General features: G+C 38.1%; 3 protein-coding genes across 5 annotated transcripts; 1 reads left to right on the top strand and 2 right to left on the bottom strand.

Moving 5' to 3' along the window:
• Positions 1 to 4,979: 4,979 nt before the first annotated feature.
• Positions 4,980 to 58,216, bottom strand: IL31RA (interleukin 31 receptor A). Its single transcript, XM_059919074.1, is given in 10 exon segments — positions 4,980 to 5,547; positions 6,880 to 6,961; positions 8,149 to 8,242; positions 13,657 to 13,797; positions 15,639 to 15,785; positions 16,730 to 16,831; positions 17,820 to 18,002; positions 22,061 to 22,277; positions 23,807 to 23,886; positions 58,156 to 58,216. Coding segments are annotated over 10 exon segments (1,557 nt in total). The 3' UTR covers positions 4,980 to 5,097.
• A 4,391-nt stretch (positions 58,217 to 62,607) lies between these two features.
• On the bottom strand, positions 62,608 to 127,711 carry DDX4 (DEAD-box helicase 4). 3 transcript variants are annotated; one of them, XM_059919304.1, is made up of 21 exons: positions 127,640 to 127,711; positions 118,643 to 118,703; positions 102,256 to 102,333; positions 99,441 to 99,518; positions 97,344 to 97,394; positions 94,111 to 94,170; positions 89,877 to 89,978; positions 88,839 to 88,919; positions 87,726 to 87,773; positions 86,000 to 86,047; positions 84,646 to 84,693; positions 84,280 to 84,422; positions 83,493 to 83,645; positions 82,207 to 82,361; positions 79,124 to 79,253; positions 77,573 to 77,739; positions 70,378 to 70,523; positions 64,937 to 65,036; positions 63,950 to 64,220; positions 63,373 to 63,483; positions 62,608 to 62,685 (listed from the first exon to the last, which is right to left on the bottom strand). In XM_059919304.1, exons 1-21 carry the CDS (start codon positions 127,709 to 127,711, stop codon positions 62,608 to 62,610), a joined length of 2,181 nt encoding a protein of 726 aa, XP_059775287.1. The 3 variants fall into 3 exon arrangements, with proteins under 3 accessions (XP_059775287.1, XP_059775289.1, XP_059775288.1); XM_059919306.1 differs by lacking the exon at positions 89,877 to 89,978; XM_059919305.1 differs by lacking the exon at positions 94,111 to 94,170.
• On the top strand, positions 72,410 to 75,451 carry LOC132362047 (inorganic pyrophosphatase-like). The gene is given in 2 exon segments (XM_059916017.1): positions 72,410 to 72,523; positions 74,393 to 75,451. Coding segments are annotated over 2 exon segments (1,017 nt in total). The 3' UTR covers positions 75,296 to 75,451.
• Positions 127,712 to 144,179: the final 16,468 nt, after the last annotated feature.

Below are 144,179 nucleotides of genomic sequence, written 5' to 3'. Positions count from 1 at the left end.
TTGATTATAAATAGGCCTTGTTGCTAATTAATGTTTGCATAAAACAATTAACAAAATACATCAGCATGAAATTTCTTTTTAAATACCCTACAAAACCCACATATTTTTAAATAGTCAACCAGAGGACAAAGTCCATCAATTGTTCTGAAGTCCTGCTGAGTGCCTCTAATTTCTAGCAGCTCAGCTGGTCTCTCAACGCCCCTGGGAGCTTAGAAATAGAAGACTCTGTAATGTCAACCGGTGGACGTGTGGACAGTAAAATATAGATGGGAAAAGTTTAGCTTCATAATGATTTAAGCAACACAAATAACTATGAAATCTCATTGACCATACCCAGTAAATTGACAAAATCCAATTAACAGCAGTGAAGAGCTGATTATCAGTGGAAAAGGACAAAGGATACTTCAGAGGTGTCTGGTGATATTGCAAATCAGTGTAGCTTTTTTGGGGGCACAGTCATGCAGTAACCATAAAACTCTGACCCAGCCAATCTACCTCTGGAAACAACCCCAAGGAGTGAGGACAAAGGCGGGAAAAGAAAATTTTGTGCAACGAAGTTCCCTAAAGTGTCTCTCTATACGAGGAGGACATTTAAACAATTCTTAGCAAGCCACAACACGCAGGTACACCGAGGGGTTCCGTGTGGCCACCATGAGCTATATTCATACATGGAATTTTACACATTAAATAATGAGTGACAGTAAAGGGAGACTGCAATCGAATCAATATATAACTTGCAATAGATGAAAACATGTACAGGGACACACAGATCAGGCGTGAATTAAGAATGATATAAATAATTGGTATTAAGAGATTTTTGTCGTCGATGTTGTTGTAAAGTTGAGTCCAGAACAAAATTTAAGTTTACAACAAAAAAAAGAGTGACACCTAGAGCTCTGTATAGACGCTTAGCAGCACGCATGGTAAGTGCCGTGGGCCCAGGGCCGGGCTTAGCTCAGACCCTCAGGCGCTGCCAGACGTGTGACGGTTGCGGGGTGGGAGATAAAATGACCTGGGTCAAGGACCACTGGAGTAAGTGGTAAGCAGCCATCAACTCTCCAGCTTAGCTATGGGCAGCAGCGGACAGGGACCGTGAGGGCTCTGGGGGGCCAGAGACGTGTGCCCCTCTAAGGGGGCCGTCCCTATCCGGTTAGAAACCCAGGATGACACAGTCTGATTTTGTTTTCCTCATTAGCAACCATTTCCAAGTTAAAGTGCTTTGTGCAGTCTGAGCCCCATGTCTGTGGGCTACACAGGGGTGGGCCAGCGAACTATTTCTGTAAAGGGCCAGATGGTGATCATTTTAGGTTCTGTAGGAGAAACTCTCTGTCACAACCTCTCAGTTCTGTGTGTGTGTGGGTAGCAGCATAAGGCACATAAAGGGAGACACATAAAGGATGGCGCGGCTGTGTCCCCATTAGGCGTCACCGGTAGACACTGAAATTTGATTTCTATGGAATTTTCACATCTCATTAAACGTTATTCTTCCTTTCATTTCGTTTTCTAGCCTTTCAAAATGTCAGGATCATTTCTGGCTCACGGGCCCACAGAAACAGAGCCCAGACTGGGCCTGAGGGCTGGCTGGCTGGCTGAGCCCTGGGCTGAAGCGTGCCTGCAGCGGCAGCAGTAGGTAGGGGCCGGCGGAGAGCGGGGCGCGGGGTCGCGGGCTGGGTGCGCGCCGGACAGACCGCACAGGCTTTCCGCGCACGAGGTAGGAGCGGCCTGGGGACGGCTGGGGCCCTTTGCAAACCACGCCCTCCCCACCCGGACCCGCCCCCCACCTGGTGCTTTTATTTGTGTTTTACTGCAGCCACCTGAGAAAGAATGAAGGTATCATCTCTCTTTTTTAACCACAGATTGGCTTCTCCGCCATTCTTTAACATTTTTTTCCCTGATATTATTGTAAAAGAAAGGCTATTAATAGGGCACTAACGTAGCTGTTTGCATGGTTCCCAGAGCCCTAGAAAACTCTAACGGGAATTTTATCCGTTTTTAATGACCTTGCTAAAACACAAGTTTTCCTGTTTGTGTCCTCTCAACGTCTCTCTGACAGGAACAGAGAAAACGCAGATGGCCTTCTCCAGTCACAGAGGCAGCGCAGGACACTGGGAGTGGAGACAGTTCATGACTCGATTCCAGGAGAGGAAGGTCACCACTGGCTTCTTTTAGGCCATGTCCTGTGACCTGCTCTGGAGAGCAAAGTGTGTGGCCTGCAGAATGCGTTTCTGGGCTTCCTGCTCCTCTTACTAGCAGGAGATGCTGACTCCTATGAAACTATCTTGGACGATCTAGAACAAAACAGAGGGCCCTGATTTCCCTAGCCCTCAAAGGTGGCAAAAGTAAATTTGAAAATCATACAAGGGGGGCTGATGGGAAGGGGAGAAAGGAATAAAAAGAAAAGAAACAAGAAATAGAAAAAAAAAAAAAAAAAGGAAGTGTTAAAAAGATGAGAAGCTGCTGGGAGTCGTGGAAAAAAAGCAGAAGACAGGAGGCAAGAAGGAAAGTGAGAAAAGGGAAGAAGAAATGAAAAGAGGAAGGGCCAGGGTGTGGTATTTGCAAACTATTCATTCAGGCTTTCATGAATAATTAAGGGGAGGAGAGAAGAGGGCAACATCTTCATCTCTGAAACCCACTCACAGAAGCCATCTGTGACCTTTTCTTTCTCCCCAGCCATCAAATTCTTGGAATTTAGGTTCAAAAGCCTCACCCAGGTGTGAGACAAACAAGATTAGAGGGGCTCACTACGGCCCTCTTGTCCCTCAGCTGGAGGTGGCAGAGGGTCACAGGAGGGAGGGAGGAGTTTTGGGGCACCAAGCTAGGACCTCCTGTGAGTTCACAAATCAGAGGCAGGCGGAAAGGGCCCCATCTGGAACTCTGGGGGACTGGCGGCTCATAGAAGTGCCCACATCACAACAGTCGGGGGTGGGGGAGGTATCAGGGCGGAGAGAACCCACCACAGCCGGGACCTCGTGCATCCCCTTCGTTTGGTCCCTTTCCACTCCCAGGACACAGGTTCCCCAGAGCCCTGCTCCAGGCCCCCCTTATTCCTTGATTTATCAGTAGTTGCTGCTCTGTAAACTAGGAGTGACGAATCTGGGGGGTGGGAGGGTGCTACAGACGCTGGAGATTTAACGAGGAGAGAGCTTTGGGAAGGCATCCCCCTGCCTGTGCCTGTGATAAGGATGCAGCGATTGGCTGAGGACAGTGGCAGGTGATGGGCTGGCGGGGTGGCATTGCTGCCAGACTCCATGCTGCTCCCCTGAACATCCGCTGGCGTCCGGAGCCAGTCCCAGGGTGGACGGGGCACAAAATCCCGAGTGAGGCCGAGTTACAAACCCGAGGCGACGCAAATCGTTGCCCTGGGCCGTGGCCACTTCAAAAGTCCAGGGCCTCGGGCCAGAAATTAATTTTAGTTCTAGAAAAGTAAAGTGATGGTTTTGCACACCTGAGTCGGTTGCTTGTGAAGTTTGTGCCCGCTACACAAGCACTGACTTCTCAAGCACTCTTAGGAAAATTACCGTCAGCCTTTCTCTCTGGCAAATGCCGGGCTCGCTGTGCCCCGCTGCCCCCATCTCACCAGGCTCTCAGCGACCTCCCCTGATGGCCACGTGAGTCTTAGCCACACGTCAGGAAGTCATGTGATGTCACTGTGCTCAGGGTACGAGCCCAGTGCCAGCCATAAGTTCCCGGGTATCTGCCATTAGCACTTGGGCTAAAGGCTCCAGTCATGGTTGCAAGCCCTGGGCTTTGGTGCGCGAAGGCAGAGGAGTCCTGGTGTTGGAGCAGCACAGGTGCTAAGCCTTCCATGTCCCCAGGCCCTGCTCCGCTGCTTCTGGGAAGAGGCCTTTGAAGGGTGTGTTCAGTAAGCATTCCTGGGCTCTGAGCCAGTGTGAGGGGACAGAGTCCCTGTAAAAAGCTGCTGCAGTCTTTGGTATCTTTCTATTCCCAGGCTTGGGTGCAAGATAGAGGGGCAGCGAGGGCCTCCAGGAACTGTCTGCAGGGCTGGGCAGTGGCCTGGACAGTGGTGTGGACCTGCCGGCCCGGCGAGAGTCCGCTCCCCAGTGCGCTGCCAAGGCCCTCCCTCGTTCCTCCATCCCCAGCCATGCAGTGGACCAAGGGCCAGAGTCCTGGGCAGGGGTTTTGCTACAGACACTTGAGATTTAATGAGGGTAATGAGGCATTTCAGGCACACCATCAGGAGGGCCACACCACCTCCCACCCCTATGTTGAGAGAGACTTAATCTCTAAAGTGGTGTCAGCGCTACCTCAGAGGTGTAGCCTGGAGCCAGGGAGGTCAAGGTGGAGGGAGAGAGCCTCACCTCCTGCCAGACCACCCAGGTGCCAACTAAGCAACTGTCCTTTGGCAACAGGGAAGGTGTCTCCTGGAGCTGTGAGGAGTGGCCCCAGCAAAGACTGTGCCCATGGCCCAATTCCTCAGGAAGGCCAGACATGCCCACCTCTGGTGTCCACTGCCCCTCCAAGTCAATCTGCCAGAGGCCTTAGCGAGAGCCTGTTATCTGAACAAAAGAAAATAAATTGCTTTTCCTCTGCAAAGTGCTCAGGCTGATCACCATCCTTTCTTTTTAAATCTTTATTTTTAATTAATTAATTAATTAATTTATGTTTGGCTGCGTTGGGTCTTCATTGCTGTGCGCAGGCTTTCTCTAGTTATGGCGAGTGGGGGCTACTCTTCATTGCAGCGCACGGGCTTCTCATTGCAGTGGCCTCTCTTGTTGTGGAGCACGGGCTCTAGGCACGCGGGCTTCAGTAGTTGTGGCATGAGGGCTCAGTAGTTGTGGCGCACAGGCTTAGTTGCTCCACGGCATGTGGGATCTTCCCAGACCAGGGCTCGAACCCGTGTCCCCTGCACTGACAGGCAGATTCTTAACCACTGCACCACCAGGGAAGTCCACCATCCTTTCTTCTCAAGCAAGCTACACGTCTGGGCCAACTAACCTCAACGAGTCACTCGGGGGTGTGCGAGACTTTCTGTAACACAAGCGGGATGGGGAGACGCCAAGGAAGCTCTTGTAGCCAAGTCTTCTCTCTGCAAGTCATGCACACTGAGACGTAGGGGGATTCAAGCCATGGCGGCATTTAGACTTCTCTTTGGGTTTGGTCTAGAAGTTTTTCAGACATGAGAAATTCTCTGGTTGTCACTGTATTTTCCAAGTATGGGTTTGGTGCTCCTTCCCCACAGAGATGGTCTGGCCCTAAACCTGGGGTAGGAGGGAGCGGATGCTCTTTGGCTTCTGAGCAGATCCCCTCTGGCATTCCAGAACGCAGGTGTTGCGATTCTCTGGGTGGGATCTCGACTGAAACTGCGGGACAATAAGTCCCATATGGGGAGGTCATGTACTCATTTTTTTCCCCTCCCAAGATATTTTCCTGACCCTTTTCAGGTTCCTCTGTGGAAACCACTTCCAGAAAATTCTCAAAATTTACCACCAACCTGTCAGTAAGGTCACTGGGGGCAGAACATGGTTTTAGAATCCCATCTTCTTCTGTGTTCACAGAGTCATCAAACTCCTTCAGATTTAGCTTATCCTGGAAAAGAGAAAGGGACACCCCAATGGTCATTTGGGGGCCACATATGATGTAGCCAAAAGCTATTAGGCTTGGGACACCCAAAGCCCCACCTCTGGACCAGCCCCCCTCATTCCTCTTAGAGGCCAGAAGTGGTGCCCTTCCATGGGAGCTTACCAAGAGTGGCCCATTTCCTGAGAAGAATGCAGTGTATTCAAACAATTTCTTCTTTTAGAGAGCTCAAGGCTATTTTCCACATAATCATATGCTCATAAAATCCCAGTGAAGATGGAAGCATCAAAATTAGAATTATCATAAAGACAAATAACTTGCCCAACATCACCAGAAAATCAAGGGTGGCCTCCTGGTGGGGGTGGTGTCTGACATCTTTGTATCCCCAGAGCCTAGCTCACTGCCTGGCGTAGAGTGAGTGATTAATAAGTGACTGCTACAGAGGCCAGACCTACAGATGATTCAAAAAACATTTTAGACATCAGACAAGACTGCCTATGAATTAGTTTACTCTCTTAATAACTTTTGGTAAGTAGGAGATTAAATAAGGTAACACATGAATGATAAAGGAGAGAAGAAAATAGAAACAACCAAAATTTAATTAAATAAATAATAAAAATAATTTTCATGTCCGTGCTAAAAAAAGACTTCTGAGTTGAAACAGGGGTTAATATTAAAAATTCGTTATCAAGGAATACTGGAAACAGTCTTTCAGTAGCAAGGATTTAAAGGTTATATTTGATTGGGCTTCTTTCTACTTAACCGAGAAATTAAACCTTAAAATTTCAGAACCGTTTTCAATTTAAAAATGTATGAAAATGGGAGGTTTCTGTTATGGATAACTCCCTAGAAAACCCCATTGCCAACGTCTCCAATCTGAGAAAAACAATTTGATGCAGCCTGCCCCAGCCTTTGGACAGAAATGCACATTAGCGGCCCCTCGGGTCCCCAGGTGGTCTCTAGATTAACTTGCTCTTGGCTGCTTTTTAAACGGTCTCCAATCTTATAGCTGGGTTCTCCTGCTTTCTAATTAGACAGTCAGGTCCTTAAGGGTAGGGCCAGTGTCTCTTCCGTGGCATCCTTTATAGGAGCAGTTTTATGCCCAGCAAACACTGGGCATAAAACCTATGGGCCTGGTAAAGCCCTTTCCTCTTGTCCAAAGAATGAGGTCAAAGTCATTCCAGGAAGGCTGATTCCACCTGTGCTGCCAGCCATTCCCTGGGACTTTTTAACCTCGAGTTCTCTTTATGTGAACCCTATGCAAACCTCAGTCCATCACCGTGTCCACCTCCCACAACCAGCCTGCTCAACAATCTCCTTAACAAAAACAGGAGTGTTTACCTTGAAATCATCTCCACGCCATGTGGCTATACTTCTTTCAGCAGGGTTGGGGACACTGGGCCAACATAGGTGCTTTAATTTGCTAATAAGAGGTAAGATTTTAAAATAGAAAGTGAGTCCAAGAAACATTTTACTTCTACTGCATGGCCAAGCCAAAAGAGCAGGGCTTCGATGCAGGGAATTGTATGGCTCCCTATTGAATAAGGGCAAGCTCACAGCCTCCTGACAGAAACTGGGAAAGCAAAGTACTTTGGGGGGTGAAATCGCAAGTCAACTATGGGACGTGATGGGAGGAGACCTTTCCCCAGGCAAAGCTGTTCTTACTCTTCCCCGCTCTCCCACCCCTGCATCTCCACCCCCTGGTCCTGATGCCGGAAATCACACCATCACAGAGCCATTTCCTTGAGATTTATTCCCCAGGAAAGGTAACCCTCTAAGCCTGTTAAGACACCCACACTTCAGAGCAGTGATTCTCAAAGTGTGGTCCCAACCAGCAGCATCAGTACCACTTGGGAGCTTGTTACACACGCAAAATGTACGAGAATGTGTGCTGATGACTCGCTTACAACCCAAAGCTGGGAACTGAGGTTGACATTAGCTCAGCCATAACTAAGCACAGCTGCTTGGCAGAGAAGGCCCACGACTGTGTAACTCTGGAGAGAGCGGTCTAATGGGGAGAGAGCCCTTGACCCTCAGGGTAGAATGAGGCTCTCTGGGGAGAGAAAGCACGAGACCCTGAAGACAAGCTGCCTTCCCTACAGTGGCCAGAGCAGGCAGGACAAATGGGCCTCAGCGAGCCCTCCGACACTGCGCCACAAGCAAGGACCCGCCGGTGCTGGGCATACGCTGGCCAGTGCTCTAACTCCATGGGCACCCTGCTCCCTGCTCTGCCTGGGAGAGAGGCTGGTGGCCTTGAGGGCCCTTGCTGCTGCCAGGGGGCCCCTCTAGACACACAGAGAGAGGATCTTCTCCCCAGCTCTAGTCTCAGATGCCGAACACAGCAGACAAAGCCTGTGGGGCAGCTGGCACTTCCCTGGCTTCAAAAAGTCCTAGGCCCGGTGCACAGCGCTGTCGGGAGTACAAGTCTTCTTGTTTGGTTAGAATTCTGATTGCCACAGTGTAAGGCATACAATAAATTCAATAAATATGTATCAACTCAATAAATGAATGGACACCCCTTAATGGCAGTGTGCCCTCTTCCACCCATGGTGTCTTCCACCCCTTTCCACACCCGATTTTGAGGGCCCACACTGTTGTCTACAAACTCACTTGTGTTTTTTGAGATCATATGCCACCGTCAGGATGATGAGAATAAGAGAGCCCCCTCCAACCAGAGAAGTTATAACGAAAATCTCAAAGACGCCTTTGAGAAAAGGAGAACAAAAGTTCGTAGCAGGTTGAGCCCCTTACTTTCTTGAAAAAAATCAAAGATTAATGTTTTCTTCCAGTAGCTTCAGCAACATATACCCTATAAGTTTTCTTTCAATTTAATTCAAATTCATTCAATTTCTCTTCTCCCTGAATAATACTGACAGAAATTGTGTTCCCCAGGTTCATCCTCCAACTTCATTCATCTAGTACACATTTTCTGAGCACTTACAATTTGCCAAACACTATTCTGGGTAATAAAATAAATAGCAAGAAGCAAGAAACACAAGATCCCTACTCTCGTGGAGCTTACCTTCTGGTTCAAGAATTCAGACAATAAATAATGTAAGATTATTTCAGATAAAACGGGGTGATAGAGAGTAGGGTAAAGTGGGTAGGGGGTTAGCACCTTTAGATAGGGTGGCAAAGGAAGACTCCTTGGAGAAGTGAAATCTGAGCTAATGTGAATAATGAGAAGGAACAGCCCACGTTCATGCAGGGGAAAGCATTCCAGGCAGAAGGGAAAGCATAAATGGGAACATAAATGGGAAGTGGTGGGAGGTGAGGTCAGGAAGGGACAGATGAGGAAGGGTTCTGAAAGCAATGGGAAGAAGTTTGGATTTAATTCAAAATACAACAGAAGCCATTGGTGGCTTTTAAGCAGGGGGTCTAGGATTTTAAACTCTGGCTGCTATGTGGAAAACAGATGGTAGAGGATCAAAGACAGAAGCAGGGAGATCTATAAGAACCAAGAGTAACAGACCTATCACGAGTAATGAAATTGAAACTGTAATTAAAAATCTTCCAACAAACAAAAGTCCAGAACCAGATGGCTTCACAGGTGAATTCTATCAAACATTTAAAGAACTAACACCTATCCTTCTCAAACTCTTCCAAAAAACTTCAGAGGGAGGAACACTCCCAAAATCATTCAACAAGGCCACCATTACCCTGATACCAAAACCAGACAAAGATATCACAAAAAATTACAGACCAATTTCACTGATGAACATCAGTGCAAAAATCCTCAACAAAATACTAGCAAACAGAATCCAACAACACATTAAAAGGATCGTACACCATGATCAAGTGGGATTTATCCCGGGGATGCAAGGATTCTTCAATATACACAAATCAATCAGTGTGATACACCATATTAACAGATTAAGGAATAAAAACCATATGATCATCTCAATAGATGCAGAAAAAGCTTTTGACAAAATTCAGCACCATTTTTGATAAAAACTCTCCAGAAAATGGGCATAGAGGGAACCTACCTCAACATAATAAAGGCCATATATGACAAACCCACAGCAAACATCATTCTTAATGGTGAAAAACTGAAAGCATTTCCCCTAAGATCAGGAACAAGACAAGGATGTCCACACTTGCCCCCCTTATTCAACACAGTTTTGAAGTCCTAGCCATGGCAATCAGAGAAGAAAAAGAAATAAAAGGAATATAAATTGGAAAAGAAGAAGTAAAACTGTCACTGTTTGCAAATGACATGATACTATACATAGAAAATCCTAAAGATGCCACCAGAAAATTACTAGAACTAGTCAATGAATTTGGTAAGGTGGCAGGATACAAAATTAATGCACAGAAATCTCTTACATTCCTATACACTAACAATGAAAAATCAGAAAGAGAACTTAAGGAAATAATCCCATTCACCATCGCAACAAAAAGAATAAAATACCTAGGAATAAACCTACCTAAGGAGGCAAAAATCTGGACTCAGAAAACTATAAAGCACTGATGAAAGAAATCAAAGATGACATAAACAGATGGAGAAATATACCATGTTCTTGGATTGGAAGAATCAATATTGTGAAAATGACTATACTACCCAAAGCAATCTACAGATTCAATGCAATCCCTATTAAATTACCAATGGCATTCTTCACAGAATTAGAACAAAAAATTTTACAATTTGTATGGAAACACAAAAGACCCCGAATAGCCAAAGCAATCTTGAGAAAGAAATGGAGCTGGAGGAATCAGGCTCCCTGACTAATCTACACTACAAGGCTACAGTAATCAAGGCAGTATGGTACTGGCACAAAAACAGAAATATAGATCAATGGTACAGGATAGAAAGCCCAGAGATAAACCCACACACATATGGTCACCTAATTTATGACACAGGAGGCAAGAACATACAATGGAGAAAAGGCAGCCTCTTCAATAAGTGGTGCTGGGAAAACTGGACAGCTACATGTAAAAGAATGAAATTAGAACATTCCCTAACACCATACACAAAAATAAACTCAAAATGGATTCGAGACCTAAATGTAAGACCGGATACTATAAAACTCTTAGACAAAAACATAGGCAGACCACTCTTTGACATAAACCACAGCAAGATTTTTTTTGACCCACCTCCTAGAGTAATGAAAATAAAAACAAAAATAAACAAATGGGACCTAATTAAACTTAAAAGCTTTTGCACAGCAAAGGAAACCATAAATAAGATGAAAAGACAGAATCTTCAGAATGGGAGAAAATATGTGCAAACGAAGCAACAGACAAAGGATTCATCTCCAAAATATACAAACAGCTCATGGAGCTCAATATCAAAAAAACAAACAACCCAATTAAAAAATGGGCAGAAGACCTAAATAGACATTTCACCAGAGAAGACATACAGATGGCCAAGAGGCACATGAAAAGATGCTCAACATCACTAATTATTAGAGAAATGCAAATCAAAACTACAATGAGGTACCACCTCACACCAGTCAGAATGGCCATCATCAAAAAATCTACAAACAGTAAATGCTGGAGAGGGCGTGGAGAAAAGGGAACCCTCTTACACTGTTGGTGGGAACATAAATTGATACAGCCACTGTGGAAAACAGTATGGAGGTTCCTTAAAAAACTAAAAATAGAACTACCAAATGACCCAGCAATCACACTACTGGGCATATACCCTGAGAAAACCATAATTCAAAAAGACACATGCACCCCAATGTTCATTGCAGCACTATTTACAATAGCCAGGACATGGAAACAACCTAAATGTCCAACAACAGATGAAAGGATAAAGAAGATGTGGTACATATATACAATGAAATATTACTCAGCCATAAAAAGGTATGAGGTTTTTTTTGTTCGTTTGTTTTACATGATAATATTTATCTTTTATTAGATATATTACATATTCCCAAAAAGATATTAAATTTTCCAAGAGAAAATATCAAAACCTACTGATTTCAAGGTAAGCAACATAGTCAAAATGAAAGCAAAGAATTTCTTCCAGACAAAGGAATGTGAAAACATTTCAGCACAAATACAACAAAGACATGGGAAGGTAATTACAATGTTTTACATTTTACAGCATTTTGTTTTAATCAGTATTTGTAGAAAACAAGGATGCTGAGTTCTCAAACACTGTAGTTACAACGGCAAATTAAATTTTCAGAAGAAACAATAAGAGAAAGTAATGAACTACTGAACATCTGCAATAATAAATGTAATAAAACATAAGCAAACAAATATGCCACTGAGATCACAACTGAAGTGTCTGATTTTTAGTGTGTGCCGGGACACTAAATTATTTAATCAGTTCTTGACCGCAACCCAAAGCAAAAGCATCCTCTCTTCATTTCCCTGATGATTTGTTCTAAAAATAAAAAGCAGAAACTTGCTGGTAAAAGAGAATTTCTGCTTTACCTGTGAGCAGCTGGTGGCAACACACACTGAATAAGACCCCAACCAAACACGGGACAGATGCATCTCAAACAACCGGGAGTGGCAAAACCACTATTATTGCAACAAGATTTTTTAATTTCAATTGATCAGAAATTCCAGAACAATTAAGCACACCCACTTAAACCACAGAACACAGTGAACTCCTATAGGAAGGTTTTATTGGGTCATTTGTAGTGATGTGGATGGACCTAGAGTCTGTCATACAGAGTGAAGTAAGCCAGAAAGAGAAAAACAAATACCGTATATTAATGCATAGATGTGGAATCTAGAAAAATGGTACAGATGAACCTATTTGCAGGGCAGGAATAGAGATGTAGATGTAGAGAACGGACATGTGGACACAGGGCGGGAAGGGGAGGGTGGGACAAATTGGGAGATTAGGACTGACATATATACACTACCATGTGTAAAACAGATAGCTAGCAGGAACATGCACAGGAAGCTCAGCTCAGTGCTCTGTGACGACCTAGATGGGTGGGATGGGGGGGAGGGGGGGGAGGGGGGGGAGGGAAGTCCAAGAGGGAGGGGAAATAGGTATATATATAGCTGGTTCACTTCACTGTACAGCAGAAACTAACACAACATTGTAAAGCAATTATACTCCAATTTAAAAAATGACAAACAAACAAACAAAAGAACCAAGAGTAAGAAACTTCCAGTCTCCAAGGCAGGCTCTTGCCTTCAATCTGACCCGTAGAGAAAATTCCATCAGATAATGCAATTTGTGCCTAGTGTTGTGAAAATATAACATGATTTTAAAAGATTTTAAAGAGCAATATCAAAAAGAACTCCCAAAAGACAATGTTAGTCAATAAAAACAGAACATGTTTTCTGTGTAAAAACACATGCTTTACTCACATTTTCCAGAACCATAAGCTATTTGTATTCTTTTGGATGTGTGATGATGAACAGGAGAATATCAAGAATACTTAGTCTATTTATAGCTTTTATTGAAAATTTTGCAATGTTCCTTCACTTTTAAGGTTCATTTTTTTTTAAAGTGTTAGTATATCCTTAAAATCAAACCGCTGTCATTCAAAGACAGAGATTTCTGTTTCTCCCATTCTCCTGTTTCTCTGTTTCTCCCATTCTCCTTCCTTCTTTCTTCTTCATCTCCCTCTTCAGCCTGTCTTCTTTCCCTCTTGAATATTCCCCATAACCATCGTATGAATCACATTATATTTTACATTATTGTTGTATTTATTAAATTTTTCTTGCTCCCATTTTTTAATATAAAAGCTGATTAGTAGAACATATCATACACTTTTCTACTCAAAAAACTCCACAAACAATGAGGTTAAGTGGGCCAATGGTGCTTGATCAACCATGGTTTTCCCTTGTTTGACACACAGGGACTGGTGACTATGAGCTTGGGGATAGCCTTGAGGTGGGAGCTGGTTTGGAGTGACAGTGAAGTTGGCATTAACTTGATCCCTCCTCCCTAAGAAGATTCGGGGCTACCCAGGAAGAAGCAAAATGACCCATCTTTCCAAATTCAGCTCTCAATTTTCCTGCTCTCCCTCCTCCCTCCTCACCCATATGCTTTCCAGGAAGGCCAATGAGTCAGACAGCAGATGGTTCTTCTCACTTCTCCCTTTCATTTGCCTTCCCCCTGCCTTTGGGAAACATCATCTATGACTAGCCTAAAGGAAATGCCAAGGAGACATTCCCGGGGACTGAAGGAGTACTCACTAATTGACAATGTCTTGAAGTTTATCCTGGTGCCACTAGTTCCCCCAGCACTGGTGCTGGCCATGACCTGAACAGTGTAAGAGGTCTTTCGTGTCAGGGACTCCAGGCTATACTGCAGGATGCTGGAGTTGACTGTCTTGGCTAAAGGAAAAATATAAAAGTCAAACACCACAGCCAAACCCAAGTGAAAACTGTGCTTTAGTGGCACTGAAATAAAAGCATTGGAACCTGGGCTTCCAAGCTTGGCCACCTCATATCCCAATCTCTCTATTCATGTTCTGATTAAAATTAGCCTATCAAGATGGATCAAAGACCTAAATATAAGAGTTAAATCTATATGACGCTTAGAAAACATAGGATAAATCTATATGTCCTTGAATTTGGAAATGATTTCTTAAATAAGACACCAAACACACAAGCAGCAAAAAGATTAAACTGAACTTCATTAAAATTAAAAGTTGTTGTGCATCAAAAGACACTATCAAGAGAGTGAAAAAACAACTTACAGAATGGGAAAATATTTGCAAATCATATATTTGATAAGGAATTTGTATCTAGAATATGTTAAAAAAAACAAAAACAAAACTCTTAACAACTCAACAACCGGAAGACAAACAACCCAATTTAAAAATGGCAAAGAGTCTGAAAAGACTTTCTCCAAAGAAGATACACAAATGGCCAAAGAGCAAGTACAAAGATGCTCTACATCATTAGTTATTAAGGAAGTACAAATCAAAACCACATTGAAGTTAAAAAAAACCCACATTGAAATAGCACTTTACACCCACTAGGATAGCCACACTTTTTTTTTAAATGGAAAATATCAAGTGTTGGTAAGGATGTGGAGAAATTAGAATTCTCATATATTGCTGGTAGAAATGTAAATTGGGGTAGCTGCTATGGAAAAGAGTTTGGTGGTTCCTAAATAAGTTAAACTAGAATTACCATATGACCCAGCAATTCTACTCCTAGTAATACACTCCAAAGAATAAGAAGCAGAGATTCAAACAGATAGTTGTACACCAATGTTCATAGCAGCATTAATCACACTGGCTAAAAGATGAAAACAACCCAAATGTCCCATCAACTGATGAATGGATAAACAAAATGTTTATCCATATAATAGAAAATTATTGCTATATATTATAGCATATAAAATTATATGCTATAAACATGCTATAACATGGATGAACTTTGAACACATTATGCTAAGTGAAAGAAGCCAGGCAAAAAAAGGCCACATATTGTATGATTTTGTTTATATGAAATATCCAGAATAGGTAAATCCATAGAAACAGAAAACAATTTTGTGGTTGCCAGGGACTGTGGGACAAGGGTAAGGTAGTGACTGAATGGGTACAGGATTTCTATTTGGGGTGGAAATAGGTAGTGGTAATGGTTGCACGACATTATGGATGTACTTAATGCCACTAAATTGTACACTTTCAAATGTTTAAAGTGGTAAGTTTTGTGTTATATGTATTTTACTGTAACAACAACAACAAAAAATTAGCCTAAATGGGAATCCAAGACTAGCCCAGAATTTAGGATGTTAGGCAATATTGTAGACGCAAGAAAAAGGCAGTGGACAGTAGGAGTCATGGTAAAGGGTCCTGCACTGAAGTAAGTGCCACCAAACAGGGTCTGTCCCCCTCCAGCCTTTAATCCAGGTATGCCCCACTCCGGAATAAAGGTCAGGAAGCTCCCAGAAGGCCCACCTGTTCATGGCCTGACAGGCACAAATTATATCAAGTCCTCTGGTTCCTACAGGACTCTCAGGTACAGTCATTTCACTCTCACCTGACTCTAAAAAACTCAAGAGGTGGGTGCCCTTGGCCCCATTCTCAGAGAAGCTCAAAGAAGCTGAGTGATTCCTGCATGGTGGCAGGGCACCAGCCATGGGAGTCACCCCTATAGCAGGTCTATCCACAGCATCTATCTGGGGCTTGGGGTTCTTTCAACTTGTCTATAAGCTCACTTACAGAATTCCTTTCCATCTTCAGCTTGGTAAAATATGGTACAGTTGTTGATGAAACCATTTCTCTGACTCTTGGGAATCTCCTTCCATGTAATTGTGACTGTCTCCACACCAATGTTCTCCGCCTTTGTCATGGGACCTGCTGATGGAACTTTATAGGACAGGGAGATAAATAATAAACACCGAATCACACACCAGCAGATCCTCGCCCCACAAAATCTCTGGCCAGTCCTCAGACTGTAATCAGTGCTGGGGGTGGGAGGTGGGGGAAGAGTAGGGAACTGATGAATCAGTTTGTTTGAGAAAATTGTTGTCTAGAATCATCCATCTTGAACAGGAAGGGAAGCAGTGTCAAAGACCAGAGAACAAGACCTCTCACTCTGACTTGGAACCCAGATCTTTCATTCATACCTGTAATAGCTATTATCAAACAATTGAAGAGTATGCCTCCATGGGCTACCTCTGAGTGACAGGATATATTTCCTAAGGTTGAATCTGGAAGATGTTAACTTTCAAAAAGATAAAGTCTGAGTGGTTTGCCAATAAAACCCTGGCTTATCACTACACAATTAAAAATAATATTTTAGCATCTCCAAGTTATGAATAACTCTTAGGGTCCCTAACTTGGTCTTAGCTAAATGTTGTTTCTGCTTACAGCGCTATTTGCACTAAGTTTCTTTGCGACTTTGGGCAAGTTATTTCACCTCTCTGAGCCTCAATTTTCCATTTGTTAGATGAAGGGCTTGGACTTGATGATCTCTAATGTCTACTCCAGCTTTAAAATTCAGTGAATCCAGGGACTTCCCTGGTGGTGCAGTAGTTGAGTCTCCACGCTTCCAATGCAGGGGGTGCAGGTTCGATCCCTGGTCGGGGAACTAAGATCCCACATGCCGCACAGCGCAGCCAAAAAAAAATTCAGTGAATCCACACCGTGACCACAACTGGGTCAAACATACATAGCTTACTACGAGCTAAGGTGCAGCACGGATGGGCACTAAAGCAGCTGTGAACAAGCTACAGGCCTTCACAGCCTTGTGTAAATGTTGGACAGGCCCCAGTGTTTCCTTTCCTCAATAGAAACTTGTCCATACATACCACCTTCTTTGACATAAGCCTGGAGAGAATATGGCTCACCCACTCGGTCTTGCAACATTGGATACACAGAGATGTTATAGCACCAGAAAGGTTTTAGTTCATCTGTGGAAAAAGGGGAGGGGGGAGAGAGAGAGAGGGAAGGTGGGGGAGGGAGGGAGATGGAGAGGAAAGGAGGTGGGGGAGAGAGAGTGGGGGGGAGAGAGAAACAAGCATTAGGCACAGAGCATGGCATAGAAGGAAAGCTAGACTAAGACTTATGGCCTATGACTTACAGAAGATATTTTATTTTTCTATAGTTTCCACATATGGAAAATAAGGAAGTTAGGTTGGATGGTCTCTAATGTCTATTCCAGTTCTAACATTTTAAAATTAATTCTTAGGACTAAACCTGCACCACTCTGACAAAATGACAGAGCCACCCAGGAAGGGAGAAGTAAGAGCTCCAGTCTCTCCTCCATCACTGATTCTGTTACATGATTTGGGGCACTACAGAATAAACTTAATCCTTCTTTCAATAGCATATCACCCTAGAGAACTCAGGTACCATAAATTGTAGCTCTTCTGTCTGTCTGCATCCCTACATAAGCACAACTCTTCATATGGATGCTATTAAGTATTAAGAAATGGTTGGACTGATAGGATTGGGAGAGTAAAGCCTCACTTATGTGTCTTACATGGAGCGGGGGCTTTCTTGAAAAGAAGGCTATTCCCTGTATCAATCACCTGGGGAAGGGGCCTAGATCTTAAACAGGCAACCAGAACTGAAGGAGGTGCCCTGGGTAGGACAGATGGGATACAAACTCTGGTGTTATCCACATGATCAAGATATCTGGGAAGAGCTCTCTGATGGTGGGTGTCAAGATGGTGTTTTCCACCTGGAAACAGGCCAGCTGCCTGGTCTGATACCCATGGCTTCCTATTCTAGTATTGCTGGGAAATGCCAAGAAATATACTTCCTTAAGCTTGCCCTAGCTTGTCAAATTCTATTACTCACATTTACAGCTTTGAAGCCAAAGTTAAGGATTTTAAAACTGATGAAAATGAAACTGAATCCTACATAGAGGGAATTTGTGGGCTCCGCACTGGCTACCCTACTGAATCGTCCAGTTCCTGGTCTGAGACACAGATTCCCAGGAAATGGTCGAGGACTCTGAGTCCAAATCTGGGACCCACTCAATCATCCACGTATCCACCTCCAGAGCAGAGCTTTGCCACTCCACCACCAGCTGGTCCTGAGTGAAGCAGGTCTGCATGGCCTCGATGCACTGAAATGCTGAAAGGAGAAAAGAGGACTGCTTCACAACACCCAACTCATCCTCCAAATGCACCAACCACATTAACATCCATTCATTGCCCAAAGTGTAAAGAAGGTCAAAGTTCAGGATCCCCACTGCAGCCTTCCCCTATGATACTGTTTTTACTGCTTTTATTGTGTCCCTTTTCCTTACCCTCAATATTTGATGAAGTGCCTTCTTCATGTTTTGTTATCTTCCCCAATTTTACCTATTTCCAGCAAAGAATCTTACTAGAAGGTTGATGACTAAGATGACTTACAGGGTAGCTCTGGTGTCTCTGCAAGTCAAAAGGAAAGCAAGCCTGAGACAAGCTGGCCATGTTAAGAATGAGTCAGAGATTGGAATTATGCTACTCTAAGCCAAGGAAAGCCTGAGGCTTCTAGAGGCTGGAATAAGTAAGGAAGGATTCTCCCTGAGAAGCTTTTGAGGGAGCATGGCCCTGCCAACACCTTGTTTTCAGACTTCTAGCCTGCAGAACGATGAGGCAATGAGTTTCTGTTGTTTAAAGTCACCCAGTCTATGGTGCTTCGTTGGGAAGATCTAGGAAAATCAATCAGCACCTTTGGCTCGGCCTCCTCTTCCTCCCCTTCCTTGGCCTTGCTTCCTCCACTTCCTTTTCTGGTCTCTCTAGAGGCGTTTTCTTAGTAAACCACCTGCACCCAAATCCTGACTTGAAGACAGGAGTGAGTGTTGGCTGCTAACCCCACACTCCTTCTCTTTACCAACACTGGGGGCTCTGAGGAGGAGAAGTCAGGTTGAAAGAGGAAACAAGCCCAGGCTCTGGACCACAGTGGGTGTAGAATCAAGTCATGAGTCAGCCTTGTAAGACGAAAGGGCCTGGGCAGCATTAAGGGTGCTGAAAGAAAAGTTTCCAAATCATCATTCTACTGAATGTCAACTAACTGCCTCCGTCGCTCAACAAGAACTTTTTGAGCAATTTCTCCCAATACAATATACCCCCTGGTGTGGTAGGAATACAGATCCCTCCAGGGAAAAGAGGAAAGGGACTTTGGCCGTAAACACTATTAATTTTTTGTGATTTACATGAAGGCAGTCACCCTGGGCCTATCAAATACCGTTCTCAGAGGCTGGTAGTGCCTCACCTTTGCCAGCCATCCTGGCCCGACCTGAACTCTACCTCAACTCAAGTCCCAACCTCCTCCTCAGCCCCTCTTCACACAACTGGCCATGTTTTGCTAGGTCCTGCCTCAGACTACTCCATAGCTACCCGCTGGCTAAGGTCTCCTAGAACTCAGAGGACGTTCAGGCCAGAAGGAAATTGAAGGTATATCTATTCCAATCCCTTATTTGAAAGATGGGAGAATAGAGGCCCACAGAGGAAAATAACCAGTTCAGTGTCCAGCTGAACACAGCAGCTGTGTCCAGATTTTTAAGTCACTTTATTAATACCAAGTCCAAGGCTCTGGATAAAGTACATTGTACAAGTTTGGAATCATGCAGACCTGGGTTTGAATTCCACTTGAGAGACTCTGAGCAAATTACTAAGCTTTCCTGAATCTCAGCTTCATCAGCTATAAAGTGAATCTAATAGCACCTACCCCATGGGTCATTTCAAGGATAAAATTAGATTAACCTATATCATCTTAGCACAATGTCTGATATATCCTAATGGACAATACTGGATAATTACACTTACTTAATGATTGTTAAACTTACAATTATTATTATAACTATTCTCCAGTTGACTCTACTTTATTAAACAAAATTCTGTAGAGCATTACTTTCCTATATATGTCTAGGACCAGGACCTGTAAAGAGGTCTATAAAGGGCCAAATATAAACATTTTAGGTTTTGCAGGCCTCTGTCACAACTACTCAGATCTGCCATTGTTGCACAAAGGGAGACATAGACAATGTAAAAACAAATAGGTGTGGTTGTGTTCCAATAAAACTTTACTTACAAAAACAGGTGTCAGGCCAGGTTTGACCCACGAGCTATAGTTTGCCTACACTTGGTCTGGAACCATTATAACTGATGATTGTGCCTACACTTGTGACATAAAGCAAATACCTTCAGAATTGGGAAAAATAAAAAACCCTGTGTGAATTTAGCATAATCTTAAAGTATATTTTATGATTTTTTAAAGTTGATAATCCATGTCTAATAGAAATTCAATTAGTTAGAAATTTTGTTAAGAATCACAATAATAATAAGTAGCACTAGACAAAGTATTCTATACACAGTCTCATTTAATATTCACAATAGCCTTATGAGGGAGGTATAGCTAAAAGCCCATTTAATAAGTAGCTAAGGTTTAGAGAGGTTAGATAATTTGCCCAAGGTTTATGGTATCTAGTGAAAGAACAAAGATTTGAATCCAGAGCTGCTGGACTCCAAAGCCCATGTTTTTATTCCCTACCCTTTCCTGCCTCCCACTACAGGGCCACACCAGGAAACTGCGATTACTATTCATCAGCGCCTCTGTTAACACAGAATGTGTGTTCAGTGACACACACATTTGTTGGAAACTTCATCACCAAGGGTATTGGATAGGCAGGAACTAGGATGCCAGGAGCTAAGGGCTGTGGCAAACAGTGACTAAAACAATATCAAATACTGACTAAAATAATATCAAATGTAGCTCAAAACACACACACACAAAAACGAATATCTAGGAGTTCTAAAATGAGGCAAAAGAACACATGGGTTAAATTTAAGAAGAGAAAGAAGAAGGGCTTCCCTGGTGGTCCAAGTGGTTAAGAATCTGCCTTCCAATGCAGGGGGTGCGGATTCGATCCCTGGTCGGGGAACTAAGATCCCACATGCCACAGGGCAACTAAGCCAGCACACTGCAACTACTGAGCCTGCGCACTTTGGAGCCTGCTCGCTCGCTACAACTAGAGAGAAGCCCATGCGCCGCAACAAAGAGCCCACGTGCTGCAACGAAAGATCCCACGTGCCTCAACTAAGACCCAACGCAGCCAAAAACAAATAGATAAATAAATTTAAAAATTAAAAAATAAATAAAAATTAAAAGTACTATGATAAAAAAAAAAAAAAGAAGAGAAAGAAGAAAGCACAGGCAGACAAGTCTAGCGCTGGTAGTGTAAATGCCTGATATAATTCTAGATCTAAGCAAACAGAGAGAGATGGAGAATTGGAGAGCGCATTCCCTAGCTATGGTGTGTTTCAACAAATACTGAGCGCCTTTTCTATGCCAACTGCTCTATGTTTATTCTAGATTTTGGAAATGGAAGAGGAGGAGGAGGAGAGGATCAGGAGGAGAAAGAAAATGAGGAGAAGAGAAAAACAGACCAAAAAGAAAAATCTCTGCCCTCATGGAACTTGCATCCTATTGATGGAGAGATAGGTAATAATCAAAATAAATGAGAAAATCTATAGAATGAGGAATAGTAAGATCTATAGAGAAAAATAAAGCAGGGAAGAGGGAATCCATTGCTTGCAATTCCTTGACTGAGACTCAAAGAAGCTATTTTATTCCAAAACAGAATACAAAATATGAGTTTACCTGGGAGGAGTAACATTTTTTAAATTACTTAATTAAAGGTGTAACAAGCAATTTATTGGCAAGTATAAACATTAGAAATTTCCCTAACTTGATAGTCAAATGGAAGGGAGAAAAGGAAGAAAACAGGAGAGTGAGCAAACCAAGCCTGGATACAGTCAGTCCTGTGAGGGGAAGATTTCAAAAGAGGTTTCAGCCACTGAGGATAAATGTGGCAGATTTGACAGATTTTTATGGCTTAACCCAGCTTATATTGACTCAGAACAAAATAAATACAAGCTGCATGTAGAACTTCTAGGCTCATGACTTTGTATCATATGACTTATGAAGTCTCTGATTTTCAACACAGGCTTTGTTCCAAAGGAACTTTATTTCAAGAGGTTCATGAATTACTCAAAGATTATGATCACTCCCCCATAACCTAAAAAGTCCTCACTTCAGAATCATTTTGACTCTAGAGAAACAGCAGCCTCTGAGAGGATAGGGACTACTCCTTGGACATTTGGATGGGGTCAGGCATCTAAGTAAGAAGTTTATGTTATACTTACGCTTTTCATCAATAGCTGGAATCCTCAGCGTGGCCACTGGAGACTCCCCAAGAGAATTGTAAGAAATCACATATACCCGGTAGGTCTTGCCTCCCTGATACAATTTAAGCTGCTGGTTAGTGGTGTTCATTGTCTCTGTGAGGTTAGTGTTGTTTTCTGGAAAGTACCATATGTTGTAGCCAAGAGTTTTCTCCAGGACCGGGGCTCCTCTTGCCTTCTGAACACAGAGGAAACAAAATTTATCACCAAAAGCGAAGAAAGAAAGGCACTGAGGCAGTCATAAATGGTGGGAATCAGGGTGGGAGGTAATATTAACTATAAGGTGCTAAACTACAATCAGGTAATTACCCTTCCGGATGCATAACATACCCTGTGCCAATAACAACTTTATTGAGATATAATTCACACACCAGAAAATTCACTTTTTTGAAGTGTACGACTCTGGCTTTTAGTATATTCAGAGTTGTGTAATCATCACCACTATCTAATTTTAGTCCATTCTTTTTTAAGCAGCTCTAATTCTTAGAAAACTCTCCTATTGAAGCAAAAGGAAGACCAGCCCCCAGGCGAGGGGGAGGAGGGCATTGAAGTCCATCTCACCTACTTCACAGGTTGGACTACTTGACCCAGGTTGGTCTGGCCTCACGCGGTATGTGCCATTGTTTACTTTCCTACCTCAAAAATATGTTGACAGGGTTTCTCTGGTGACGCAGTGGTTAAGAATCCACCTGCCAATGCAGGGGACACGGGTTCGATCCTTGGTCCAGGAAGATCCCACATGCCACAGAGCAACTAAGTCTGTGGCCACAACTACTGAGCCTGCTTTCTAGAGCCTGTGAGCCACAACTACTGAAGTCCACGCGCCTAGAGCCCGTGCTCCACAACAAGAGAAGCCACAGCAATGAGAAGGCCGCGCATCGCAACAAAAAGTACCCCCCGCTCACCGCAACTAGAGAAAGCCTGTGCACAGCGATAAAGACCCAACGCAGCCAAAAATAGATGAGTATTACCTGAGAATTCTGGAGACACACCAAAGAGTTTTGGCATCTCACTGCTCTCCTCCCTCTCTTCTTTCCCCCAGCTCCCCACCTCCTCTCTCCTATTTCCTGGCTGTTTTTTCCCTCTGTTTGCCCTTTTCCTTTCCTGCTTCTTCCCCTCCTTTTCTGTCCTTTTTCTTACGATCTCCTCTCATCTCTTCCTCCTCGCTCATCTCCTCTGCATTACCCACCTGGCTCCTCCTTTGTTCCTCACTCCCCGGCCTCCATCCTACAAAGGACCCTTTTTCTATCCTTGCACCCCACTATCCCAGTACTCAGGAAGTCACTTGTGCAGTATATGTTGGCAGTAACTTCAGGACACACTAGTAAGCTCACCGCAAGCCAGTGCTCTTCTCCACTGTGGCAGTGGGGCTATATAATTTTACATTGCCTTCTAGGGGAGGCCAGCTAGTGACGGTCTTCTCCAGAAGGTCAAGGTGCCTCCTGCACTTACACTTTTTACCTGTCCCAAATGTTAACATTTCAGACCAAAGAAGAGGGGCCAGGGTCTTTAATGCACATTTAGGCCATCTACAAAATGATTTATAGGGCTTTTTGGAGGTGGGAAACCATTGTGAGATTTGGGGCATCAAAGCCTCTAGGGAAGGAAATTAAGGAGGTAAAACGCCAATAATCACAGTTCTTAGAGGTGTAAGAGACCAAGGCTTTTTAACAGAAATTGTAAATAAATAACCCAGAGGGAGGTCACCTTCCACAGCAACTGCACTGGCCTTCTTCCATCCACCTCAGCTAGTCCCAGGACTCGCCACAGATCCAGGCCATGTGGAGCTGTAAGGAACAAGAGTGAGGTGCTCAACACAGACCAGAGGGAGCTGCAGCAGGAGATGGTGAAATTAGCTAGGCTGCCTGTTTAGAAGATGCAGTTGGAAAGGATTTGCTTGAGGGAGGCAGCAAGAGTGAGGGGAGGAGTGGCAGTATGTCAACATTGCAACAATGTCTTCATATCGTGGCTGAAGGACTGGAATCAACCAAAGGTCAAAAGTAACTGGCAATCTATAAAATCAGTATCCTATATATAAATCACTCCCCCACCACACAATGAAAACGTTGGGATTTTCTTGTGTTGGAACACTACTATAATGTGGTGCAAAGCTTTGTACTTTGTGAAAAAATAAAATCACAATTATTTAGTGCAAAAATAAAAATAAAATAAAATAAAACTGCCCTTGGATCTGATGACTAAAGGTAAAATAAAACTACAATAGACCCTATCATAATATAATTTATCACTCAAATCTGGATTGGAATGTGACATCTCCTGTCCTCTAAGATATAACATTCACATACATTAAAGCTAGGAATGACATAGATAACTGATAAAGAGATTATACAGAGAGGAACCAAGATGGCGGAGTAGAAGGACGTGCTCTCACTCCCTCTTGCGAGAACACCAGAATCACAACTAGCTGCTGGACAATCATCGACAGGAAGACACTGGAACTCACCCAAAAAGATACCCCACATCCAAAGATAAAGGAGAAGCCACAATGAGACGATAGGAGGGGCGCAATCACAGTAAAATCAAATCCCATAACTGCTGGGTGGGTGACTCACAGACTGGAGAACACTTATACCACAAAAGTCCACCCACTGGAGTGAAGGTTCTGAGCCCCACGTCAAGCTTCCCAACCTGGGGGTCCGGCAACGGGAGGAGGAATTCCTAGAGAATCAGACTTTGAAGACTAGTGGGATTTGATTGCAGGACTTCGACAGGACTGGGGGAAATAGAGACTCCACTCTTGGAGGGCACACACAAAGTAGTGTGTGCATCAGGACCCAGGGCAAGGAGCAGTGACCTCGTAGGAGACTGAACCAGACCTACCTGCTATTGTTGGAGGGTCTCCTGCAGAGGTGGGGGGTGCCTGTGGCTCACCATGGGGACAAGGACACTGGCAGCAGAAGTTCTGGGAAGTACTCCTTGGCGTGAGCCCTCCCAGAGTCTGCCATTAGCCCCACCAAAGAGACCAGCTAGGCTCCAGTGTTGGGTTGCCTCGGGCTAAACAGCCAACAGGGAGGGAACCCAGCCCCACCCATGAGCAGTCAAGCGGCTTAAAGTTTTACTGAGCTCTGCCCACCAGAGCAACAGTCAGCTCTACCCACCACCAGTCCCTCCCATCAGGAAACTTGCACAAGCCTCTTAGATAGCCTCATCCACCACAGGGCAGACAGCAGAAGCAAGAAGAACTACAATCCTGCAGCCTGTGGAACAAAAATCACATTCACAGAAAGACAAGACGAAAAGGCAGAGAGCTATGTACCAGATGAAGGAACAAGATAAAACCCAGAAAAACGGGGCTTCCCTGGTGGCGCAGTGGTTGAGAATCTGCCTGCCAATGCAGGGGACACGGGTTCGAGCCCTGGTCTGGGAAGATCCCACATGCCACAGAGCAGCTGGGCCCGTGAGCCACAATTACTGAGCCTGCGCGTCTGGAGCCTGTGCTTCGCAACAAGAGAGGCCGCGATAGTGAGAGGCCCGCGCACCGCGATGAAGAGTGGCCCCCACTTGCCACAGCTAGAGAAAGCCCTTGCACAGAAACGAAGACCCAACACAGCCATAAATAAATAAATAAATAAAATTTAAAAAAAAAAAAAAAAAAAAAAAAAAAAAACCCAGAAAAACAAACAAATGAAGTGGAGATGGGCAACCTTCCAGAAAAAGAATTCAGAATAATGAGAGTGAAGATGATCCAGAATGGTGGAAAAAGAATGGAGGCAAGGATCAAGAAGATGCAAGAAATGTTTAACAAAGACCTAGAAGAACTAAAGAACAAACAAACAGAGATGAACAAAACAATAACTAAAATGAAAAATACACTAGAAGGATCAATAGCAGAATGACTGAGGCAGAAGAATGGATAAGTGACCTGAAAAACAGAATAGTGGAAATCACTGCTGCAGAACAGAATAAAGAAAAAAGAATGAAAAGAAATGAAGACAGTTTAAGAGACCTCTGGGACAACATTAAACACATCAACACTCGCATTATAGGGGTCCCAGAAGGAAAAGAGAGAGGGGACCTGAGAAAATATTTGAAAAGATAATAGCAGAAAACTCCCCTAACACGGGAAAGGAAACAGTCACTCAAGTCCAGGAAGCACAGAGAGTCCCAGGCAGGATAAACCCAAGGAGGAACATGCCAAGAGACATAGTAATCAAATTGACAAAAATTAAAGACAAAGAAAAAATATTAAAAGCAACAAGAGAAAAATGACAAATAATATACAAGGGAACTCCCATAAGGTTATCAGCTGATTTCTCAGCAGAAACTCTACAGGCCAGAAGGGAGTGGCACAACATATTTAAAGTGATGAAAGGGAAGAACCTACAGCCAAGAATACTCTACCCATCAAGGCTCTCATTCAGATTTGACAGAGAAATCAAAAGCTTTACAGACAAGCAAAAGCTAAGAGGATTCAGCACCACCAGACCAGCTTTGAAACAAATGTTAAAGAAACTTCTCTAGGGGAGAAAGAGACCAGCAACTTAAAACAACACTGCACATATATAGATTGCTATATTAAAAGCTCGTGGGAACAGCAAACCCAAAAGCTACAATAGATACACATACAAAAGAGAAAAAGCAACCCAAACAACACTAAAGATGGTCATCAAACCACAAGAGAAGAGAACAAAAGCGGAAGGGAAGAAAAAGGACCTATGAAAACAAACCCAAAACAATTAAGAAAATGTTAATAGGAACATACATATCGATAATTACCTTAAATATAAATGGATTAAATGCTCCAACCAAAAGACATAGACTGGCTGAATGGATTGAAAAACAAGACCCACTGTCTACAAGAGACCCACTTCAGACCTAGGGACACATACAGACTGAAAGTGAAGGGATGGAAAAAGGTATTCCATGCAAATGGAAATCAAAAGAAAGCTGGAGTAGCAATACTCATAGCAGACAAAATAAGCTTTAAAATAAAGACTGTTATAAGAGATGAAGAAGGACACTACATAATTATCAAGGGATCAATCCAAGAAGAAGACATAACAATTGTAAATATATATGTACCCAACATAGGAGCACCTCAATATGTAAGGCAAATACTAATAGCCATAAAGGGAGAAATCGACAGTAACACAATAATAGTGAGGGACTTTAACCCCCACTTTCATCAATGGACAGATCATCCAGACAGAAAATCAGTAATGAAACACAGACCTCAAATGATACATTAGACCAGATGGACTTAATTGATATTTATACAGCATTCCATCCAAAAGCAGCAGAATGCACAGTCCTCTCATGTGCACATGGAACATTTTCCAGGATTGACCACATGCTGGGCCACAAAGCGAGGCTCCATAAATTTAAGAAAATTGATATCATATCAAGCATCTTTTCTGACCACAACACTATGAGATTAGAAGTAAACTACAAGAAAAAAACTATAAAACACAAACATGTGGAAGCTAAACAATATGCTACTAAACAACCAATGGATCACTGAAGAAATCAAAGAGGAAATCAAAAAATACCTAGAGACAAATGAAAACAAAAGCACAATGATCCAAAACCTATGGGATGCAGCAAAACCCATGCAGCAAAACCTAAGAGGGAAGTTTATAGCAATACAATCTTACCTCAGGAAACATGAAAAATCTCAAATAAACAACCTAACCTTACACCTAAAGCAACTAGAGAAAGAAGAACAAGCAAAACCAAAAGTTAATAGAGGGAAAGAAATCATAAAGATCAGAGCAGAAATAAATGAAATAGAGACGAAGAAAACAAAAGCAAAGATCAATGAAACTAAAAGCTGGTTCTTTGAAAAGATAAACAAAATTGATAAAACTTTAGCCAGACTCATGAAGAAAAAAAGGGACGAGACTCAAATCAATAAAATTAGAAATGAAAAAGGTGAAGTTACAAAGGACACCAGAGAAATACAAAGGACCATGAGAGATTACTACAAGCAAGTGTATGCCAATAAAATGGACAACCTAGAAGAAATGGACAAATTATTAGAAAGGTACAATCTCTCAAGACTGAACCAGGAAGAAATAGAAAATATGAACAGACCAATCACAAGTAATGAAATTGAAACTGATTTTTAAACTCCCAACAAACAAAAGTCCAGGATCAGATGGCTTCACAAGTGAATTCTATCAAACATTTAGGGAAGAGCTAACTATCCTTCTGAAACTGTTCCCAAAAAATTGCAGAGGACGGAAAACTCCCAAATTCATTCTATGAGGCCACCATCACCCTGATACCAAAAACCAGACAAAGATACCACAAAAAGAAAATTACAGGCCAATATCACTGATGAACATAGATGCAAAAATCCTCAACAAAATACTAACAAACAGAATCCAAAAACACATTAAAAGGATCATACGCCATGATCAAGTGGGATTTATCCCAGGGATGCAAGGATTTTTCAATATCCGCAAATCAATCAGTGTGATACACCACAACAACAAATTGAAGAATACATACCATATGATCATCTAATGGATGCAGAAAAAGCTTTTGACAAAATTAAAAACCCATTTATGATAAAAACTCTCCAGAAAGTGGGCATAGAGGGACTATACCTCAACATAATAAAGGCCATATATGACAAACCTACAGCTAACATCATACTCAACAGTGAAAAGCTGAAAGCATTTCCTCTAAGATCAGGAACAAGACAAGGATACCCACTCTCACCACTTTTATTCCACATAGTTTTGGAAGTCTTAGCTACAGCAATCAGAGAAGAAAAAGAAATAAAAGGACTCCAAATTGGAAAAGAAGAAGTTAAACCATCACTGTTTGCAGATGACATGATACTATACACAGAAAACCCTAAAGACACTACCGGAAAACTACTAGAGCTCATCAATGAATTTGGTAAAGTTGCAGTTTACAAAATTAATATACAGAAATCTCTTGCATTTCTATACACCAACAATGAAAGATCAGAAAGAGAAATTAAAGAAACAATCCCATTTACCATCACATCAAAAAGAATAAAATACCTAGAAATAAACCTACCTAAGGAGACAAAAGACCTGTACTCTGAAAAGTACAAGATACTGATGAAAGAAAGTGAAGACAACATAAACAAATGGAAAGATATACCATGTTCTTGAATTGGCAGAATCAATGACTATACTACCCAAGGCAATCTACAGATTCAATGCAATCCCTATCAAATTACCAATGGCATTTTTCACGGAACTAGAACAAAAAAAATCGTAAAATCTGTATGTAGACACAAAAGACCCTGAACACCCAAAGCAACCTAGAGGAAAATAAAAACCAAAAATGCAGCAGAGGGAATCAGGATGCCCGGCTTCAGACTATACTACAAAGCTACAGTCATCAAAACAGTATGATACTGGCACAAAAATAGAAATATAGATTAGTGGAACAGGATACAAAGCCCAGAAATAAACCCATGAACCTATGGTCAATTAATCTACAACAATGGAGGCAAGACTGTACAATGGAGGAAAGACAGCCTCTTCAATAAATGGTGCTGGGAAAACTTGACAGATATATGTAGAAAAATGAAATTAGAACATTCTTTAACACCATACACAAAAATAAACTCAAAATGGATTAAAGACCTAAATTTGAGACTGGACACTATAAAACTCTTACAGTAAAACAGGCAGAACACTCTCTGACATAAATCACAGCAATATCTTTTTCAATATGTCTCCCAGAGTAATGGAAATAAAAACAAAAATAAACAAATGGAACCTAATTAAACTCAAAAGCTTTTGCACAGCAAAGAAAACCATAAACAAAACGAAAAGACAATCCACAGAATGGGAGAAAATACTTGCAAATGATGTGAACGACAAGGGATTAGTCTCTAAAATTTACACACAGCTCATGTGGCTTAATATCATCAAAACAAACAATCCAATCAAAACATGACAGAAGACCTAAATAGACATTTCTCCAAAGAAAACATACAGATGGCCAAGAGGCACATGAAAAGATGTTCAACATCACTAATTATTAGAGAAATGCTAATCAAAACTACTATGAGATATTACCTCACACCAGTCAGAATGGCTACCATCAAAAAATCCACAAACAATAAATCCTGGAGAGGGTGTGGAGAGAAGGGAACCCTCCTACACTGTTGGTGGGAATGTAAATTGGTACAGCCACTGTGGAGAACAGTATGGAGGTTCCTTAAAAACTTAAAATAGAGCTATCATATGATCCAGCAATCCCACTCTTGGGCATATATTTGGAGAAAAACATGGTCTGAAAGAATACATGCACCTCAATGTTCACTGCAGCACTGTTTACAATACCCAAGACATGGAAGTAACCTAAATGTCTATCGAAAGAGGAATGGATAAAGAAGATGAAGATGTGGTACATATCTACAATGGAATATTAGTCAGCCATTAAAAAGAATGAAATAGTGCCATTTGCAGCAACATGGATGGACCTAGAGATTGTCATATTGAGTGAAGTAAGTCAGACAGAGAAAGAGAAATATTGTATGATATCACTTATATGCAGAATCTTAAAAAATGATACAAATGAACTTATTTACAAAACAGAAACAGACTCACAAACTTAGAGAATGAACTTATGGTTACCAGGGGGAAAGGGTGGAGGGGAGGGATAGTTAGGGAGTTTGGGATTGACATATACACACTGCTATATTTAAAATGGATAACCAACAAGGACCTACTGTATAGCACAGGGAACTCTGCTCAATATTATGCAGCAACCTAAATGGGAAAAGAATTTGAAAAAGAATAGATTCAGGTATATGTATAACTGAATCACTTTTCTGTAAACCTGAAACTAACACAACATTGTTAATCAACTATACTCCAATATAAAATAAAAAGATTTAAAAATAACAACTATATTAATAGCTTGGTGAAACAATATTTAAACAGTGTCTAAGGGGTTTCATCTTGCCCAATAGGCTAATTTTGAGATGTTAATGTTCCACTCTCTTATGTTTCCTTCCTTCCCCATTATAAGCAAGAAGACAGGACTCTTGTTATTTCTTTTACTCAGGAATGTGAACAGGCTGGAAATGTCCACTTGAAGTCAATGACTCTTCCAGTCGTTAGGGAGGGCTCAGATTAATGGGAGAGGTACCTCAAGGAAGGGAGAAGAGAGTGTCTAGAGAGGCAGCAGAGAATAAGAGGAAGAAAACCCCCACCCAGCCCCAGACCATGGAGAGGTAAAGGATTTTCTAGGTTTCAAGAGTTTGATCTGAAGGGCTTCCCCAGGACTTTGGTGGTGCTCATGAACCTGGAACCTCAGCATAACTATGAGTTTGTGTGTTGGGGTGAAGGTGATCCCTAATAATGCCTGAGATCAAATTTCCTGCCATTCCAACAGGATAGGGACTATCAGATTCAGGCTGAATTTTTAAAGTTGTTATATTACTTTCAAGAGTTATGGAATAGGAGTCACACCCCTATGTGTTCCAATTTCCAAACTGTATATCATTCATGTAATAATTTACATTCTGTGGTAGACATCTTCTCAAACGTCTCCCATTGGAATTTAAATTGATGCAGCCAGTATGGAAAACAGTATGGAGATTCCTCAAAATCTAAAAATAAAACTACCATATGATCCAGCAATTCCACTTCTGAGTATTTACCCAGAGAAAACAAAAACAGTATTTCGAAAGGATACATGCACACCTATGTTCACTGCAGCATTATTTACAATAGCCAAGATACAGAAGCACCCTAAGTGTCCATCAATGGATGAATGGTTAAAGAAGATGTGGTATAAATATACAGTAAAATACTACTCAGCCATAGAAAAAGAATGAAATCCTGTCATTTGAGACAACATGGATGGACCTTGAGGGTACCATGCTAAGTGAAATATGTCAGACAAAGAAAGATACATACTGCATGATTTCACTTGTATGTGAAATGTAAAAACAAAACAAACAAAATTCACAGATACAGAGAACGGACTGATGGTTGCCAGAGTGGAGAGGAGTTAAGGGGAGGGCAAATTGGGAGAAGGGGATCAAAAGGTACAAACTTCCAGTTATAAAAGAAATGAGTCATGGGGATGTAATGTACAGCATAGTGACTATAGTCAATATTGTACTGCAAGTCTGAAAGTTGCTAAGAAAATAAATCTTAAAAGTTCTCATTACAAGAAAAAATTCTTATAACTTTGTATGGTGACAGAGCATAACTAGACAGATTGTGATAATTTCTTAATGTATACAAATACTGTATCATTATGTTGTACACCTGAAACTAATATACTGTTGGATGTCAATTAGACTTCAATTAAAAAAATAAAAATGTCTGCCAATCATCTTGCCTTTTGTTATTCATGCTCTGTGTAATGCTCTCTTGAGTGTAGGTTGGAATTGGTGAGTCACTTCTAATTAACAGAACACAGAAAAAGTGATGGGATGTCACTTCTGTGATCAGGTTATAAAATTTTAACGTTTTTCTTTCTCAACTCTCTCCTGACCTCTCACTTGCTCACCCTGATGACACCAGTGGTCACATTGTAAACTGTGCTATGGAGAGGCACATGTGGCAAGGAACTCACAGGGCAACCTTTGATAACAGCTCGTGAGAAACTGCGGTCTTAAGTCCAACCACCTGAGAGGAACTAAATCTTGCCAACAACCACTTGAGTGAGCTTGGAAGCAGATCCTTACTCAACCAAGTCCTGAGATGACCGTCCCAGCCAACACCTTCATTGCAGCTTTGTGAGACACGCAGAACCAGAGGACCCGGCTAAGTCATGCCCAGATTCCTAACCCACAGAAATGGTGAGATAATAAATGTTGATTTATGCCTCTCAGTTTGGGGCTAATTTATTATGCAGCAATAGATAACTAAAACAGATTTCAAGAGAAAAAGTAGAAAAGAGAATGTGCTAATATACATTTACCTATGGGTGATATTTCTGTAGAAAGTAAAATCTAGGCAGTGCTTCTTAAGCAGTGGTGCACATCAGAATAACTCAGGGCTAAGAGGAGTGTTAGAAGACAGAAATATACGGAAAAGGTAAAGTGGGGTAATAAAAAATAAGGAAAACGAAGTCCATTTTTTTCCAATGAGATTCCACTGCCCAAGCCTCTGGTTCAGTCCATAGCAGGTGAGGCTGTCAGAGCCACTGTCTCAGGATTTGCTCTCCTTGTTACAAAAGGGCTTTGGTTCACCACATTTCTTATGTGGTCTTTCAGGATCCTTTGGCTTCCTGCTATCTACCAGTTGAATTTGGTTTCCAAATTGCATTAAAGATAAATGCAGGGGCTTCCCTGGTGGAGCAGTAGTTAAGAATCCGCCTGCCCTTGCAGGGGACAGGGGTTCAAGCCCTGGCCTGGGAAGATCCCACATGCCACGGAGCAACTAAGCCCATGCACCACAACTACTGAGCCTGCACTCTAGAGCCCGTGAGCCACAACTACTGAAGCCTGCATGCCACAACTACTGAAGCCCGCATGCCACAACTACTGAAGCCTGCACGCCTATAGACCGTGCTCCGCAGCAAGAGAAGCCACTACAATGAGAAGCCCACGCACCACAATGAAGAGTAGCCCCCACTCGCCACAATTAGAGAAAGCCCATGCGCAGCAACAAAGACCCAACGCAGCCAAAAATAAATAAATAAATAAAAATTTTTAAAAAGAAAAAAAGATAAATGCAAGTGAAGAGGGACACTGTTGTGATATCATCAGAATCTTATCCCCAGTCCTTATTCCTAGACAGGCTTAGCAGTCAGATTTGGGGAAATGGCTCCAGTTGGATCCTTAGAACATTCCATAGTTTAATTAGTTTGTTCTGCCCTGGCAGAGGTTGTGAAACAGCTCACGGTAGTCCTGACACAAAGTAAAGTGAAAGTTTCCTTTCATATGTGTAGTCTCTTCAGGACTCCCTCCAGTTAGTGAGACCCATGAGCTAGTGAAATTAGTAAAGTCTCATTTTCAGTCATATCATGTTTCCCAAAACTACTAAGCAAGATTTCAAGTCATTCCCAGAAAGCCTTGGCATGCTTAGAGGTGCTAACAATCCCTAGAAAACACTAGTGAGTGGGGGAAAAAAAGAGGACATAAGATTTGACAGTTAGGTGTTTTACTACTTTGACCTTTACAGGATAAGGACTTTGGGCCAAAAAAAAGAAAAAGGAAAACTTACTCTTCTCAGGTGACTGAGAAATAATTTACTTAGCCATGGGAAGCTCTCATAATTAAATACGGAGGAACAATCATCAAAGAAAAATTAAACATTGGCCTCTCTGCTGCAGAATGTCCACTGTATTCCCTTCTGATTCTATACCCTACACCTCAGTCTATCTCAACAGAACATGTTAGGACAGTCTAAAACAGAGATGCCAAAGACATAAACTGCCAAATTCAAGATCTTATGTAGGAAATGTTTAAAAGAAAGATAGGTAAGAAAATATAAAAAGATATTGTATCTCACCAAGATTGAGACTTTTTGATTCTGTACTTGCTTTTTTTTAAATTGAAGTATAGTTGATTTACACGATTATATTAGTTTCAGGTGTACAACATAGTGATTAACATTTTTATAGATTATACTCCATTTAAAGTTATTACAAAATATTGGCTATGTTCCCTGTGCTGTACAATATAACCCTGTAGCTTATTTTATACATAATAGTTTGTATTTCTTAATCCTCTACTGCCGTCTCTCCCCACTGGTAACCACTAATTTGTTCTCTATAACTGTGAGTCTGTTTTGTTATATTTATTCGTTTATTTTTCAGATTCCACATATAAATGATAACATACAGTATTTGTCTTTCTCTGTTTCAATTATTTCACTAAGCATAATATATTCCAGGTCCATATATGTTGTTGCAAATGGCACAATTTCATTCTTTTTTATGGCCAAGTAATATCCCATTGTATATATATACCACACCTTCTTTATCCACGCAGCTGTTGATGGACAATTAGGTTGCTTCCATATCTCGGTTACTGCAAATAATGCTGCTTTGAACACTGGAGTACATATATCTTTTCAAATTAGTGTTTTCCTTTTACATACCCAGGAGTGGAATTGCTGGATCATATGGTATCTCTAGTTTTTAGTTTTTTGAGGAACTTACATACTGTTTTCCATAGTGGCTGCACCAATTTACATTCCCACCAACAGCATAGGAGGGTTCCCTTTTCTCCACATCCTCACCAACACTTGTTATTTGTAGACATTTTGATAATAGCCATGACATGTGTGAGGTGATATCTCATTGGGTTTTGATTTGCATTTCCCTAATTATTAGCAACATTGAACATCTTTTCTTGTGCCTGTTGGCCATCTGTATGTCTTCTTTGGAAAAATGTCTATTCGGGTCTTCTGCCCATTTTTTAATTGGGCTACTGGTTTTTTTTGATACTAAGTTGTATGAGCTATTTATATATGTATTGGATATTAACTCCTTGTTGGTCATATCATTTGCAAATATTTTCTCCCATTCAGTAGGTTGTCTTTTCTTTGTTAATGGTTTCCTTTGCTGTGCAAAAGCTTTTAGTCTAATTAGGCCCCATTTGTTTATTTTTGCTTTTATTTCTTTTGCCTTAGGAGACAGATCCAAAAGAATATTGCTACACTTTATGTCAAAGGGTGTTCTGCTTTTGTTTTCCTCTAGGAGTTCTAAGGATTCAGGGTTTTTTTGTTTTGTTTTGTTTTTAATTAATTAATTAATTTATTTATTTATTTATTTTTGGCTGTGTTGTGTCTCCGTTTCTGTGCGAGGGCTTTCTCCAGTTGCGGCAAGCGGGGGCCACTCTTCATCGCCGTGTGCAGGCCTCACACTGTCGCGGCCTCTCCCGTTGCGGAGCACAGGTTCCAGATGCGCAGGCTCAGTACTTGTAGCTCACGGGCTTAGTTGCTCCGTGGCATGTGGGATCTTCCCAGACCAGGGCTCGAACCCGTGTCCCCTGCATTGGCAGGCAGATTCTTAACCACTGCGCCACCAGGGAAGCCCGGCTTCAGGTTTTATACTTAGGTTTTTAACCCATTTAGAGTTTATTTTTACATATGGTGTGAGGAAATGTTCTAATCTCCTTGTTTTACATGTAGCTGTTTTCCCAGCACCACTTGTTGAAGTGATTATCTTTTCTCCATTGTATATTCTTGCCTCCTTTGTCAAAGACTAATTGAACATAAGTGTGTGGGTTTATTTCTGGGCTCTTTATTCTGTCCCATTGATCTATGAGTCTGTTTTTGTGCAAGTACCATACTGTTTTGATTACTGTAGATTTGTAGTACAGTCTGAAGTCAGGGAGTGTAACACTTACAGCTTTGTTCTTTTTTCCTCAAGATTGCTTTGGATATTCAGAGTCTTTTGTGGTCCCATATAAATTTTAGGATTATTTGTTCTACTGTGAAAAATGTCATGAGTATTTTAAATAGGGATTGCATTAAATCTGTAGATTGCTTTGGGTAGTACGGATATTTTAACAAAATTATTCCAATCCATGAACATGGGATACCTTTCCATTTCTTTGTATCATCTTCAATTTCCTTCATCAATGTTTCATAGTTTTCAGGGACTTCCCTGGCGGTCCAGTGGTTAAGACTCCACGCTTCCAATGCAGGGGACGCAGTTTCAATTCCTGGTTAGGGAACTAAGATCCCACATGCCCTCACACACAGCCTAAAAAAAAAAAAGTTTTATAGTTTTCAGAGCACAGGTCTTTCACCTCCTTGGTTACATTTATTATTAGGTATTTTATTCTTTTGATGTGATTTTAAATAGAATTGCTTTCTTGCTTTCTCTTTCTGAAAGTTCATTACTAGTGGCTAGAAAAACAACAGATGTCTGTATAGTAATCTTGTATCTTGCAACTTTAATGAATTCATTTATTACTTCTGATAGTTTTTGGTGGAGACTTTAGGGTTTTTTACATATACAGTATCACATCATCTGCAAATAGAGACAGTTTTGTTTCTTCCCTTCCAATTTGGATGACTTTCATTTCTTTTTCTTGTTTGCTGTGGCTAGGACTTCCAATACTACGTTAAATTAAAGTGGCGAGAGTGGACATCCTTGTCTTATTCCTGATTTGAGAGGAAAAGCTTTCAGCTTTTCACTGTTGAGAATGATGTTAGCTGTGAGTTTGTCATAAATGCCCTTTATTATGTTGAAGTATGTTCCCTATATACCAACTTCAATGAGAGTTTTTTTTATCGTGATTGGATGGTGAATTTTGTCAAATGCTTTTTCTGAGTCTATTGAGATGATCATGTGATTTTTTTATCCTTCCCTTTGTTAAGGTGGTGTATCACACTGATTGATTTGCAAATATTGAACCATCCTTGCATCCCTGGAATAAATCCTACCTGATCATTGTGTATGATCCTTTTTATATATTGTTGGATTTGGTTTGTTAATATTTTGTTGAGGATTTTTGCATCTATGTTCATCAGAGATATTGGCCTGTGATTTTGTTTTTTCCTGTAGTGTCTTTGCTTTTGGTATCAGGGTAATACTAGCCTCATAGAAATGAATTTGGAAGTGTTCCCTCCTCTTCAACTTTTTTGGAATAGTTTGAGAAGTATAGGTATTAGTGCTTCTTTATGTGTTTGATAGAATTCCCCTGTGAAGTCTTCCAGCCCTGGACTTTTGTTTGCTGGAAGTTTTTAAAATTACAAATTCAATTTCACTACTAGTGATTGGTCTGTTCAGATTGCCTATTTCTTCCTGATTCAGTCTTGGAAGACTGTATGCTTATAGAAATGTGTCCATTTCTTCTAGTTTGTCCAATTTGTTGGTGTATAACTGTTCCTAGTATTCTCTTACGATTTTTTGTAGCTCTGTGGTATCAGCTATTATTTCTCCTCTTTCACTTCTTATTTTATTTGGGTCCTCTATTTTTTTCTGGATGGGCCTGGCTAAAGACTTATCAATTTGTTTTGTTTTGTTTCGTTTTTCAAAAAAACAGCTCTTGGCTTCACTGATCTTTTCTATTGGTTTTTTTTGGGGGGAGGGGCTCTATTTCATTTCCTTGTTGATCTTTAGTATTTCCTTCCTTCTACTGACTTTGGGCTTTGTTTGTTCTTCTTTTTCTAATTCCTTTAGATGGTAGGTTAGGTTGTTTGAGATTTTTCTTGTTTCCTGAGGTAGGCCTGTATCGCTATAAGCTTCCCTTTTAGACCTGTTTTTGTTGTGTCCCATAGATTTTGGAAAGTTGTGCTTTTATTTTGTCTCAAGGTATTTTCTGATTTTCTTTTTATTTCTTTATTGACCCATTGGTTTTTTAGTAGCTTGTTGTTTAGTCTCCATGTGTTTGGGTTTTTCCTCCATTTTTCTTACTGTAGTTGATTTCTAGTTTCATACTGTTGTGGTCAGAAAAAATGCTTGATATAATTTCTATCCTCTTAAATTTGTTGAGACTTGTGTTGTGGCCTAGCATATGATTTACCCCGGAGAACGTTCCATGTGCACTTGAAAAGAACGTGTATTCTGCTGGTTTTGGATGGAATATCCTATAGATATCTATTAAGTCCAACTGATCTAATGTATCATTTAATACTACTGTTTCCTTGTTGATTTACTGTCTGGATGATCTGTCTACTGATGTAAGTGGGGTGTTAAAGTCACCTATTATTAATGTCAATTTCTCCCTTTACATCTGTTAATATTTGCTTTATACATTTAGGTTCTCCTATGTAAGGTATATACATGTTAACAAATGTTGTATCCTCTTATTGTATTGATCCCTTTTATCAATATATAATGGCCTTATTTGTCTTTTGTTATAGACTTTGTTTTAAAGTCTATCTTATCTTATAAAAACAGAAACATAGGTCAATGGAAGAAGATAGAAAGCCCAGAGATAAACCCACGCACCTATGGTCAACTAATCTATGACAAAGGAGGCAAGGATATACAATGGAGATAAGACAGTCTCTTCAATAAGTGGCACTGGGAAAACTGGACAGCTACATGCAAAAGAATGAAATTAGAACATTCCCTAACACCAAACACAAAAATAAACTCAAAATGGATTAGAGACCTAAATGTAAGACCGGACACTATAAAACTCTTAGAGGAAAACATAGGAAGAACACTCTTTGACATAAATCACAGCAAGATCTTTTTTGATCCACCTCCTAGAGTAATGGAAATAAAAACAAAAATAAACACATGGGACCTAATGAAACTTAAAAGCTTTTGCACAGCAAAGGAAACCATAAACAAGACCAAAAGACAACCCTCAGAATGGGAGAAAATATTTGCAAATGAATCAACGGACAAAGGATTAATCTCCAAAATATATAAACAGCTCATGCAGCTCAATATTTAAAAAACAAACAACCCAATCCAAAAATGGGCAGAAGACCTAAATAGACATTTCTCCAAAGAAGACATACAGATGGCCAAGAAGCACACGAAAAGCTGCTCAACATCACTAATTATTAGAGAAATGCAAATCAAAACTACAACAAGATACCACCTCATACCAGTTAGAATGGGCATCATCAGAAAATCTACAAACAACAAATGCTGGAGAGGGTGTGGAGAAAAGGGAACTCTCTTGCACTGTTGGTGGGAATGTAAATTGATACAGCCACTGTGGAGAACAGTATGGAGGTTCCTTAAAAAATTAAAAATAGAATTACCATATGATCCAGCAATCCCACTACTGGGCATATACCCAGAGAAAACCATAATTCAAAAATACACATGCACCCCAATGTTCATTGCAGCACTATTTACAACAGCCAGGTCATGGAAGCAACCTAAATGCCCATCGACAGAAGAATGGATAAAGAAGATGTGGTACACATATACAATGGAATATTACTCAGCCATAAAAAGGAACGAAATTGGGTCATTTGTTGAGACGTGGATGGATCTAGAGACTGTCATACAGAGTGAAGTAAGTCAGAAAGAGAAAAACAAATATCGTATATTAACGTATGTATGTGGAACCTAGAAAAATGGTACAGATGAACTGGTTTGCAGGGCAGAAGTTGAGACACAGATGTAGAGAACAAACGTATGGACACCAAGGGGGGAAAGCTGCGGTGGGGTGGGGCTGGTGGTGTGATGAATTGGGCGATTGGGATTGACATGTATACACTGATGTGTATAAAATTGATGACTAATAAGAACCTACCGTATAAAAAAGTAAATAAAATTCAAAAATTAAAGTCTATCTTGTCATTTCTACTTGCATGAAATATTCTTTTCCATACCCTCACTTTAATTCCATGTGTGTCTTTAGCTCTGAAGTGAGTCTCTTGTAAGCAGCATATACATGGGTCTTACTGTTTTATCCAATTAGGCACCCTATGTCTTTTGATTGGAACATTTGGTCCACGGACATTTAAATATACTTATTTCCATTTTGCTACTTGTTTTCTGGTTGTTTTTGTAGTTCTGTTTTCTTCTTTTTTAGTTTCTTCCCTTGTGGTTTGATTATTTGCTTTAGTGGTATGCTTGTGTTCTTTTCTCTCTAGTTTTTGTGTATCTATTGTAGGTTTTTGATTTGCAGTTACCATGGAGTTCATATGTTGATCTATATCTACCTGTTTTAATTAAACTGGTAGTCATTAAGTTCACACACATTCTAAAAGACTTACATTTTTTTACTCCCTACCCCTGCATTTTTGTATTTTTGATGTCATATTTTACATCTTGTTTATCCCTTTTTTGTAGTTATAGTTTTTACAATTTTTTTAATCTTTTAATCTTTGTCCTAGGTTATTTAAAGTGATTCACAGCCTTTACTATGTATTTGCCTTTACTAATTGGATTTTTCATTTCCTATAAATTCTTACTTCTTTTTGTAGCCTTTTCTTTTCCACTTATAGAAAATCCTTCAACATTTCTTTTAGGGTTGGTTTAGTATTGATGAATTCTTTTCATTTTTTTACTCATCTAAGAAGTTCTTTATCTCTCTTCCAATTCTGAATTATAACCTTGCTCAGTAGAGTATCCTAAGTTTCAGGCTTTTTCCCTTCAGCACTTTAAATAAATCATGCCACTCCCCTCTGGCCTGCAAAGTTTCTGCAGAAAAATCAGCTGATGGCCTTATGGGAGTTCCCTTTTAAGTGACTCTGTTTTTCTCTTGCTGCCTTTAGAATTCTAACTTTTTGCCATTTTAATTATGTCTTGTTGTGGGTCTCTTTGTGTTCATATCTTTTGGGGGACTCTGTGCTTCCTATATCTGGATATCCATTTCCTTCTTCAGTTTCAGGAATTTTTCAGCCACAGTTTAATCAAATTACATTTTCAGTACATTTTTCTCTCTCTTCTGAGATGCCTATAATGTGAATATTAGTATACTTGGTGTTTTCCCACAGGTCCCTTAATCTGTTCTCATTTTCTTTTCTTTTTGCTGTTCTGATTGGGTGATTTCCCCTATTCTATCTTCCAGATCACTTATGTGTTCTCCTGTATCACTTTAGTCTGCTGTTCATTTCTTCAAGTGTGTGTTTCATTTGTTATTGTATTCTTCAGTTCTGACTTGTTCTTCAGCTTTTCAGCTTTTTTTTTTTAATTCATTTTTTAAAAATTTATTTATTTTTTGGCTGTGTTGGGTCTTCGTTTCTATGCGAGGGCTTTCTCTAGTTGTGGCAAGCGGGGGCCACTCTTCATCGTGGTGCACGGGCCTTTCACTGTCGCGGCTTCTCTTGTTGTGGAGCACAGGCTCCAGACACGCAGGCTCAATAATTGTGGTTCACGGGCCCAGTTGCTCCACGGCATGTGGGATCTTCCCAGACCAGGGCTGGCACCCGTGTCCCCTGCATTGGCAGGCAGATTCTCAACCACTGCGCCACCAGGGAAGCCCTGACTGGTTCTTTTTTACATTTCTACTTCCTTATTAAAATTCTGTGTTCATCTATTCTTTTGCCTAATTCAGTTAGCATTCTTATTACTAATGTTTTTAACTCTTTATCTGGTAAATTATCGTTTTCATTAGTTTTTTTCACGGTTCTTTTTCTTGTTCTTTCATTTGAAAAAAAAAAGCCTATTTCTCATTTTGCTTAACTTTCTCTTTTGAAATTAGGTGAAACAGTTACCTATCCCAGTCTTGCAAGGGTGTCCTTGTGTGGGAGCATGCCTATACAGTCTGCATGTGCCCAGTGGCTTTCCTGGGAGAGCTGGACCTGAAGTGATCATGAGTCATGTCTTTCCCCAGGGTGTGCTGGCAGCTGTCACCTTGGTGGGAGGTGGGGCTGGAGATGGAGGGGTTAGAGTCAGAGTCCGGTGTGAGCCAGGGCATCTCCTCTGCTCAATGACCAACATCATTCTATTGGGGTCAGGGGCAGGTCCCAAACTGCTGGAACGAAAGGCCTGAGGGTCAGGTCTGAGCTGGTTCTGCTCCTTCTAAGTCTGTGCTTTCCCCCTCCCAGCATCAGCACCTTTACCCCAGAGGGGAGCAGTGCTGGAGCAAGAGGGACTCAAGTGAGTGATGGGAGTTGGTGACTGGTGCAGGCCAGGGTGCACACTGGGGCAGTCCCAGCACACCAGAGTTCCACACCACTCCCGATCTGTTGCCCCCATAAATGCCAGTAATGTCTGCCCTCACCCTATACGGGTGCTGTGCTGGGTCTGAGCCACCTCCATCCCCCACAACTGTGCACTCTCCTCAGAAACAGCAGCCTTCACCCTAGTGGGAAGCTGCACTGCAGAGCAAGAGGAGCTGGAGCAGGTGCTTGGTATCGGCTGGGGCATGCACTGGGTGGTTGAGGGAAACCAGCCTAAGTCCCAGGCAGTTTCAATCCACGTTCTCTGCCTTGTTTCAGGAGTAAGCAAGCATGTGCATGCTCTTCGTGAGCCAAGTCTAGTTTCCTAACAGTTCTATTGTTAGTCCCACTGGTTTTCACGGCAGCTAAAAGGACTTGTCAGGGCTTCCCTGGTGGCACAGTGGTTGAGAATCTGCCTGCCAATGCAGGGGACACGGGTTCGAGCCCTGGTCTGGGAAGATCCCACATGCCGCAGAGCAACTAAGCCCGTGTGCCACAACTACTGAGCCTGTGCGTCTGGAGCCTGTGCTCCATAACAAGAGAGGCCACGATAGTGAGAGGCCCGCGCACCGTGATGAGGAGTGGCCCCCGCTTGCCGCAACTAGGGAAAGCCCTTGCACAGAAACGAAGACCCAACACAGCCAAAAATAAATAAATAAATTAAATTAATAAATGAAATTCTTAAAAAAAATAAATAAATAAAAATAAAAGGACTTGTCTTCCCAGTGTCAGACCTCAGGGCTAAGGCACCCAATACACGGTTTGAACTGTTCACTCCCCAGGGAGGACCTCTGAGCCCACATAATCCTGCTTCTCTTCTGTGTCTCCTCCCAGGGACACAGGTCCTGACCTGACCACTTTTCTTTCCTTCCTATGCAACTCCATGTGGATCTTACAGCCTTGGTTACATAAGTCTTTCTGCCAGTCTCCAGTTTGTTTTCTGTGAGAACTGCTCCACATGTAGATGTATTTCTATGTGTTCATCAGGGGAGGTGAGCTCCATATTCTCCTACTTGGCCTTCTTGCTCTCTATCTGCTGGTACTTTCTTGATTTTTATCCAAAAGCATCAGTTAGATCACAACTGTTACCTGGATGATGTCAACTGTAAAATGCATTCTGATTTCAAAGATATTAAAACGTGAGGAAATGTCCATCCTAGAATAGATGAGAGTAGTTTCAGGTCCTGAGAATAGAAGTATTTAGATTTCATATGTAAGGAGTCCACCTCCCAGCCCAAAAAACCTGACTTTTCAGGCTGACCATAGGCAATTACAAAGGCTTTCCCTGGCAGGCTTCACAGGAGAAAGAGGCCTTCTCCATATCAGATTTGGTACAAAATCAATACACAATGCATTGCCATCTCTGAAAGTTGTTGCATACAAGGACTCAGGTACCAATGGATGGCCATGCTCTTACACACATCTGCATTCCTGGCCCAGGCGTCTCTATCTGGAAGTCTTTCTATGGTGGAAAACTTGAAGACAATTTTCTACACCCGACTCAGTACTTTCCCACTCCTAGCTCTTCCTTCTTCCTTCTCCCAGCCCCTAGGTCCATAAATCTGCAGGTGCCTTTTGTTCAGGGCTCCCTGAGCAGTGAGACAACCCCCAACATCTGTGCTGATCCACCTGACCCTCAACCAGTAGGCCATTCCACAGGGAAAAGTGGACCAGAGGGAGTCTTTCTTTAGTTTAGACCCTTGTTTATACAAACTCAGTAAGTGATTAACGACTTGTCTGTCACTTCCACTTTGGCTTGTTGTTTAATCCAGTACTCCCAATACCTGGCAGTTCAGCTCTCTCTCTCCATCTCAGCCGAGCTGCTGCCACTACTCAAGTCAAACAGAATGCAGTAAAGCAATTTGAACACAAACCATGGTAACAGTCAGGTTCTTAAGAAGTCTATCAGCCAGGATTTCCACTTGTTGTTTTCTGTGTACTCAAGCAAATGTTGAGGAACTGTTACTCATTAAACACTGAGAACACTGAGTTGGAATGGCTAGATATGACATGACATGAGTCAAATGGGAAACAATTCACAACACTGTAGATATATATTTGGATGACAAAATATTTGGGTCTATGAGAAAAGAATTCAGGAATGGGAGGAAGCATTATGAACTACAGTAACAAAGGAAGGCTTCGTGAAAGAAGTGTGAGTAGAGCACCAAACTAGTAAAATTTGGGTAATTAGTGGGAAAAAACATAGGGATGTTAAAACATAAAACTCCCATTCTCAAAGAATATAGTCCTTTTTTCACACTATGGAACATTGTGCAAGTTAGATTTTTGTTGTTGTTGTTGTTGTTAAATTAGATGTGTCTGCCCCTGTAACAATAAAATAGTTTCCTCTGCAGAGCAACATAGAATAGGATATATGATTATTTTTCAAATTAAAACCTTAATTATTTTGACTTCATTCATTTTCCTTTAGCTTAAATTCCCCAAATTCAAACCAACGAAGTACAGAAAGATCAGACTGACTATTTTCCCCCATAGTTGTTTAGCTAATCCACTATGTGGTAATTAATATGCAATTTGACCAGAGTTGCCAGCCACTGGAGTGGAAAGAGGCATGCTCCAAAAATGTATTGCCATTCTGGCCTAAATAGCTCCACACTAAATGCTTATTAGGAATAATTAAATTTTGGAAACAAAGACGTAGCTTGGGAAGCCTGGTTTCCCTCCAGCTATTCAATCAAATTAGTTTATTTATTAAGTCTCACTTTCAACTCTACCAACTTTAAAATAGGATATTATTTTCAAACCACAAATATTTCTTGAGCACTTTCTCAGTGCCAGGCAGAAGCCCCTGCCTTCCTAGAGCTTACAGTCAACTTAGTCTAGACTTTAGAGTTGCACTGTCACTAAAGTAGCCATAGCCACTAACCACATATGGCTACTAAGCACTTGAAACATAGCTAGTGCAACTGAAAAACTGAATTTTTTAAAATTTTATTTTACTTAATCTAAATTTAAAACCTGAGACATGATTCAGCTATTGGAAAACTTAATTATGTCTGGAACAACTTGAGTATGTGAATCTATATTGGGTATATGAATCATAATTTGCTATATATAAAATCTAAATATCGATCCTAAGTATTTCCAATGAAGACAGCATCCAAATTGAGATATGAGGTAATTATAAAATATATACTGGATTTCAAAGATTTAGTACAAAATGGTAAAGTACCTTAATTTTTATATTGATTACATACTGAAATGATATTTGGGATATATTGATCACATATGTGGCTCACAATATACTTCTATCAGACAGTACTGCTCTAGAGCAATGACTTGCCCAAGGAAGGCTTAAATGCAGGGCTACTTAGGAAGCTCTACTGCACCTCAACTCACACTCATTTTCTTTCTGTTCCCTTCTTTCTTCCCTTGTTTTCTTCTCCCTCTCTTCCTTCTAACAATGATGTGCACTGGACTCAAGAGCTAGAAAGTTTGCTGACCCAGGGTTTAAATAATTCAAGGCAACCGCTTATTTGTTGACGATTTTAATTACAAAAGATCAGTGGAATGACTTAGCAACTACAATATATTAGGAGTATCTTAGTAGCTCAAGGGAAAGGTGTGAAAGAAACAGCTTTGCATTTCTCCATGGACAGTCTTAGAAGTAGTTTTCTAATAAGTCACTAAAAAATACTTAAACACTTTTTAAAAGTTTTAGAGAGCGGTGCAAGCAAGACGGCGGAAGAGTAAGACGCGGAGATTACCTTCCTTCCCACAGATACATTAGAAATACATCTACACGTGGAACTGCTCCTACAGAACACCCACTGAATGCTGGCAGAAGACGTCAGACCTCCCAAAAGGCAAGAAACTCCCCACGTACTTGGGTAGGGCAAAAGAAAAAAGAAATAACAGAGACAAAAGAATAGGGACGGGACCTGCACCAGTGGGAGGGAGCTGTGAAGAAGGAAAGGTTTCCACACACTAGGAAGCCCCTTCGCGGGCGGAGACTGTGGGTGGCGGAGGGGGAAGCTTTGGAGCCACGGAGGAGAGCACAGCAACAGGGGTGCGGAGAGCAAAGCGGAGAGATTCCCACACAGAGGATCGGTGCTGAGCAGCACTCACCAGCCCGAGAGGCGTGTCTGCTCACCCGCCGGGTCAGGCGGGGCTGGGAGCTGAGGCTCGGGCTTCGGTTGGATCGCAGGGAGAGGACTGGGGTTGGCGGCATGAACACAGCCTGAAGGGGTTAGCGCACCACAGCTAGCCGGGAGGGAGTCCGGGAAAAAGTCTGCAGCTGCCGAAGAGGCAAGAGACTTTTTCTTGCCTCTTTGTTTCGCGGCGTGCAAGGAGAGGGGATTCAGAGCGCCGCCTAAACGAACTCCAGAGACGGGCGCGAGCCACGGCTATCAGCGCGGACCCCACAGCAACAGGGGCACAGAGGGAAAAGCGGAGAGATTCCCGCACCGAGGATCGGTGCCGACCAGCACTCACCAGCCCAAGAGGCTTGTCTGCTCACCCGCCGGGGCGGGCGGGGGCTGGGAGCTGAGGCTCGGGCTTCGGTCAGATCCCAGGGAGAGGACTGGGGTTGGCTGAGTGAACACAGCCTGAAGGGACTAGTGCGCCACGGCTAGACGGGAGGGAGTCCGGGAAAAAGTTTGGAGCTGCCGAAGAGGCAAGAGACCATTGTTTCGGGGTGTGCAAGGAGGGGGGATTCAGAGCGCCGCCTAAACGAGCTCCAGAGACGAGCACGAGCCGCGGCTATCAGCGCAGACCTCAGAGACGGGCATGAGACGCTAAGGCTGCTGCTGCTGCCACAAAGAAGCCTGTGTGCGAGCACAGGTCACTATCCACACCGCCCCTCCTGGAAGCCTGTGCAGCCTGCCACTGCCAGGCTCCCGTGATCCAGGGACAACTTCCCCCGGAGAATGCACGGCGTGCCTCAGGCTGGTGCAACTTCCCGCTGGCCCCTGCCGCCGCAGGCTTGCCCTGCATCCGTACCCCTCCCTCCCCCGGGCCTGAGTGAGCCAGAGCCTCCGAAGCAGCTGCTCCTTTAACCCCGTTCTGTCTGGGCGGGGAACAGATGCCCTCAGGCGACCTACACGCAGAGGCGGGTCCAAATCCAAAGCTGAACCCCCGGAGCTGTACGAACAAAGAAGAGAAAGGGAAATCTCTCCCAGCAGCCTCAGAAGCAGCGGATTAAAGCTCCACAAACAACTTGATGTGCCTGCATCTGTTGAACACCTGAATAGACAACGAATCATCCCAAATTCAGGAGGTGGACTTCGGGAGCAGGATATCTTAATTTTTCCCCTTTTCCTTTTTTTGTGAGTGTATATATGTATGCTTCTGGGTGAGATTTTGTCTGTATAGCTTTGCTTTCACCATTAGTCCAAGGGTTCGGTCTGTCCTTTTTTTTTTTTTTTTTTACTTAAAAAATTTTTTTTTTCTTAATGTTTTCTTAATAATTTTTTCCTTACTTTCTATCTTTAAAAATTAAAAAAAATTTTTTCTTAATAAGTTTTCATATTTTTTATTTTAAAAAATTAAAAATTTTTTTCTTAATAATTTTTTTCATATTTTTATTATAAAAAATTAATAAATTTATTTGAAAAAATTAAAAAAAATTTTCTTAATAAATTTATTCTTAATAATTTTTTTCTTATTTTTTATTATAATAGCTTTATTTTATTTTATTTTATTTTATCCTCTTTCTTTCTTTCTTTCTTTCTTTCTATTTTTTCTCCCTTTTATTCTGAGCCATGTGGATGAAAGGCTCTTGGTGCTCCAGCCAGGCATCAGGGCTGTGCCTCTGAGGTGGGAGAGCCAACTTCAGGACACTGGTCCACAAGAGACCTCCCAGCTCCATGTAATACCAAACGGCAAAAATCTCTCAGAGATCTCCATCTCAACATCAACACCCAGCTTCACTCAACGACCAGCAAGCTACAGGGCTGGACGCCCTATGCCAAACAACTAGCAAGACAGGAACACAGCCCCATCCATTAGCAGAGAGGCTGCCTAAAATCATAATAAGGCCACAGACACCCCAAAACACACCACCAGACGTGGACCTGACCACCAGAAAGACAAGATCCAGCCTCATCCACCAGAACACAGGCACTAGTCCCCTCCACCAGGAAGCCTACACAACCCACTGAACCAACCTTAGCCACTGGGGACAGATACCAAAAACAACGGGAACTATGAACCTGCAGCCTGTGAAAAGGAGACCCCAAACACAGTAAGTTAAGCAAAATGAGAAGACAAAAAAACACACAGCAGATGAAGGAGCCGGGTCAAAACACACCAGACCTAACAAATGAAGAGGAAATAGGCAGTCTACCTGAAAAAGAATTCAGAATAATGATAGTAAACATGATCCAAAATCTTGGAAATAGAATAGACAAAATGCAAGAAACATTTAACAAGGACATAGAAGAACTAAAGAGGAACAAAGCAATGATGAAAAACACAATAAATGAAATTAAAAATACTCTAGACGGGATCAATAGCAGAATAACTGAGGCAGAAGAACGGATAAGTGACCTGGAAGACAGAATGGTGGAATTCACTGCTGCGGAACAGAATAAAGAAAAAAGAATGAAAAGAACTGAAGACAGTCTCAGAGACCTCTGGGACAACATTAAACGCACCAACATTCGAATTATAGGGGTCCCAGAAGAAGAAGAGAAAAAGAAAGGGACTGAGAAAATATTTGAAGAGATAATAGTTGAAAACTTCCCTAATATGGGAAAGGAGATAGTTAATCAAGTCCTGGAAGCATAGAGAGTCCCATACAGGATAAATCCAAGGAGAAACACGCCAAGACACATATTAATCAAACTATCAAAAATTAAATATAAAGAAAACATATTAAAAGCAGCAAGGGAAAAACAACAAATAACACACAAGGGAATTCCCATAAGGTTAACAGCTGATATTTCAGCAGAAACTCTGCAAGCCAGAAGGGAGTGGCAGGATATACTTAAAGTGATGAAGGAGAAAAACCTACAACCAAGGTTACTCTACCCAGCAAGGATCTCATTCAGATTTGACGGAGAAATTAAAACCTTTACAGACAAGCAAAAGCTGAGAGAGTTCAGCTCCACCAAACCAGCTTTACAACAAATGCTAAAGGAACTTCTCTAGGCAAGAAACACAAGAGAAGGAAAACACCTACAATAACAAACCCAAAACATTTAAGAAAATGGGAATAGGAACATACATATCAATAATTACCTTAAATGTAAATGGATTAAATGCTCCCACCAAAAGACACAGACTGGCTGAATGGATACAAAAACAAGACCCATATATATGCTGTCTACAAGAGACCCACTTCAGACCTAGAGACACATACAGACTGAAAGTGAGGGGATGGAAAAAGATATTCCATGCAAATGGAAATCAAAAGAAAGCTGGAGTAGCAATTCTCTTATCAGACAAAATAGACTTTAAAATAAAGACTATTACAAGAGACAAGGAAGGACACTATATAATGATCAAGGGATCGATCCAAGAGGAAGGTATAACAATTGTAAATATTTATGCACCCAACATAGGAGCACCTCAATACATAAGGCAAATACTAACAGCCATAAAAGGGGAAATCGACAGTAACACACTCATAGTAGGGGACTTTAACACCCCACTTTCACCAATGGACAGATCATCCAAAATGAAAATAAATAAGGAAACACAAGCTTTAAATGATACATTAAACAAGATGGACTTAATTGATATTTATAGGACATTCCACCCAAAAACAACAGAATACACATTTTTCTCAAGTGCTCATGGAACATTCTCCAGGATAGATCATATCTTGGGTCACAAATCAAGCCTTGGTAAATTTAAGAAAATTGAAATGTATCAAGTATCTTTTGCGATCACAACGCTATGAGACTAGATATCAATTACAGGAAAAGATCTGTAAAAAATACAAACACATGGAGACTACACAATACACTACTTAATAACGAAGTGATCACTGAAGAAATCAAAGGGGATATCAAAAAATACCTAGAAACAAATGACAATGGAGACACGACGACCCAAAACCTATGGGATGCAGCAAAAGCAGTTCTAAGAGGGAAGTTTATAGCAATACAAGCCTACATCAAGAAACAGGAAACATCTCGAATAAACAACCTAACCTTGCACCTAAAGCAATTAGAGAAAGAAGAACAAAAAAACCCCAAAGCTAGCAGAAGGAAAGAAATCATAAAGATCACGTCAGAAATAAATGAAAAAGAAATGAAGGAAACAATAGCAAAGATCAATGAAACTAAAAGCTGGTTCTTTGAGAAGATAAACAAAATTGATAAACCATTAGCCAAACTCATCAAGAGAAAAAGGGAGAACTCTCAAATCAATAGAATTAGAAATGAAAAAGGAGAAGTAACCACTGACACTGCAGAAATACAAATGATCATGAGAGATTACTACAAGCAACTCTATGCCAATAAAATGGACAACCTGGAAGAAATGGACAGATTCTTAGAAATGCACAACCTGCCGAGACTGAACCAGGAAGAAATAGAAAATATTAACAGACCAATCACAAGCACTGAAATTGAAACTGTGATTAAAAATCTTCCAACAAACAAAAGCCCAGGACCAGATGGCTTCACAGGTGAATTCTATCAAACATTTAGAGAAGAGCTAACACCTATCCTTCTCAAACTCTTCCAAAATATTGCAGAGGGAGGAACACTCCCAAACTCATTCTACGAGGCCACCATCACCCTGATACCAAAACCAGACAAAGATGTCACAAAGAAAGAAAACTACAGGCCAATATCACTGATGAACAGAGATGCAAAAATCCTCAACAAAATACTAGCAAACAGAATCCAACAGCACATTAAAAGGATCATACACCATGATCAAGTGGGGTTTATTCCAGGAATGCAAGGATTCTTCAATATATGCAAATCAATCAACGTGATACATCATATTAACAAACTGAAGGAGAAAAACCATATGATCATCTCAATAGATGCAGAGAACACTTTCAACAAAATTCAACACCCATTTATGATAAAAGCCCTGCAGAAAGTAGGCATGGAGGGAACTTTCCTCAACATAATAAAGGCCATATATGACAAACCCACAGCCAACACTGTCCTCAATGGTGAAAAACTGAAACCATTTCCACTAAGATCAGGAACAAGACCAGGTTGCCCACTCTCACCACTATTATTCAACATAGTTTTGGAAGTGTTAGCCACAGCAATCAGAGAAGAAAAAGAAATAAAAGGAATCCAAATCGGAAAAGAAGAAGTAAAGCTGTCACTGTTTGCAGATGACATGATACTATACATAGAGAATCCTAAAGATGCTACCAGAAAACTACTAGAGCTAATCAATGAATTTGGTAAAGTAGCAGGATACAAAATTAATGCACAGAAATCTCTTGCATTCCTATATACTAATGATGAAAAATCGGAAAGTGAAATTAAGAAAACACTCCCATTTACCACTGCAACAAAAAGAATAAAAATATCTAGGAATAAACCTACCTAAGGAGACAAAAGACCTGTACGCAGAAAATTATAGGACACTGATGAAAGAAATTAAAGATGATACAAATAGATGGAGAGATATACCATGTTCTTGGATTGGAAGAATCAACATTGTGAAAATGACTCTACTACCCAAAGCAATCTACAGATTCAATGCAATCCCTATCAAACTACCACTGGCATTTTTCACAGAACTAGAACAAAAAATTTCACAATTTGTATGGAAACACAAAAGACCCCGAATAGCCAAAGCAATCTTGAGAACGAAAAATGGAGCTGGAGGAATCAGGCTCCCTGACTTCAGACTATATTACAAAGCTACAGTAATCAAGACAGTTTGGTACTGGCACAAAAACAGAAATATAGATCAATGGAACAGGATAGAAAGCCCAGAGATAAACCCACGCACATATGGTCACCTTATCTTTGATAAAGGAGGCAAGCATACACAGTGGAGAAAAGACAGCCTCTTCAATAAGCGGTGCTGGGAAAATTGGACAGGTACATGTAAAAGTATGAAATCAGAACACTCCCTGACACCATACACAAAAATAAACTCAAAATGGATTAAAGACCTAAGTGTAAGGCCAGACACTATCAAACTGTTAGAGGAAAACATAGGCAGAACACTCTAGGACATAAATCACAGCAAGATCCTTTTTGACCCAGCTCCTAGAGAAATGGAAATAAAAACACAAATAAACAAATGGGACCTAATGAAACTTAAAAGCTTTTGCACAGCAAAGGAAACCATAAACAAGACAAAAAGACAACCCTCAGAATGGGAGAAAATATTTGCAAATGAAGCAACTGACAAAGGATTAATCTCCAAGATTTACAAGCAGCTCATGCAGCTCAATAACAAAAAAACAAACAACCCAATCCAAAAATGGGCAGAAGACCTAAATAGACATTTCTCCAAAGAAGATATACAGATTGCCAACAGACACATGAAACAATGCTCAACATCATTAATCATTAGAGAAATGCAAATCAAAACTACAATGAGATATCATCTCACACCGGTCAGAATGGCCATCATCAAAAAATCTATAAACAATAAATGCTGGAGAGGGTGTGGAGAAAAGGGAACACTCTTGCACTGTTGGTGGGAATGTAAATTGATACAGCCACTATGGAGAACAGTATGGAGGTTCCTTAAAAAACTAAAAATAGGGACTTCCCTGGTGGCTCAGTGGTTAAGAATCCGCCTGCCAATGCAGGGGACACGGGTTCGAGCCCTGGTCCGGGAAGATCCCACATGCCGCGGAACAACTAAGCCCGTGCGCCACAACTACTGAGCCTGCACTCTAGAGCCCGTGAGCCACAACTACTGAGCCTGCGTGCCACAACTACTGAAGCCTGCGCGCATAGAGCCCGGGCTCTGCAACGAGAGAAGCCACCGCAATGAGAAGCCCGTGCATTGCAACAAAGAGTAGCCCCCGCTCACCGCAACTAGAGAAAGCCTTCATGCAGCAACAAAGACCCAACGCAGCCAAAAATAAATAAATAAATAATAAATAATTAAAAAAAAAAACAACTAAAAATAGAACTACCATACGACCCAGCAATCCCACCACTGGGCATATACCCTGAGAAAACCATAATTCAAAAAGAGTCATGTACCAAAATGTTCATTGCAGCTCTATTTACAATAGCCAGGACATGGAAGCAACCTAAGTGTCCATCATCGGATGAATGGATAAAGAAGATGTGGCACATATATACAATGGAATATTACTCAGCCATAAAAAGAAATGAAATGGAGATATTTGTAGTGAGGTGGATGGAGTTAGAGTCTGTCATATGAGTGAAGTAAGTCAGAAAGAGAAAAACAAATACAGTATGCTAACACATATATATGGAATCTAAGGGGAAAAAAAAGGTCATGAAGAACCTAGTGGCAAGATGGGAATAAAGACACAGACCTACTAGAGAATGGACTTGAGGATATGGGGAGGGGGAGGGGTGAGATGTGACAGGGTGAGAGAGTGTCATGGACATATATACACTACCAAATGTAAAATAGATAGCTAGTGGGAAGCAGCTGCATAGCACAGGGAGATCAGCTCGGTGCTTTGTGACCACCTAGAGGGGTGGGATAGGGAGGGTGGGAGGGAGGGAGATGCAAGAGGGAAGAGATATGGGAACATATGTATAACTGATTCACTTTGTTATAAAGCAGAAACTAACACACCATTGTAAAGCAATTATACTCCAATAAAGATGTTTTAAAAAAAAGAAGTTTTAGTATCAAAAAGTCCTGAAATATTAATGAAAGATAAATTTTATTACCTTATCCTAAATTACATTTCATAAATGTAAGATATTACATAAATAAAATTACACTGGATAAGAGCTTTCACCAAAGCATTTTAAGCCATCACAAAGTGGATTTATTAAGTTATCATTATCTTTTATGGTCTCTCCAACTCCTACAGCACAGGCAGGTTGCAAAAACACAGAATGGGGAGGTATCTTATTTAATATCTTCTTAGCAGTTTACACAGGTTCCTTGTTACTTGAAACAAATCAAGAATTTAGTCTTTGTCCTGACTGAGTTTAGTACAGAAATCCAGTGACTGTTCCTAAGAACATCCCATTTCACCAGTATTGGCAGAGACTGCTAGCTGATTCCCAGTTTCCTGGGTGTACAGAAAAGGCTACTTTACCTAGTCTCCCTTACAATTAGATGTGACTAAATTCTCAACAGTGGAACGTGAGAAGAGATCTATATGCCATTTCCTTGCCTAATCCATAAAAATCTTCCATATGTGCACCTCTGCCTTCCCCCACCCACCTCTTCCCCTTTTCCTGGTTTGATGAAGAGAAGCATAAAGACCTTGGAAGCCATGTACCAAAGATCGCAGAGCCACATGATGCAAGAAGCCTGAAGTCCTAAGTAACAATTAGAGAGGCCACCTACCTTGCAGAAACACCCTCCTTGGATAGTTAGGTGAGCAAAAACCTACTTTTCTATCTTGTTAAGTCACTGAAGTTTTGGGAGTTGTAAAAGCAGCTAGTGTCATCCTAGTAGATATAATCAGTGACTCAAAAAACGATAAACCATTTCACAATTCTTGGTGTCACCACCAAGCAGCAAGATAGCACCCCACCCCTTGATTCCACCTTTTCTCCACCCCCTTTTACCACTCCCAGGTGTACTGTTGGGAAGACTGTGACTGGGCAGACATGTAAACAGGTGAAGAAAGAATGAAATGACCGGCACATGAAAAGGTGCTCGACATCACTAATCATCAGGTAAACATAAATTAAACCACAATAAATGGTTAGAATTTTAAAAGCCAGCAATACCAAAAAATGGTGAGGATGTGAAGCAAATGGAACACTCTTACAATGCTGGTGGCTATAATAAATGATTCAACCATTTTGGAAAACTCTGTTTCTAATAAAGTTAAACACATACCTACCCTATGATCCAGCAATTCCACTCCTAGGTACATGCCTAAGAGAACTGAGGGCTGTTCTCACCAAAAGACTTGCAGTAGAATACTCATAGAAGCTTTATTTATAGTAGTTAAAAACTGGGAACAACTCAAATGCCCATCAACAAGAAATTGGGAAAACAATTTATAGTATATTCACATGACAGAACACCACACAATACAAGAGACCTACTGATACACACAACATGGATGAATCTCACAAATACTATCCTAAACAAAACCAAACACAAAAGAGAGCGTACTCTATGATTCCATTTATATAGAATTCAGGAACAAATATAATTTATGGTTATAAAAATCAGAATAGTGGTTACCTCTGGGCAAGGGAGTTGAGTGCAAAGGGACAAGAAGGTGATAGAAATGTTACCCATCTTGATTCACACAATGGTTTTAAGTATATGTAGGTAAAAATTTAAGCCATACACTAAATATCTGTGCATTTTATAATATGAAAATCTTATTTCAAATAAAAAGATTAAAAAGTTAACCTGTCCCAAAGCACACAAATAGTAAGATGTTGAGCTCGGGTTCAAACTTAGGTCAATCTGAGTCTTCTGACTTGAGTAGGGTTCACTTTCCTACCCAATTATATACAGAGAAAACTACAAGAAGACTGTTACTACTTATTTTAAATATGTGATTAGCATCATTCTCTCTACATATTTCATTCATAATATCCATATTATGATAAACTGTGCTTATTTTGGCACCAAAACATTCTATACTTCAAACACTGGTTTCAACTTTGTGGCACTATAGCAGCAGTAATTCTGTCTACAGAATTGAAATAAATGATTGAAACCAAACTTTCCACCATCCCACATGACTAGTAATATAGTAAGATAATTCAGCTGAAGAACAAACATGTTAAAATTGTCAGAACCTGCACTGCATTTAACTGGCACAAATGCATTAGTTGATTAGTATCTGTACATGCTCCAGTGGTGGAGCATCCTAAGACTGATTAAACAATCGATAGATGAGGTATATTGTAAGATGCAGAAATAGTCAATTAACAAGCGTCACTCATGCCCCTGTGATATTTATAAGCAATTCAAGCACTATAGTTGCAAATGTGATCTCTGACATATTTCTCAAGAATCAACTATTTATTGAATGTTGATATATCAGCTAGGGACTTCCCTGGTGGCGCAGTGGTTAAGAATCTGCCTGCCAATGCAGGGGACATGGGTCCGATCCCTGGTCCGGGAAGACCCCACATGCCGCAGAGCAAGTAAGCCCGTGAACCACAACTACTGACACAAGCCACAACTACTGAGCTCGTGCGCCACAACTACTGAAGCCCATGTACCTAGAGCCCGTGCTCTGCAACAAGAGAAGCCACCGCAATGAGAAGCCTGCACACTGCAACAAAGAGTAGGCTGCATGCTGCAACGAAGACCCAACGCAGCCAAAAAATAAAAATTTTTTAAAAATTTTTAAAAAGATATATCAGCTAATTCAATATTAGAATAAGATGAACATAAAAATACAAGTGCACCAGCATTTGGCTCTGATACCCTGCATTCTTACACAAAGCTGCCTCTTTAAAAGTATTTTATTGTAACTGCATGCACTGACTGTGTGCATCTTCACTGGGTGAACACTGGATGAAGAAAAATCCAGTTACTGTCTTTCTTTTATATAAAAGCAAACTGAGGCATAAAGCAGATCACTGATAGTGCTAGGCAACACCAAGTCAACAAATAAAGCCAGTGTTAAGGTTACTCCAACTAGTTCTTTATAATGAAGCATCATACCTACCTTGTCACACAGGAGCTTCTCGTCCTACACATCCAAGTTTTTGAGTATTTTAAACTGCTCTTATTTCTGTTGAGAATTTACCCCCCACATGGTAATCCCCTCCCAAAACTAAGGAGAAAATCAAGTTAAATAGATAGAGCCAAGACTTTGGGAGAATTAACAAGTTCATATACACAGAAGGGGAAAAAAAGTTGGGTTTTGTTCCTGAATGCTGAAAAAGAATTCTACAAACACATGAGACTCCAAATCCAGAAAATACTGACGGCAGAAAAAAATCTTTCAAGGAATTCTCACATGCAAAATCCCCCCGGAGAAAAGAAGATTTCAATACCCTACGCTGACAATTTGGCAATCTTCTAAATTACAGCAAAACAAGTAATGAGTCGCTTAAAGGATTAACCTGAATCGCCAGACCCCAAGCTCTAGGACAAATCATTTGCTCACCGCAATTTCCAGCCTCCGCAGTGTCTCAGCACACTAACCCTGCTGTTTCCCCCCCTCCAACCCACACACCCCCACCCCCATTCTCTCTTCACGAGGAATTCCTCGGGGCACCACCAACTGTCTCTAAAGGAGGAGTCATTTAATCTTCGGTTCCCGGGCCCTTTCGCTGGGTCTATGAATGGGTTTTACATAGGTTGATAAATCCCCCGATATTTGAAGTAAAACTTGGGTCGATAACCTACGTGATCCAAAGTGATTCGGAGCTGCGATTCTAAAGGGAGGGCCGGAGGAAAGCCCCGCGGTGCCAGCCCACCACGCGCGTGCGCACGCCCCACACTCACCTGGACTTGGTCAGCCGGAGCTCCCGGCGGCAGGGACGCCTTCGTAGCAGCTGCTCATCCCTGTCCCTCAGATCCCATAAGGCCAACCTCCGGCTCCGCCCCGGGGGGAAGGCTCCTGCCGCCCCACGCCCCCAGTACTAGTTGGCATTCCCCAGCCGCGGCCGCGGAGAGAGCGCTGCCAGGTCCGGGAGAGGAAGGACCACCAGGTCAGGGCCGCCCCCGGGGGCCGCCTCCACGAGCCGGAGCCGGGATGCAGACGAAGCTGCTTTCCAGCACTGGCTGCTTCGAGGTGGCCACAGCCGCACACAGCCGTCTAGCCGCCGAGGCTTGGCTCTCTGCTGGCCGGATCGTAAAACGAGCGCCTTATCTCACCACCAGCACCGTGGGACATAATACGAGTCCATTCTGGACTTCTACAAAGGAGGTACTAGGTTTCCTGTTCTGCGTGGGGTACAGCGGGGAAATCTAAAGCCAACATTGAACATAGGCAGCCCCTGTCGACCACAGCATCATGCACGCTGTTGTGTGGCTGAAATTCTAATAAGATTTTAAATAAGATTTTAATAAGATTCTAATAAGATTTAAGATTTTAAAAATCTATAAAGAGCGCACAAACCAAACAACATGAAAAGCTGTCTTCTCCCGAATTAGGGGACCAATAAAGAGATTATACAAACAGCTCAAAGTGTAAAGCTAGGGGAAAGCAAACAGCTCAAAGTGTAAAGCTAGGGGAAAGGTGGGAGGGTAAACTTATGCTGCTGCCCTATGACGAAATGTTATCAATGCTGAAAAGTTAAATCAGAAAACGAGGACTATTCTACCCCAAGACCCTAACAGACAAATGCAGTAGGTAAGTCACGTACCCAGTACGAAATCAGGACCATTCTTCATCTTTATTCTCTACTAACATCACCAGTATTCCCAAACCTTCACTGGTACAGCTGATACTTGATATTCCACATTTTGAGCTTCCCACTTTAGGCCAGAACCTTTGACTCCTTAAAATGCAAAGAATTCAATAGAAGAAAATCTAAGCTTTATTATTCACATCTCAACCTATCCCTTCTCTTGAGAGGAGGCCTTGATGAACAGAGTTAGAGAGGAAAGGGCACTAGACTCTAGGGGTTGGGGGGAAAGGCACAAAAATGAACAGATTACTGAATTTGACTAAAGCCAGCGTTCAATATACATACAACTTAGAAGTTGATAAAGGCTTAAGATTTCTGATGCCAAGCAGCAGGAAAACAAACGCTTAATGCAAAAAAAAAAAAAAGATTTCTCAGGTTAAATTACAAGGATTAAACAAGTATTAGTAAAGCAGAACATTCATTATTAAGCAACATTTAGAAAAACAAAAGAAAATAAGATTGGAAATAAAATATAATTGCTAAAAATGTTTTAAACGGGTTTAAAGATAGTTAAGTATTCTACCAGAACATAAGCAAAAAGATGAAAAAACATGAACGATAGAAGATTTAGAGATTAATTTTGCAGTTCTAGCATCTGATTAATAGAAGTTCCATAAAGAAAGAACAGAGAAAGCTTAGGAAAAATTATCAAAGAAATACAACACACTCCCAGGGATCTGCAAAGCACACCAAGTACTCGCCAAAATTAAAATGTCCACTCATAAAATTTAACACCACCAAATATTTGGGGATCTAGCTTCCAGACAATACTAACTTTGAACCCAGAAAGGTAATAATATGATGAAAAGGGCATGTTTCTTCTCCCGACAAGAAAAAAGAAAGACAATCAAACTACAGGGTAAATAAATTGCTCTAAGAGTATGGCCCAAGGTTAAAGCAAACTGGTATGTGAAATGGTTTTGATCAATTTTCACTTGACCCTGGCATTTATAATAATTATAATAATTCTCCCTTTAAACACAGAGGTGACAAAATTGGAAAAGTAGTAAAGATAATCAGACTATGTTAACTGGCCCATTCAGAGAACAATATTTGTATAATGTAAACCCTGTCTATTGATTTCCAATTTTAGAATCAACCTGTAGATATAACAAGGGAGACTTTTTGTTATAGAATAGAATGCAAATATTAACTTTGGAAATGTAAATGTATAGTTTACAGATGTTGTAATATAAAAACAGAAATAGAGGGAAGGAAAAGGGTGCCTTTATCATCATCTCACAAAGTGTACTTCTAACTATATTAAAGTTACCATTTTTTTCTTCTTTTGCTTTCTCTTTTTATTTTATCTACTACATAAGATGATGATTACTGCAGTAATCATTTCACAATACAGTGTAAGCCAAACCATTATGCTCATTACGCACCTTCAACTTATACAGTGATGTATAATAATTATATCTCAATAAAACTTGAAAAACATAATAAAGTTACCAAGGAAGTAAGAGTGAGGTGAGTGATCTTTATCTATCACACACAAAGTCAATAGAAGTCTAAACTTGGTGAGACAAAAACAAAATATATGATGGCAACCATTGTAAATGATTAAAGGTATTTGTGGGATGTGGAATAGCAATTTAGAAAGGGAGAGGGCAGCAGAATATTGCTATTATTAATCTTTCTATAGAATTTTATTTTCTAGTCATATGTGTATCCGTTACTTTGATATTTTTTAAAGAAATTATTCAAATCTATACCTAGAAATGAGGAAAGTAATTGAACACTGGGACATTTACAGTTGGTTTATAATGATGGTAGGATCATGTATGATTTTCTTTCTCTTTTTACATTTGTTTCAGTAATGCTATTATGGTAAATTTGACAAATCAAGCAAATTCAAAAAAGGTTTTAAGGCAATCAGGCTATGACCAAGAAGCTCTTTGAGGAAATGAAAAAAAAAAAAAAGACTTATAAATGCTGTTTGTAAACAAAACAAACTGGAAATTAGCCTTTCCCAGAAGTGAGATTAACAGTACAAGTTAACTATTTCCCCTTTTTTTTTTTTTTTTCCAGCTTGTGGGATCTTAGTTCCCCTGACCAGGGATCAAACCCAGGCCCCTGGCAGTGAAAGCACAGAGTCCTAACCACTGGACCACAAGGGAACTCCTGCCCCATGCTTTTTAAAATTGAACCTCCCTTTTTGAGTTGTCTGTTCTTTGTGCATTGGTCTAATAGAATTCCTAAATATCCACATATAAATAACTATACACTGATAATCCACTGTAGTCACAGTAATACTTTTCCTTGTCTACTGTTTAACCTTTTTATATAAGCAACTAATTCTTTTGTGATCAGATCTGTTTGTTGTTTCCATCATGACTTCTGTCCTTTGAGCTTAATGTCAACTCTCATTCCCAATTCAAAGGTTTAATATTTAACTGTATTTTTCTGTAGTTGTAATTTTTTATGTAATTCACATAGGGCTGATATTTAATATGGCATGGGGTAGGCATCTAACTAGTTATCCCAACAGAATCTGTTGAATATTCCACTCCTATTTTCATATGTGGTGCCTCATTTATTAACCAAATTCCTATAACAAGACATGTATGTTGGGGAAATGTTGCTTTGGATATTTTAAGTGATAAAAACATACATTTGAAACTGATTATTTTTGTCCCCCTAATATTTACGTCTCACTTGTTCTATGTCCTAATGTTTTGGTTCACTCATTTAATGATTTATTAAGAATTTCTTACATTCTAGACATAGTAAGTTTAAGATATATAATGGTAAATGAAAAAAACAGAGTTCTTTCCCTCAATATTAAAATATCAAAAAATTATAACAGTGAACAGCAATGTTTTTTATTGATATAGTTTGAGTTCAAAGAATGACATTATTACATCTGTGTATTAATGTATATTATACATATTCAACTTATATGACTTTTTGTTCACTTCATTGGTTTCACAAGACTCAATAAAATTTCAAAAGACAGGAGTTGAGAACTATGACCTGTAACAAGAAAAATTAAAAGTGCTGTTGGAAAACTTAGGGGGAAAAGAGTTTCATCCTTTATTTTCAAGGAATGTCTATATAGTATAACTACAAACAGTTGTATCATTGAGTACAGACTCACATTGCAAACATTTAACTATGTTCATCACGTATCTGATGATATAAAATCAAAATTACTTTTAAAAGCTTGTCTTTCACTATATGTGTCATGAAAATCATGTCATTATATTTCAGTGACTCACTATTGTTTAAAGGCTCCTTTTAAGTAAAAATAGGACCCAATAACTTTTAACCAAAAGTGTATACTTTGTCCTGTTTGTTAAAGGATCAATAAACACTATACTAAGACATGGCATTTAGACATAAAATATGTCTAAAACCCCTGAAGAATACAATAAAAATAAGCAAGACATTTAGAATGCTTTAATCTTTCCAGTTAACACCATTTGTATCAGTAACTGCAACGTTGTAACTTTTAGCATTTCACATAACTAGTCAGTAAGGATGTTTTTTTAAGGGTGGGAGTAAGAACAGAGGACAGGAGAAACAAGAGTGTCAGGTTTCATACTTCTATTAAAAAAATCAAAAATCAAAACTATTTTCTTCTCTGCATCAAAACTGTACCACAAACTTGAAGGTTGTTTTAGCTTTAATCCCATGACTCATCATCTACTGGATTAGGAGCTTGTGAAGAAGAAAACCCTGCTGTGTTCAAAGAGCTCTTGCCCTGGTAATTCTTAAAAAAAAAAAAAAAAAAGAAACAAACAAACATTTAATTTTATGTAGCTTTAAAGTTGCATTGCCTAGACTGAGAGCAGAGACTCAAGCTTTCCACCATGTCTTCCCCAAATATATAAAAAAATTCATTCCAACTGAATCCAATCCATTTGAAAAAAAGTCCACATAAACCTGGAAAGTCTAAATGCACAGAGGATTTCAAGAAAAATTTAAGTCAATAGTTTTGGCAAGTGGAAAAACAAAGCTCTTCACTTCAATGAATAAGCATAAATATTTAATGACTAGTATGCTCATTGTTTCTGTATAAAAATGATGTTGCCTATAAACTGACAACAGAAAAGATATGCAACCACATCTCTATTATTTTCTTACTTAATAATGTGGTCAGAATTCAAAAAATAAAGAATTCCTACAAAAATCTCAGAAGATCTCAAATTAGAATTTAAAATGCCAGCAGAATTGGGAAAGGAAGGTGTCTGAGCATAAATCTCAAACTCCTCACCTTTAAGACCAAAACTATATAATATGTATATAAAATTTTTAGAGAACTAGTATTCTTCTAGGTATGAAAATAATGGAATAGGTAAATTATTGAATGTTATAGTTACTTCACAATAGCACAACATTTACAAAGAATAACTAAAAGCCAAGTTCTAAATTTTTCCCTTCAACTAACCTTTCTAGTATCAACTGATACAAACACATTTCCTCTTGTACTACCACTGAAGCCAGGAACATACATACTAAAGGCAATTTCTTCCAACCATGCAGGAACATCCTGTTGAGCCTTTAAAAGAAAAAATTAACTTCATATACAACATGCATAAAGTCTCAAAGATTGGCACAGTTTACTTTTCCTTAAAATACATATATATAGGGCCTTCCCTGGTGGTGCAGTGGTTGAGAATCTGCCTGCCAATGCAGGGGACACGGGTTCAAGCCCTGGTCTGGGAAGATCCCACATGCCGCAGAGCAACTGGGCCCGTGAGCCACAACTACTGAGCCTGCGCATCTGGAGCCTGTGCTCCGCAACAAGAGAGGCCGTGATAGTGAGAGGCCCACGCACTGCGATGAAGAGTGGCCCCCACTTGCCGCAAATAGAGAAAGCCCTCGCACAGAAACGAAGACCCAACACAGCCAAAAATAAATTAATTAATAGAATGTTTAAAAAAAAAAAACATATATATAAAATGTCCGCTTTCAATGACAAGATAAGAACACTATCCATTCAGTTTTAAAAATTAAAAACTTACATCTGACAGTACTTTCACTAGAGGCTGTGCTAAATGGTTATCTGATTCAGTATCAAAAAAGGAAATAGCTCTGCCAGTATTTCCACAACGACCAGTACGCCCAATTCGATGAACATATTCATCAATGGTAGAAGGGAGATCAAAATTGATAACATGCTGAACATTTTCAATATCCAGCCCTCGGGCAGCTACTGAAGTAGCAACAAGAACTGGGCACTTTCCACAGCGGAAATCTCCAAGGGCTTGTTCTCTCTCTCTCTGTTCTCGATCACTTGAAAGAAAATAAAGCATGTATTAGGACAGCTCTTATGAAAATTATTTAAAAGAACCACTGAAGTTTGACACATAAATTTCTTCTTAATAACAGTAAAAAATCGCAACATTTAACATTAATGTCTGCTTCTTACATACCAAGTATTATACTAATTCCTTTCAAGTCATAATTTAATTTGATTCTCATAATACTACTTTGAGGTTAGGACAATTAACCCCATTTGCAGATGAGGTTAAGGTGACAGCTAATACATAGAGCCAAAATACAAACTCAAATATGACAAACATCAAATCTTACCTATTAATAATCTCTTTCTAGTCTTGACAAAAAATATACAACTACTTGATCAGAATGCCACCTCAAAAATTACCGCTTTTTAAAAAGCATAATCTCTGAATTCTATACATTCACTGATTAATCAGAAAGATTAGATTCAGCTGAAGAAACACCTAGATCTAATTATCAGAGAGCCTTTTAAATGAGATGTCTTGAGAAGTTACCATTCCTCATAATAAAGAGTCTAAGACGCACCTTTAACTCGCCCATCCCCGCCACTCGGTTCTTATAAAAACTTAAAATGAAGATGAAGAATAACAGCTTACATCTTGAGATCTTAATTCTAGGATTTTATACTAGTTAAATATACTGACATTTCTTAACAAATGACAAACAGAAGTTACCTCCTTACTAGGAAATCATATTAATCTACTCACCCATGAATACTTGTTGTTGAGATTTTTTCTTGACAAAGAAAAGTGGCAATAAAATCTGCTTTTTTCTTGGTTTCAACAAAGACCATAGTTCTTTCATCTCCTACAAGACAATGAAACAATGATTAACATTCAAACTACAAAATTAGGAAAAGAAAAAAAAAGGGTAGGGTGAGTAGGAAACTGTCTCATCCACCACTGTATTCCTAGCACCTAGACTCAGGCCTAACAGGTAATAGTAACTCAAATATTTCCTGAATGGATGAATGTCAAAGATAGAGAGACAAGGACTTTTTCCTACTTTAGGACTAAAAAAAAAAAAAATCAGCTTGCCCTTTGCCTTCCTAAGCCAACCAAGAAGTAGAGACTTAGGGAAAGATAAATGATATCTACCTGCCAACTCTTAACAGTTCCACAAATTTGTCTCAGGCCCTTCATTTCCCTCGCTATAAATAAATGCCTTTGTTCTTTACTTCCCAAGATCATAGAATCTTTTATTCTACCTTGACTACCAGAGGTATTCATAATAATGGCATCCAACGCAGGGCTGACAAACTCTACAATATTTCATGTTCCAACACTATCTCTTAATTCAAACCCCTTAATCCCCAAAGTATCTTATATATACAGAAAGTTATCCCAGGGCCTTAACGCATTAAAGAATATTTACTTGTTATCTTATAAGTATTTAATTGGTTGAAATTCAAGCATGACCCAGAGACTTTTCCACACAAGGAACTTTTCTGTAAAATGTTAGAGAGGAAAGATATTTATAGCCTTAATGAAAGTAAGAAGGTATTACATTTCATAATCCCACTCCCCCATCTTCCTATGAGCTGGCTTCATTTATTCAACAAATATTCAGTGCCTAGTGGATGCCAGTAACTATTCTAGGTGTTGAAAATACAGCAATAAAACAAAGCCCCTTCACTCACTGTGGGGAGGCAAATAACAAATATTATGCATTAAGTCTAAAAAGGAAAAAAAATCAGCAGAATAAAGGGCCCAAGTGGACTGATGTACCCTCTCTAACTAGATGACATCTGAGTAGAGATATTACTAAAATAAGTGAACTATTCAGATACCCGAGGAAACAGTATTACAAGCCAGAGGGTAAGAATAAATATAAAGGATCGGATCCAAGGTATGGGTGTTCTTGGTGTGCTCAAAAAAAAAAAAAAAAAAAAAAAAAACAGAAAAAGGTCCCCATGTGGTTTTTATGTTCTAGGCAGAGGGAACATCAAGAGCAAAGGCAATGAGGCAGAACAATGTCTGCTATGTGTGGGGAACAGTAACGAGCAAAGTGCGCCTGGAATAGGGTGAGCAAGGGAGAGCAGTAGGATTTGAAGACAGAGGGGTGATGGAGGCCATATCATGAAGGGCCTTGGAAACCACTGAAAGATCCTTACTTTGAGAAGGGAAGCCACTGGGTTTGGAGAAAAGAAGTAGAAAGATCTGATCTTTGTTTTAACTGAGCAGCTGATGAGTTCTGATATACTTTGATGCTAGATAGAAAACAAGAGGGTTTTGCTAACAGATCAGATGTGTACACTGGAGAAAGAAATCAAGGATGCCTCAGATTTTGTGTCTGAGCAACTGGAAGAATGGAACAAACACTAAGTGAGATAGAAGGACTGCAAGAAAGGAAGGTTTAGGGGTGATATTTAATTATCAATAAATCACAGATATCTATTAGACAACCAGGTAGGAACTCAATAGAGCAACTGATTCTTACAGTAATAAATGAGTTATATCCTTGAGACATAGTCATTTTATTTATTAGAGAGTAATAATTTTATGTTTTATCAAAAATTACCTTTCAATCCAACAAGATGCCCAATGCCAAAACTGATAAATTTGATAGTCAGTTACCTAATACTACTGTGTAGCTTAAAGCCTCGATTTCATCTTTTCTTGGTTCCCAGTGTGAATCCCAAATGGTAATAAAAATTTAACTCCGCTGACACTTCTCTAGTTTTTTTCCTCTACTGATTTGGTATTTTTTCTTCTTCAGACAATAAGCTATACCCCTTTGGTGGCAGCAATAATGCAAATTTAGTTTTATGAGCAGACCATCTGGTGATCTTTGTAAATGGATTAATGGATTATAGTTACGTATTTTGTTGGGTGAAAAATAATAGACAATTCATCTTGTTAGCCTTTTTTGACTATTAGTCCATTGTGAACTAAAATCAATTAAGAATCTAAAAAGAATTCTAGCTTTGGTAGTTAGATTGCAATTTTTTGTATTTCTGTGTTTACTCTTTACCTGTGGCTGAAGTGGTAGAACTGAAGCTATAAGCTCTTTATGTATCTATAATTCAGAAAGGGCTTTACCCACCACTATGTATACTCATTATGTTAATACTCTATGGAGAGTATTAACAAATTATAAAGTCTCTTAAAGGAGCTCAATTCTGATTGGTTTACAGAGATAAATTAGAGAATTTATAGAGATAAATATTCCTAAAATTCCTGGAAAATAAAGAAATTGACTCATAATACTTTAACTATATTAAACTTTTTAAAAAGAATTCTTCCTATAGGAGCTAAAGCAGAAATATTTTAAGATTTCAAGTTCCCATAATTAAGTGAAATCTTTGGTAAACAAGACTAACTTACTTGGTTTTAAAAATACAAATGTACTTTCTCGAATTTATCAGTGTTAAGTAGAAAACAAACATGTATCTTATTTTACTTGGGTTTTTCTTAATGTATAGAGATTTGCCAGTCAAAATACCTAATATTCTCCATAATGTTTAAGAGTATGAAAATGTAAATCTGTGTTCAACTAAACTGACTACTCAACACTATCTACTGTTTTGTATACTGTCATCTGGAAGGTAATTTCCAAGATCTTTGGCTTTAGATAACTTAAAATAGTAGACTATATTGAGTTAATTAACTCAATAATCACTGAATATAAGATAGAATTCTCAAACATTAATTACTAAACATAAGTTTATGTCCTTTTGCTTGTTATTTTTCATATACTATAGAGAGGCAATATCTTTGAGTCATATTAATGAACCTACTCAATTTTGCTACTTTAAGTGTAAAAGAATATGTGTGGTGTAGAAAGATATATGTGTGGTACAAAAGTTCATGAGCTCTGGTAGTCAGCTACCATGTTTGTGTATGACATCTCTCAATTGTCCATCCCTGCCTCTAATTTACTCTCTGAAATAGAAGTTGCTACGGTTAAAAGTAATAACTAACATAAGTGGTTGAGACTACACTTGGAGTAATAGTGACCAAGAAATATAAACCATTTGTGTGTTTGTTTTTCAAGAAAAAAGCAAAGATGATCACTAACGAGCACACCCTTCAGGGTTGTCTGTGCCTTTTACTGTCTTTATTTACTGTCTTTATTTTTTTATACCTCTACTGCAACTGAGAGCAATGCAAATGATTCTTATCAATAAAAATACAAATGAAAATTTTCCCTCAAATGTAACTGATTATTGCTTTGTGGATACTGACCACTTTTGCATCTATTTGTAAATCCATCTTAGCTTTCCTGATATCCTACACACAAATGTGTTCTTTGGGGACTTCCCTGGTGGTCCAGTGGTAAAGAATCCGCCTTCCAATGCAGCGGGTTCGATCCCTGGTCAGGGAACTAAGAGCCCACATGCCGCGGGGCAACTAAGCCTGCGCACCACAACTACCGAGCCCACGCGCCCCAGTGAGAGAGCCCGCGTGCCGCAAACTACAGAGCCCATGTGCTCTGGAGCCCGCACGCCACAACTAGAGAAGAGAAGACCTGCACGCTAAAGAGAAGCTCACGTGCCACAATGAAAGATCCCGCATGCCTTAACTAAGACCCAACACAGCCAAAATAAATAAATAAATAAATAAACATAAATGTGTTCTTTGAATTCTCCTTAGAATTGGCTGTAACATCTTACTAGCTCCCTTTGTAATTAATGAGCTCAATAAAATCTTTGACACCTGTTCATTTAAAATTATGAAAAAGGCAGATGGTATACTACTATGAAATAATGAAACCTACACATTTTAAAGGCAGAAGAGGAAAGCTAGCAGATTTAACGATTAGAAAAAGAGATAAATTATATGAACAGAAATACGTAAAGTACTAGGATATATGGCATGACATTTCCATGCAAAGTAAAAAAAAAAAAAAAAAAAAAAAAAAGACGAGAATAATAAACTCTAAACTACTAAACATTTAACAGTTTAAATAATACAGAAGTATACCAATAGTGCTTATACACTGATCTCAGCATTCTGAAACACTCTCTTCAGTAGAATTATTTTCTAAATAAACTTTATTCCACAAATTCATATATTAAAGTCTTAAAGGTAATTATACTAGAAATGTGCTCTAACTTCAGCAAAACCATATATTGCTTGTCTCCTGCTACACTGGAACTTCAATTTATACTGGGCAAGTTACCTGACATCTCTGTATTTCAGTGTCCTCATCCTTAAAATGGGGGATAACAAAACCCACCTCAGAAGGTTGTTTTGAGAATTAAATGAGTTAACACATGTAAAACAATCAGAACAGTATGTGGCCTATAGCAGTTATTTTTATTTTGCATGCCAGAGTATATGTTATGATACATATCATGAAGCAAACTAATAACATTTCTCAAACTCAAGATGAGTATTTGGTTTTTAAAAGTTTTTTTTAATATAAAACTCAGGAGAAAACTGAAGACTAGAAACCTTTAAAGAGTGAGTGCTTTCTAAAACAACTTTTTTTTTTCTTATTGTTGGAAATGAGACAGCTTCCTGCTTTTTCATTCCCCAGTCCCAACTCTGACATTCAAACTGAAATAGACTTACTAAAATGGAGGATGAGGAGAATGGACACATGTAAGTAAATTTAGCCTGTGAGGTAACAAAAGGGTATTAAAAGGCCACATTAGAAAATTTTATTTCAAGGCACAAACTAAAGCTATCTCAATCAAAGAAATACAACTTTCTATTGAAAAAAAAAATTTTTTTTTTGAGGGGAAAGGGATAGATTTCTCATCAACACTGTGAAGGAACAGAACTAGATCTTTCAAGTCCCTTCTATCTCAAAAATTCTTTGAACTATGAATACAGGAAGCCTTAGAGAGCAAAAACTGGGAAGTAGAAATACAACAAAGATTTCACTTTTAGTGGAGTAAACAGAGCTTGATGTAAAGATATGTTACTCATCCTTTCTATTTCCTAAAACAAGAAAATATGTATTTCTGCTGGAATAGTTTTTTGTCAAACACTGTTCAAAGTCTCAAATTCTTCCTATTTTTAACATTTATGGAGGAGAAGGATTATACTGCTACATCATTTATCCAAAAAATCGAATCATAAGAAAAAGAGCTTTAACTTATTTAACTTATGCCAAATAATGCTTAAAGTCATTTCTAAAAGTCATTTTTGTAAAAATCAAAATCATAACAAAAGATAATTATATCAATGTAAGGTACCTATGTTTCGTAGAATTTCGACAAGTTTTTCTCTTTTTGAGTACTGGCCAACTTGGAGAATGGTCTGCTGAACATCTCTACATGCTCCACCCACTTGTCCAACAGCAACAAACAAATAATTCGACTTTAAAAACTCCCCAGCCAACCTTGAAAGACAAGAGAGTATTCCTTAACTTATCCTCTTCCATTAATACTCATAATATTCACTGAATTCCTGCAAGTGTTACTTCAATATTAATAAGCCAGATTATAACAGCTATAATAAGAGAAGGTGGATACTTACATCATCCAAGTACTACTTTCAAATATCGGTATTAAATGTTAAGATTTTGCAAAATACTTAACAACTACTAGTGAAAATGTCTGTGTCAAATTATGGATAAGTAATTTCAAGTGGATGTGCTGACCATACAAAACTATATAAAACGTGTATATAACAATAAAAAAAAGTATGCTAAGTATCAGACTATAAGCAGGAATTTTTTTTATTAAAAATTAAAATGTAACCCTACAACAAAAATTCTTTTCTTCATTCACTGCTTTCATGTATGTTATTTCTAGGAGTTGTTTCCTGAAAATATTAGTTGTCAAATTAGTATACTTCAAATGAACTATTAGGAGCAAACCAGATCTTAAGTCAGTGCTTTTTGTAACATGACAAACACAGAAAATGATAATATTTGTACAGCATAATTGGGCAAAAAAATGAGATGATGTGAAGAGACTAGGGGCCAGGGCCACACCAAGTTGTGGATGCTCACCCCAAAGGTTGGGGGTATCAGCATCTTGACACACACACAACTCACTGACAGCATACAATTAAGAAGCCCTGCTCTAGATCACCCAGGAACACGGAGTAGGGAGAAGGGGAATTGCCAATTACAGAGCAAGTTTGGAAGGAAAAAAAGGGAAGGTCAGGTAGCAGTCATGTACATACTCTCCTATGTAGCAGTCCCTTACTTTCTAGCCACCTCCTAGCATATCAAGAAAATAGTTCAAACTCAGTATATCCATAATCTTAATAAATCACTGCTGCTTCTCTCTCTTCATCTGCTCTTACCATAAAAGAAAAAGAAAAACATTGTTGATATACTACCTCTAGAGACAAGAACCCTCTCAAACCTTGAGATCATCTGCAAGTCTTAATTGTCAATCATCCTTTACACCCATGAAAACATATTCTGAGTGCCTCGTGTCAGGCATACATGGTACAAGGCACTGGGTGTATAAAGATGAATATGATGGTCTCTGCCTCTGAGGTGCTCATATCAAGTCGCATAAATATAATTATATTAAAAAATAATTACTATAATCTAAAATATTTATATAGCTTAGTATTTACATATTTTAATTATTTAATGATTTACTATAATAATCCAGTGTTACAATAGTTAACATCTATTGAACCTTACTATATTCCAAGAAACGTGAAAAGTGTTTTAAATAGTTTCTTTCACAAGATACAGGATTCTTTCACAAGATTGGCAGGAAATGGATGAAACGATGTCTGTTAAGAGTCTTCAAGTTTGAAGCTTGATCTAAGGAAACAGCAAGCAAGAATGTGAAACAATGATGACTAGGGAAAGGCACTCAATGCAGAAGACGACACAAGGATAAATAATGAGGAGGAACAGAATTTGGCTTGTGTGGCCGATAGGAAATAGTCTAAATAAGCCAGAAATACATCGGTCCAGGTAAAAAAGTGGCAAATGAGGCAGAAATTATCATGTGTAAAAGAATTTGAAAGTTGGTAGTCTGTGGAGATGGAAAGACATGGGAAGGTTTATCTTAAATAAATGGCTATAAAGATCAGACTTTGTTTTGGAATTTATACCAGCATAAAAATGAAACTACAGGCAGGGAGACAGGTTAGAAAGAAAGCTACTACCAATGAGCAGAGGGAAACTGAGAAGGACCTAAAATAAGGTGGGAAATAGAGAAGAAACTAACAAATTTGAAATATTTTAGAGATAACTGCCAAGTTGAACACTTTTGAAGGGCAGAATTAAAGGAGTATGAGGGAGGAATCAACATGATTCAAAGGACTCTGGCTTCGAAAGACCATGATGCCAATCAGGAAAACTGGAAAGGAAAGAGGGAGCTGAAGAATAGGTTCAATTTTGGACTTGATGAACATGAGTTACCGGTAATTCATCTAAGAGGAAAAACAATCCTAAAGAGTTAAATCTAAAAGTCTGGAGCTGAGGAGAGAGATTAAGCATACAAGTAATAATTGGGTTGTTTGTTTTTTGATATTAAGTTGTAGAAGTTCTTTACATATTTTGGATATTAACCCTTTATGGAACATATCATCTGCAAATATCTTCTCCCAACCAGTACATTGTCTTTTTGTGTTTCTTCATGGTTTCCTTCACAATACAAGACAAACAACCCAATTTTTAAAACTGGGCAGAGGACCTGAATAGACAGTTTTCCAAAGAAGACATACAGATGGTCAACTGGCACATGAAAAGATGCTCAATATCACTAATCATCAGGGAAATGCAAATCAAAACCACAATGAGATACCACCTCACACCTGTCAGAATGGCTATTATCAAAAAGACAAGAAATAACAAGGGTTGGCAAGATGTGGAGAAAAGGGAACCTTTGTGTACTGCTGGTGGGAATGTAAATTGGTACAGCCACTACAGAAAACAGTATGGAAGTTTTTCAAAAAATTAAAAATAGAACTATCATATGGAGCAATTCCACTCCTGGGTATATATCCAAAGAAAATAAAAACACTAATTTGAAAAGATATGTGCACCCCAATGTTCATAGCCGCATCATTTACAATAGCCAAGATATGAAAAACTAGGTTTCCATCAACAGATGAATGGATAAAGATGTGGTGGATACGTATATGCAATGGAATATTACTCAGCCATAAAAAAAGAATGAAATTTTGTCATTTGCAACAACATGGATGGACCTGGAGATTATTATGCTTAGTGAAATAAGTCAGAGAATGACAAATACTGTATGTTTTCACTTATATGTGGAATCTAAAAATAAAAGAAAGGAACAAATATAACAAAACAGAAACAGATACTGAGAACAAACCAGTGGTTACCAGAAGGGAGGGGGCTGAGAGAGGAGTAAAGGAGGCGAAGAGGATTAAGAGTTACAAACTACTAGGTATAAAACAAATAAGTTACAAAAATGTAATGTACAGTACAGGGAATATACTTAATATTTTATAATAACTTTGTATGGAATATATTCTACAAAAATATTGAATTACTACATTGAGCACTTGAAACTAATATAATATTGTAAACCAACTATACTTCAATCAAAAAAAAAATACAGGTAATAAGTTTGGGAGAGTAAACAGGTACAAGTGCAAGCCAAGGAAATGGATGCTTCAATGGTTCAGTGAATACGTAGAATGAAAAAAGTGGACTTTAGACAGAATAATAGGCAACTTGTAACATTTAAATGCAGACAGTAAAGCAACTGAGGAGTCATCAAGAACTCAAGAATATGAACAACTCAAGGTCAGGAACTCTATCCTATTTATCATATAGCCCCAGGGCTTATAATCAAATATGGCTCATAAAAAGTCCTCAACAAATACTACTGACTGACGGTAGTATACATTAGTCATTTGGGCTGGCCAGTATCTGAACACTTTCCTATTTCAGGGTAAATTAAAAAAATAGATGGGACCTCCCTGGTGGCACAGTGGTTAAGAATCTGCCTGCCAATGCAGGGCATACAGGTTCAACCCCTGGTCCGGGAAGATCCCACATGCCGTGGAGCAACTAAGCCCATGTGCCACAACTACAGAGCCTGTGCTCTAGAGCCTGCATGCTTCAACTACTGAAGCCCGCGCACCTAGAGCCCGTGCTCCACAACAAGAGAGGCCACCACAATGAGAAGCCCGCGCACCACAACGAAGAGTAGCCCCTCTCGCCACAACTAGAGAAAGCCCCGCGTGCAGCAACGAAGACCCAACACAGCCAAAAAAAAAAAATTAAAATTAAGAAAAAAAAGAGTGGCTTTGTAGCAGCGGCGGCTGGTCTCCGGCATCACGAGTGGCTTCAGCAGCGAGGAGCGCGCCGCGCCCTTCACCCTCGAGTACTGAGTCTTCCTCAAAAATGAAAAAGGACAATATATATATCCATTTCATGATATTCCAATTTATGCAGATAAGGATGTGTTCCACATGGTGGTTGAAGTACCACGCTGGTTGAATGCAAAAATGGAGATTGCTACAAAGGATCCTTTAAACCCAATTAAACAAGATGTAAAAAAAGGAAAACTCCATCATGTTGCAAATTTGTTCCCTTATAAAGGATATATCTGGAACTATGGTGCCATCCCTCAGACTTGGGAAGACCCAGGACACAATGATGAACACACCGGCTGCTGTGGTGACAATGACCCAATTGATGTGTGTGAAATTGGAAGCAAGGTATGTGCAAGAGGGGAAATAATCAGGGTGAAAGTTCTGGGCATACTGGCTATGATCGATGAAGGGGAAACTGACTGTAAAGTCATTGCCATTAATGTGGATGATTCTGATGCAGCCAATTATAATGCTATTAATGATGTCAAGCGGCTGAAACCTGGCTACCTGGAAGCTACTGTGGACTGGTTTAGAAGGTACAAGGTTCCTGAAGGAAAACCTGAGAACCAGTTTGCTTTCAACGCAGAATTTAAAGAATTTAAAGATAAGGACTTTGCAATTGATATTATCAAAAGCACTCATGACTACTGGAGAGCATTAGTGACTAAGAAAACTGATGGAAAAGGAATCAGTTGCATGAATACCACAGTGTTTGAGAGCCCCTTCCAGTGTGACCCTGATGCTGCCAAAGCCATTGTGGACGCTTTACCACCACCATGTGAACCTGCCTGCACAATACCAACAGATGTGGATAAGTGGTTCCATCACCAGAAAAACTAAGGAAATTTCTCTGGAATACAAGTTGATATTGCTGCATCCTATTCGTCTGAAAGCATTAGATGCAAAAGTAGTAACTTTTCCAAGCTTTAAATTCATAGAACTAATCAATCAAATTCTGCTGTGACCAATCCAATATATCCATACTGTTATCCATCTAAAAGCATCTTTCATATCAACTAAGATAACTTTTAGTTCCTGCTTAAATATCAAGACAGTTGTAGTTTGGAAGTCATCTGTGAATAAATGTCCAAGATAAGTACGTACTGGATGTATATGTTTGCCACATGTTAGGAAATAAATAAATAAAAATAAATTTTAAAAAAATTTTATTTGTTTATTTATTTATTGTTGGCTGTGTTGGGTCTTCATTGCTGCATGCGGGCTTTCTCTAGTTGCGGCGAGTGGGGGCTACTCTTTGTTGCAGTGCACGGACCTCTCACTGCAGTGGCTTCTCTTGTTGCGGAGCACAGGCTCTAGGTGCGCGGGCTTCAGTAGTTGTGGCACGTGGGCTCAGTAGTTGTGGCTCACGGGCTCTAGAGCACAGGCTCAGTAGTTGTGACGCACGGGCTTAGTTGCCCCACAGCATGTGGGATCTTCCCGGATCAGGGCTCGAACCCGTGTCCCCTGCATTGGCAGGTGGATTCTTAACCACTGCGCCACAGGGAAGTCCCAGAAATAAAATTATTTTGTTGAAAAAAAAAAAACAGGCAGGCAGCAGGAATATTACCTGCTAATTAGGTAGGTATTTACCCACCTAGTATTAATTACCTAAGATGATGATGGGAATGTAGATACCCCATTTCAAATTTAAGACACCATTTAAATATAAGAAACTACTCTTTTATGTACCACTAAGAAAGAAAAAAATCCTGGCAACTGGCCAAATGCTTTATTACGATTTAGACTTTTTCCTCAGTAAAGAGCTCTTTTTAACTTTATACAAAGACTTTTAAGATGATCTAATAAGTAATACAAATTGATAGTGTTTGACCCCACATAACATTCTATCAGACCAGGGGGTCCACTTTCAGCAAAGGTGGTATTGCAGCAGGTGCATAACCATGGGGTCCATATCATACCACAACACCCAGAAGTTGCCAGCCTGACAAACTGGAACTGTCCACTGAAAGAACAGCTAAAGGGATAGCTTGGAAGTGATTCTTTATGAGGATGGAACATCATTCAGTAGGAATCAAAGATCTTCATGTGGTACATGGGTCTGTGAACCAAGGGATACAGCAAGGGTGGCCCACATACCATCCATCACTTCCAGTGACCCACATGGGAAATCTGTGCTTCCTGCCCCCACTACAAGTATAGGTTCTGCAGTTTTGGAGGTCTTGGTTCCCAGAGAGAGAATGGTTCCACCAGAGAAAACAGGAAGAGTCTTACTGAACTGTAAGCTAGAGCTGCTGCATGGGCACTTCAGGTTCCCTGTGGCCAAGGGGTCAGCAGGCAGGAGGAAGAGTCACCACTCCAGCAGGAATGTGTCATCCTAATCTCAGAACTCACAGACCACACAGTACGTGGTATGATACTCAAATATCTGTGGAAATTGGTATATAAATTTTCCAACACAAGCACAATTCCCCCAAGCTCTATTATTTGGTTTGAGGAGAAGGCACAACAATAAAAATAATTTCATTTAGTAAGCACTTACTAAATCCTAGCTAGGTGCTGCACTCATGTACTCTCTCTCTCTCTCTCTCACACACACACACACACACACACACACACACTTTAATAAAATGTGATGCTGGGGCTTCCCTGGCGGTGCAGTGGTTGAGAATCTGCCTGCCGATGCAGGGGACACGGGTTCAAGCCCTGGTCTGGGAAGATCCCACATGCCGCGGAGCAACTAGGCCCGTGAGCTACAGCTACTGAGCCTGCGCGTCTGGAGCCTGTGCTCCGCAAGAAGAGAGGCCGCGATGGTGAGAGGCCCGCGCACCGCGATGAAGAGTGGCCCCCACTTGCCGCAACTGGAGAAAGCCCTCGCACAGAAACGAAGACCCAACACAGCCAAAAATAAATTAATTAATTAATTTAAAATATATATATATTAAAAAAAATGTGATGCTAATGTAAAGCCAGGAATTAAGGTAAGAAACAATGAAAAATATGGTAAACTTCCCGGAAATAGTTCTAAACTACCTATGTTACAATCTGAAATTTAGGATTAAATGAAGTAAATCTCTCAAAAATAAGATATTCACATTATTTCTCCTGTTATAAAAGCATCAAGTACATAGCAACTACTTTTAAGAAGAAAAAATTTACCTTTGAATTTCTTCTGGAAAAGTTGCGCTAAACATAAGGGTCTGACGCTGTTCCTTTGACGGCATTCCTGGGCAGGAAATTAACTTCTTCATTTCTGGTCCAAAACCCATATCCAGCATGCGATCAGCTTCATCCAAAACTATATATTTGACTTGTCTGAGACCAATCTTTAAGGATATTTTCAAGGGTGAGGGCAGAGAATGCATACTAGTTAATGTATTAAACTAAAATATTCTCTACAACTCCAACTATTAATATATTCTTAAGGATGAAGATTAGAAATAAATGCATAAAACGAAGAGAACTGTTATGATTAGGTAATACTATCAGTGTTTATTTCAGTTCTCAATTTTGCCTTATGTTATAAAACATTTTATAAGAAAGAAACCAAAACACCTAGATCAGTACTACACAATACACCTTTCTGTAATTACTTAAAAATTCTATATCTTCACTGTTAGCCAGTAGCCACATGCAGCTAATAAGCACTTGAAATGTGGCTAGTGTGCCTGAAGAAATGAATTTTTAATTTTATATCACTTTGAAATTTAAATAGCCACATGTAGCTAGTGACTACTGTATCGGACAGCACAGATCTAGACTATATTATCTGATAAAGTCAGACTCTTTAATGTAAGAAATAAAATTTCTTAATAGCATGACATATTCAAATGTCTTATAACTGCTAAACTTATTTCTAACTCCTTTAAACCCTTAATAAATCCCCCATTCTCTAATCACTCAGGAACAACTGGGAAACTTTTCTTACCTATCATGGATACTTAGTGCTAAAAAGAGAAGCACACATTTGCAAAAAGAAAACAAGTTATTTTGGTACCCCAGGGAAGATGTTTAATCAAGGTGGATTTCTCTGGATACTCTTAATAAGTATCCTAAGAAAAGTCCCTTTACACAGAAAGAGCATGTTTTGAATAATCCCTTTAGAGAAGGGCCTTAAAAAAGCAAATCAGGGTCATGAAAGTGAACTGAAAATATTGATACAGAGATGTAATACTGTGGTATGTGAATACCAAAAAGAAATACATAGCCCTAAAATCTCTTTCTGAAGACAAAAAATTAATAGTCCTGGATAATATCACTCCCACACCTAAAACAGAAGACAAAATTATGGATGCCACAAAGGCTTTCTTTCAGGAAAAAAAAATTATTTCATCAAGACATATATGAAAGTAGATAAAAGCACTTATTGCATTTCTCTCCCAGTGTAGTGGGGTATAGGATATGGATTCTGGAATCAGATCCAGATTCTAACCCTAGCTCTATCACTTAATAGAGCTAACTGAGAGGTTTAAAATAAATTACATAATCTCACTAAGTTTGTTTTCCCAAGTATAAAATGGAAAATACTATTTACCTCCTATTTTCATTATTTTAAGATTTATGTGAGAATGCATTCAAAGCATCTGATGGGGGCCTAATATATAAATGGTGCTGTAATAAATGTATGTATCTTTATACCAATCTCTCTCTTCCCCAAACAAAAAAAATTATTAATCAATACCACAACTTTGTTATCCCTCTAGAGCCTACCTTTTCTTTACCTATGATATCCATCAGTCTCCCAGGAGTAGCACATAATATATTACAGCCTTGTACTATTTGTCGAATGGAATGCCCCAACTGGGTTCCCCCATATATAACAACAGCTCTTACACAAGTCCTATTAACAATAAAAGTAAATGTCACTTTCTGGTTACTTGAAAATTAGCCATTTGTTTCTAACAAGATGTAAAATGAAATCCATAAAGGAAAAGCTAATACATTCAACTTTCTTTTAAAAAAATTAAATGCTTCCCAGAAAGAAGCTGAAAAGCTGTGGGAAAAAAATATTTGCAACCTGTCTGATAAAGGGCTCTTCAAAAACAATGATAAACATGACCAGCACTCACGCAATAAGCCAAAAACATGAACAAATGGTTCATAAAAAATACAAAGGTTTTTAAACACTTTAAGTTCAACATTACTTTTAAAAGCAAAATAAATGAAGACTAACAACATTTTCCCTCAAGTGTGATAACACCATGTTAGCCAGGGTGTAGGGAAACTGGCACTCAGGAGGATAAACTGATACAACACCTTTCACAATTTTACTCTATTGAAATTTTAAAACATATCTTTTTCCCAGTAAATTCACATCTAGGAATTTTCCCTTCAGGTATGTCCCCACATATGGGTAAAGATGACTGTAAAATAAGATTCACTACTAACATTATTTTTAGTATCAAAAGATTGAAACCTATCTAATTGTCTAACAATAAAAGACTTAAAATTATAGCCCACCCATACAAAGGAATACTGTGCATTCATAAAAAGGAGTACAGTTCTAGAGTAAGCATTAGCGCCAACATACACCGTTTTTAAAAAACGCGGTGGCAACAAGCTTAGTATGCCACCATTTGTTGAGAGAATTAAAGTGCATACATGTGCACCAGCTATTTCTACAATAATTCACATAAACTGTTAATAGTGTGTAAACTCTGAAGAGGAGAATTAAAGATAAACATTGATACTTTTCAGTTTTTTGCCACAAAAATGTTCCAACAAATATCCATGTACTAATATTCATTTTGTGCATAATTATCTGAATTTATCATACATATGCTTTTGTTTTTTAAAAAAGAAAACTGTTATCTTTTACTTGATTTAAAAGCCTGAAGTTGGGACTTCCCTGGTAGCGCAGTGGTTAAGAATCTGCCTACCAATGCAGGGGACACGGGTTTGAGCCCTGGTCCGGGAAGATCCCACAGGCCACAGAGCAACTAAGCCCATGTGGCACAACTACTGAACCTGCGCTCTAGAGCCCGCGCACCACAACTACTGGAGCCTGCGCGCCTGGAGCCCGTGCTCCGCGAAGAGAAGCCACCGCGATGAGAAGCCCACACACCACAACAAAGAGTAGTCCCTGCTCGCCACAACTAGAGAAAGCCCGCGCACAGCAACGAAGACCCAACACAGCCAAAAATAAAATAAATAAATAAAATTTTTAAAAAATGTACTGGAAAAGCTTTAAAAAAAAAAGTAAAAATAAAAGACTGAAGAGCAACATACTACATGGGGATCAGCAAGAAATAAACACTGGTATAAGCAATGTACACCTACTTTTTCCAAAAGATCTGTCAAGCTTGACATTAAAGGGATTTTAATAATTTTAATTTTTTCTACTCTCATTTTAAATAAACTGATTTATACAAAATAAAAGGTGAAGCTTCTATACAGAGAAAACTCTAAAAAATTGTAAAGAAAAACACTAATATCCCAATAGATAAACTGGTAGATAACAAATGCATAATTCACAAAGGAAAACGTATAAAGCGTTCAACCTCTCAATAACCAAATAAATGAAAAAAAAAAAATGAAGATACCTGCGGTGGTTTTAAAATATGTACACAAATTCTTCAATACTCCTTCCTTTAAATATAGATCCTAACTCCACTCCCCCATAGGTGTGTACAAGGCTGGCTTCATAGGTGTAAAACCTGTGCAGTCATACAGGGTCCCAAGCTTAGAAGAGCCCTGTGCTTGGTTTAATGCTCTATATTTGCTGCTTAAAATTCATAGTTTTTTTAACAAAGGACCCTGCGTTTTCATTTTGCACTAGTTCTAGCAAATTATATAGCCAGTCCTGAGTATGGGCTAGACTTACTGACTTGCTTAGTAACAAACAGAATATGGCCAAAGTGACTGCAACTGTTTTATAAAAGTCACAGCAACCTCCTCCTTGCTCTTTCTCACTGACCACTCAATCTAAGGGAAGCCAGCTGTCATTTCCTAAGGACAATCAAGCATCCTTACACAGAGATCCAGTCAAACCTTCAGATGACTGCAATCCTAGCTGACATCTTGTCTGCAACCTCATAAGTGATCCCAAGTCAGAAACACCCAGCTAAACTGTTCCCCAATTCCTAACCCTCAGAAACTGTAAGATAATATTTATTGTTTTGAGCAACTAGGTTTTAAGGTAAGCAGCAACAGATAACTAATACAATACCAAATACTGGCAAAGTGTATAGTGAAATTGGCATTCTCATATACTGCTGGTAGAAGGCAAGCTTTAAAATAAGTCCATATTCTTTAACATTAAATTTATAAAACTCCACTCTAAGAAAATACTTAAAACATAAAAGTAGAAAAAATTTATATAGCAAGCTGTTCATTACAGCAAGAATTATTTTTATTTATAGTAGCTCCAAATTAGAAACAACCTAAATCCCCCAAAATAGAGAAATAAAATACATACACATGGGCAATCTTAAAGTCATTAAAAATTAGGTCTGATTGTTAAATAAGCAGTTATCCATTTTATTAAGTTACGTGTAAAAGAACAGAAAATTATTAGGAACACCCTAAGTTCATTTTTTAAACATACATTTAAAAACTACCAGAAGACACACCAATATGTTCACTATTGTCTTATCTATTTCTATTATCATCTAATTTTTAATAAGAATGTTTCTTTTTAAAATAAAGAGATCCCGTAAGCAAGATTATGAAAAAGTAAACTTCAATCAATTACATGAGTGCATTCTTATTCATGCACTGAGTTCTTCCCAAAATAAGTAAGAAAATTCTCAAAAGAAAAACTTGTTTGTGAGTGGCATTCTAGATGTACTTACCCAAAAGAAAATTTTCTGGCTTCCAAATAGATCTGACTGATCAATTCTCGAGTTGGTGCAACAATAATACACTCTGGTTCCTGCAGCTCTTTAAAACGACTGGCAGTTACTCCATCACGCACCATATGAGCCAAAATTGGCAAGAGAAAAGCTGCCTAGAAGTTAAATTCCATAATTTACAGATGTATAGTGCATCATCCTTCTCCCTATGGCAACCTATTCCTCATGTCTTTATATCCTTTAGCTTATTCTTTCATCTTTTTGGTAAATTTAAGATGAGAAAGGAAAACAATTTTTATTTCCATGAGTTTTTAACATTTAGGTCTTCATGCTCATATTATACAACATAAAATGTCTGATAATGTTAATCTACCCTATGAAAATATCTTTTTTTTAAAAAAAAGCACAGCCATAGATTCTAAATAAACTTATTTTCAGAGCTTAATGCAGCATGCAGCATTCATTCTAAATGACTCCTTTTGGGGTAGAAATAAAATTATCAGAATGCATGACAAAAGTGGTCCACAAGCAGAGCAAAACTTGGGAAATCATTCATTTGGATTACTAAACATATCACCCTTATTAAAGTTACATGTGGCAAGAAAGTTTGTGCTGTAAGTTTCCTCATTAAACAAATAAGACACTAAAATCTACCTCCAAAACCACATTTAAGTCACACAACAGCTGCTGTATTATACAACTCACTCATTTTCCCTTCAACTCTACTAGGGAGGCTTTTTAAGACTAATATAGTATGGACCAAGACTATGATCCTGGAAATGACAGTCTTTAATACTCATCTCACGGAACCCTATTTAATAGACAAACCCCACAGTTTAGTCCTAAGACCAACCTGGTCCCATCAGAGCTCTTTTAGAATTAGCATAACCTGAGGTCACTTCATACTAAGGACCAGGTACAATACCTACAGCTATTTCTCATTCTCTTGACTCCAAAACTGTATTAGCTGTATTACATAAATTATTTTTTACCTTTCTCTGTGGCTTATAAACTTTGGTGCTTTGACCCTCAATCATTTTGTTTTAGATATTATGTTCCACAAAAAGAGCTGAACACACTTAGAGATTAAAAATCTATGAACTACTCTAGAAATAGTTCAAAATTCTTTCTTCAGAAGTACACAAACCTCAATAAAACCAGAAATCAGAAGCAAACACACATGAATATTTATGACAGTTCACTGAAATCTTCTACTTGGGAAGAACCAAAGTTCAAAAAGTAGCAGTTTGAATATGGGGCAGAATACATTCAGGAAAGTGACTTACAGTCTTTCCAGACCCTGTCTGAGCACAAGCCATCAAATCTCTTCCTCCTAGTATAATAGGAATACTGTATTTTTGCACAGGAGTAAGCTTAGTATAACCAGCTTTAGCAATGTTGCTATTCAGTGTCTGACAAAGATTAGCTTCTTCAAAAGTCTAAAAAAAAGCAGGTAGCAGTGATTAAATTCCATATATCATATACAGGTCATTCCATGAACATATTCTATTTGAATTAGTTTCAAGTTGTTAATTCCACTTTATATATACTATGTTAACTTTACAAATACGCCCCCACTCAAAAGTAATATCCAGAACCTGTATGTTATTACTTGATAGAATTAAGGAATATTCCGTACAGACAGTGGTTCTAGAAACTCTTTTCTGTCCCCTTAAAACCTGTGAGATACAAATAACTCTAATCAGTAAAAATGGTTCATTACCAGCAATGGACTCTGGGCTCCCCCACTCCTTAGAAAACCACTCCCCTAAGACACACTTTCTCACACACTTAGAAAGCAGAAATCTTGATCTCTAGGAAAAGTATCCTTTTTAGTAAATTTAAATAAAGTTCTCATCCTGGTTTGGGGAGGTGGGGAGGAAATATAGTACCCTCCCTTTCAACATAGCAATTAATTCTAATGTAGATGGTAGTCATGGTTCTAAATTTCCAACCTAAGACATTAGAGAATAAGATGAAAATTTTGTATTCTTTAATACCAAAGAAATGTACCAAATTTTTAAAAACCGAAGTTTGCTACACAGTCATTATAGAAACAATTATTACACTGACCAGAATTGCTGGTGGTACATCATGTCCAGATACTTCTACAAGAATAGTATCATATTTGTCAAAGTTTATGCCTGTCTGATAATGTGCAAAGATGGAGTCCTCATCCTCAGGTGGAGGAGGTGGTATGTAGGTCACTTTTGGTCCTTAAAATTTAAAAAGAAAATTTACATTACAAGGACTAGAATAAAAATAAGACGGAAAACATACAAAAACTGACAAACTCAAATTTTAAATACTGTAGTAATTCCCAATGTTTACCATTAAAGTTTTCACTTCAAATTTTAAAAAGTTACCTGTTTTTAAATATTCTGTATTTGTATTAAAATGCAATATACACTCATGTGGATCACACAAAAATTAATATACCTTGAGTGTCACCGCTTTCTCTTCTTTCAGCTTCTGACTTCCAAGAATCTTAAAAGGAATCAAACCGAAAAACAGATAAATGTGTTTAAAAATCAAGGGGTGTAGTGAGGTGGATGGAGTTAGAGTCTGTCATACAGAGTGAAGTAAGTCAGAAAGAGAAAAACAAATACAGTATGCTAACACATATATATGGAATCTAAGGGGAAAAAAAAAAAGGTCATGAGGAACCTAGTGGCAAGACGGGAATAAAGACACAGACCTACTAGAGAATGGACTTGAGGATATGGGGAGGGGGAAGGGTAAGATGTGACAAAGTGAGAGAGTGGCATGGACATATATACACTACCAAACATAAAATAGCTAGTGGGAAGCAACCGCATAGCACAGGGAGATCAGCTCTGTGCTTTGTGACCACCTAGAGGGGTGGGATAGGGAGGGTGGGAGGGAGGGAGATGCAAGAGGGAAGAGATATGGGAACATATGTATATGTATAACTGATTCACTTTGTTATAAAGCAGAAACTAACACACCATTGTAAAGCAATTATACTCAAAAAAAAAAAGGTTGATACAACATGCATATATAATGACCTCAATTTTTTAAATACATATATAGATTAGAAATAAGACTAGAAATGAATATATCAAACTATATGTAGTAATTATTTGTAGGTGATGAGATTACAAATTATGTTTTCTTCATGTCTTTATTTGCCTAAGAACACATTAATTTTACAATTAGGAAAATAAAAGTTTTTGAAAATTAATAGAAAAGTGGCTTGTATATTATCAGAAAGGAAGCTGACTGAAGTTGTTAAATTTTGAGAGTGAAAACATGTTTGGAATAAGAGAAAAAGCCTTGAATTATTACCTAGTTTTTAATTTGCATCAAATAGACATTAATAAATAATAATACAAGGTGTGTGATATTATCTTCATTAACAATATTTCAATGCCCTTAACTATATAATTAAGTTGAATGAAAATTCTAAATACATTATAGTTTATACAAATTATTTCCCGAACATATAATAGTTAATATTTTACATTTCACATATCTTTGAATAAAAACAGAAAAGTTTAAAGTACTAGATTTTACCCCCCCCCAAATTTTTATCTCCTCCCAGTCTAACAAATTCAGCCAGCTTGATGATATGAATATATTACAGTGGTCTGAAAATATAGACTCTGCTACCTTACAAGATTTCTTAATTTATAAAATCTGACTTACTCCTTTAGCTGTTTGTAAACCTAATAAATATTCCATACTTATAAAAAAATTATATATATAAAAATCGAGGGGTAAAAGAATGCTCACTGTAAAAATCAAATACCTTATCTAAAGTAAAACTTACTCTTTCCAGAGGCTGTAATTACTTCTTCATTTAAACCTTTGTAACCACCTATTAAAGAAATCCACAAGATACAGTCAAGATACAAGATACAAGACTATGCACATCTTTCTTTTCATTGCTTATCTTCAAAGAGAAAAAGTTCTAAAAATGCATAAAGTCCCTTCGTACAAATAATACTTGAGACAATTAAGATAAATAGAACCCTGAACATTTTGTTTCCTTAGCATTCAACATGCTGATTTTATGCAGATTACACTGTTACAACATATTAGTATTTTTTTGTTTAAACTGTTATGTCTCTTTCCTGATCCCTATATTCCTCAGCAAAGGAATATATTTTCTAAAAGGAACTAAAAATCCATCTTTGTTGGGATGTCCCCACTACAACCCATAGGTTCTATGATTTGCTAGGACTCAAAATATAGTCATAACCATGGTTGTGACTTATTACATAGAAAGGATAGGGAGCAAAATCAGCAAAGGAAAAAGGTGTACGGGGAAAAGTCCAGAGAAAACAAGGCACAAGCTTTCAAGAGTCTCTCCCACTGGTTATCACACAGGACAAGTTGTGACAACATGCTGGAAATGCTGTCTACCAGAGAAGCCCATTAGAGATTCAATATCCAGGGTTCTTATGAGGTGCTGATAATGCAGGAACCTTCTGCCTGGCATGTACCAAACTTCCAGACTCCCAGAAGCAAAGCAGGTATTCAGCATAAACCACACAGTTGTACAAACTGTTTAGGCACAGTGAGCCACTCACACCAGTTAAGAGTGGTGAGAACCCTCCCTAAATCCACGTTCTCAGAAGCCAGGTAAGGGCCAACCTTATAAGCAGGACTTTCAAAGAACAGCAGTCAGGTCTGCCGTGTTGACTCTTTTCTATACACTATCTTTCTGATCTTTAGACAAGGAGTCATCTATTGTGCCACTTTCAGGTACTATCACAAAAAAAGAACAAGGACTGCATTAGATTTGAAAGGCTAACTAGATATAGCATTTTTACATGTGAGCTAATTTTCTTGTCCTGTATGTCCACAGGTCTTGAAATCCTTTTTCAAACAACATCTGAGCATTTGTAGAAGATACGGTTTAGCCATTAATAATCTTTTTCTATAGTGAAGAATCCAAGAATCCAAAGGAAGGAAGTGGGGACTAATAATGATCACTAAGAATTTTTCAGAGACATCAAACAAGCTTTATTGTTTTACTAGTCTGGAAAACATTTCAACTTTTATGTGACATTTAGATATTTTTAACTCTGAAAATTTTTTTCATAGTATAAAATCATCTATACTGAACTTTCTTTATCCCCTATACCAAGCCAAATAACTATCTCATAAGAAAAAACATTATTTTAATAAGAATTTGTACATATAGATTACATCTCAATCTTTAACATCTGCATGGTATCTCCCATTTTATGGTTATATCATTTATTAAACAGACTCATGAATTTTTAGGTGATTTTCAGTTTTTACTTATTATAAATGAAGCTTCAGTGAACACACTTTTACATGTATTGAGCAAATACACCTACAGTATGTAATTCCTATAACGGAATCGTTGGATTAAAGAGTAGTAGTAAACAACTCCTCGAAACTGGCTGTGCAAGTGCATACTCCACAAAGTGTATAAAAGCAGCAACAGTTACCTTTAACTTCAAAAATTAAGCTTGGATTACAGTAATTTTAACCACTTATAGGTAAACCAGATAAGAACTCACCTCGTCCACTTCCACTACCACTTCTGCTTTGATAAGTGTCACCCTTACCTGCAAGGCATTGTTTTACAGAAGATTTAGAGAAATCACAGCTCCTCCTCAATCATATAAACCATATAGCTATTTCTTTTCATATACTGAGTAATTACTCAGGATTCTAGTCCCTTAATCCACCCATCTCTTAATTCTATACTTAAACCTTTTTCTCATTTGAACATTTTGTTTAAAGACTTCATTTTTTTTTAGGGCAGTTTTAGGTTCACAGAAAAATTAAGCAGAAAGTACAGAGACTTCCCATATACCTCCTGTCCCCACACCTGCAGAGCCTCCCCCCATTATCAACATCCTCCACCAAAGAGGTAATTTGTTACAATTGATGAACCTACAATGACACATCATAATCACCCAAAGTCCATCATTTACATTACAGTTCACTCCTGGTATTATACATTCTTTATGTTTGGACAAATGTATAATGGCATGTCTCCACCATTACAGTATCATACAAAGTAACTTCACTGCCCTAAAAATCCTCAGTGCTCTGCCTATTCATCCCTTCCCCCAACCCCTAGCAACCACCTATTTTTTTCACCCTTCTTCTTATAGTTTTGCCTTTTCCTGAATGTCATATAGTTGGAATCATACAGTATGTAGCCTTTTCAGATTGGCTTCTTTCACTCAGTAATACACATTTAAGGTTCCTCTATGTCTTTTCATACCTTAATAGCTCATTTCTTTTTAGTACCACAGTTTATTTATCCACATTTGAACATTTTTCGTCAATAATTATGTTCCATTTTTTTCACTTTCTCCTCAAATCCCCTAACTCAGAATCCTTTCTTTGAAATCAAAGCAAACTTCATTTTCCTTCTTCCAATTAAAAGTATAATTTATAACTCAAATTAACTGGTAGATAAGAGAGAAGAAATAATTCACAGAGCACAAACTTTATAAGGGAGGCAAAACTGTCCATGTATTTTTGCCTACAAATCTAAAAAGCAGAGAAAATCATGAGCCAATCTAGTACACTTAAACATATATATATTAGGTTTATTAATCCTAGAGCTAAAATCAAATGTGAATGATTAATATTCAGTAATAAATTCTATTTCTCACCTACACCACTTAATGCTGATCTTCTAGAGCCAAAAATGCCACCAGAGCGCTGGGTCCCTTCATCTTGTTCATATTTGCTATCTAGATTTACAGATAATAAATTTAGATTATGTTACTTTTAAGAAGCTTTTAGATATGCAGCAAAGCGAAAAAAATCAACTTATGGTGCCATAAGTTAAAAAGATGCAGGATAAAATAATTTAAATTTAACAGGAATTACAGTATTTTTCTAAGGAGCACACAAAAGGATTTCTCCACAAATTATTTCCTTCAATAACAAATTACTTCCTCAAAATTTTTATTTTATTAAAATTATTTTATAAAAGTAGTTAGGGTCAATACTACACCAAAATATGATATAAGCAAAAGTTAAATTACCTCTGAAAAATAGCACGGTTACTGCCCCCAGAAATTTCACATTACATAATCTCACTGCTTATTCTCCAGAAAAGCACCCCTTGCACCCACAGTTCCCAAATCAGTCCTGAACAGCAACCCTCCAGATCCCTTCACTTTTTCAAAAGTGACAATTCACTAATCCACTATGCATCTATTAAATCATCATTACAATTTATGTTTTTAGCTTCCACTATTCTGTCCTCCTCTGTTAAGAGACACATGCATTCCAACAGTGACTTCAGAAGACAATACCTTAGCACCAAGGAATGACGACTGGTAGAATTTAGGTAGAAAGCCACATTGGTATAAAAGAGGTATAATGGGAGGCAGAGCCATAGAGAAGGCCACCTATTTGTAAGGTCAGCCATCTTTATCAAAGCTCTAAAATGCTTCACAGTATGTAATATTAAAGAACTGAGTCACACACACTGCTAAAAAGATTCATATATTCCCACTTAACCTGTAAGGAATTACATGTGTCTAAAAAATAATATTTTATACAATATAAGTGATTATGTACCAACCACACTATGCTTAACTATTCTCATATAATCATCATAACAACCTTATATAATAAGTATTATTTTTTATCATTTTTTTCATAATAAATGAACACACTATTTGCAATCCACTACTAACTTGGACTTCCTAGACCAAATCCTCCACGGCAACCTCGGTAACTACCTCTTCCACCTCTTCTGAATGACCCTGAAGCTTCTGAATCATTTCCATCTTGATAGCCTATAATATTAAAACATACACACAAAAACAACACAAAACAACAACAAAGAAATCTTGGGGACATGGTGGCCAAGTTTATTTAAGTTTTGCATAATTCAATGACTTTAATATTTTAAGCCATTAACAGATAGTTACTAAAGAGAAATGCTGTATTTGACCTATAAATGTTCAACTTCATTAGTATAAATAGATATAGCTACAGTATTTTAAAAACCTGCTACTTGTTTTGGGAATAAAAACTAAAAATGACTAAAAGGAAAAAGTGACAGTTGTAAAACATTAAAAGTTGCCACAACTGCACCATTAACAGGATTTCCACAATCCATGGAAAGAAAAAGTACTTACCATAAGTTTAGTGAGGTTACTGAACCTTCAATATACAAAAGTTAATTGTATTTCTATACACTAGCAAACAAAATGAAAATTATTAAATGATATGTATCACTGATATCAATGAAAATGGCAAAGTAAGGGACTCCAAATGCTGCTACTCCAAAGAAGAAAAAAAATTGACAAAACTGTCAGAATTAACATTTTCCAAACTGAAAATTAATCAAGGACTTGCATCAACCCAAGGAACATTTTTTTTTTTTTAAAAAAGGCTGGTCCTTGGTAAGAGCAGTGATTTTGTGGCATATTTTAACTTACCGCAGTCCCATTCCCTGACAATTCCACTTCTAGACATATACCCCAAAAATGCAAAAACAGTGACTCAAACAGGTAACTGTATATTAATGTTCACAGAAGCATTATTCAAAACAGCCAAAAGTAGTAAGAAACCCAAGTGTACATCAACAGATGAATGGATTTTTAAAAGTACACATAAAATGGAATAGTAGTATTCAGCCATAAAAAGGAATGTAGTTCTGATACATGCAACAACCTGAACACTGAAAATTTTAGGCTAAGTGAATTAAGCCAAACATAAAAGAGCAAATACTGTATGATTCCAATTGTATGAAATATCTAGACATAGACAAATTGATGAAGTACAGAGAATAGAGGGTACCAGAGACTGAGAGGAAGAGAAGGAAACTTAATGGACATAAGTTTCTGCATGGGTGATGAAGAAGTTTTGCAAATAGATAGTGGTGATAATTGCACAACACTTCAGAAGTACTCAATGCCACTGAATTATACACATATAGTTAAAATGACAAATTTTATGTTAAGAGTTATTTTACCATAATAAAAAAGCAGAAAATTTCCCAAATTTGATGAAAAATATTAATCTACACATCCAAGAAGCTTAATAAACTACAAGTTGGATAAATTTAAAGATATCTAGACCTACACATGTCCATATAAAACATGAACAAATGGTGCTGGGACAATTGGTTATTCACACACTAAAGAATTAAGTTGGGCCCCTATCTCACACCACATACAAAAATGAACTCAAATGGATCAATGACTTAAATGTAAGAGTACAGTGAAAGCGATAAAATTCTTAGAAGGAAACATAGGTGAAAATCTGCATGACCTTGAAACAGGCAAAGGGTTTCTAGATATGACATTAAGAGCACAAGCAACTTTGGATCAAAATTTTAAACTTTTGTGCTTCAAAGGACACCATCAAGAAAGTGAAAAAACAACCCACAGAAAAGGAGAAAATATTTGCAAATCATATATCTGTTAACACTTGTATCAAGAATATATAAAGAATTCTTAAAACAAAAAGATCAATAACCTTATTTTTTAAATGGGCAAAGGATCTGAATAGACATTTCTCCAAAGAATATATACAAATGGCCAATACACACATGAAAAGCTGCTCAACATCATAGTCATCAGGAAATGCAAAGCAAAACCACAAAGATACAAGGATATGTTGTAAAACACAAGAAATATAGCCAATATTTTATAGTAACTATAAATGGTGTATAACCTTTAAAAATTATGAATCACTATGTTGTGCACCTGTAACTTACATAATATTGTCCATCAACTATATCAACTATTGAATTTATAACTCAATGATAAAAAATCATAATGATACCACTTTACATCCATTAGAATAGCTACAATCAAAAAGACAAACAGTAACAAGTGTCACCAAAAGAAATGTACTAGAATGTTCATAGCAGCAGTTTCAAAACAGCCCAAAACTGCAAGAAATCCAAATATCTATCATTAGCAGAACAGTAGAACAAAAGAACACTACAGAGCAATGATAATGATCTACAACTGCAACCAACAATAAGAATGAATCTCACAATTAGATTAAGAGGAAGCCAGACACAAAAGAGTACATATTGTATGATTCCATTTATGTTAAGTACAAAATTTTTAAAAAGTCTATGCTGCTAGAAGTCAGAATAGAGATTAACTGGGGGAGGGGGGTGTTAATGACTAAAAATGAGCATGAAAGGGGCTTTTGAGGAGCTAGTAATTTCTATTCCTTGATCTGCATGCTTGTGAAAACACAGAACCCAGGTGTATTCAGTTACTGAAAAATCACTGAGCTATATACATTTATGATATAAGCACCTGCCTGTTGCTATATCATGTCACACTTCAACATAAACTTAGGTACAGTTATATTTACACACACATTTATATTTACTGAGTAACCACTATATGCAAATTTCCTACCCTCAAATGTATACAACTAAAGAAAACAGCAATCAGGGACACCCTGAAAAATGACTGTTCCTGCTAGTCACCCTACACTAGTCAATAAGCCAGGATCAAGCACATAGAGCTGCAACTGGCTTTTTTTTTTTTTAACTGTTGAGTTTTTTTTTTTAATTTATTTTATCCATTTATTTAATTTTTGGCTGCATTGGGTCTTCGCTGCTGCACGCGGGTTTTCCTCTAGTTGCTGAGAGCGGGGTCTACTCTTTGTTGTGGTGCGCAGGCTTCTCATTGTGGTGGCTTCTCTTGTTGCGGAACACGGGCTTTAGGCGCGTGGGCTTCAGTAGTTGTGGCACACGGGCTTCAGTAGTTGTGGCTCGCGGGCTCTAGAGCGCAGGCTCAGTAGTTGTGGCGCACGGGCTTAGTTGCTCCGCGGCATGTGAGATCTTCCCAGACCAGGGCTCGAACCCATGTCCCCTGCGTTGGCAGGCAGACTCTTAACCACTGCGCCACCAGGGAAGCCCTGCATCTGGCTTTTGACTGCTTCACTTAAATATAAATTAAATTGATTTAAAGAAAATTTAATAGTAAGGAAGATAGTCACTGTTCTGCAGAAAACTAAAAATTTTAAAATAAGAGCTATGTTTAGGAACGTTAGTGTCAAAACTGCTTCTTAAAGGGGGGAGGAGAGCAATGTTAAAAAAGGAGTCTTTTTCTTAAATTTCCTCCCCATCATTGTTTGGTCCCCTGCAATTGTCATAAAAAGACTCAACTTATGAGACAAATAAGCCATACCTCATTCACCACCAAATTCCTCCCCACCTCACAACTCAACCAAAGCTATACTGAAATCCACAGCAAGTTTCAGCTTCACTAGGAGGGCCTGCTATTTAATGATTTATTCAGTGAGCCAAACATCTAATAGGCAAGGGAAAAGGATACCCCCAAGTTGCAGCAAAAACAATGATATATCTGATTACCATGCAGTTCCAAAAACTAAACTCTTTTATCATAAATACATTTGCACACCTGTAGCAATTTTATAAGTTCACTGTGGTTTTTTGTGAGTTTTGCTGTTGCTATTTTAACAAATCTGCCCATAGATAACCCAGAATTGAGCATAACTTTTATACCATCTCACCTCAAGTTCATTAGAGGGAGGACCAGCAGAGTATAGTAGAGTACTTCTAGACTTGAACAAAAAGTAGTCTACGATTTCTTCCCTTCCCCATATCTCCAATGATCCTACTCAAAGACAAAGACATCCCAGTTCATCTACACTGTGACTGACCAAGATTCACACAGTCCCCCTCTGTACTTCATAGCACACTCTGGAGGTCTTAGGAAAAAAAAAATCCAGTGACATTAGAAAGCAGAAGGAGGGACACCTACTGAATATTAATTCAAATATTAACAGCATAAAACATATGCCAAAGTACTTTTCTTTAAAGGTTTTCACCACCAGAATTTTTCTTTCTTTCAGCTCTTCCAAAATCAGGTTTTCAGTTTCATATCTCTGTCTTAAGTACAAATTGTTCCAACACATGGTCCTTACCGTCTCTCTTGGAAAACCTTCTGTTCCGTGTTTGATTATCTTCACGGTCATTACTAGACTCTTGAATAAAAATTTAACATGTGAATAGCATCTAAATAATTACTTTAGTCTTTACATTAATGTAGTATCTAAAGAATAGCACTGTCACTAGAGAAATTAGTAAGAAAAAATAAATATCTTCGTAAGTTAAAATATGAACATTTTAATTTTTAAAATAATTGTAACAACAGAAATACAAAGACATTACTCAGTCAATTCCCTATACAAATCACCTAATATATCTAAATATTAAATGTTAAGCGTATAATTTGTCAAATTCTGAGCACAGCCAAAAAATAAGAATTTTGTAAATATCAGTTTAACTAGAAACAGTTTCAGAAATATCTAACAATTAAGTAGTCAAGGGGATCTCAGAAATGCATGCCTATTCTTCTTATAATGTCATCATTATTTCTGTAACTTGCCTTTCTTAATAAACCTGAGATGTCAGTGTTTTTTTAATATATGCAAACTTTCCCCCATTCATCTTAATGGAAAAATTGGGGGATATCCTGGCTTTCTGTTTTTACTGACATTATCAAGTAACATTATCAGGGTTTCTAAATAGTGGTATGAGGATCACTACACTGAAGGCTGCCTAAAAATTATTAGGAAAGTTGGAAAGAGCCCACCCCCAGAGATGTTTATTTTGAACGTGTAGAGTGACAGCAAGGAATGGATGATTTTTCTAAATTAAAAAATTATAACTTTTAGTAATAACTTTAAGCTTTCTAGAAGATTCCAATAAAGCCATGTTTGGGAAATACCGAGATGGTTTCAAGGGATCTTTGTACATATCACTAACGTTTAGCACCTGAGAACTTCAGGTCCCAGTGATGACACAAATGGCTAAACAGATTAGAAGCTATCAGTTAAGTTTCTGCGCAAAATACTAATCTACTCAATTAATATTGTTTTATAATAAACAATGACCCAGAGCTCTTGTTGCAGGCTCCTATTTGAGCTGGCATCAACAACTGACAAATATTCCTGAAGAGCCATCTAACATCAAGACAACTTTCTTAGAAGCAAGATATAATATGACAAGCGTGCTGAACAGTAAAGAAAGAATTTTGGAAAGATTCTTGGAATAATAATTCTGGAATAATGATGATGTTAGCTAATATTTATTGCCTTATGGGAAAAAAACCTATGAATTAATCTGGGGCCTGACAAGGAGAAAAAGGTCTCATATAATCTTTGGCCAATTGTTCTCCTAACACAAGCCCAAAGCTATTTTGACCACACTGGGAATTAAAATAGGCTGATGACATTAGCAGTTGGGTGAAGGGTACAATTACATTAGAAGAAGGATGGAGGAAACCCTCTGTACTATTTTCGAAACTTCTTTTGAGTCAAATGATTTCAAAATAAAAAGTTATTTAAAAAATAATTTCTGTAGGTTAAAAAATAAAGCCAAGCACAAACAAAAATGAGACAATGATCCCAAGATCAGTTATAATCTATTAATTATATAAAAATAGTAGTAATAACAACAAATAGAACTTAGTATCTGTCTGGCACTGCTCTAAATGAAGTCTGTTTTAACTTTTTAAGCCCTCACAAAAACCTTACAAGGTGGGTATTATCCTCAAATTATAAACAGAGAAAAAGAAATACAGAGAAGTTAAACAAATGTTTTAAGATAATACAACTGACAGGAGGAGCATCTGAGTCTCAAACCCAAGGTGTCTGAGCTCCTTATCGCTATACTATACTAGCTAGGGGACATGAGATTGCAGAGAAAATAACCACAAAACACTCTATACATCTGTGTGCAGAGAAAAAGCTTCTATAATGATAGCAAAACCTGCTCCTGGGCTTGCCAACAACTGTGAGAGTGAAAGAATTTTTTAGGAATATACAATTTTTTAGTTTAGGGGAACTAAAACTGAGAATAGAAAAAGCAAATAGATCAAAGGAAGAAAGTAGACCATTTTGGAGGAGAGAAGTTCTCTCAAGTGCTGTGAGAAATTGGAATTTGTGCTCAAAAGCACTCTGGCTCATCACTAAAGAGTCAACTGGGGAGGAATGTCTTTGATGAGTAGAAATGATCTTGGAATACTAATTAAAAGTTGGAAAATTAGAACAAGGAGAAATGGAAAAGGATAAAAATGGTGATGATTTTCCTCTCTCAAATATTAGTTGCATGTTACATATGTTTTCATTAGAACAGGATAGGAGAAAAAGCAGACAAAAGCAGGGAGAATGAGACTGACGGTAGTTTGGGGAAGCAGTCTTAACTGATATAATAAAACCCCACCATGTTCCAAAAGCGTTTTAAGGTGATCAGGTCTAGGTTTGGTTTTGATTTTGAGAATCACAGTTAAGATCAAGTCTCAAATATTTAATGAAGATAGATGACATTTACTGTTTACCATGAATGTGCCTGGGACTAAGCTTCGTGCTTTTACACACATTCTCATTTAGTGTGCCTAACAAGCTATAAAATGAATGGTCTCCATTCTACAGAAGAGGAAATCGTGGCTCCGAGAAATTAAGCAACTTGCTCTATGTTATTCAACTAGCAGATAGCAGAGCAGGTACATGAAACAAAGTCTGGAACTCCAAAGTGTATTATGTTATAAAGATTCCATAGATCAGTGGTTACCAAACAAAAGAGGCATCAGAGTCACCAGGGATGCTTTTTAAATACAGGTTCCAGGGCCTCACCCAAATCTACTCAACCAGGCTCTCCTGCAAAAGTACTGTTAATTATTGTAGTCTACCTTCTGGTAACATTACTCTATTCTCATCATTCTCTGTATTCCTCCAAACCAGAGTGTCAGTACCTTTGACAGAAATGTCTTTGATTTCAGCAGTGATCCACAGTCTCATGAATCTTTTTCCACTGTTAATACTTATTTGAGTCTGAATAAAGACCTACATGTCTCAAACTGTATTTATATATGAAAGTGGAATTCTGATTCTTGACTTGCTCTTTCTACTATCCTCTTTTTCTTAAGGAAGCACAGCATTCAAAAGTTGCACTTTATAGATTAATTAAGGCAGGTGACAATAGGCCAAATTAGGATGGCTGAATTCTTGGTTAAGGCTCTGGCTATAGCTGCTTTATAAAGCTGGGTTTAAATAAAATAGAACTGGAACAGACTAAGATAATTAATCTTAGTTTCTCTTTGGCATGTACTCTGGACACTAAATTCTTAAGTCACTACAAAAAACAGTGAACTTACCTCTCCAGAAACCACAGCTATCACCTTCTTCAAACTTGTTATTTGAAAAACCTACAAAAAATATATAATTAAACTTGCACATTTCTGAAAACAACAATTACCTATACCTTTGTAGAAGAAAGAAAGGAAAAGAGAGAGAGAAAGAGAAACATAGAAACAAAGAAACACACTCTTTACAGGGACTTCTAGTTTTGATGCCCCTTTAAAACAGTATAAACCACATACAACTGTATATATAAATAGTGAATGAGAATTCATACACATTGTATGACAACTTCTTCCTTGTGTCAGTTTATTAAAATACCAGCCAATCTTATATTACCTCAAATGTCATATATTCCTCTATATGTACATGGCTGTGTGTGTGTTTGTATGTATATATATCACTATAACCACTATGTACTTTCTATTCAAAATATAAAAACTTTTTAAACTTTATAAATTAACTTGTAATCTCTTCATCTGCTGGAGGACAATACAACTAAATTATAATCCAATATTCAATAATTTTCCCCTTCTCAATAACAAAGAAATTCTGCCAACTTCTTTTTGTCTATAAAATTTAAAAGAAACAAGCTTTCATCAAGCTCTGCTTTCAAATTTCTCATTTAATAAAAACTTGTGTCTAGATTTATGCATCTCTGGAGCATACAGACATATCTCTAAAACGCATTTTAAAAGCATCCATCAAAATATTTCATAAAATTTTTAAAATTTGAGTCTTAATAAAATGATCTTTACTGCAGAGATACTCAGGGAATAATGTAAGTTAAAATTAATGTCAATATGCAATGCCTATCAATTAGTATCTAACCTAAATAATAAAATACATTAAATTATGGCTTCAGTACTACATAGACCAATCAGTTACTGTTGGACAGATGTTAAATTTATATGCAGGGACTTCCCTGGTGGCGCAGTGGTTAAGAATCCGTCTGCCAGTGCAGGGAACACGGGTTCGAGCCCTGGTCAGGGAAGATCCCACATGCCGCGGAGCAACTAAGCCTGTGCGCCACAACTACTGAACCTGCACTCTAGAGCCTGCGAGCCACAACTACTGAGCCTGCGTGCCATGACTACTGAAGTCTGCACGCCTAGAGCCCGTGCTCCGCAACAAAGAGTAGTCCCCGCTCGCTGCAACTAGAGAAAGCCCACACAGCAATGAAGACCCAACACAGCCAAAAGTAAATAAATAAAAAATAAATTAAAAAAAAGAATCTATATGCAAAATGTCTACATATCAAGTCATTTAACATCTCAGGTTCAACAAATCTAATGTACCCTTCAGCATTAAACCTCTTGGAAATTTAATACCCAATTAGCATATAAAAAGTAAGTACCCTTTGGCCTCAATATATGATTGGATGACACTTTTTCCTTGAACAGATATGTAATTTCAAAATAAAGATAATCCCTACAAAAAGAGTATATATCACAAAACTTGGATTTTGAGTTTTTTTATCCATTTAAATATTTGCAATCTTTGAAGTTGGTTCAGAAAAGGATTACGTTCTACTGCCCTCTACAATTGCCCCTTCCCCTCCATACACCTCTCCCAGAAAAGTCAAGTGCTGGGTCTCCAAAATGCTTGAGAAAGTCTTCCACCTAAACACTACTGGTCTTGATCTTAAACTCTTACCTAAGTTCTACTTAACAGTTTTTAAAGTTTTTATGGAAAAAAATGTAATTTCAAAGCTTCTACTGGTTCTTTGCTCAAGTAAAGATGGAGACTCAGATTCACCTTTGGAAGTATAAGATAGATCTCTTGCTTGTGGGAGCAGGGAAAGCAAGTCATGAGTATAGTAGAAAAGAACTGGGTTTCACCTGTGGGGTAAATCAATTTGAAGAGATGCTGCAGCAAGTAGCATGGCTATTAAAAAGAAAAAAAAAAGCGAAATAGAATAGCAGACACATCCAAAGCAGCATAAACTGCTGCTCTAAACTATGACTAGGAAAGTGAAAGCACTCCCTTGTGATCGCCATAAAGTCTTGGGAAAGGCACACACTTTCTATGTATATTAAAGGGAAACAGAATTCAAAGACTATAAAACTTGGGGTCACTTAAGTTTTGATTGTAAGATATCATAAGCAGGTTACCTCTGTTTCCAAAACTCCTTCCAACTCCAAAATCACCCATTGTGGATGTATGCTCTCTTTTATTAGACTCGCCAGGATCTGAAAAAGTTCAGATAGAGTTAAAACTCTTCAACATACAAAATCAAGTGTGCCACCAATAACTAGGAATTAAATGAATCTGTGGGTTAAGGGAACTCCCAAGGACAGGGAGAGAGTAGTACAGGAACTTATAAAGATAAAATACACCTGCAACTTTTTTAAATCATTAAATTACACCAAAGTAAAAACAAATATACTATTGGTGAAATACAACTGTCTACTAGGTGTTATTTTACTAGTGACCTTTAATCAAGAAATTCAACTCTGATTTTCTATATACTGAAACCTCACCCTGATAGCTATTTACATTATACCCCTATGTGAAAGTCATTGCTACTGAAAATTTTACACTGTTGTCCTGCAATTATTCTATTTATTACTTATTCATTTTTCTAGTACTTCAGTCGCTCTCAGTCTTTCCACTTTTTAAAATTAATATTAGGAAGGGACTACATAATAAAGAAAAAAATGCTATGAATACCACTCCCCTTTACCTCCCACCCCTCCATAGTATTTCCTCATATCAGCCTTATTAGCTCTATCCCCCACTACACGGCTCTGAACACCCAACATTTTAATTCATAAAACAACTTCCCATACTCCACATTGTGAACTTCTAATATTTTCTACCTTCCTACATGCTGTTCCTTCAGCATGACATTCCCTGCTTTCCTATTTTTCCTAGCAAAATTCTTTTCACTCTTCAAAAGCCGGGTTCAAAAGCCACCTCTTCAGTGAAGTCCTCCTTCAGTCCTCCAGCCATAGTCAATCCTTCAGTCACATTCCCACAGCATACTATGTGTATCTCTTTTTTAGCAATATTTCTTTCCATGTGTTTCTCTACCACTAAATTAAGAATTTTCAGGGCAGAGTTGCTATGGCAAGCAGCACAGGTATTTAAAACAAAAACTTAGAACAGACATCCAAAACATCATAAACTGCCACTTCAAACTATCATTGGGATAACTATCATTATCTTGTGATCCTCATAAACTGTCTTACCTCTATCTGTAATATCCTAGTGCAGAGGAGTTAAGGGATCTGTGAAACTCCTAATGCCAAATGCAAAATTGCATTTATGCAACTATCAGTATTTTCATCAGAGTCTAAAGAAGTGTGTGATTCAGGAAGTTAAGGCTTTTTAGGCCATACTTCACAGAAGATAAAAAGCTAATCAATATATATGTTAAGCAATTAAGAGTCAATTTCAAAACCACGTGACTAGATATGCAAGTTCTGAGAACAAATATCACAGAGATTGAAAATAGCTAAAATGTTAAATGGATCATTCAGGAAAGGGGTTATACTCATGGGTCTTCTATGAATTTCCAGGATTATATGTAGTATTAAAGATAACTTTTTTTATTTTTTTATTTTAATTTTATTGGAGTATAGATGATTTATAATGTATTAGTTTCAGGTGTACAGCAAAGTGATTCAGTTATACATACACATATGTTCATTCTTTTTCAGATTCTTTTCAAAGATAACTTTTTAAAGTATTAACATTTACAAAGAGTTTTGATCAGAAATTTAATGTATTTCAACCTACAACATATGGAATTAACAATTTATAGTAAAGTCTCTCTCAGTGATGGCTTTCTCATTTAAAAAGGCTTTATTCAACAATGTTTAGAATTCTTCATCAAAAAGTATTATAACCCATTCTAAATTAGAATTTTAAAATATATCTAAATATTAAATAGTTCCCTGAGTGTAATATTAAGGTATTTGTTATTTCTAATCTTAGTAGTAGCAAACAAAACCCACACTTCAACCTCTTAGCACAACTACGTGCTCCAAATCATCAACGACTCTTACTTAATATGCAGGCTTAAAAAACAAAATGTATATAGGCATATTTAACAAATAAATTATTTCCATTAGTAGCAGAAACATGTCAAAACATAAAAGTTCACATTTATGTTAACTGTATCTAAAAATATTAAATTTTCCAAATGGCAAATGAAATACACGCATCAACCTTTAGTTTCCAATGAATAAAAGTATCTAGAAGGATTGACGTTTTTCAAAAAACAATACTTAATAAATTCAAGAATAAGTGTCATGTATATTTAAAACTGCCAATTAACCCTAGCTTACAGCATCCCATAGAAGAAATTTATTTAAAAATCCATATGACCATTTAATTTGAGGTTCTAATAATAAATATTTTGTTGCACTATAACAAAACATAGTGCAGAATATTTTCAGCATTTTAATATCAAATCTAAAAATGGACTGGAGGAAGGTATTTTGCTGGGTCATTATCTGTCAAATCTAGCGCTGGTTGTTCTAAAAGTAACAACAAAAAAATTCCAATTTTGGGAAAACAACCTCTTAATATTAATGAGCTAACAGAACTGCTTTCCATACTGCCTTTTCTTGAGAAATATAAAACTTAAGAAAGAGGTCCTTCACACCATAATCTTTGGAGCTTTTACAAACATTCCTCCCATGCCAATTGTTAGGAACAATAATCACCAACACCTGAAGAAGCTCTGGGAAGCAACTCTCTTTAACCAATCTATCTAATCAATTTAACTACTGCCTTCTATCTTAAAAAAGTAAAGCAACAAAAAAAAAAACCAGACATTAAAAAAAAAAACTCATTATCCCAACAAAGTCTACTGTACACTAAGTTATAATAGATTTTACCTTGCACTAAACAGCCATAAAGGCCTCTATTCATTCCACTATTCAACTATTTAACAGAAGATTAAGGAAAGATACTTACCCCTGTTTCCCAAACTCCTCCCAGAGGCAAATCTGCTTCTCATGAAATGATCTCTTCGAGAATATCCATCATCCATTCCTAAAGCAAATAACATTTGAAGCAAGTCAAAATAACAAAAAAAGTACCCTGGTGGTAAGGAAACTTTAAACCTTCTCAATGTGCCATTAACATGGCAAAGGAAGAATTTTATATAGCACTAAGAAAGATGAAAAGCCTAGTAGAAAAATGGGCTATGAATAAGAATAGGTAGTCCTCCAAAAGAAAAAAAAAAAAAAAGGTGTCTCTCACTCATAATTAAAGAAATTGGAAACCAAAAAAAGGATATAATTTTCTCAACCACAACTGACTGGAAAAGTTTGCTAATACTGAGACTAGTCAAGGACATAGCGAAACAAGCACAAATCATATACAATATTGAAACTATAAACTGGATCAATCTTGATCTTGATTTTAAAAGAAAATACTTTTTAGAAGTATACTAGTATGATTTTCCCTGCGGATATACTCAGATGGTAACAGATACACACAAAGATGTTTTTATAAGCATTGTCTATAATAGCCAAAAAAAAAAAAAAATCAAAGGAGAATAGGTAAATTACAGTCATCCACAGAACACTGTGCACATTCACAGAACTAAAAACATTAAAGAAGTTGACATTCAACAATAGAATGTTCATAAAAACTGGCCACATGGAAGGACAAAATGCAAATTCAACAATTTCAAAAATCAATATCATATACACAAAATTCTCTAATTGCAATGCAATCAAATTGGAAGTTACCAAAAGAAAGACAAATACCGTATATTTTCACTTATACGTGAAATCTAAAAAACAAAACAAGCAAACAAATACACAAAACAGAAAACAGTAACAGATACAGAAAACAAATAGTGGTTTGCCAGATGGGAGAGGGGTGGGAGAAGGTATGAAATAGGTGAAGGTGATTAAGAGGTACGAACTACCAGTTATAAAATAAATAAGTTACAGGGATGTAATGTACAGCACAGGGAATATAGTCACTGTCTTATACTAACTTTGTATGGTGTGTAACCCAAAAAAAATCAAATCACTGTTATACACCTGAAACTAATATGGTATTATAACTCAAGTATACTTCATTTTTAAAAAATTAGAAATTATTAAATACCAAAAAAACTTGATTAAAATCCTCTTACATTTGGAAATGTATTCTAAAACACTTCTATACAACATAGCGCAAAGAAAAAAATTACAATGGAACTTTAGAAATACTTAGAATTGTATGATAAAAATGACATATATCAGAACTTAAATTTTTATACAAAAAAAGGAACTCAAAAAAAAGAACTCAAAATTAATGAGCTAAACAGCCATCTCAACTAATAAGAATGTTAGAAAAAGAACAAAATAAATCACACAAAAGTAAAGGAGGAAAAAAATGGTAAGAGCAGAAATTAATGAAATAGGAAACAAACATATAATAGCGGCTCAACAAAACCAAAACCTAGCTCTTTAGGAAACCAATGACCCACTTTAGGATGAAGGACACACATAGACTGAAAGTGAGGAAATGGAAAAAAATATTTCATGCAAATGAAAATGACAAGAAAGTGGGGGTAGCAATACTCGTATCAGACAAAATCAACTTTAAAACAAAAGCCATAAAGAAAGCTAAAGGAAGACACTATATAATGATAAAAGGATCAACACAAGAAGAGGATATTACACTCATTAACATATATACAGCCAATATAGGAGCACCTAAATACATAAAACAAATACTAACAGACATAAAGGGAGAAATGGATGGGAATACAATAGTAGTAGGAGACTTTAACACCCCACTGACATCAATGGACAGATATTCCAGACTGAAGATCAGTAAGACAACAGAGATCCTAAATGACACAATAGAACAGTTAGACTTAATTGATATTTTCAAGACATTACGTCCAAAATATATACATATTACACATTCTTTCCAAGCGCACATGGAACATTCTCTAGGTTAGACCCACACCAGGACACAAAACAAGCCTCAACATATTTTAGATGACAGAAATTATTTCAAGCATCTTTTCTGACCACAATGGCATGAAACTAGAAATCAACCACAGAAAGAGAAACAAGAAAAAAACAATTACAAGGAGACTAAACAACATGCTACGACAAAAACCAATGGGTCAACAATGAGATCAAAGAGGAAATTTTAAAAATACCTTGAGACAAATGACAATGAAAACACAAACACACAAAATCTAAGAGGGAAGTTTATTGTGATATAGGCCTTCCTCAAAAAACAAGAAAAACTCTCAAACAAGCAACCTAACCTACCACCTGAAAGAATTAGAAAAAGAAGAACAAAAACTACAGTCACAAGAAGGAGAGAAATAATATAGATCAAAGAGGAAATAAATAAACCAGAGATTAAAAAAAACAATAGAAAAAAATCAATAAAACCACGATCTGGTTTTTTTGAAATGATAAACAAAATCAAGAAACCTCCAGCCAGGCTCACCAAGAAGAAGAGACAGAGGACCCAAAATAAACAAAGTAAGAAATGAAGAGGATAAATACCAACTAACACTGCAGAAATACAAAAAAAAAATAAGAGAATACTATAGACAATTATATGCCAACAAATTGGACAACCTAGAAGAAATGGACAAGTTTCTAGAAACATACAGCCCACCAAAACTGAATCAAGAAGAAACAGATAATTTGAACAGACTGATCACTAGATGTGAAATAGAAACTGTAATTTAAAAACTCCCTGCAAACAGAAGTCCAGGACTGGATGGCTTCACTGAAGAATTCTACCAAACATACAAAGAAGAACTTGTACCAATCTTTCTCGAACTCTTCCAAAAGAATGAGAAGAGAGAATACTCCCAAAGTGATTTTATGAAGCCACCATCACCCTGATACCAGACAAAGACATTACCAACAAAGAAAATTACAGGCTAGCACCTTTGACAAATATAGATGCAAAAATTCTCAACAAAGTATTAGCAAACCGAATCCAAACAACACATAAAAAGGATCATACACATCAAGCTGGATTCATCCCAGGGTCACAAGAATGGTTCAACACATGCAAAATCAATGTGATACACCACACCAACAAAACAAAAGACAAAAACCACATGATCATCTCAATAGACTCAGAAAAAGCATTTGATAAAATTCAACATCCATTCATGATTAAAAAACTCTTACCAAAGTGGGTATGGAGGGAACATATCTAAGCATAACAAAAGCTATTTATGACAAACCCACAGCCAACATAATACTCAACAGTGAAAAACAAAGCCTTCACGCTAAAATTTGGAACAAGACAAGTATGCCCACTCTCACCACTTCCATTTAACATAGTATTGAAAGTCCTAGCCACAGCAATCAGACAAGAAAAAGAAATAAAAGATATCCAAATTGGAAAGGAAGAGGTAACACTGTCATTATATGCAGATGACATAATATATATATAGAACACCCTGAAGACTCCACACAAAAACTAGTAGAACTGATAAACAAATTCAGCAAAGTAGCAGGATACAAGATTAACATACACAAATCTGTTGCATTTCTTTACACTAACAATGAAATATCAGAAAGGGAAAGTTTAAAAAAAATCCCTTTTCAAATTGCATCAAAAACTCCTAAAAGAGAACACAGGCAAAACATTCTCTGAGATAATCTTACCAATGTTTTCTTAGATCACTCTCCCAAGTCAATAGAAATAAAAGCAAAAATAAGCAAATGGGACTTAATCAAACTTACAAGCTTTTGCACAGCAAAGGAAACCATAAACAAAATGAAAAGACAACCTATGGACTGGGAGAAAATATTTGCTGATGATGTGACCGACCAGGGATTAATTTTCAAACAGCTCATACAAACAACTCAATAACAAAAAAACAAACAACCCAATCAAAAAATGAGCAGAAGACCTAAACAGACATTTCTCCAAAGGAGACATACAGATGGCCAATAGGCACATGAAAAGATGCTCAACATTGCTAATTATCAGAGAAATGCAAATCAAAACTATAATGAGGCATCACCTCACATGGGTCAGAATGGCCATCATTTACAAGTTTACAAATAATAAATGCTGGAGAGGGTGTGGAGAAAAGGGAATCCTCCTACACTGCTGGTGGGAATGTAAATTGGTGCAGCCATTCTGGAAAACAGTATGGAGGTTCCTTAAAAAACTAAAAATAAAGTTACCATATGATCCAGCAATCTCACTCCTGGGCATATATCTGGAGAAAACTCTAATTCAAAAAGATACATACACCCCAATGTTCACAGCAGCACTATTTACAATAGCCAAGACATGGAAGCAACCTAAATGTCCATCAACAGATGAATGGATAAAGAAGATGTGGTATATATGTACAATGGAATACTGCTCAGTCATAAAAAAGACTGAAATAATGCCATCTGCAGCAACATGGATGGACCCAGAGATTATCATACTAAGTGAAATCAGAAAAAGAAAGACAAATATCATACGATATCACTTATATGTGAAATCTTAAAAAAATGATACAAATGAAATTATTTACAAAACAGAAACAGATTCACAGACGTAAAAACAAATGTATGGTTACCAAGGGGAAAAGGGGAGGGAGAGATAAATTAGGAGATTAGCAGATACAAACTACTATATATAAAATAGACAACAAGGTCCTAGTGTATAACACAGGGAACTATATTCAATATCTTGTAATAAACTATAATGGAAAAGAATCTGAAAAGAACATATATACATATATATATATATATATATATATATATATATGTATAACTGAAACACTCTGCTGTATACCAGAAACTAACACAATATTGTAAGTCAACTATACTTCAATTAAAAAAAAATTTTTTTAAAGAAACCAATAAAGACTTGCCAGAGTGACAAATCACTAGAAGTCTGATAGAGGCAGGGGGAAGGGAAAGAAAGAAAAGACATAAATGAACAGTATTTGGAATTTTTTTAAAAAGGAAATAACCTCAAAAACAGTGGGAGGTGTTGTTAAATGGATATAAGGTTTCAATTATGTAAGATAAAAAAGTTTCTAGAGTTCTGCTGAACACTGTGCTTGTAGTTAACAGTAACACTATACACTTAAAAGTTTAAGAGAATAACTCTCTTGTTATATGCTTTCTACCACAATAAAAAAATAAAAATTACCATGAACAACTTTATACTACTAAATTTAAAACTTAAACAGAAAAGTTCCAAGAAAATTAACTCATCAAAACAGACTCAAGAAGCAATAAAAACAAACTAAATTGTCCTACAGAAACTGAACCAGTACTTAAATCTCTGCATCACACTTAAATGTAGTTTCACAGGTGAATTCTACCAAACTCTCAAAGAACAAATCATTCCAATGTCATACAAGTCCACCAGAAAACAGAAAGAGGAATTATTCCCCAACTCATTCCACAAGGCCATCATAATTTTGATAAGACAAGACAGAAGAAAATTATAAACCCCTCTTACTCATAAGTAGATACAAAATCTCAAAAACACATATTAGCAAATCAAGCCCAACAGTAACTGAACAGATAAAACACTATGACCAAGTTGGGTTTATTCCAATATGCAAGGGTATTTTAACATCAGAACATCTAAAAAGGTAATTAACAACCTTAACAGATTAGAAAAGAAAAAACTAATTATCTCCACAGATTAAAGTAAATAATACAATTCAACACCATTCACGACTGAAAACATATACTTAGCAAACAAGGAAAAAAAGAGATGTTCACGGCAGCTTTGTTCATACAGTAAAAAAGGAAACAACTCAAATGTGCACCAAGAAACGAATTAAAATATGTGGTATAGTCACACAACAGAGTTTTACATACACTGTGTTCTATATTATATAGTATTATATATATGGTAGATTCACACAGCAGAGTATAATTATAAATGAACTACAACAATTGGCAACACAGATAAACCTTAGAAAGAATACTGAGCGAAAAATCCAAATTGCAGAACAAAAACTATTTATGGTACAGTACCATTTTTGTAAAACTTAAAGAAGCAAATTTAAATATAGTGTTTGGGGAGACATACGTATGTGATAAAGCTTTTTTTTGAAAAGGAAGAGAAAGAAACAATGCAGGATGGGGACTGGACAACAGAATAGGAAAATAATACATAAACAATATAACAGTATTAGTAGTGTTCTTAAAAATGGGTGGTAGTTCAAAACATTTATGAAGCTTTATAATTTGCAAATGTGACATTTTTAATATAGTAGGTATTTCTTTTTATAAAAAGGTCTTCAATAAAGGTTCCATCAATAAAATAAAGTCACAAGGTAACAATTATTCTTTGAATTCTTACTCTCACTAGTTGCCACATATTAGACAGGGTAAAAAAAAACTTCCAAAAATAAAAAATGCTAAAAACCATTTAAGTCACATATCCCTCTTCTGTAAGTCCCTCCTCTAGCTATATTCTGGCATCACACTAGCTATATTCTGGCATCACAATTCATACTAGTTTCCTTCTCTCTTGATGAGGCTAAACATTTCATCAAGTAACCGAAAGGCTTCTGAGTTCCAGGTAGTAGTAAATAGGTAAAGCTCAGATGCTCTCAGACGATGGAAAGCTCAAAGCCAACTTAAGAAGATCTATTCAAAAATCTAACTGCTCCAACATTCAATGGACTCCTCATGAGGGAAGTACCAATTTCAGCATCACAGTAAGAAGTAGCTTTGCTTTTGGTAAAGAGGAAAGGGAAGGGGACATTACAAGGACAAGAACATTCCAGGCAAGGACACAGCCAGAAAAATTAACAATTTTCCAAACACTAGCTTCTAATGTTTGCCAGGCTCTCCCCAAATATACAAGATGAGAATAGCCATGCCTTAGCTGGCTCAAATTTTAAAGCTATGCTGTATCATACAGTAGTGCCTAGTCTCATGTGACTATTTAACTTCAAAATTAATTAAAATTAAATAGAATCAAAAATTCAGTTACTCGGTTGCACTAGTCATGTTTCAAGTGCTCAACAGTCAAATATAACTTGTGGTTCAACAGCCAAATGCAGTACAACTAGAGAATATCTGCATCATTGCAGAAAGTCCTAATGAACAGCACTGGTCTAAGACTGGTAGTTCCCAAGCTGTATCACTAAGACATAAATGGAAAAAGGAATAAAGTACTCACTCATTCTCTATCTTGAATCAACATATAAAGCAAATGTTGCAATGGTACTCAAATACATAAGCAAGTAACTTGTGTATAAGAAATGGCAAGCCCTTAGAGTCAACAGGAAATGTTTTAGGCTCAAGAAACAGACTAACATACCTTTCAATCAACTAAAGTTTCTGTATACTCTTCCCAAGATTTCCTGTCTCTGTTAGAAATCAGAATAGTAGTTACTCCTGACAGAGGGATTGTGCCTTGAAGGGAGACACAGGAGGGCTTCTAGGGTTCTCTTATAATGCATTGTTTCTTGATCTGGGTGCTGGTTACAAGGGAGTGTTCAGCTTGTAAAACTCCAGTGACCTGTACATTTATGATATGTATATTACTTAATTAAAAATACTGAATCTGTGTGTACACTATGCTTCAATTAAAAAAAATTATTTAGTTAAGAAGAACCTGGCCTGGCCTAGACACTTCTGTGGACAAATTCTACTAAACTTATAAAAAGCAGGTAATTTCCATGTTCCAGAGCTTATTTTTCTTTTAAATGAAAAGCCTGAAAACAGAATCAAATGAGAACAACTTAAGAAAACTACAGGCCAATCTTATATAATTCAAAAAGTGCTAAATAAAACACCTAATTTCATCCAATACTGCAATAAAATAACTATATTTATCCAAGGAATGAATTTATCCTAGAAACTTATCCTAGGAACACAAAGTTAGTTCAAGTTAAAAAAAAAAAAAATCCAACTGATATAACCACTATGGAGAACAGTATGGAGATGCCGTAAAAAACTAAAAATAGAATTACCGTATGACCCAACAATCCCAACACTGGGCATATACCCAGAGAAAACCATAATTCAAAAAGACACATGCACCCTAATGTTCACTGCAGCACTATCTGCAACAGTCAGGACATGGAAGCAACCTAAATGTCCATCAACAGAGGAATGGATAAAGAAGATGTGGTACATATATATAATGGAATATTACTCAGCCATAAAAAGGAATGAAACGGGGTCATCTGTACCGACACAGATGGACCTAGAGATTGTCACACAGAGTGAAGTAAGTCAGAAAGAGAAAAACAAATATTGTATATTAACACATATATGTGGAATCTGAAAAAACTGGTATAGATGATCTTATTTACAAAGCAGAAATAGAGACACAGACGTAGAGAACAAACATATAGATACCAAGGGGGAAAGGGGGAGGTGGGATGAATTGGGAGATTGGGATTGACATATATACTCTATTGATACTATGTATAAAATAGATAACCAATGAGAACCTACTATGTAGCACAGGGAACTCTACTCAATGCTCTGTGGTGACCTAAATGAGAAGAAAATCCAAAAAAGAGGGAATATATGTATACATATAGCTGATTCACTCTGCTGTACAATATAAACTAACACAATATTGTAAAGCAACTATACTCCAATAAATAAATAAAATCTAAATAAATTTTAAAAATAAAATAGAAAATCCATTTATTTCCCTACACTAACATACTTAAAGAAGAAAATCAACAGAAATCAGTAATTCCAAAAAAAAAAGCACTGGCTAACTTTCAACTGCCATTCCTGAATAAAACTAATAGTCAAGCAAAAAGGAAAGAAACTTCCTTGGCATGATTGAAAAAAAAATTAACAGAAGCCTAAAGCAAACATTACACTTTAATTATAAAAATTGTGGCGCATTCCACTGAAATGAGGAAAAGCCTAAATGCTTGTTACTTCTACTACCATTCAATGAATGGTAGATTTGTCCAGTGCTTCAAGACAAAAAAAAAAAAAAAGAACAAAATTGTATGAGATGAAATCTGCATCACACATCATGAGGGAAGAGACAGAATGCTTAACAGATGGTGCCGGGAAAACTGGGTTACCATATGCAGATAAAATGATCTCTATTTCACACCATATTCAAAAGGATGGATTCAACTGTACACTTAAAAATTAAGATGAGAGAACTTATTCAACTTGATAAAGTATAGCTAAAAAAACCCTATAGCTAACATCATACTTAATAATGAGAAACTCAAAAGTTTTCCCACTAAGATCAGGTATAAAGCAAGGATGTGCCCTCTCATCACTCCTTTTCAACATCATACTGGAAGTTCTATCTAAAAAGTATACATATTGGGAAGGAAGACATATGACATAAACCTGTCTTTTTTCACAAATGACATGATCATCAATGCAGACAACCCAACAGAACTGACAAAAAAACCTCCTGGAATTAACGTGCAATTTCAGCAAGGTTGGAGGATACAAGGTTATTCCACAAAAGTTAACTGCATTCCTACACACCAGCAGTGAACAAGTAGAATTTGAAATTAAAAACACATTACCATTTACATTAACACCCCAAAAAATGAAACTGTTGTGTATAAACCTAACAAAATGTGTAGATCTATATGTGGGAAACTATAAAACTCTGGTTAATGAAATCAAAGAAAAACTAAATAAACTGAGAGATAATTCCACATTCATGGATAGGAAGACTCCATATTGTCAAGATGTCAGTTCTTCCCAACTTGATCTATAAGTTCAATATCAATCAAAATTGCAGCAAGTTATATATTTTGTGGATATCAACAACTGATTTTAAAGTTTATATGGAAAGACAAAAGACCCAGAACAGCCAACACAATGCTGAAGGAGAACAAAGTTGGAGGTCTGACACTACCCAACTTCAAGACTTACTATAAAGCTATAGTAATCAGGCCAGTGTGGTATTAGCAAAATAACAAACAAATAGATCAATGGAACAGAACAGAGAGCCTAGAAATAGACCCACATTAATATAGTCAACTGATCTTTGATGAAAGAGCAAAGGCAATAAAACGGAGCAAAGAAAATCTTTTCAACAAATGGTGTTGGAACAACTGGACATCCACATGATATTAAAAGAAAAGAATCTAGAGCAGACCTTACACCCTTCACAAAAATTAACTAAAAATGGATCACAGACCTAAATGTAAATGCAAAACTATAGAACTCCTAGAATATAACATAGGAGAAAATCTAGATGACCTTGAGAATGACAATGGCTTTTTAGATACAACACCAAAGGCATAATCCATGAAAGAAATAATTGATAAGCTGGACTTCACTAAAATTAAAAATTTCTCTGTGAAAGATAATGTCAAGTAAATGAGAAGACAACCCACACACTGGGAGAAGATATTTGCAAAAGACATATCTGATAAAAGAGTGCTATCCAAAATAAACAACTCTTAAAATTCAACAATAAGAAAACCCAATTAAAAAATGGGTCAAAGACCTTAACAGTCACCTCATCAAAGAAGAATATAGGACAAATAAGCATATGGAAAGATGCTCCACATGATAGGACATCAGAGAAATGCAAATTAAAACAATGAGATGCCCCTATATACCTATTAGAATGGCCAAAATCCATAACACTGACAACACCAAATGCTGAGGAGGATGTGGAGCAACAAGAACTCTCATTTATTGCTGGTGGGAATGCAAAATGGTACAGACACAATTTGGAAGACAGTCTGGTTGCTTCTTACAAAAATAAACATACTCTTAACCATACCATCCAGCAACTGTGCTCCTTGGTATTTATCCAAAGGAGTTAAAAACTTATGTCCACACAGAAACCTGCACATGGATGTTTCTAACAGTTTTATTCATAACTGCCAAAACGAAGCAACCAAGATGTCCATCAGTAGGTGAATGTTTAAAAAAAAAAACAAAAAACCTGTGGTACATTCTGACAATGGAATGTTATTCAATACTAAAAAAAAAAAAAAAAAAAAAAATGACCTATCAAGCCATGAAAAGACATGGAGGAAGCTTAAATGCATATTACTAAGTGAAAGAAGCCAATCTGAAAAGGCCACATACTGTATGATTCCAGCTATATGACCTTCTGGAAAAAGCAAAACTACAGAGACAATAAAAAGATCACTGGTTGCTAGGAGTTGAAGGAGAGGGCAGGGATGAATGGGTGGAGCATGGAGGATTTTTAGAACAGTGAAAATATTCTGTATGATACTATAATGGTGGATACATGTCATTACACATTTGTGCAAACCCACAGAATATACAACACAATGAGTGAACCATAATGTAAACTATGGACTTTGGGTAATAATGATGTGCCAACGTAGATTCATCAATTGTAACAAATGTACTACTCTGGTGGGGGGTTGGTAGTTGGGGAAGCAGAGCATGTGTCAGGACAGGGGGTTTATGGGAACTCTATACCTTCCCTTTAATTTTGCTGTGACCCTAGAATTGCTCTAAAAAATAGTTTTTAATCATTTTTTACCTTAAAAAATGATTAAGACAGTAAATTTTATGTTATATTTATGTTACCAAGATTTAAAAAAAAAAAACCTCCACTATCACTGAAGACCCATGGCCCAAGTTGACGAGAAAAACCCTAATGTCAAAGATTCTTTTTTTTGTGAGCCCTGTATGTACACTCATACTACATATACTATGTCCTGATTTGGCACCCAAATAAATATGGCCATCATGAATTTTTTTAAAAAAGGACAGATTCAGATGAATAAAAGCTAAATGTGAAAGGTAAAACTCTAAAGATAACTTAGGTGGTTACTTTTTTGACACAGAGGTAGGGAAAAGCATCTTAACTAAAAGTGCAAAAGCAAATCAGAAAGCAAAAAAAAAATTAATTTAATGGCTTTGAATTAAAATTTTTGATCAGTAAGTAATATCATGGACAAAGTTGACAGATAATAAATGGAAGAAGATATTCACAATGTCTAAATCAGAAAAAAGTGTAAAATCTGGAACATACAAAGAATGCCTGCCAATCAACAAGAGAAAGAAAGCAAGCCCAATAGAAAATGGACTAAATATATGATAGGCAACTTACAGAAGTGGAAACCCAAAAAGATAACAAGCATGCATATGAAGAGACAGTTAAGCTAATAAATAATCAGATAAGCGAATTTAAAACAAAGAGATTTTACTATATACCCAATAGGCTGGCTAAAAGCACAAGACTGAATAACAATGTCAATGGAATATAAGAACCCTCATGTCCTACTTATGGGAGTAGAGACTGACACAGCTATTCTGGAAAGCAATTATTAAATATTTAATCAAATTAAGTATATATACACCCCATGACCCTGTAATTCCTCTCCTGAGTCCATTACCCAAAGAAATTCTCACTTAGACCCACAAAGGGACATGTAAAAGAATGTTCATCCTTGTGGTGCTGGAGGGGAATAAGGGGTAATTACAGTGTCCATCATGGGGATAGGGAGGAGATAAAACTTGGTGATAAAGTATATGAAATACCATACAGTAGTTAGAAATAACGCAATCAATTATCAATTAGCAATATGTCTTAAACATAGTGGTGGGAGGTAAGAAAAAATTATGAGATCTTCAGCACAGTAACATTTTTCTAAGTTAAAATTACAAGCACACAAAAAAATAGGTACACGTAACAACATATCTTTTAAAACACACACACAAAAAGAATGGCTGCTTCAGGGAAGTAGAGGAATAAGAATTCCCTGACACTTCTAATAGCTAGTCTAGGAAGAATTCAAATCATTCAAAAATGGGTAAAAACGAAATTAGCAAAGGCAGCACAGGATCTGTACAATACAACAAGGAAAGAGAGAGGAGGGAAGGATGAAACAAGAAATGAGAGCTTAAAAAACTTAAATCCTCTAGAAAAGCACTACATGATTCCTCTCTAAGAAAACTGCTCTCCCCAACAAAACAGCCTAGCCCTGGCCCAATCACTTAATAGTAGAACCCATCAGTCAAGAAGCTGTGTCCAGGCACAGGGTTGAGTTTTTAATGTTCCACTCCTAAATACAAAAAGGCAGGCAAGGATCACCAGACTTTTGAAGAAAGTCACCTACGTGAAACAAAACAAACACAGGGAAAAAGAAGTCTAAGAACCAGCAAAGGGAACAGAAATAACATTCAAATGAAATTATAATAATCCTCAGAGAAAAAAATAAGAAAATAAGTAAAGGGTATGAATTTCAGATTTAAAAGGCCCATTCACTAAGTGTCTTGTATAATAAATAAAAAGTTCCACATCAAGTTACACAATCATAAAATTTTCAGAATACAGAAGACAAAGTAAGATCCTAAAAGCTTCAGAAGAGTTTAGAAAAAGTCATATACAAAGGACCAGAACTCAGATTATCAAACTAAGCAGCATCACTAGTATTTCACATTCAATGAAGATATTATAAAGTTTTAGGGGAAAATTATTTCCAACCTAAAATGTTACTCAAACTAGGAATCAATCTTCTGTTCTGTTTTTATGAATCAATTAGGAAAGTAAAGATATTTGCAATCTCTCAAATTTCTTTCCCATGCTTCCTTTCCCAAGAAGCTGCAGGAAAATGGGCTCCACTGAAGTGGGGAGGCAGGGGAATCAAGATAGAAAAAACATGGGATTCAGGGAAAAGAAAAGGTGACACATGGAAGAGGTGAAGGGTAATTCTTGGGATGAGAGGCTAGGGAGGCAAGCTTATCCTGGAGAGGATAGAGGAATCAGGAAAAATGAAACTGATAGATCACTGTATACGTGATAGAAACTAACCATGAATATAGTCTGATGCATATCCATGCTTAGAAAGATGTGTTAAAAACTGTGAACATAAATAGATATGAATAGATAGCTGTGCTTCTGGCAGAGGGTTTCGAAGTAAATTAGCAATAGAAACACAGATCAAGTAAACAAAACAAGGTAATGATTAACTCTAGTAAAAACAAAACAGAAGATTGAATAATAAAGGAAATGCAACCATAATATATTACATGGTTCACATATGAATGATATATACACAGCCATGATATAAAAACTGAGTATAGGTTTTTATGCAAAAAGTGTGATAACTATTAGGAGAGTGGGAAGGGAAGAAGTGTGAGTGGAGTATATAGGGGAAAGGGGGGGAGCTAAATATTGGTATCGGAGAGGGGTTAGGTCCAGGACCCACCACCTAATCCCCTCCACCCACCCCCTACCCCCAAGGATACTAAAATCCCTGGGCACACAGGTCCCTCATATAAAATGGTGTAGTCTTTGCATATAACCTAACATCCTCCACATACTTTAAATGATCTCTAGATTACATATAATACCAAATACAATGTAAATGCTATATAAATAGTTGCCAGTGGAGGGCAAATTCAAGTTTTGCTTTTGGGAACTTTCTGGAATTTTTTTCCAAGTATTTTTCATCCATAGTTGGTTGATTCATGCAGAAATCTAAAAAATCAGAGTCGAAAGACTGTCAACAGACACTCGTGGTTAAACCTGGGAGCCAAGATTTCAGTTCATTTTCTTTCTTTTCACAACTATATTTAAGTTTTTCCACTATTTTTTTTGCAATAAGAATATCTAGGTATTATCTTAGTATAGCATTCATTGGCCTAGTATGTATTTCTGTAATAAGGAAGTCTATTTTCATGAAAAAAATATTTTACTTAAAAAAGAGCTACCAAAGTATTTGTTATCCAGAAGGTGAGCAGGCAATCTATATTTTTCATTAATTGATTTTATATCATTAGCCTGAACATTCAAGATCTAATGCTAAGAAAAGTCCAGGTTTTTAGTTGGTGGCTACTTCAATCTAGTTTACTGACGATTTCACTACAAAGTCACGTTATACTGTAATATACTATGGACCCAAACTTTCATTCCTTTACAAAAATTATCTTTGACACCTCACAGAACAAGGTTTCTCCTGATTACACAATGATCTATGCATATAGATGTGTTAAGAAGTATAGATTACTTTTACCCAATTTTCTTTTTGGAATACTTCAAGTATACACACATGCATGTGGTTAGCCTTCTGCTGGGGTTTCAGCAGGCAGCAATTGCATAAACTTCTGAGAATCTGAATATTCTATATTAAACCGCTGCGTTTAAATGTTTACAAAAGACAAATGCATCTTGGTAATAGCAGAAGCATTTCTTCTAAACTCAACTTCCTTCTATCAAGAGAATTACTCTAAAAAAAAAAGAGAGAGAGAATTACTCTGAAATTAAGGTGAACATGGGAATTAAATTTGCCTTAACCTGATGAACTCTGATTCTCGAACTCCCGTTCACATTTTTAGAAACTACCTCTCCACAGGTTTTTCACTTTGGGACAGGCTTCAGTGAGCCAGCAGCTTCCTAGACTATAAAACGTTTTACCTCATCCACTAATTTTTGCTGAGAGAAATGAAACTACCGGGTGTCACCAGGCCCTCTCTTGCATCAGAGTAAGACTTAAAAGTAGTAGTTACTCAAATTCATAGAGACTCACAGTAAATTCATAGTAACTCAAATTCATAGAAAGTAAACAGTGATTGCCAAGAGCTGAGGAGACGAAGGACTGGCGAGTTACTGTTTAATGGGCATGAAGTTTCAGTTTGGGAAGATGAAAGGATTCCAGAGGTAGATGGTGGTGATGGCTGCACAGCAATATGACTGTCCTTAATGCCACTGAGCTGCACACTTAAAAATGGTTAATACAGTTAATTTTGTGTTACATGTATTTTACCACAGTAAGAAAAATTGAAGAAAAATAGTAGAAATAGCATTTCAGCCTGCTTTGGACTTCAACAAAATGAAACACTACTGCCATAAGTTTAACTTCCTAGCCCAGGTCCTACCACTTCCACCCATCTTCCCATCCACATCAACTTTATAAAATATGTAGGCGAACCAGATGGAAATAAGTGGTAAGGGAAAACAACAGCTCCCTTATCTTGATTTGTTTCTCTTATTTGCCTAGGACCTCCCCTAAATTTGTTTTCAGATCCCAAAGAAACTCATATTATCTTCATATGAGTTTGGCTTAAACAGTTGTTATCCTGACAGGTCACCACCATTGCAACCTACTTCAACACCTTACAGAGTCCAATCTCCTACTGCCTTATATCAGGAACCCTGACAATTCCCTAAGCAGCCTGAAAGCCAAACATGCAACTTCCAGGTTGGGCAAAGGTTTTACAGCAAACCCACTAAATCAAAGGATACACTCTATAGCACTACACTCTCTCCTCTCTCCTTTCCTTTAGCTGTAAGTGGCTCCCAACCCAAAATATTCAAGCCAGAATGAATTCTCACTAGAAAATTTAGAAAACATCCTCTACAAGACATCTACTAGTCAGCTCCTCATCCACTGGATGAAGCCCTTAACCTAAAAATGGTTTTACCTTTTTGCCTTAACACATACCTGACAATGAAGCCAGAGTCCTGTTAAAAGTGTCTCCATGTGCTCCAGAAGAATACCTATCCTGTAAGAAAAAAGAAAAGACTAGTTTTCTACAGTGAATAATAAAAATGTGTAATCTATCTCACAAATACTACAAAATTTTAACAACTGGGTTTTGTTCAGAACAAAACAATAATAGAATGTAAGATTTTCTGAGTCACTGCATGTTCCTTTATTAATTACTCTAAAACACCTTCACTTTAACATTGTATGTATAGCGTATTAATATATCACTTAAAACACTGGTTAGTGGGCTTCCCTGGTGGCACAGTGGTTGAGAATTTGCCTGCTAATGCAGGGGACACGGGTTCGAGCCCTGGTCTGGGAAGATCCCACGTGCCGTGGAGCAACTAGGCCCGTGAGCCACAACTACTGAGCCTGCGCGTCTGGAGCCTGTGCTCCGCAACAAGAGAGGCCGCGATAGTGAGAGGCCCGCGCACCGCGATGAAGAGTGGCCCCCGCTCGCTGCAACTGGAGAAAGCCCTCGCACAGAAACGAAGACTCAACACAGCCATAAATTAATTAATTAATTTAAAAAAAAAAAAACACTGGTCAGCAAACTACAGCCACAAGACAAATCTGGTGGGCTACCAGTTTTTGTAAATAAAGTTTTACTGGAACACAGCCACCCTCAATTCATCTACGTATGTCGATGGCTGCTTTTGCACTACAATAGCAAAGTCCTAACAGAGACCATAAGGCCTTCAAAGTTTCAAATGTTTACTACCTGGCCCTTTATGGAGTTTGCTGACACTCAACTTCAAATGAAGCTTTAGCCACCCTACTTGAAAAGTATAATCAAATACTATTATTATATTACTACAATAACCAAAGTAATATATGAATAAATCAATACCTGCCAATACACAATATAAGTTACAAAGTTCAGTATTTTACAGTATACTCATCAAAACTGTACAGAATAAAGTAGAGCACAGAAGGAGAGTGGCAGATAACAATTTCTACAGTAAAGCATTACAGAAATTTATTTTTAAACTTCAATTGTTTTTATATGAAGTGAAACTAATGTACTCACATTTTTAAAAAAAGAATTAATTCTAAAGTAAAGAAAACCTCACTTATGCACTAAAAACAGTTTATCTACAGATGTATCTCGCAGGTGCACTAAAAATCCAATGAACTGGTGGATGCCAGCTACAGGTCAGAATATTCATGGTTAATTTCAATCAAATTTGTCACAGAAATAGTTCAAGATTGCCTTTAATGCTCCCAAATACTGACTGTCCCATTTTCCCTACTTCAGTCTCAAAATTTATTCGCTATTAATACATATGCATTATGCTTGCAATGGTGTAACGACTGTTGGACTCAGAAAATTCATAGCTAAATGTCAAGTTAATTTTGGAACCTTCCAACATTTCTCAGGGTATTCCTGGGTTAATGACAACATGAGTAACATTTTTCTCACTTCTAACTCCTAGGATGTCCTTATCATCATTAAATCTTTATTTCCTCTCAAACAAGCTTCCTCTACTTAAGGCAAAACTTTTGAACAGAGCTCTGAAATTCTTGCACATCAAAATCAGAATTCAATAATTTAAAAACGAAAAGTGACCTAAAATTTACAGATGATACTTTAATTAACTGACTGCATTAGAAGAATCACAATATTTTTTCAAATAAATTCCTTTAAATAAACCCAAAGCTGGAGGGAGTGCACCAAGGTAGGTCTCTTCAGGTAATACTTTTATCTAAAATTTCTTTCACAAAAGACACTAAATGACTTTAAAAATTACCTTTATAAAGCTCAAAAGTCATCCAGTTATTTTTCTGACTTATTAAAAATAGACAATAGAATCCTGGAAATGGCTTGGGCTACAGTAAAAAGCTCCAATTTATGATTACCATAGACATTAAAACAAGAAAAGTAATCCAGTTTTCCCTGTTTAAACTGAAACCCTGAAGACTTTTCTCTCTTTCCTAGTGGCCAAAGTATTACTGGATGAATAGAACCCAAAAAAGGGCTGGTTTTATAAGTGTTATAACACTTTCAGCATTATATAACTGATAAAAAATAATGAAACACTCTGGCACCAAAGAATCGAAAAATTACTATTATTAGACAATCTTCAGACTGTGGAATTTAATGTCCCACATACATTCCAAGGCAAATTTAAAAAAAAAATTTTTTTCAACAGAATTCATCTTTCATCATAAAAAATCTTTAATCTTTTTCATTACCTTAAAAATAAATTAACTTCATATTTCCTTCCAGCTATTTTATCACTTCTCTGCTCCTTTGTAGGCAAAATATCTTGTCTACAGTTGCTGCCTCCACTTTCTCATATTCCATTTTTCCTTCACGCCACTCTAGTCTAGCCTCCATCCTCACCTCTGCTCTGAAAAAGCTTATAATAAGGATATTATGTAATAAAATTACTATTTTTATGTTTCATCCTACCAGAACTCTCAGCAGCATTTGAAACAACAGACTCTCCTTTCCAACATTTTTCTCTGGCTTAAGGAACACACACTCCCCTGGTTTTCCTCTTGCCCCACTGGCCACTCCCTCCTCAATCTCCTTTGCCAGCTCCTCCTCTAATGTTCCTTTAAAGTTGGAGTGCCCCATAGTTCATGGCACAGCCCTCAGCCTATTTTACTCTATCCAACTTTACCCAATCTCACAGCTTTAAATCCCATTAATATATAGGTAATTCCCAAATTTGTATCTATAGCTCTGATCACTCTCCTAACCAACAAATTCATATAATCTACTGACTGGCATTCTTACTTACATGTTTTCTTAGGTATCTCAAATTGAACACAGCAAATTCAGAATTCTTGATTTTTTTTCCCTCCCAAATTTGTTCATCTTCCACGTATTTCCCATTTCAGTAAAGAGCACCATCATCCATCTAGTTGCTTAAATTTAAAAATGTGGCATCACTCTCTCTTTCATTCCCCATATCCAGCCCATCCAGTCCTATCAGCTCTATGTCCACCACTATCTCCAGGGTCCTCTCCCTCTCCTCCTTTTCTCTTTCCTTCTCGGATTTCATTTTCTACCAATCTTGTCTTATCTCACTGTGCTTCAGCAATACTAGCTATAGCAGATTGAATAATGGCCACTCAATGATATTGTCCTAATTCCTGAAATGTGTAAATGTTATCTTATTTGGAAAAAAGAGATGGAGCAGATATAATTAAGAATTCTGGGACTTTCCTGGCAGTGCAGTGGTTAAGAATCTGCCTGCCAATGCAGGGGACACGGGTTCATGCCCTGGTCTGGGAAGATCCCATATGCCGCGGAGCAACTAAGCCCGTGAGCCACAACTACTGAGCCCACGCGCCCTAGAGCCCGTGCTCTGCAACAAGAGAAGCCACCACAATGAGAAGCCCGTGCACTGCAACGAAGAGTAGCCCCCGCTCACCACAACTACAGAAAGCCCGCACGCAGCAACGAAGACCCAACGCAGCCAAAAATTTTTTTAAAAAAAAGAATTCTGAAATGAGATTACCCCGGATTATCACAGTGGGCTCTAAATGTCATCACAAGTGTCCTTATGAGAGGCAAAGGGTATTAACACAAACACACAGAGAAGGCCTGTGAAGACAGCAGAAAGAGAGGCAGCCACAAGCCAAGGACTGCCCATAACCACCAGAAGCTGGAAGAGGCATGGATTCTCTCCTAGAGCCTACAGAAGGAAGACAGCACTAGCACTGCTGACACCATGATTTCTAACTTCTGGCCTCCAGAACTGTAAGAGAAATTTTTCTGTTACTGTAAGCCACCTAGTTTGTGGTAATTTGTTACAGCAGCCATAGGAAACTAATACATTGTACTTCCTCCTGTTGCCCTGATACCCCAAGTTTGTTCCCTTCTCTGGATCTTTACACATCATGTCCTATTGGGACTCCTTCAGGTCTCCAGCTCATGAGTCATAGTCTCAGGGAAGCTTTTCCTCTCCACATGATCTAAATCTACCCCATCCCAATATCTCTCTCTCTCTTTCTCTCCCTCTCTCCCTCTCCCTCTCTCTCTCTCTCTCTCACACACACACACACACAGAGTTTCCTGATTTTTTTTCATAATATTTTTCACTCTCTATATTTGATTTTCAATGTGCTTATTCTGTCTCTCCCAGTAAAATAGAACATCCATGACAGTGAGTCCCTTATCTATCACGTTCACCACTATCTCCAGCACCAAGTATGGCTCAAATAAAAATGTGCTGGGACTTTCCTGGTGGTGCAGTTGTTAAGAATCTGCCTGCCAATGTAGGGGACATGGGTTCAATCCCTGGTCCGGGAAGATCCCACATGCCGCGGAGCAACTAAGCCCGTGTGCCACACTACTGAGCCTGCGCTCCACAACTACTGAAGCCTGTGCACCTAGAGCCTGTGCTCCTCAACAAGAGAAGCCACCACAATGAGAAGCCTCCGCACCACAACGAAGAGTAGCCCCTGCTCACCGCAACTAGAGAAAGCCCACGAAGCAACAATGACCCAACGCAGCCAAAAAAGAAAAATAATAATAATAATAATAATAATAAAAATGTGCTGAATGAGTCTTAGGTCTTAACATTACCTTATTTTTAGAACACTTAGCTATAAAATATTTATAATCTCTTTACCCATCCAAATGAACCAACTGAGAAATTTCAAAATGTTTTAAACATAAGGGTTCTCACAGGTAGCTACAAATAATCTATTTGCATTCTGATGAACACATTTCTTTTTACCTTATACGTACTCTTATTATTTTCAATTCTGGAATATCTTACTTTTTTTTTTTTTTTAGATCTTTTGTCTTTTCAAACAAATGAATACTTCCATTAACATGTTAAGTTGTTTTTTTTAAAACATGGTAGGGTTTTGATCTCAATTACTTGTCAGGTCTGCTACTCAAGCAAACTTATAGCTGGACAGCTTATGAACCTTGAAGATGCCTCTTCCCTGTCCATTCAGGGACCTATACAGACAGTTCCATGTGTTTCTTCCCCAGCCCTTTAAGGGCCTTTGCAAATATCCTCCATTTTATGCCCAGAATACCCTGAAATGCATCAGAGTACTAAATCAACTTGTACAGAATACCAAGATCTCATCTCCTATTCTAGGTTCCATGTCAAATAAAGCTGAGTTACGTTGTCCAAATAAACTGACCAGATAGGTTGCATCAGATAGCATGCCACATAAAATTTAAATTTTGAACAAAATACATCTCTCCTCCTATGATCTAAAACAGAAATTAAAGCTCCCAAATACAGACAATACCATCCTCCATCCCTTCTTCTGATTCATCAGTCCAAGCCAGATCAGCCCCATTCACATTCCCAGTTGAAGTCTGGTCCCCTCTTCAGTTTCTCCAGCAATTGCTGCATGGAGTCATCTTCTAGAATTAATGCAGCTCTTTCAGCACCTCCAGAGCTAGAGAACTCCAACTCCGAGTGTCATGTATCACACATAGACCTAAGGTTCCAGATGACCTATCATGTCACATAAGAAAGAGCAAAGCACCTCAAAACAGAAACAATAACCAAAGCCCAGGAACAAATATGTCTGTTGCAAACGCTTACAATCTAAGCCCTAATTTCTGTACGTGACAGTATTTTCCAAATAAAAGTTATTTCCCCAAACAAAAACATTTAGCAATCAAAACTCACGTTGATGTTATCAACTGCAGACTATACCACAAACCTACTGTGAGGACAGAGTATATACAGAGAAAAAAGGGGAGAAAACGAAAGACTCTCTGGTTTTAGGTTCTCGTGGGCATCAGCCAACCTCCATCAGTTCACTGGAATCCTTTGGTCATAAACTGCCAATCCTCCTTCAAGAGGATTCACTTTTCTCTATCCCCTGGACTAGCTCGACCAACATTTCTACCATCATTGCAGTCTCTTTAGCCTTCTCCTCAGCCTTCTCATACTTTTTTGCCACTCTGCCCTTGACTCCATCATTTAGATTTGGGAGATGAGTGAGAGCACTTTCCTGGGTTTTTATTTGGATGAACATATTGTGTATCTCCCACAACTTGCTCCTATTCAGCATATATGATTTTCTGTGGTCTTGAGTAAGAGACACAGTATCTTCCCACATCTCACTGATGACTAGCAGCAGAAATTGCTAGAAATATTCCTCAGGCTCCAGCACCTCAACTTCCTTAGGTCTGCCAACCCAATGATGTCCAACCACCCCTGCTACTTCAGAACTGCAGTATGAACATGAACAAAGAAGCCATGAACTTTACTTTCTTATCTAAACAACTATTACAAACTTTGCTTTTACTGCTTAATAAAATTATAATTGTGGATGGACTAATTATCTCAAGCTGTTTCCACTTTAATCACAAGAGTATCTGCCTTCTGAAATATGCCACAAAAAAGGCAAAAAGATCAGACAGAAGTGATCACTGTGTAGACTTACTCCCACGGTCACCTAACAAGAAACATTACAACTAGCAAGCAAACCCAGTATCCTGTTACAGTCATCATACTCATCCATTCCACCACTCATCCCAACAAGTTTGCATGCAACGTGCAAATGCCTAACCACTGGGATTTCTGGACTGCTGTAACTGTTACATTATCAAATTTCTCTCAACCCCACATCTTTTATTATTCTACCTTCAGGTGGTACACTCACTTCAAAAACTAGAATAGGGAAGTTCTAAGAACTACCAGAACAGTAGTCTGTTAGTTCAAAATTATATAACCATATATCAATATTAAATCTCCAAATACGAATCCTGAGAAGCATTCCGAAGAGGCTGATCACATAATAAGGACCTAGTGTATAGCATGGGGAACTCTACTCAATACTCTGTAATGACCTATATGGAAATAGAATCTAAAAAAGAGTGGATATATGTATAACTGACTCACTTTGCTATACAGCAGAAGCTAACACAACATTGTAAATCAACTACACTCCAATTTTTAAAAATTAATAAAAAAAAGAAAAGGCTGATCACAGATATTGTTACCAATCCAAGATGGTCTCAGAGCCAATATAAATTGAACAAAAGGGAAGCCCAGCTGTCTCTCGAAATGGAAATTCAATTAGAACAACCAATCAAAATGGTGCCTTTAAAAGAAAATAGGCTGAAGAAAAGACCTCAGATTCTTCCTACATAAAAATGTCATGTATTCATCCTTAGTTTCTACATTTCTTATTCAACCAAGGCAGGCAAACAAAGCCACTGACTGCACCATGTTCCTTCAAGCCAAGTAGGTCAAATAACTAATTGCACAACCAGTACCAGGTGTTAAGTTTGCAGACAAGTGCAAAAAGTTTACTACAAACTGGCCCCACACAAATAGGTACTAAGAATCATAAGGCAGAAATGTTAACATAAATTAAAATTCAAGTCAGTGTGACCAATATCAAGAAACAAAGTATGTTACTGAATAGCACAAAGATTTCCAAAAGGTAAATCTGGAAGCCTGACAGTTGACCATACTCAATTTCAGACACCCTTTGCAATAACCATGCACAACATGCTACAGTGCAGTAAGTATACTGTTTGAAGAATACTTAGTGAAGACAAAATCTCAGAGTAAGAAAAAATAAAAATTAGACAAGTCCAAGTGGAAGAACATCTGTATCTGTGAGTTAAACTTTGTATTAGAACAAATCTGTTGAGAACCAGGGGAAAAAAAGAACCATAAAATATTCTTTGACCAAGTAATTCCATTTTTGAAAAAAATACTCCCAAATTAAAACAAAGAATAAACTGTAGATATTCGTGACAATATTACAGTGAAAAGATAACAACATCTTAAATTCGCACCAACAGAAAATTATTTATGTTATGGTAGCTCTATTCCATGAAATATTATATAACCATTAGAAATTATTTTTAGGAAATTAGTACTATGGAATAGTTAATGCTGAAGAGTGAAAAAGCTGAAATCAAAAATTATTATTATGTACTATCATTACAATCTATATAAAAACATGTTTGGGAAAAATAGAAGAAAATTTACTAAAAACAGAGCATTTGTGCTAGTGAGCAAGACTGTTAGGTGATTTTTCTCCTCTTTTCCCAATGGTGTTCCAATATTTTTATGATGGGAAGACTATAAAAAGATAACATACAAAAGATGATACTTCTAAAATAAGTCCCAAAACAAGAAACACGATAAATTCAGATTAACATCTTAGGTATTTTAATATAAATTTTATATACATACAGATCAAATCCAATTGAGACAAATAAAGAATTACTTATCTTATGATTTGGGGTAAATTAAAAATTTCCACTAAGACATCACTTGAAATACAAAGTGTCAGAACTGACTAACATAAACAGCAACTGGAAATTCTAAAAGGAAAAAAATCAACTTTTGGAGACATTTTCAAGTACGTAACACTTATGTAAAAGCAACCCGTTAAAATACACTATCTTCTAAAGTAGAGTCTGTTCACCTTATTAAGTCAATTTTCAAGTCAAAACTGAAATCCAAAAACCCACTCCATAACCCCTTCTTCTGAATTCCAACGTAACTCTTCAAACACCATTGAGAAAAAAGATCTGCTGATTTGTACATTTGAAGATCAAACTGATGTTACCATCTGAATCAGCCTAATGTTTTTATCTTGAGAGCCCTGCTTGTATGAAACCAATTTTCAGAATTCAAAACGTCAACCAAAATCAAATTATATTTTTTCAGTTTTCTATATGACTGTATCTCAGAGACATTCAACCACATTAGCATAAGCTTGCTTTCACCCACAAGTCCTAAATCACTGAGATTTAAATTAAATTGTTAATATTATTATATACATTTTAGTTTTTAATTATCAAATTACCTCAGACTATTTTATTCTATTTGAGGCTTAGCGTGCCTCTTCATCATTCCCCATGAGATAGTTAATAACAATCACAGGGAGATAAGCACAGCAAACTGTAATTTAGAACTTTCTCACAACAGTGATTTTCAACTTCGATAAAATCAGCAGCATTTAATAACTGCAAACTTTAAATTTTATTACCTTCTCAAATACAGGAACATAGGAAGACATATGAGGTTTGATTATTTCTGCTTCCCAATCTTCATCTCCCATGGTGGCTTCCAGTTCTATTTTCATAAAAATACAAACATGCACATTTAGCCTCAATTAGAATCAGAGAGATCAGAATCGTATCTTTAAAAGCATAAACCCTTGGGCTTCCCTGGTGGCGCAGTGGTTGAGAATCTGCCTGCCAATGCAGGGGACACGGGTTCGAGCCCTGGTCTGGGAGGATCCCACATGCCGCGGAGCAACTGGGCCCGTGAGCCACAATTGCTGAGCCTGCGCGTCTGGAGCCTGTGCTCCGCAACAAGAGAGGCCGCGATGGTGAGAGGCCCGCGCACCGCGATGAAGAGTGGTCCCCACTTGCCGCAGCTGGAGAAAGCCCTCGCACAGAAACGAAGACTCAACACAGTCATAAATAAATAAATAAAAGAACGTGAATTTCTTAAAAAAAAAAAAAAAAAAGCATAAACCCTCATCATTTCACATATACCCCTCCAAACTACTCAACTAAGTGTTGATCCTTCCCAAAAGTTTTTGCAAAAAAAGCAATTAAGTTTTGTTTCTTCCCTAGAGACAGCATTTATGTCCATCCTTTTTCTCTTTAAAAATTAATTGAGCCACTTACCTAATCACTCTAGCAATCACCATGTCCCCACTGATGTTTAGGCTTTCTCCCAAAATCTGCTGATAGAATTTATCTTCTCCATCGAAGGGTCCCCAAACGTCTTATTGTATATTAAGGGGAAGGGAAATTTTTCAGATACTACTCAAGGTTTCTCCCTTCACATGCCTCCCTTCAAAATTAGGTAAGACGTTTAGCTTGAGGTTTTTGACTTAGTTTCTTGCGGGGGGCGAGGGTGGGGTGGGGGGAGGGGAGCGGGGAGAATCAAGGCCTCGAAGTTTGGCAGGGAAGGAAGCAGTGGTTCGGTGGCCCAAATACCTCCAACAAAGGACTGGCTTCGCCAAGCAGGATTTATACACAGTGATACTACAACCATCCCTGTTCAGAGAAAAAGACGAGCAGGGGCTGGTCAAAAAAGCTCCTTCACCTCCTCTGCAGGCCTCAACCTCAGACTTCGGGCACCCACGGTGCTTTTGGACCCTCCGACAGAAAGCAGAATGACGCCAAAGGACGGCTTCAAACCCCCGCCCACCCCATCCGTCCTTCAGTTGGCCCAAAGTCCAGCTACTGGGAAGCCCAAGAGGGTCGGGATGAGGCGCGTACCGGGGGGAAAAAAGCCGCTGGCCCACTCACCTCTCCGCTGCTTGCTCTCCCGGGGTCCTCGCAGGCGCTGACGCCGCTTAAACGGTTGCACGTGCAGGACGCCGGCTGTGTCAGGTGCGCTGCTCCAACAACAAATGGCACCAGGAGACGAGTGCCATCAGCCAATCAGCGGTCAGTCAGCCGCGACGTCCCGCCCCCATCTCCAGCCTCTCCTACCCTATTTGTTGGCGTTCTAGGCCGCAGTGGCTGGACCCATTAGGCTCCTCCCAGAGTGGCCCGTTAGGCCTGGGGTAGGAGGCTGGCAGTGCGCCGCTTTTCTCTAGATTCATGGGTGGGGTCCTCAAACTGGAGAGGCTATAGAATTTCCGTATGCAAGTTAAAAACAGAAGAGGAGTAAAATGCCCTCCCACCTACCTCTTTAAGCGTTTTCTCTCCCCTTTTTGCCTACTGCAGTCCCTGGCAGTTGGCCTATTTCTGAGGCGCTTGCTTCACATCCGGGGGATTCCCGAGTGCTTCAACGTATGGCTGAGACCGGTGGAGGTGGTGCATTTCCTTTTCCTCCCAGTGAAGGCAGGGATGAGGCTGTCACGCTGATACCCAGAAAGCTGTAAAGAAAGTAGCTTGTCTTATAGAGTTGGAGTCCAACTCTTTGGGAAGGAGACGCTCTCTGATCCAGAAGGAAGAAGGAAATTCTGCTGGTGTAGGTCGTTCATCAGCGCTTGGATTTGTGGCCCACCTGTTTATATCCCTAGAGTTACTGGCCAAACCTAAGGGTGACCGAAGGTCATTTTGGTACTTACGTTCTCATCAATCAGATATTCTTGTTCTGCCCCACAAAAAGTCAGGGAAATCCCTCCATATTTTCCCATCCCTCCAAAAGGCATAACAACGGACTACTTGAAAAGTGTCATTTTCATTTTGGGTTCTATCTTCATCATTTTCCGTTCTCTGAATCTTTGAATAAATTCCCGAATACTTCATAAATATAAGTCCCAACACAGTCCAGCACTCAGGCACAGAGGTTGAGGTACCTTATGGGCACGCTTCATACTTTTCAGCTCTAGAACCACCATTACTGATCTGTATCTTCCGTCAAAAATATGTCAGGATTTATTTAGTTAGCACCAAACTTTGTCAAACTATTTTCAAGGTGAATTATCTTTTTTTTTTTTTTTTTTTGATGTGGACCATTTTTAAAGTCTTTATTGAACTTATTACAATATTGCTTCTGTTTTATGTTTTGGTTTTTTAGCCACGAGGCATGTGGGATCTTAGCTCCCTGACCAGGGGTGGAACCCACACCCCCTGCAATTTCTATTTTTAAACAAAATTTTCGCATCGTACCCTTGAGGCAGCTGACACTTTCAATCACTGTATACGTAAGGGGGAGAGACACAAATACTCTTTCTGGTGCTCTGAATTTGTACACAGGGTCCTCTGAGGTATTTTAACTCACTTTGAATATTCTTTCAAAATTTTTTATGTCACGGGAAAATACTTATTAAGTGAAAAGAGCAAAATATGAAATTGTGTAGATAGAATGATAACCAACTAGATTTTTTATTTTAGGAATGGAAAGTTTGGAGATATTTTCTAAAATGAGCATATTTTTTAAAACATTTAGCAAACATTCTCTGCTGTTAAATCTTGGAGAGAAGGGATTTTTGTTGCTTTCAATGAAATAGTTCTTTATGAAACACTATGTATATAATTTTTGAGAGCTAGCCCTGGTTAAGAAAAAGTGAATTCTGACGAGAACTGAAGTTCAATATTGAGGAAAGGATAAACAATGGATGAAAATAATGAAATTCAAAAATTGAACATAAACAGTGAAAAAGGACAAACAATTTAGTAAACACTTGCTCCTTAATGTGTGTCCCAAGAAAGTGAAGCCAGTGTATTCTATTTTCTGGTTCCATCTAACGGATCTTAAATTAGTGATGGTATTAAATCACAACATAGGGAAAAGGCAGGGATTCATTCAGCTGTTAAATAGGCTTTAAATAAGCACCTACTGTATGCCAGGTACTATGCTAAATGCTATAGATAAAATTAACCTATCAAGGGACATTCTAGTGAAAAGAATGGCAATGGCTAACAACGGAACTTAAAACCTTAAGATTTGTGTCTCAAAATTCCCTGGAAAGCTTATATATAGTTTCTCCAAATTCTCTAAATCCCATATAATAAGGTAGGACAAGAGTTTCCTCAAAGATGTCTCTCAGTTTGGAATCAAAGTAATGCAGATAAAGAGAACTGATATTAAGTTAAGTTCAAAGTAATGCAGATAAAGAGAGTTAAGTTCAAAGTAATGCAGATAAAGTTAAGTTCAAAGTAATGCAGATAAAGAGAACTGATATTTTAGATTTTATGCTTTCAATATTATCTCCACATTATTCAAATAATGATTTTTTTAATTGATGTGGACTGTGCCTAGCACCATGTCAAATCTATTAAAAATTCCTTCAATCTACCAGTAGTACAAACATGGATTACCTCAAGTGGGGGAGAGTTAGATGTTCATCTTTAAGTATTATAAACATTTGAGAATCTCCTATTATGCACATAACCATACGACAGACTAAAAAATTAAATAGTGCAGGTTGGAGCCCTGTAAATCAACACAAAAGGAGGTGGGGGTAGGTTATAATGTCTCCAAGAGAGCTAGCACAACTTGTGCTAGTAAAACATCTAAGAAAGAAAGTAATCAGAGAGGGGTTTTCAGCATACCAAGCAGGGTTCAGAGAGACAAAAATATCTGTATTTTTCCAGTAATGGCTAAGGCAGTATTTGTGAAACTGTAGTACACATACCACTGATTTTAGATAATTCATGGACAATTTTCATTTTGGTAGTTATTTTAGTGCTTCTGTTTAATATATTAATGTATATTAGAAATCATCAAACCTATGATTTCAGAAATATAATTGCTTAGATGAGGCTAAAGTACATATTTAAGTTTAAAAAGTTTATTCAGTTAGAGAAAAACTAAGTCTCAATGTTATGCAGGAATAGCAAAAATCATGAAGGTGGTATCAAATGACTAAAGTATGGGAAATATTGGTGCAAATGGAAAAGACTGGATCTAGGCACTGATCACTAGAGAGGTTTTTGCTACAGTGAGGTAAAGATATTTCATCAGTACTTGTTCTGATTCCATGCTCACTTAGCAACTTCCTGATTAATAATTCAACTCCCCCAAGTATTTTGATACTGAGAAAGGAGGTGCAGTGAATAAGATGTACAAGCCTATTGCTTCCCACTTTGAATTAATACATTGAGATTCTGCTTTAGAAATCAATCTTCTTTGAGTTTAACTAGTGTTCCTGAGAGAGAGAGCCTGCTTGTAATCAACCAGACCTCCTATATGACGTGATATATTCAGTGGGCCCTAAGCAACTTTACAAGTGTATTTAATGAGAGCTTAAAGTAAATGAAGGATAAAGAGTCAAATACTGTGTCCGGGGACCTGGGACAAGACTAAGGGGTCTTTGGCTCTTTGCTGTGAAACGATGTTTCATCAGTGAATTATGGGGAATTTGGTAAACAGTTACTAGGAAAGCATAGTATAACAAGGTCTAGTCCTTTCCATTCCCACTAGATGTTAGGTACGTCTAACAAAGAAAGCTGAGTTCTCTGTGTCTTAAATGGCAAAAGTGATTTGTGAATGTCATCTTTGTCAGTCATACTGGGTATAAAAGAGGGAAGTATTTCACCTCAAGAGGAGAAGTAGTGACCTGGTCCCATCCATGAACCTAGACCAGGAATGACTCTTTTTTATCTACTCCTCCGAAGACTGGAGTGTTGGAGCTTTCAAAAAGTCAGAGAGGAAGAAATCACTAGCAATTGGCTGAGAAGTCAGCACTGGTAATCTGTAGTTGTTCATTTATTAACCTGTGACCTTGGGCAAGTTATTTGATTTCTCTCTCTGTAAAATGGGTATAACCAGGGCCACCAGATACAGTTCTGGAGGTTGGGCTCTGCACAAAGGCACCAAGCCAAAAGGCTCTAAGAAGGAGCTAAACTCAGCCTGCGCTCCACTTACCAAGTCATGCTCCTGCTGAGCCCCATCTACCCATATGAGGTGCCGTTTTCTAATTCTCACAAAGCTTAAAAATCCTTCTATTTTAAATATTTATAATGGCTTCTATTTCCCTGGTTGGTCCCTGACTGATGCAGGGATTTTACTGAAAAACATTTTTGCCTGAAATCTGTCTTTTAGAATGCTAATTCTTTTATATGGTGCCTAATAAAAAGGCTTTATTTAAATTTAGAACTTCATAAGGAGTTATCTACTCTTGCTCTTTCCACTATCCCACCTTATTTCTTTGCTGAACCCATTACAATCTGGCTTCTGCCCCCATTGCTTCACTGAAACTGCTACTGAAAAGGTCACCTTGACCTCCTTGTTTCTAAACCCAAATGACAGTTTTCAATTTTTAACCTAACAAACAGAACTCTTAGCAGTCCTTGACACTTGACTACTTCTTTACAAAAATACTCTATGTGTAACTAGATATCCACATGGAAAAAGATAAAATTGGACCTGTTCTTCATACCGTATAATGGGATAAGAAATTCAAATGTAAAACAATAGAACCATGCAAGAACTAGAAGAAAACATTGATGAATTTCTCTATACTTGGAAAAATGTTCCTATTTATGATTCAAAATCCAGAAGCAATAATGTTACATATTGTGACTATATACAAAAGAAAATATAAAATGTTTCATGACAAGAAAATAATAACAAAGCCACAAGACAAATGACAAACTGGGAAAAAAAGTTTCCAACATAATCCAGAAAAATGGTTAATATCTGTAATAGAGAGAGCATCTAAAAGTAGAAAAAAAATCTAAAGAAAAATAGCAAGAGATATAAACAAAGAGTTCACAAAAAAGAAAAGGAAACAACCCTTAAATACATGAAGAAATGCTCAATTTTCTTCATTTTATGAGCAATGCAAATTAAAACTACACTAGGATGCAATTTTTCACCTATTAAAATGGCAAACATTTGATAATGCACTCTACTAGAGAAGCTTCAAGGTAACAGGCACCCTCATACATCGCTGTTGGGGATATCCCATGGGAATTTGACATCATCTAGCAAAATCACATGTGCATTTACCCTTGGATCCCATAATCCTACTTCTAGAATTTATCTCAAAGACACACTGGCAAAAAAATATAAAAGGACATATACACAATGTTATTAACTGCAGAACTAAAAGCTAAAGATTGGAAATAACTCAAAAGTCCCTCAATAGCAGACTGAAACATCCACCCATGGAGTTGTAGGGGCAGAAAATTTTTCCCTTCTTCCTTTCTAGGCTTTTTGGCTGGTCCAATAATTAAACTGACATGAAACAGATTAAAAGGACAAAAACAAATTTAAATTTCATACATATGGGAGCTGCATAAAAATGAGACTCAAAGAAGTGACCAAAGCAGGAAGCTTTTATATGTTTTTAGACAAAGAAACGATAAACTTGTGAAGAATTGACAAGACAAAGTAGTGTGGCCTTGTGATAGTAGATTGGTGAAGTAACAAGATCTGCTTAGGGATGAGAAGGCCCTAAATTCCCTGTCTCTGGTGATAAGGATGCCCTCTTCCTTTCTGGTATTGGTGGAGGGGGTTGTGGGTACCTTTCACATGGAAGATTTATATCCTGCTTTCAGGGAGACAAAGGTGGCTCAGAGTGTCCTTGCACTGGCTGTTTCTCAAGTACCTTTAATTCAAACCAATCAATATGCCAAAGTGGCATATTTTGGGGTGCTCCCCTTCAGAGTATTCTGCAGCTGTAAAAAGGAAAGAGGGTTATCTCTGTATATTGCTATGGAGTGATCACTAGGATATATTATTGGAAAAAAGCCAGGTACAGAGTAGGGTGTCAAGTATGCTAGCTTATATCTAAAGAGATGTATCTGCTTATATTTTTAAAAAATGGAAGGATAAGCCAAATATTATGACTACCTATGAGATGAGAAAACAGGTTGAAAAGGATAAGAATGTGTGCCAGACGTCTCTGAGTGAGTGGATTTGATTGTGAAACCATGTGATTGTTATGCAAAACTATAAAACTAAATTAAATCGAAATTTAAAGAGCTATTTTAGAATTTAAAGCAAAAAACCAAATACACTTAAATAAATGTGTATTGAGTTAGTGGCTTAACCACACAGAGAAGAGTTATTTCAAGTGATTTAAAATACGGTAATTTGACCATATGTCCCTAGTGGGATATATCATAAGGCAAAAAGAACTGCAAAAAATAAACCAATTCTGTAATCATATTGTTGGTAATAAACTGGTACATAATTAAGTTAATATTGTTTAAGAATTAAGATTTTTAGTGTGAGAGAAAAGAGATTGAAATAGAAATCAGAGGTTAAGAAATAGCCCTATACTCTTAAACTTGAATTGGAAATATCATTATGAACACATGATATATTATCTCCATAAAATAAAAAGATTTCCTTACTCTGCCCACTGAAAAAGCATAGAAACAATGATAAACCCATTAGCAGTGCACGTGCTAGCACATAGACTGCTGTTGACCTGAAACAAAAACACTGCCAAACATTTCTCCAGCAAAGATGGGTTTATTCAGGATTAGCAGAGAATTGCAATTTGGGGTCTGCAACCATGCCAAACCACATGCAAGTCCCGGCATGGCAAAGGAAGGAGAACACTTTTATAGAGAGGAAAAGGACTTGTCAAAGCACCTGGCCAGTAAGATGGGTTCCTCACAGTTCTAGAGGAGTTCCCCAGGTAGGGATAACCTTTTCTAAAAAGACTTTAGCCACAGAGGAGGCAGTCTGCCTTCAAGGAAAGGCTTCAGTCCAGTGTGAAAACACACAAACCATAAATAAAACAAAGAGCTCATGGCTTTTCATTGGCTGAGTCCCTGCCGGGAAAGGGGTCTTTCTTCTTTCTTTTAGGTTCTATCACCAGAGTGTGTGAGAGCTCCCCCTTCTGGTCTCCCAACTCTATTTAATTGAGGTTTCTGTTTATTAATGTTTTACATTTTCCCCTTTTGATCAGGATTTTTCTCTGAAAGCATTGCTATGAAGAGTCAGGGTTTCTAGTTTCAATGGCTTTTTGTCCCTCAGTGTCAAGAAGGACCATTCCTGGGTATAGAGTCTCACATCAGAGGGAAAGTGCACAGATTGGAAACCTATTAAGGTCACATTTGAGTAACAAGGAGGAGGAAGGAGGACTCTCAGGCACTTTTTATCTAAAGTCCTGTTATCAAAATCATAGACATCAGAGATCTCCTGAGGCATTATGCCATCATCAAAGGCTTGGTGACAAACTTCCAACAGGCCTGGTCCAGATATCTTGGGAAAGCTGTCTTATCAGATGTCATCTGCTTCAATTCTGGAGAATCTTTACTTTCAGGTCACCAGATGATGTGCAGTTTCAGTTAAGGTTCAATGCTTTCTTTAGGTGTGTCTCATGAATCCAAGAGTCTATTCCTTGGAGTCTGGAAGCACAAGGGTTGTTTGGAGTACTTGATAGAGTACTTTTCAGCAAGGTTGAAGAGAGTTCTTCTGGATGTATCTTTTCCGATAGATGAAATCTCCAGGTTGCAAGTTGTGTTGCTTAAGGTCTTTGTCCCCCAAGGGTGCACTGTGAAAAGACTGATCCACCAAAACATGGTTATTTTTAATAGAAGCAATTAGGCCCTTGCAATATTGGAGTATCTCTCCTTTTATCAGTTGTAGGTTAAAGAAGCAGGAGCCAAGTTCATTGGGTGTACTCTGTGACTAGCTCAAAGGATGAGAGCTTATGAATTCCAAAAGGGGTGGATGTTAGGTTTAGAGGGATCACAGCAAGACAAGGGAGTTAACCTCATGCTACAGGGTCCAGTTGCTGGCTATAATACCCTATGGGTCAATGGGTATTGACCCAATGGGTATCTACCCAATGGTAGATCCATGTTTTGGGGTGAGTACCCCAAGGGCATTCCCTTCCTTTTCATATACAACAAGGAAAAACAGAATTTGATAATTGGGAAGATCAAGGGCAGGTGGGTTCAGCAAACTCTTCTCTAAGACCTTGAGGCTGTGTCATCCAATTCTTCCCATAAAATTAGGTTGTGTTGTTATTGTTGAGTAAAACATACAGAAGTTTGGCCATAGGAGAGAAAAATTGGAATCCAATTTTAGCCATTAATTTCTAGCCCAAGGAAAGAGAGAAAAATTGGAATCCAATTTTAGCCATTAAGGTCTAGCCCAAGGAAACCTGACACAATTTCAGCAATTACAAACTAGACCAAACTAGACCAAGAAAATCTCACAGTTGGCACTTAGTTTTGGGTTTTGGGAAACTAAGACACCATGAAGTCTATCTGGATCTAAGTGTATCCCTTGTTCTGATATCTGATGCCCTAAATATCAAACCTGGTTTGGGGCAAACTGCCATTTTTCTTTGGTGATATTATGTCCCTTTAAGGCTAAAATTTAGCAAGTGGATGCTGCCTTCCTGTAAGGAGGCTTGAGAAGGAGAGAAAAGAAGTGAATCATCCACTTGTTGCAACAAAGTAGTATCTCTAGGGATCAACCTTCAGGATTTGCCCAAGAAATAAGGACTCAGTATAACCCTGAGGCATTACAGTCCAGGTGAATTGGCTTTCTTCCCAAGTGAGGGCAAAAAGGTATTGGCTAGCTTCACCAACTGAAATACTAAAGAATGCATTACATAAATCAGTTACAGTAAAGAAATTACTACCTAATAACTATGAGGGCTAGGAACAACAGAGATAACAATGTTGTTTGTTGCTGGGAGGTCCTGGACAAACCTCCACCCTTGGCCCTTAGATTTTCTCATCAGTAAAATGGGAGTGTCTGCCTAGTACAAGGGATAATGAGGACTTGAGCCTTGTAATCTTCTATTATGGGCTTTTCACCTTGAATGGCTACCTTACTCTTAGGGTATCGATTAATTCTGGGAAGAGATTTTGAGGGATCTCTCTGAATTTTAATGGGAAATGTGCTATGAATTTTGCCAACATCATTTGGAGATTTTGCTCATAAGGAAAGTGGTAGCTGATTCAATAGGGTCAAATGATCAGTGTTTCCAGAATCTGCTCTAGTACGGTCAGAGATGGAATAAAAGATATCAAAGGGTCATTTAATTCACTTGGTGGATTGCTTTGATGACTACTGTCAATTTCTATATTTTTCATATCTTCGGGGAGAAAGAATACTGGCATGATAATTCTCTAAGAAGTCTTAGCCTAATAAGTGCATAGGGGCAGAGGAGCCAAGGAGAAAAGGGTGAGTATCTCTCAAAAGTCCTAAACAAAAGGGAATAGGTTCAGAGACAAGAACCTCTTGAGGCTCATTAAAGATCTGCACTATTTGAACTGTTTTAGTACTTTGAGGCAGGGCTGTTTTATAGTAGCGGAATTGAGCAATGAGTGTAGCTCCCTTGTCAGTTAGGACTAGAAGAGATTTTCCCCCAATCTGGAGAAATGTTCCTTCAAGCCAATTAAGAAGGAGGATTGGGAAAACCACCTATAATTCCTTGGAGCCCTGTCACTGAGAATTGGGATGATGTTGGAAGACAAGTGCTTAATTTTGTAACAATCTAGAAACTAGGCAGGTTTTGATTATATTTAGGATCCTTCATTTGCTGGAGTTAGAGATTAAGAATTTTGACTGTGTTCCTTTAAGGTAACATCTAGAGAATGAGGGAGCTGTTTTGCCAGATTTACTAAATCTGGAGTGAACAAAGTTTTCCATTCCAACCTGGTCATTTTTACTAGAAGGAAAAGGTCCCAGTTTCACCCATTAATAAACATAAGAGTTAAAAACCATATGGATGGATGGAACCATAAAAGACCCAGAATTGCTAAAGCAATCCTGAGGAAAAAGAACAAAGCTGAAGGCATAACCCTCCCAGACTTCAGACAATACTACAAAGCTACAATAATCAAAACAGCATGTTACTGGCACAAAACCAGACATATGGATCAATGGATCAGAATAAAGAGCCCAGAAATAAACCTACACACCTACAGTCAATCTTTGACAAAGGAGACAACTGAGAAAAGACAGTCTCTGCAGCAAGTGCTGTTGGGAAAACTGGACAGCCGCATGTAAATCAATGAAGTTAGAACACTCCCTCACACCATACACAAAAATAAACTCAAAATGACTTAAAGACTTAAATATAAGACATGACATCATAAAACTCCTGGAAGAGAACATAGGCAAAACATTCTCTGAAATGGGGACTTCCCTCGTGGTCCAGTGGTAAAGAATCCACCTTACAATGCAGGGGACGCAGGTCTGATCCCTGGTCAGGGAACTAAGATCCCACATGCTGCGGGGCAACTAAGCCCGTGTGCCACAACTGCTGAGTTTGCACGCCTCAACTAGAGCCTGCATGCTGCAAACTACACGCTCTGGAACCTGTGCACCACAACTACAGAGGCCATGTGCCCTGGAGCCTCGGCACCACAACTAGAGAGAGAAAACCCACATGCTGCAACTAGAGAGAAGTCTGCACACCACAACGAAGAGCCTGCATGCCTCAACGAAGATCCCCCATGTGCCGCAACTAAGACCCGATGCAGCCCAAAATAAAAATAAAATAGATAAATAAATAATAAATAAATCTTTTTAAAAAGCCAAAAAACATTTCTCTGAAGTAAATTGTACCAGTGTTTTCTTAGGTCAGTCTCCCAAGGCAATAGAAATAAAGGGAAAATAAACAAATGGGACCTAATCAAACTTGTAAGCTTTTGCATAGCAAAGGAAACTATAAACAAAACGAAAAGACAACCCATGCAGTGGGAGAAAATATTTGCAAACGATGCAACCAATAAGGGCTTGACTTCCAAAATATATAAACAGCTCATGCAACTCAATAACAAAAACAAACAACCCAATGAAAAAATGGGCAGAAGACCTAAATAGACATTTCTCCAAAGGAGACATACAGATGGCCAATAGGCACATGAAAAGATGCTCAACATTGCTAATTATCAGAGAAATGCAAATCAAAACTACTATGAGCCATCACCTCACATGGGTCAGAATGGCTATCTTCAAAAAGTCTACAAATAATAAATGCTGGAGAGGGTGTGGAGTAAAGGGGATCCTCCTACACTGTTGGTGGGAATGTAAATTGGTACAGCCACTATGGAAAACAGCATGAAAGTTCCTTAAAAAACTAAAAATAGAGTTACCATATTATCCAGCAATCCCACTCTTGGGCATATATCTGGAAAAGACAAAAATTCTAATTTGAAAAGATACATGCACCCCAATGTTCATAGCAGCACTATTTATAATAGCCAAGATGTGGAAGCAACCGAAATGTCCATCGACAGGTGAATGGATAAAGCAGATGTGGTATATACATACAAAGGAATACTACTCAGCCATAAAAAAGAATGAAATAATGCCATTTGCAGCAACATGAATAGACCTAGAGGTTATCATACTAAGTGAAGCAAGTCAGAAAAAGAAAGACAAATATCATATGATATCACTTACATGTGGAACCTAAAAAATGATACAAATGAACTTATGAAACAGAAATAGACTCACAGACATAGAAAACAAACTTATGGTTATCAAAGCAGAAAGGGGGTGCATGAGGGATAAATTAGGAGTAAAAAAATTAAAAAACTACTCAGGTGGAATCAACGTTTGAAGGAAGACCAGAATTTTATTTTAAAACATTCTGAAGTCAATTGTAATATTCATGAGCAGGTTCATCAGGTATTTGTGTGCAAGTCTGAATTTTGTTCCAATCAAATTTCCCATTTTGGAAAAGCCCTAGGAATTGCTCGATGAAGTCATCTAGCAATTGCCTGAGCCTAATCATAAAATAAGTTAGCGGGCTGGTTTCTCAGTTGTAATTCTAGAGCTCTTTCAGGACTTTCCCAATTAGCAGTTTTCATCCAATGCTGGGCCTGGCCTTTACCAACAAGCATACACCAACTAGCTGATATTAATCAGAGAAGCCAGACTGATACACTTGAATGGCTATATTAAATTCCTCAGCGAATCTGTGAAGACCTTCAGTTACTTTGGAAAAATCTTTGGCTATGGCTCGCAGTTCAGCTTCAGTCCAGAGAATATCAAGAAATTAAGCTTTTAGCCTCGATCCTCAGAATGCTAAATTTTAAAGCAACAGGTACTGACAAGTGCAGAGAAAAAGGGAGTAGGGAGAGTTTCAGAGAAAGGGGGAAGTTTGGTGAGAGAATTAGTATGGGGGTGGTGGTAAAAAAGAGGAAGAGGGTGCTGTGGGAGACAAGATGGGGCCAGAGGCAGAGCCTGAGACAAAGAAGCCAAGGAAGAAGAGCCTGAGCCTTCAGGAGCCATTTTACCTTTCTTTAATCATTTGTTTGCCTCAGTTAATCTTAAAGTCTTATTTTGCAGAGGCAATTTTAGACTCCTGATAATTTCAGAAAGCCTCAAAATACCCATAGAAATAAGCATTCCACTCAATTCTGGAAATTTTTGAGCTATTGTAGTCCAATTCTGTTTTAAGAAAATTAAGTTTGGGGATTTCAAAAGTTCCCCATAATGACCATTGATATTCTCAGTTGCCTTTGGTCAGGTCAGTCCACTTAATTAGAAGTGCACAAGGGGAAGGACCTTGGTTTTTTTTTTTAACATCTTTATTGCTTTACAATGGTGTGTTAGTTTCTGCCTTATAGCAAAGTGAATCAGCTATACATATACATATATCCCCACTCCTCCCTCACCCTCCCTTTCCCACCCCTCTAGGTGGACACAAAGCTGATCTCCCTGTGCTATGCGGCTGCTTCCCACTAGCTATCTATTTTACATTTGGTAGTGTATATATGTCCATGCCACTCTCTCACTTCGTCCCAGCTTACCCTTCCCCCTCCCCGTAGGACCTTGGTTTTAAACATAAAATTGGCTAAAGTCCCTGTAGAGGGTGTGCCCTCAAAATACTTAGATAACTGGGATCTCATTTTCTAGATGTTTTTCCTCTAGAGTAAAGAACAATTTTCAAACAGTTTAAACAGCTTACAGCACAACAGGTTCAATTCAAACAGCTTGCAAGCTCATCCCAGACAGTCTTAAGAAGACAGCTTGGTCCCTGAGAAGCCAGGACAAAGGCCCTTCCTCCCTCCCTTCCTTCCCTCCCTCCCTCCTTCCTTCCTTCCTCCCTCTCTCCCTCCTTTCTTTTGCCATTCTCCAGAAAACAGCCCTTCCAAAGGAATGGGCTGAAGCCTAAACCAGCAGTTTCATTTGAAGCAGCCCCTTCCCAAAGAAATTGGGCCAAAGTCATTTTCAGCTAACTTCAGTTGAAACATTCTGATCTCAGGATCAGACCAAAGTGCCAAACGAGTACTCAAAACAAGGCCTTACCAAGAAAGATGAAACCTTTAAATAAATCCCAAATAAAGCTGGAGAGCTTCAAATGCAAAAAGGGTGTGAGCTCAGATCCAGGAGAAAAGGGGAAAGTCCTCTCCTTTGAAGAATCCAGCTAATAAAGGAAAATTTCCACTCTGTGTTCTCTAGGCCAGAGGGTCAGAAAGCTACAGTTCTGGGAACAAATCCAGTTACAAACCATTTCTATAAATAAATTAGAATATAGCCACCTCATTGGTTTATATATTGCCTATGTTGGCTGCATTCACGCCATAAAGGCAGAATTGGGTAGTTGTTAACAGAGACCATATGGCTATAAAACCTAAAATACTTACTACTAGGCCCTTTACATAAAATGTTTGTCAATTCTTGCTTTAGGCCAGGAATATAATTGCTAGTGACCTGCAGTTCCTAAGCTATGAGGTTACCACAGGGAACTCACAAGGACTTCACAGAGTATTTTAAATTTTTGAGGAAAACACAGCAACATCTGTCAGACACCATGTGAACGCTTGCGGTACTTCACAGTTTCAACATTAGATCAAGTCAATTCTTTTGGCTAACGTATCTTTTCAAAATTGAGTTTTCAGCAGTTCCTACGATCTCAAGCAAGTGTTGTGCAAAATCCAATGTGGAAGAGGAAATGAAGACAGTGATGTCCCATTGATTTCAAGGTTTGAGAAGTTATGCAGTGCCCAATAGGTGTATACACCCAATTAGTAAGCAATTGTGGTTATTAAAGAATGAAATAAAATCTTTTTCTTTTAATTTCCATATATATTTAAATAAACACATATTAATTTGTTTGGACCTAACCACTTAGTAAACAGAAACTAAGGACACTGAGAAAAATTTACTCAGACACTAAGGGTGACACAAACCTCTGATCTAGAAGATGATCATCAATGGCTACTGATCATCAATGACTGGTGAAAACCTAAAGGCGAACTTTGTAAGAGACAATATTTGAGCCCACTGAATAGTCTTAATATCACAAATGAAAGACTTCCAGAAATGTGCTTCCTGATGTGATGGGAAGTCTATAACACCAACTATAAAGGCTTGATTTTAAAAATCAAGTTTAAGTATGATCAAGATTCTAGACTTAGCTACCAGTCAACTAATTCTATAAAGTCTGTATTCTTTGTTGTGTGACCATTCTGTTCCATTAGCTTAGTGGTCAGCTAGTGATTTAGCAGAGATATCTTTATTAAATGCCTATAAGCAAAAAATAAAAAGAAAAAACCAGCCAAAATGCAAAAAAACTCTCCCAGTCTTTGTCAGCTAGCTGTGTTGGGGCACTCCTTCAATGCTTAGCAGGATACTTTACATTTCTGCATTAGCCTTCACTTCCTGCTTGTACAGAGTCTGAAGGTCAGCCAGAAGTGAGAGCTTAGGGTCTTCTCAGGTCTTTTCTGAGCATGGGTCCAGACCAAGGCATGCATGTGGCCTTCTGGATTCCCCAGAAGAGGAGGAAGCTTTTCAAGAAAACCCTTATTCCAGGACTTCCCTGGTGGCACAGTGTATAAGACTCCATGCTCCCAATGCAGGGGGCCCGGGTCCATCCCTGGTCAGGGAACTAGATCCCACATGCATGCCTCAACTAAGGAGCCCGCCTGCTGCAACTAAAATACGGCACGACCAAATAAATAAATATTTAAAAAATAGAAAACAAAAACCCCTTACTCCCCAAGTATCTGCTTCCCCAGCCTCTTCCTTCCTAGGCTTTTTGGCCTGTTCATTGTTTGTCCCAACTGTTACACCTTACCCTGGTGGCAGTGGCTAATACATTTGCTTTAAATCCTTTTGACAATCCTGCCTCAGCCCTGGGAGGCTCCAAGGCTGGGGAAACAAAGGTAAGCCCTTGAGCCACACCTTCAGGACACCACCAGATAGGTCAAAACACAAAATTACAACTCCTT

Source organism: Balaenoptera ricei, chromosome 3 (assembly GCF_028023285.1).
Source record: "Balaenoptera ricei isolate mBalRic1 chromosome 3, mBalRic1.hap2, whole genome shotgun sequence".
Classification (NCBI taxonomy): Eukaryota; Metazoa; Chordata; class Mammalia; order Artiodactyla; family Balaenopteridae; genus Balaenoptera; species Balaenoptera ricei.
This window is presented reverse-complemented; position numbering and strand designations above follow the sequence as displayed.

What these genes read in the sequence shown, in the direction of transcription:
- DDX4 (XM_059919304.1), bottom strand. Translation starts at nt 127,711, where the DNA reads ATGGGAGATGAAGATTGGGAAGCAGAAATAATCAAACCTCATATGTCT. An exon ending in TAGCTGTGGTTTCTGGAGAG is followed by an intron (nt 94,171 to 97,343) that starts GTAAGTTCACTG and finishes TTTTTATTCAAG; the next exon opens with AGTCTAGTAATGACCGTGAA. An exon ending in ATATCATAGGTAAAGAAAAG is followed by an intron (nt 77,740 to 79,123) that starts GTAGGCTCTAGA and finishes ATATCCTTAAAG; the next exon opens with ATTGGTCTCAGACAAGTCAA.